At 47.4% G+C, this 131,668-nt stretch overlaps 1 protein-coding gene across 3 annotated transcripts; it reads left to right on the top strand.

The window, feature by feature from the left end:
• Positions 1-46,896: 46,896 nt before the first annotated feature.
• LOC146829422 (C1GALT1-specific chaperone 1-like) lies at positions 46,897-105,218 on the top strand. Of its 3 annotated transcripts, none has more exons than XM_085608112.1 (2): positions 46,897-47,598; positions 103,352-105,218. In XM_085608112.1, the coding sequence occupies exon 2, from the start codon at positions 103,358-103,360 to the stop codon at positions 104,306-104,308; it is 951 nt and encodes a 316-aa protein (XP_085464238.1). In that variant the 5' UTR covers positions 46,897-47,598; positions 103,352-103,357; the 3' UTR covers positions 104,309-105,218. The 3 variants fall into 3 exon arrangements, with proteins under 3 accessions (XP_085464238.1, XP_085464236.1, XP_085464237.1); XM_085608110.1 differs by lacking the exon at positions 46,897-47,598 and adding an exon at positions 59,683-59,807; XM_085608111.1 differs by lacking the exon at positions 46,897-47,598 and adding an exon at positions 66,083-66,206.
• Positions 105,219-131,668: the final 26,450 nt, after the last annotated feature.

The following is a 131,668-nucleotide window of genomic DNA, read 5'->3' as shown; positions in this document are numbered from 1 at the left end:
AGCGTGTGCTTGTATATACGTGTGTATGTGCTTGCCATTTATTTCAAATCCCTATTGAGTGACACATTTCCTGCATAAACCACTGGATTGTCAGCATTCCGTCCATCATTTGTTTGCTGTAACACTTTTTGCCCTAAGTGGGATGGGTATGCCCAGACGTGGGTCCCTTGCTCACTGTGCCACTGGATTCAAGCTAGCCTGGCTGAAGAAAGGTGACATACCCTGAAACCGGTCCCAGGATGCGTATTTCCGGTCCAGGGAGGACCTGGCCTGGCAGTTCGGTCTGGACTGTTCCCATGGGGAACAGGGTCAAGACTGATTTGCATATGGCTGGGTCCAAACTGGGGTGGCGTAGTGGGCAAAAGAACGATGGATTTAACCCAGATCTTTTGACTGGGGGAGAATGTTTGCATTGTCAGCATTCCGTCCATCATTTGTTTGCTGTAACAGAAATGTTTCCTTTCAGCAGCCGAAATTTTATTTGACAACTACACTAATAAAGCCAGCATTTTAAAGGAAATCGGTGCATTGCAGCTATCAGATTCCACTTGTGCACGCAGAATAAAGGCAATGGGACAAAACGTCTAGGAGCAGGTGGTCAAAGCAGTCAGAGAGTCACCGTTCTTCAGCATTGCCATGGATGAGTCCACAGACATAGGCGATGTGGCCCAGTTATTAGTTTGGGTGAGGTATCTGGACCAATCGCTTCAACCTAAAGAAGAGCTCCTGTGCCTTCTACCACTACAAGGGCACACAAGAGGAGAAGATATACTGGACAGCATGTGCAACTACTTTAAAACAAATGACATATCACTGAACACACTTGTCAGAATAACAACAGATGGGGCTCCTGCCATGGTAGGCCACGACAGAGGCTTTGTATCTATGCTTAAAAAGAATCTCATAGGACAGACTGTGATAGACTACCACTGCATTGTGTTTGCTAGTAGCCCGGTGGCAGGGGGCTGGCTGGTAAAACGCTTGGAAAACTTGTCACTATTTCCCTGCACTCCGCCCCCGCTGATTACTAGCGCAGGCGATGTTTGCTAGCATTGTATTTTTACTGTCACTAACTTGTTTTTAAAGTTTGTGCAGGTTCTCACCTTATTGGGGTTTCAGAGTTGGGTTGCCAGGGCGGGTTGGCGTGTCTGCGGGCTCCCAGTGGCAGCGTGCGCCATCTTTGATCGGGCTGCCTTCCTTCCCAGCCCTGCCCCTCCTCCACCGCTCCGCCCCTACTTAAGAGCTAAGATCTGTTCTCCTTCTGTGTTTGCTAGTAGCCCGGTGGCAGTGGGCTGGCTGGTAAAACGCTTGGAAAACTTGTCACTATTTCCCTGCACTCCGCCCCCGCTGATTACTAGCGCAGGCGATGTTTGTTAGCATTGTATTTTTACTGTCACTAACTTGTTTTTAAAGTTTGTGCAGGTTCTCACCTTATTGGGGTTTCAGAGTTGGGTTGCCAGGGCGGGTTGGCGTGTCTGCGGGCTCCCAGTGGCAGCGTGCGCCATCTTTGATCGGGCTGCCTTCCATCCCAGCCCTGCCCCTCCTCCACCACTCCGCCCCTACTTAAGAGCTAAGATCTGTTCTCCTTCTGTGTTTGCTAGTAGCCCGGTGGCAGGGGGCTGGCTGGTAAAACGCTTGGAAAACTTGTCACTATTTCCCTGCACTCCGCCCCCGCTGATTACTAGCGCAGGCGATGTTTGCTAGCATTGTATTTTTACTGTCACTAACTTGTTTTTAAAGTTTGTGCAGGTTCTCACCTTATTGGGGTTTCAGAGTTGGGTTGCCAGGGCGGGTTGGCGTGTCTGCGGGCTCCCAGTGGCAGCGTGCGCCATCTTTGATCGGGCTGCCTTCCTTCCCAGCCCTGCCCCTCCTCCACCGCTCCGCCCCTACTTAAGAGCTAAGATCTGTTCTCCTTCTGTGTTTGCTAGTAGCCCGGTGGCAGTGGGCTGGCTGGTAAAACGCTTGGAAAACTTGTCACTATTTCCCTGCACTCCGCCCCCTCTGATTACTAGCGCAGGCGATGTTTGTTAGCATTGTATTTTTACTGTCACTAACTTGTTTTTAAAGTTTGTGCAGGTTCTCACCTTATTGGGGTTTCAGAGTTGGGTTGCCAGGGCGGGTTGGCGTGTCTGCGGGCTCCCAGTGGCAGCGTGCGCCATCTTTGATCGGGCTGCCTTCCATCCCAGCCCTGCCCCTCCTCCACCGCTCCGCCCCTACTTAATCGTGCAGTATGTGTCAGCGCAGCGGACGAGCGCAGCGGGCGCGACGAAGGCGCGCCAGAGTTGCGCCTGAGTTAAGCCCATCTGCGCCCGTCCGCGGCCGATCGGGGCTAGGGACACGAGATGCTGCCCGTCCAATTACGTATCCGCCTGCACTATTACTCTCTTATTGGGTCCCTGGAGCTGTTGACCCTTTGGTCAGTATCTATCTGAGACAGCTTGGTCTATACTCCTCCCCTTCTCACTGTCCTCCCACTATCGTTTCACACCTAGTCCCTTCACCCAAAACACCATCCATTATTTCCTTGCTCCCATCAGCTTCCTCCGCTCCATCATGCAACACCTCAGCTATGCTCCTAAACACTAGGTCTGCGGTTAGTCATCAGTACGAGCTATTTGATTACATCGATACTCATAACCCAGACCTCCTATTTTTAACTGAGACCTGGTTCAAGGCTGACTCCCTACCCAACGTGTTAGCTGCGTTGCCCCCATCATACTCTGCCATTCGAGCAGACCGGCCCGAGGGCAAACGGACCGATTTCAGTTTCCAGACTCTCCCTTCCCCACCCATTCCTGATGTAGACTACCTTGTAGCTCGTTCGACCTTCCATCAGGTACCACTCACTTTTGTTTTAATTTACCGTCCTCCCCAGCCTATCCCTTTTTTTCTCCCAAGCATTCAGGCTCTCTTAGCCACCCTGGTGGTTAATAATTCATCGGTACTAGTTCTAGGGGACCTACATTTTTGGCCCAACGAACCTGCTGAGACTCCCCAATCCAAAGAATTCACGGACTTTATGACTTCTTTAAATTTTCTATTGCTTACTCATGGCTCTACGCATATACATGGTCACATGCTGGATCAAATCTGGGCATTAAACATTCCATCTACATCTCCCATAATCTCTCCGTGTTCTTGGTCCGACCATTCTATTATTTCCTTCTCCCTTGCACTGACCGCGTTGGTCAAACCTCCACTTCCCAAAAACACCTGGGTCAGGAAATGGGGAAAAACGGATATGTCCTCTCTCTGCTCAACCCTGGCCAAAACTTCTCCCGATCTTGCAGACCTCGCTGCTTCCTCCCAACTGGTCGCCATTGACAACTGGCTGACCCTGGCGGGTGACGAATTCGCCCCTTTGAGGCGACTCACTGTTAAGCGGGCCCATGCAGCCAATCGATGGTTTACCTCAGACCTAAAAGAACAGAAATTAGCAGCAAGGAGAGCCGAGCGAGCCTAGAGGAAAACCTACAGTCCAGAGCTAAAGACAATTTATCTGTCTGTTTTAAAAACTTATAAAAAGGGCATTCTTGCGGCTAAAACTGAATTCTATACCAGCAGGATCATGGCAGCTGAGTCTCGCTCAAAGGAAATTTTCACCACGGTCCATGAACTAGCACTATCCAGTAGAACCACGGCTACCATTCCCCCCTCTCAGTCCCTCTGTAACTCGCTCAACGAGTTTTTTATTGACAAAGTAGCCAAAATTAAACTTAACATTCCCCCACCCTCCCTCACATTTGTCAATCCTTCCCCCCCGCCCACTGCCCCCTAACTCAATTTTATTCCACTACTAACCGAGGATACATTTTTCCCACTACTTCACCGAGTCAAATCTGGTTCTCCCCTAGATTTTGCCCCAGCCCATATTCTTAGGGAAATTTACTTAACCTCCCCCACTCCTCCCCTGACCCTCCTTAATGATTCGATAAGGAAAGGAAATGTTCCTAGCCTACACAAATCAGCGGTCGTAATACCTATCATTAAAAAACCTGACGCTGATCCTTCCTCCCCCTCCAATTATCGTCCCATATCCCTTCTGCCTTATTTAGCAAAAATCCTGGAAACTCACGTCACAACCACCTTAAGCACCCATGTAGAAATCAATCATTGTCTTTCCTCTCGTCAAGCTGGCTTTCGCCCCTTGCACTCCACCGAGAAAGTGGTGATTTCGGTAATGGATGTGCTACGCGAAGGCATTGACACCAACCTCCCGCAAGCCTTGATCTTATTAGACCTGTCCGCCGCCTTTGATACGGTGGATCACTCCATCCTCCTTAATCGTGTCAGGGCGGCGGGCATAGAAGGCCTAGCCTTCTCGTGGATTGAGTCCTTCCTTACAGGGAGGGCCCAAGCAGTCCATCTGGCCAACTTTACCGCTGTCTCCCGTAAGGTGGAGTGCGGGGTTCCTCAGGGCTCATCACTTTCCCCCCTCTTATTTAATCTATACATTTACCCCCTCATTTTTTCATTACAACAGATGGAGGTCACGGTGTTTAATTACGCCGATGACCTCCAGCTAATCTTTAATCTTTCTAATTCCTCTTCATCCGCTTCTAATGTTCGGACAGTAATGACATTTATCCAGGACTGGATGAACTGCAACCACCTCAAACTCAATCCGGACAAGACGGAGTTAGTCCTGACCGGAGGTGGTTGCAGTCCATGGGCCCCTTCTCACTGGCCCCTGTCACTTGGTGTTCCCCCTCTTCCTGTCCCTAAGGTCAAAACTCTTGGGATTTTTCTAAACTCACAACTTTCTATCCACTCACAAGTTGGTTCAGTGGTCTCTGCTTGTTTCTTTTCATTAAGACTAATTAGGAAAGTATCTCGGTTTTTTTCCCTTTCTGCGTTAAAAATCATTGTGTTGGCCATGGTACTATCACGAATTGATTATGGCAATATCATCTACAATGGAGCCCCTGCCTATGCGATCCAGCGCTTGCAGTTGATACAGAACCAAGCGGCTCGTCTGATTCATGGCTTACCCAAATACCACCGAGCCACTCCCCTGCTTAAAGCTTTGCATTGGCTCCCGGTGAGAGAGCGTGCCCTTTTTAAACTCGGCTGCCTCACCTTCCAGGCTAGATCGGGAACAGCCCCCGAGTTTATACGCTCTGCCATAAAATCGTATCTTCCAGGCCGCGAACTCCGCTCTGCCCACATGGCTCTCCTGACCATTCCTCGTTACAAGAAACAGAAATCTGGCGGAGCGAAGTTCGCTGTTCTCGCCCCGCTCTTTTGGAATTCTCTTCCTGCCGCTCTCCGTACCTCTCCTTCCTACATACTATTTCGGAAGGATCTTAAAACCTTGTTATTCGAGCAAGCCTACAATGTCTAGCCTTCTACCACCGACTGCTACTGCATCACTTAAAGCGCCATGAAACCGCATGGTATAAGTGCGCTTAATAAATGCTTTTAAATTCAAATTCAAATTATTCACCAAGAAGTATTGTGTACAAAATTAAAGCATGGAGGACTGAATAATGTCCTAAAGGTTGCAGTGAAAATTGTTAATTTTAACCGTGCCAAAGCTCTGAACCATAGACTTTTTAAAGCAATGCTGCAGGAATCTGCAGCGGAATATACAGACCTCATGATGCACACTAACGTGCGTTGGCTAAGCAAAGGGAAGGTTCTGGAGCGGTTCATCGCATTGCTTCCTGAAATTGAACTCTTTGTGAACAGTAGAGGTCAATCATTCCCAGAACTAACGGATGTGAAATGGCTTAATATGCTCCATTTTCTTTCAGATCTTTACGCATTTTATTGCTCTCAATTTGACCCTGCAAGGTAAACAACAGCTTGTGTGCTCCTTGATGAATGGTATTTATGCTTTTGAAAGTAAGCTTGTGCTATTCAAAGAACAACTGGATGATAGTGACTTCACCCACTTCCCAAAACTGTTGGTTGTAATGCAGAGGTTTCCAGATGCACAAGAAATTCAGACAAAGCTAGGCCTTGGTGAATGTCTTGAAGAAGTTTTTGGGGAGATCGAACGCCAATTTTCTCAATTCAGAGCCCTCACCCCTCTGTTCAGGCTGGTTGAAAACCCGTGGATGGTGAGTGCACGAAATCTTGACGTTGTTACCCTTATTGGCATGGAAAGGGCTCAAGCTGGAGCGGTTCATCGCATTGCTTCCTGAAATTGAACTCTTTGTGAACAGTAGAGGTCAATCATTCCCAGAACTAACGGATGTGAAATGGCTTAATATGCTCCATTTTCTTTCAGATCTTTACGCATTTTATTGCTCTCAATTTGACCCTGCAAGGTAAACAACAGCTTGTGTGCTCCTTGATGAATGGTATTTATGCTTTTGAAAGTAAGCTTGTGCTATTCAAAGAACAACTGGATGATAGTGACTTCACCCACTTCCCAAAACTGTTGGTTGTAATGCAGAGGTTTCCAGATGCACAAGAAATTCAGACAAAGCTAGGCCTTGGTGAATGTCTTGAAGAAGTTTTTGGGGAGATCGAACGCCAATTTTCTCAATTCAGAGCCCTCACCCCTCTGTTCAGGCTGGTTGAAAACCCGTGGATGGTGAGTGCACGAAATCTTGACGTTGTTACCCTTATTGGCATGGAAAGGGCTCAAGCAGAAATAGAGCTGATTGACATGCAGCACAATTCAGCCTTCAAAGCATCTTTTTTGGGGGCAAGCACCAGATGAGTTCTAGAAAATTGTGGCTTTTGACAAGTTTCATCTTCTTTTTACAGTGGCCCAAAAGGTAATTTGTATGTTTGGGTCAACATATGCTTGCGAATGTTAATTTTCCACAATGGGACTGTTAAAGAGCAAACTCAGAAATAAGCTTACAGACATACAGCTGGATCAGCTCTTAAGGCTTGCCGGTTCAGACTTGGTACCAGATTACAGAAAACTAATTGGTGACATGAAATGTAAAATAAGTTCATAGTGTTTGTCTTTAACGTACCTATTTTTTGGACTCTGAAGCCTGTGCTGCAATGGCAATGTGCTGAATGTCTGGTAACTGCAAATTGCCATGCAATCCCACTTAAGATTGCTATTGTCTGATAATAAAAAAATATTATAAAAATGTGCTCCTTGTAGTTACATCTGCTTTGGAAATACAGCATTGTCTAGTAATGTTTTGAAACGGTAGTGATTTTTTTCCCCCCTCTAGCCCCGCCCCCACTACCTCCGCCCCCCACTGGTGCAGCCCTCGGCCACAAACCACACTGTAAATTCGGCCCCGAGAGAAAGTTTGTGAGTATCCATGCTCTACACCATCCCTAGTCGGTGATGGGTGGTAAAAAGGTGGTACCAATTACAGCCCTCCAGTCATTTAATAATCATGGTGCGTGTTCTGTGAAATATGAAAAAGACATTATGGCTTAGATGCTCTATTCACTCCTACTTGAAAAAATATCAAGACACTCATAAGTGAGATGTAATACGCATTTACAAACACTATACAAGTGTCATCGTGATGTCCTCTATTATGTAGCAGGCCGAGCCCATTCTGTTGTACCCCTCATAACGACCCTCCTGTAGTATGTGAAGTCCAAGGATGGAGACCGGGACTGTGGTCTAAGCAGAACAAAACAAAAGTCCCCCATATCCCGCAGTGAAGACCAAAACACAAGGCTCAGTGTCCAGAATAAAAAAACTCAAATGTGAGTGATTTTCGGGGGCTCATAAATCTGGAGGCAGTTACCAAAATCAGAAGGTACAGGGAGTCAAACAACTCCGGAGTCACGAGTCGCGCAGTGGCGTTGCGACCAAATCCTAGAAAAAACAGCAAAGGGAGAGCGTGCTGGATTACGGTCGCGTAGCTACAAGCAAGTAAAGTATTGAGCCAAGAAGAGAAAGGCACACGCTGATTAAACAAAGTGACACAGAGGCTCGTAAAGAAGCGTAGACTTACTGTCTGTTTGTGCGTGGAGTGCGACCGACCTGCCCTCCGTGAGTCCGGAGCGGTGATGGAGACAGCATGTGTGCTGCAGTAAAGAAGGATCCAGCTGTGGTGTCGGAGGTAGCACTTCTGGTGCACGTCTGGAGCATGTCATCCTGGATGTGCCAGCTCGGAATGGCATGGCTCGGGCTCCATGATGGGGGGACTGAAACAAAAAGGTTTCACAACTAAGGCGGTGAAGAAACTCATGGGAATAGCGGGCCAACTGGACTGCGGTAGTCGGTATCAGATGGCAATAGGGGTGGTTACAGAGGTGGGTCTGGGACCCCGAGGGGGTTGAAATAAAAATACATAATGAGAGCCCCTCAATGGAATGGTGTTGTCCGAGAGGATCAACGCAAGAGGAGGGAACCCAGGGGCACCAGCATGACCAAACATACTACAGGCGCCATGGGTACATTCTGAGATGTGGGGGACGGTTCCACATTCTCTAATGCTGTTTAGGCCATATAACAGCCAGGACAGGCTCTCCACTTGAAAATTTTAATGCTTGCAATATTACTTTGTGCGACGTTCTTCATCAAATGAAAAATTAACTGACAAACTTTGTTCCCAACTGGATTGGTTTACATTAAGGACTTCTCCTAAAATATACAGTGAGATGTACATTTTTGCTCCTGTAACTGTTATGAAAATAGGACCCAATCGTCCATAGGAGTAATTCCCCCTTTTTTGGATGCCCTGAAGAAGCCCGCAACAGGTGAAACGCGTTGGCTGTACTCATTTGGCATTACTTGTTTTGCATCTTAACGTCTGAAATAAAGGATCAGAAAATCAAAGACCTCCTCTTGCTCCAAATTGCTTGTGCTTGGCATCTGTGCTGTGTACTCTTATGCATGTTTATGTTGCCTCTTAGAGCCTTTTCTGTGACCTTTAATTCTTGGGGCATCCTGCATAAGGGTCATTTAAAATGGATGTAAATTATTATTATACAAAATGAGAAGTAGTGGAGCTAAAACACACCCTTGTATTACCCTCCTAAAACACCAATGTCGTTAGAGACAGAGACCCCCCCCCCTCTTCCATGTCTGTAGCGATGTGTGGTTGCAATAGGGCCAAATACAGAGTGCAACCTTAAACAACAGAACTTATCAATATAAAGAAAAACCTTGAATACCAGAAGAGCATAGCACCAACCGAGTGTCTGCCCAAACCAGGACCTAAAATTCATGTGTCCACTAACAAGTGTGGTTATACAGGAGGGGGGGAAGAAGAGTTGAGTGTGTGTTGTGTAAACCCCTCAGATACACAATCTGTATCAGTTAACAGCGTATCAATTTTACCACTTGGTAGCGTAGTCTGCCGAGACGGTGTAGGCCTGCATTCTTAATATTGGAGAGCATATCGATCATGAAGTGAGCAAACTTATCATTGCCCACAAAGATTTGATGGGATTACATCAGGTATTATAAGTGTCAGTAGACAGCAAAGGTGAGTAAAGGCTAAGTATAATGATAGCGTCAAATGATGTCATCTGATGTTTGCAGCGTCACATCTGGAGGAGGAACCAAGTCTAGCTTTGAGGGCCTGGTGGTGGTAGAATTATTGTCACTGGAAGAGTGTAGCGATTCCGTGTCAGGTTTTGAGTGCTGCGATAACTCAACAACTGCAGCCACATGCTCTAGTGCTTGGTAGTACTCTGTAATCCTCTGTTCTAAGTCTGGTACAGCCTTAAAGGCCGAAGTTTGCCACGTCTTTGTGTGCTGCCTGCGATGGCGGTCCAGCTCGCGTGAGTGCCAGGTTGTGACAGGCCAGTAGTGTGAGGACCATAGGACTCCAGCCAGCACCAGGTTTTCTCTAAAGAGTCAAAGAAAAGTGTGAAACTATCTGCAACCACACAAAGCCTTGCCAGAAAGAGAACGCATATTTCAGGGTAATTCACAGAGTCCTCATTTTACAGCGGTGAATGTACTCGGGTGGACTGCAACTGTGTAATTGTGAACAAACAACATGCGAGCTTCCTATTGATATCTCGGTGAGCTTCCTGGCTTCTCGTAAAATAGAGTCTCTGTCGTGGAAAATGGAGCACCCTAAATACCATAAGTCTCAGATAGGCACCAGGTTGGGGTTGCGTGCCGGAATCAGATTTGCATGTTCAATGTTGAAATATTGGGACAGAGCATGTGGAGGCAGTAGGTCACACTGCCAGCCCTCTATATATATGTAACTGCACCTCGGCCCTCTATTTCCTCCAGCATTCCTACCCCTCCATTTCCTTCGGCATTCCTACTATGCGGATATTGATCCTCCCCTCAGCATCTTCAGCTTTCTGCTCCAGTGTACACATGCCTTCAAGAAGGATTCCATTCTTTTGGTTGTGGGTTGCAGTTCTTTTATAATCCGTTCCGCCGAGTTGACATCCGCAAGTTTGTGATGGTTTGCATATAGCAACGTCAGGTCTGTGACAACACTATCTATCCTGGACTCCAGGGAGGTCCTGGAGTTTTCTATGGCCACAAAGAGAGTGCCAAATTTGCTTTCAATTGCCTCTGAAAGACCTAGGGTAGCAGGTCGCGAGAGATGTCCATCCAATGCGCTAGGAGCTATTGTGTAGTGTGCAGGTGTGTTCTGATTGGCCAAGTGTATTCGCCCCATGGTGTGTCTGAAAGATTTGTGGGCCCATAGGTATGCTGCAGTATTCACCGCAGCAATGGTGCGGTATTGTAGGACACAGCACTGTGCCCCCGTCTGCTCCATATCAGTAGCTCCCTTCCACACACTTCACTTGGCCCAGGGTGCAAAATTCAACACTCGGCGGATTTACCACTTCCGCACCCTGCCCCTGCTCAATCAGCATACATTAATGGGCTGGCCCGGTGAGAGAAAGGGACTGATACCTCCTCACATCTGCCTCTACAAATGCCACTCAGGCACCCACTGGGTCGCTGACTGCATTCTAACAGCACAGACAGCCCCAGGCTGCCCAAAAAAGCATCCCGCAGCTAGAACTCGGCTACCGGCCCTTCAGCCATTTCCAGCATGCCCGCGATACCAATCCGACCCTGGCTAACGGGATTTAGCAGCAATCGGGCAGCACCCAGCGGGGTCCCACAAAGTAGCAGCATGCTGCGCTGACAGCAGGGCTCACCGTCGCACCACGCCATCAGGACACCACGCGGGTATAGGCCACAGGCAGGCCTTCTGCGCCGCACCTAGTCCCGATGAAACAGATAAGAATTAGGGATAAACCATCTGCTCCCTGGTACGATGAAAACCTGAGAGCGCAAAGACAGCTCTGCAGACGGGCTGAAAGGAAATGGAGGAAGGGATACTTGGACACGGACAAGTTGACGCTAAAATCAGCACAGAGCAGATATAAGCAGCTCATTATGGAGCGGAAAGCTAACTTTTATGCTGACTCTATAGTGCAAGCCTCAAATGGGGCTAAGGAACTGTTCAAAATTGTAAGGTCCATTTCGGCCCCGCACTGCCTCGAGAACAAGGCAGTAGCATCACAAAAGTTGTGTGATGAGATTGTTAACCACTTCAAAGATAAAGTGGCTAAGATAATTGATCCTTTTAAGGACAATGTCGTAACCGACCAGGAGTCTGATAAGGGGTTGGCCAATGAGAGACTGAGCCGCCACTGCTCCTTGGCCACCTTCCCCTCTTTTACGGACGTGTCGTTTGCCACAACAGCTCACAGTATCTCTTCTGGCTCACCTCTTGACCCCCTGCCCCATAGGGCATGGAAGCACTATGGTCACCTGACCCTCCCATGGCTGCGCCAGATCTGCAACCAGTCTCTGGAAGTGGGTCTGGTTCCAGAGAGCTGGAAACAGGCAGTGGTCTCCCCCCTTATCAAAAAACCAACTCTGGATCCAACTATTCCAGCTAACTTCCGGCCTATCTCCCTCCTCCCTTTTCCTATTAAAATCTTAGAAAAGGTTGTAAGTAGATCCCTCTCGGACTACCTAGCGGAAAACCATCTGCTGGACAAGGACCAGTTTGGCTTCCGTTCCGGTCACGGAACGGAGTCAGCCCTGGTCACTATGCTGGATAACATGCGAATGCGGGCTGACAACGGGAGCACCGCAGTCTTGGTGCTCCTGGATTTGTCAGCCGCATTCGACACAGTGAGTCATACAATCTTGCTGGAGCGTCTGGAGGAGTTTGGGGTGAAGGGCCGGGCACTACAGTGGCTCCGCTCTTATTTGGCGGAAAGACACCAAATGGTGACTCTGGGACCTTTCTCCTCAGAAAAAACTCCAGTGGCCTTTGGAGTACCGCAGGGCTCTAGCATCAGCCCCATCTTATTCATCATATATCTACAGCCACTCCTTCCAATCATCAAGGCGTTCGGGGTGGAGCTAATTAACTATACCGACAATACACAATTGGTCTTCTCACTGGAAGGAAAACAGGCAGTTCCCCTTGAGCAATTTCATAGTTGCATGAGGCTGACCATCGACTGGTTACAGAGAAATAGCCTGCAGTTCAATGGAGATAAAACCGAGCTGGTGTACTATGCGCCGACAAGGCAGATCCAACATCTACCAGTGGACCTCAGGCTCGTTCCGGATGAGGCTCCACTGGTCCCAGTTAGCAGGGTACGGAATCTCGGTTTTCTATTTGACAGCAATCTCCAGTTGGATTCGCAGGCTAATAAGACAGCCAGCATATGCTTTGGACTACTACGGCTCTTGCGCCGAATTCTTCCACTGTTGCCCGAAGACTCTCGAAGTACGGTGGTGAGGAGCACGGTGCTAAGCAGATTAGACTACTGTAACTCCTTGTATCTTGGAGCCCCCCAATACATTCTGCAGGGGCTACAGCGGGTTCAGTCAGCTGCGGCGAAGCTGGCGTTAAATCGCAAGTACGACTCTTCCTCCACTCAGGCGCTGCGTGACCTCCACTGGCTGCCAGTCAGAGAGAGGGTTTTCTTTAAGTCCCTTTGCTTAATCCATAAAGCAACCTATGGGAAGGGCCCGGTCCCACTCCAAGAAAGATTCACACGCTATTCCCCCACAAGGCAGCTACGATCTTCTACTGCTAGCCTGCTGATGCAACCTAGGTTTACACGCTCAAGGTTGGGCGGGAGGGCTTTTAGTGTGGCTGGAGCCCGAATGTGGAATGAGCTCCCACAGGGGCTTAGACAGATAGATTCGCTGATGGCATTCAGAAAGAGCCTTAAGACCTGGCTCTTTCCAGCAGCCTGATGATCCCTGACCTCTCCCCTTCTCGGCATAAGTGACCCCGTTTTGTCAGAGCGCCTGGATACCCGTAGGGTCGCAGTATTTGCGCTTTATAAATGTTAATACAATACAATACAATACCCGCCCCAGTCTGCCTGTTTGCTCGAGGAGAGGCGTTATTTGCTCCAAGCGATCTGGTGAAGCAGATGGCACAGGGAGGGGCACACAATGGCTGTTAGTAACCAGGATTGGCGCTGGATAATGGGATTGACGTGCGGAGCCTCGCTAGAAAGTGTCCGCCATCTTGGCCCTGCCAGCCACGCCCCTAGTTCCATTTAATGACTTACCATAATGTGCTGCTAGATGTTTAACAGCTCAGCTGACAACATTCAACCCCCCTAACAAAGTACCCAGCTGCCAAAAGAACAGATAGACCTGAACTGGTGAGCTACTGCCATCGTGAGTAGGGAGAAAACAGAAAGTAGTGGGCAAGTCATGTCTGAACCCTCAATGTTGCACCAGGCCTCCACTTCAACATGCTCCTGATGTCAACCCCAGGACCCTTCTGGGCCAAAAGAAACTTGGTGTGAATCAACCCCTGCTTTAAAGGACAAGTGAAAATAATGATTGACAAGCATTGGCAAAGCCAATAGCCATGCCTTTAAAATGTGAAGGCAGTTATTGGCTTTGCCAATGCGTGTTTGAAAAACGTAATGAAGATATAACATTAAATAATGTTCAAAATGGCTGCCATATCTTAAGCTGTCGCACCAAAGGCCAGCTTGGAATGTTTTGTCCTCTAAAAAATAAAAAATTCCAAGATGGATTAAGGGCAGTAGGACACTGAAAGAAACAACATTCCAAGATGGCTTTTTTTTAAGTTTAACATACCGTCCCACGATGACTGACGCCATTTTCAAAGATTAAATTGATTTTTTTTTTAAATGGATATGCTGATGTGTAAGAATAAAGGCTCGAGCGGCCCATAAGCAGTACATAGCTGCCTGAGCCATATAAAATAATAAGAAAATCAAAAAAAAGTGGGAAGAGGAGGGGTGGGATGGCAAGGAGGTCGGGAATTAAAGGCGACGGGTCAGGAGTGGGGCAGAACAATGGAGGATCCTGGTGGGGGGGGGGGGGTGAAAGGCAACAGAAGAGTGGTTTGGGCTGGGAGGCCAACAGAGGAAGTGGTGGTTAAGCAATGCACACGGGAACCAATCATGAGGACCCGAGAGGGCAAAAAAGAATGGAGCAGCAGAGAGGGGGTGGCAGAGCAACAGAAGAGCAGGGCAGGGTGGCAGAGCAACAGAGGAACTGATAAGGATGAAGAAAATCAAGGGAAGATTCAGGAGGGTGCAGAGCACCACACATTAGACAGGGGCGCAAAAATGTAAAACAAAAAAAGCACGCACGGAGGAGAGAAGAAAAAACAAATGGCCTCTCCTTGATGCAATAAGAAAATAAAAAAATATGTTGGTAAGCAGCGGAACAGTGTTTCAATCAGAAACGGTGTAAAATATCTATGCTACAAGGGAGCGACAAATAGAAGACGAGAAGAAAATGCCATTGAATAAGATACAAAGAAATGAGATTAAAAAGGAAACCAACCAATGTCAAAGCCCACTATAGAGAGCTAAACAAGATCTAAAGAGGACGTAAGGGCCCGACCCTGGCTGCTCACCTGCTCGCCTGCCAGCACACACCGCGCCCAGCCTCGTTATCGGCGCCTCTCCCCACTGCCCAGGCCGCCGCCACCTCAAGGCCCAGCAGAAGCCAGACAGACTGACACGCGCCAGACGATTCACTGAAGGCGCAATACTGAAGTGAATATAAAGAAAAAGGAACTAAAATATAAAGACTAAAGCCCTCGAAGCAACAACGGTCATGAAAACGGCCCGTGCCAGCTCCAATTGGAGAAAGCAGTTCATCAGTGGGCCTCACAATGGCGCTGGCACTTGGAGTAAGGTTGACCAGGGTCAGGTTGCCCTGTTCCTCCAAGTTCTTTCAGCTGCGTGTGACGCCGTGGACCACGTGATCCTATGACCCGACCTGCGGAGTTAGGATCTGTGGACAGGTGTGTGTCTTTTTAGGGAGCCCAGTCAGCCTGGTGCCTTGCCACGTCACCTACCATCTCGCGCGGAGCGCAACGTGGAACCGCCCTTTCTGCTGTTTAACACCTGCCTGTGCCTTCTGATGCAGCTGCTTAGATCTTATTCTGTCTGGCTGCCACCCATGCTGATGACGCAGGACTAAGTGTACACTTCTATCCAGTGCTTTAAATGGGAAAAAATAAGTGCAGGTACTCATTAAAATGAGCTAGAGGTGTAGTGAGTGTAAGGGAAAGACATGATGATACTTAACGACTTCTAAAATAGTTGCAGCACACACCAAAACACATGATAAATGTGTTTATATAAACAAAGCAGGTTAACTCATTACACAAAATGAAAGAGAAATGCGATAATATGTTAACATTTCATTTTTTTTGCAATAGTTGCACCTTCTTAATGCCATACTGTTAATTGCTGTTGTTTGGCACAATACTATATATTTTTTGAGCATGTGAGTAGGAAGAAACTGAAAATACCCCCACTTCGACACAAAGCTCTTATGGCACCAAGCAAATGAAGCAAATCATCATGACCCTCCCAAGAAGATATCTATGGTCTCTTCCATCATCTATCCATTCATCCTTTCATCCTACCATTTACCTGCTGATGTCCACCATTTACCATTTATATTCTGTTGTCTATTCAGTTTTTCATCCATTATTCAGTTTTTCACCATTCCGTCTGTCCACCCTTCATATTCAAACATATCCATCCATCCGTCCCTCTTTAAACATATCCATTCATCCTTTCACTTATCCATCTCTTTATCCTCCCTTTCATTCATCCATCAATCCTTTTGCCCATCTATCCTTCAACCCTTTCACTCCTTTATACCATCCACCCTTTCATTCCATTCACCCTTTCACTCAATCCCTCCTTTCACTCATCCATTATCCACCCTTTAATCCATCCTCCCTCCCTTTCATTCATCCATCCAATCTTTCACATATCCACCCATCATCCACCCTTTTATCCAATCATCCACCCTCTTCACCCATCCATCCATTCACTCATCCATCCATACATGCATCCATCTATACATCCACCCTTGCTCACTCATCCATCCACTCACTCACTCACCCACCAACCCTCCCTACTACGTTATTTATGAACCTTTGTCACTGAGCAGACATGTACACAACAAGTGCCACCCATTTTCTTTAAAATACCTCCTGAGAGTGTCTTGATTCTCTCTCTCCCCTTTTTCTTGCAAAAAACAGGCATACAAATGCAAGCAAACACACAAACATAAGCAGACACAAAAAATCCTCCAGTATGTTAAAAGCCATGTTATATTCTTTTTTTAATTGCCACTGCCAGGGGACTGCCATGATTCATGTGTTTTCGCAAATGCAGAGGATAGTGTGAATGTGGTTGACAGCACAGGGCCTGAATGGACCCTGCTCTGTCAAGCACCGCGTGATGGTGAGCACCAGGACAAAATTCAAATGAGCCCTGCTGAATAGCTCAGCTGGGGCTCAGATCGGGGATACAGAAGCGGCGCCTTGGCTACAAGACACGTTCCACTCCTGCTCATTAGCAGTCTCAGCCATTGAGCCTTACTTTTCATGAGTCCCGGAACTCTCCTGGGCAGTGGAGAAGTGCCGGTACTCAGAGTGATACATTTAAGAAGTGCTGGTACACAGTATCGGTGAGTACCGGCCCATTTAAAGCACTGCTTATATCCTCAGGCTCCAAAATCCTCATCTGATCAGAAGTGTAAGGTCTGGTGGTTTGCGGACCTTGCGCGCGCTGCAAATGAAAACAGACTCGCGGCAACAAAAGGGACACCACTCCTTGTGAAGGCTGGGTGCCAACTGACCACGTGCGGTCACGCCACCTTTTATTAGCCGTGCTCCGCACGCTGGCGTGAGAGCGTGGGTGCAACATATCCAGCATCAGCCGGGACCATCAGCTGGACCACTGACTCATTCCATCCCATCCCAACTTAGTCCTTTTCTCTTTTGCTGGAGCCCCCCAGCCCCTTACTTGGCATGCAAAGTCCTTCAGGCGGGAGCTCGGCCTTTGGTTTCTTTCTCAGTTCATACCATAGGTGACAACCTCCGGCAGTGGATGGGGACTCAAGTGCTCTGGATGTTGACGATGCTTCCGGGGTTCTTCCCGTCATCACTTCACTAGGTGTTGCAGGCGGTAGTTGTGCCGGCGGGCTCCCGTGGGATTCCACATGCTCTGCTCCGCTGTTCTCCCACACCTCCGGGATACTGTCTGCTTCTTTACCGGATAAAGAGTGCCGACACCTTCTTGAACCATGAGATGTTCCGTGTCACTTCTTCCCCTCCTTTCTTGGCAGTTATCATGGTTCCCTTGACACCGACTACTGACCAGTGACCTGGTTCGTACTGGGTAAAAAAAATTCCTCCGGGTTTCCTGTCTTTCATCGTGATGGTGTCCCCTCTTTGCACCTTCCGGAGTGTCGCTCTTCTTGTCCGGCTGGCGGCAAGGTTCTGTTTTTCTCTTCGCCTGAGGGCGTCTTCCTTACTGTAGGGTGGTGGGGCCCACCCAGGGCAGGTAGGGAGAGTGTTGTGGTGGATTCCATTGAACATAAGTGCCCGTGGTGTTTGGCGCATGGTGCGGTAGGGGGGTGCTTCTGTACTCTCGGAGGATCTGCTGCAGGTGCCGCTCAGGGTCTGTGTTCTCGGCCATGGCAATTCGGAGGGCTGTGTTGAGAGTCCTCATAAACCTTTCAATTTCCCCGTTGGCCTGTGGGTGATGCGGGGATGTCGTATTCCATGATGCTGCATGAACTCCCGGAACTCATTGCCCTGGAATAGGGGTCCATTGTCACTTTTGATTTCCTCCGGATATCCGAACATTGCAAAGATCTTTTCAAGCACTGTGGCAACCCCGGAGAAAGCGGTGGACCTGACAACCTCTACGAGGGGATATTTGGAGTAGCTGTCGATCATGGCTATGGTCGTCCGGCCATCGGGAAAGCTCCAAAAGTCGAGGCTCACCTTCTCCCACGGGCCTTCCCATGTTCTTCCATCTGGATGGGTGCTGGTCTCTCTAAGGCGCTCGTCAGCTGGCAGGTTGGGCACTTTTTCACAGCTTCTTTCACTCCGGCCTCCAGACCTGGGAACCAGACCTTTTCCCGCATCCGGGCTTTCATTGTTTCGATCCCCTGATGTCCTCCGTGGGCCAACTATGTTGCCTGGTGTTGTAGGGCTGCCAGGATGATGACTCGGGACCCTCTTAGTAGAATTCCCCCTTGGATCACACTTAACTCGTTCCGTATCCTCCACATCTTCATTAGGCACTCCTTCTCGGGACCTGCCCAGCTGTTGGCAGACTGCAAGAAGTGGTGCCAGTGTTCACCTTGGACAGCGGTGCAGACTTTGGTGATCACGGGGTCTCCCTCCGCTGCAGCAGCAATGTCTTCTTGCGTTAGTGCTTTTGGGCATGTGATGGTGGAGATCATGTTTAGGTGTGCTTCCAGTGCCTCCACGTCTGACTCTTCTCCTTGTTCGTCTTGTGGGGCTGGGTGTCTCAAGAGGAAAACGGCGGGATTCTTGGCATATTGTTGGAGTCCTATGGCCCATCGCTCAATCCTCGGGGGTGGATGTGGTGCCGTCCCCTTGAACAATGGCACTAGAGGCTGGTGGTCCGTGATGACCTTAAATGGTTGGCCGCAGACATATAAGTGAAAATGGCGGCACACCCACCGGATGGCTAGGGCCTCTCTCTCAATCTGCGCATTGCGCCTCTCAGTGCGTGGCGTAGGCTAGGGCCGCCCATCTTCCTGGCTCCTGTTCCTGAGTGAGGACTGCCCCGAGGCCTACGGGGCTGGCGTCGACCAGTATCTCCGTCTGTTTGGCAGGGTCAAAGTACACCAACGTGGTGTGGTCGAGGAGGGTGTTCTTGATCATTTAGAACGCCGCTTCTTTCAAGGTCCCCCACTTCCACATGGCATCTGCTTGAGTGAGGTTCCGGAATGGCTCAGCGATGGTGGCCGGATCGGGGATGAACCGGTCACAGTACGTGGCCATCCCAATGAAGCTTCATACCTCCGACATGGTCGGGGGCTGGTGCGTCTCTAATTGCTTGGGATTTCAGCTGGTCCACTTGGATTCCCTCTTGGTTGAACATGTATCCAAAAAACTCGATCTGCTTTTGGAAAAACAGGCATTTTTCTCTATGTAGGGTGACACCATGTTCTTGGAGCCGCTTCAGCGTAGCTCTCAGGTGTTTTTAATGCTCGTCCACGGTTCCTGAGTGGATGAGGATATCATCACTCACGTTCAGTACTCCTGGCAGACCTGTTAAGATCTCCCTCACAGCGTCTTGGAACACCTCGCTTGCTGATGATATTCCGAAGTATAGGCGTTTGTATCTTCTCAGCTCTAGGTGGGTAATGAACGTGGTGATGTAACGACTTTCCTTCACCTGGACCAGCTGATGATAGCCTGCATTTAGGTCCAATTTGGAAAACCAGCGGGACCAGTAGAGGTCAGCCAGGATGTCGTCCATCGTTGGCGTGATGTGGCATTCGCGCCGGATGGCCTTGTTAGGGAGGCACATATCAATACACAGCCTGATTTTCCCTGGCTGTCGGGTTTTTCGGCAATCACCATGGGGCACACCCATGGTGTGGGTCCGGAAACTTTCTCAATGACCCCTTAGTCTTCCAGCTTTTGTAGTTCTTGTTCCACATGTAGTCTGAGGTGGAAAGGGATCCGTCTGTGGCGTAGTGCTGTTTGGGCGACAGACGGGTCAATGTGCAGCTTGATTGGGGCCTTCTTGATCCATCCTAGAACTTTGAACAAGCCCGCGAATTGACTTAACATTTCCTTGGTCTGGTTCACCTGCACGCTTCTTGCGAATGTCACTAACCCTTAGATCTTCTGCATCGTGGCTGCTTAGTAGGGTGTCGGCCTCTTGGTTGATGACATGGATGTCGGTGGTGATTTAGTTGTCTTCTGACCGTAATGGCATGGTCATCTTGCCTCGGAGTTGCATGGATGAATCACTGCCGTATGCAAACATCTTTGTTTTAGAAGGTTTGAGCTCCGGTTTGGGCCTTAATCAATTATACTGCTGAATCCCCATGATGTTGACTGATGCGCCAGTGTCAATCACTGCGCTTACTTCGAACCCAGCGATTCTCACTGTGCACGTAGGCTGTGGCCTTCTTCGTTTCTTGAGCGCCTGTGAAGGAGACTAAGTATGTGTACCCTTCCTTGTCCTCCTTGGATGAGTCTTCTGCTTGGTAGGCAGCCCGCTCATTCTTTCTTCCCCCTTGGGAGGATACGAGGGAAACGCTTGACAGTTGTCGCACAAGTTTCCGAATTGGCTTTGCTACTCTGCCGTCCTTATGCGGGGGTCTTGCTTCTGAATACGGGTGCGAAGTGATTTGGGATACCACAATTGGTGCATATCTTTTCATGGGCAGGGCATGCCTGGGGGGGGGTTGTTCCTCATGCCCGCAGTATCCGCACTGGCCTCTGGGCAGGCGGTGCCTTGGCCTGCTTCCCCTGTCTCGTGTCTTGATGGCATCGGCTCGCTCCGTTTTGGTGGTTGCACTCTGTTCGGTTGTGCGCATCAGTGCCAAGTCCATCTCGTCTGCTCGGGCCGCTGACAGGTCGTGTGTCCTAGCCATGACTAGTATGTCATTTAGGGGTAAGTTTGGCTTTCGTAGTATAAGTCTGCGTAGCACCTTACTGCGTATTCCTTGGATGAGCTGAGCTCTGATTTCTTCCACCACACTGTCATCAACCAGGTGTGTGCTTGCTACTTCCCTCAATCTCGCGTGAAAGGCATCAATGGATTTGCCTTCTCTTTGCCTGGCTTGTCGCAATTGGAGCCGCTCGCAATCGGGGTTCAGTTGGGGGTCAAAATGCGCGTTGAGTGCTGCCACTGCCGGGTCGTAGTCAGTTGGGGCACCTGTGTTCGGGAGATGTTTAAAAAGCAAGTAGACTTCTTCCCCTGCATAGTGGAGCAGGAGTGACCACTTTACTGCCCCATCGGTTTCCCTGATGGCTATGAAGTAATTCTCAAGACGTCTGAGCCACGTCTTCCACCTTGGGGACCCCTTGGTGAGGTCAGCCGCATCGCTGAACGGAGGTAACACACTTGTGGGAGCATGCTGTGTGGCGATCCGGACTGGGACCAGGTTCTCTTCGGGGTTGTACCCCATTGTGTCTTGGGGCCGTGTCCTGGCACTGTATGGTGTGGGGTCTGCAGGGTCTGAGCCGTGCCCCCTGTGTGCTTGTTCTGCGGGGTTGACGGCTGCTGCTTTGCTGGGCTATGCAGGCACACCCCCTTTGTGAATGCTTCACCTGCCACGTGCCTGTGGCCTTTTGCCCGCAAACATCCTAGCACGCCACGTGTCTGTGGGCTTTCTTCACCCGCGTGGGCGTAGCATTATGTAGCAGCATGGGCGGTCAAGCGCGTGCCTCGCGCTGCGGGTCAACCACGAGTGATTTCGCCTTACTGGTAGTTGCTGGGTTCACTCCGGTGGTGACGCAGCACCGGCATCTGACGCTGCCCCTACTGGGTTGTGGAGGCGTGGGTGGCGCTTTAACTCCCTTGTGGAGCGTGTCGGGCTGACAGGGCCGTGCGTTGTACTGCAGGCACGGTGGGGCACAGGAGCGTGGTTCCGGCTCTGTCCTCTTCGCCAGTGTAAGGTCCTGTGCTTTGCAGACCTTACGCGCGCTGCAAATGAAAACCGGCTTGTGGCAAGAAAAAGGGACACCACTCCGCGTGAAGGCTGTGTGCCGATCTATTACAGAGATTTTGCAGAAACATGTGTTTATGTTTCATGCAACATACATAGAAAATGCTTTTTTTTAAAATCAAAACAGTATCTTACATATGAGAGATTATCTGCAGCAATATCAGTGAGCTGCTGCTGTGTTACAATATTCACTCTGTTCCTGAATGTTAGATGTAAACACATTAGGAATTTGGAAAAATGTGACTGCCAGTGACCTGGTCAAAAAACTGAAACTAGATCATAAATTTAAAGCTGTTCCGAACAGGGGCCCCGTAAATATGTTTGACCCAGGGCCCCCAGAATCCTTAAGATATCCTTAAGAGCAGCAAGAGGGGGCGAGGTGATACATCAGCACCTGGACCGCACACACAGCCTCACAAGGCAAGCTAAAGGTAAATTAACTTCAGGAGCCAAGTGCACTGTCATGTAGTTCCTAGGAATCCCCAGGACCTGCGTGTTTTGGATTACCTAAAATGAGGGCTTGGTGTTCAAATCGCTTCTGGACACCCCCACAGGATATGTCAGCCATTAGACCAGCTAGCTAGTTCTACAGTGCCACTACCACCCCCTCCCCTGTATCTTAAAGTGGTGTAGGTAGTTTCTGGCAACCACTAAACATGACAACCCTGATTCCTCAGGGATCGTGGAAAATAGTACAGTACATTTCGCTCAGTCATTCATGCTTGTTTATTCTCAGAAAATACACAGGATGGTAATTAGAACGTTTCAATAAGTATTTATTGGTCCAGTGTCAGTCTTGTGTAAAACTTATTTGCTGCGACCTTTAGGAGACCAAAGCAGACAAACAAAATCGCAATTACCATTATAGTAAACAGTAGATACATTTCTACCATAGTGCTAGGAAGATGAACATATACAGTTCAGATAAAACAGTAGCACTTGCATATTCCTAAAATTGCGCGCCCTAAGTAATTTGCCTAAATGTACCTAGCCTAGATCTGTATGTGTAGCATGTATATGAGTATAGATATGTATATGTATATACGTAGCCAAGAATCCCTTAGGGAAGAAACATCCCCCTCACCTGATGGTAGATAATGAAGGACCCTGTCTCTGCTTCTGCTTTGAGGATGACACCCTGCAGGGATGTTAAACCGCTGCGTGTCGAAGATTCAGCATGCAAGACCCCGTGTCAGCGTGGAAGGAATTCTCCTCTAATTTGCAGGGGATAATCAGGGTCTTGTATACTAGAGTAGTCACTCCAGGGTTTCTTCTAGAATCAATATGTTTTGAAAACAATCATAAATATTTTGAAAACAATCACAAATGTTTTTCCAAACAATGTGATCATGCACAGCGGGCTGTTGGCCAAGGATGAAAAAGTGGTGACATTTATACAGAATAATTATGTAGTGCCTGAGGACATGTTTATGTGCGTCTGTTACAGGGATTATGATAGAATACTAAGAGCCTGGTGTCGAAGAGACAGGAGCAAGCTACTAAGTAAAAGGTCACCTGTTCAGAACCGTTATTGTCGTGTGGATGGGACGATGTATGTAAAAAGGGGGCATACATGCCAGGGCTATCCTAAAAGACATGACAGCACTTGAGTTAAGATCTTACAAAATATCCAAGTTGTCTAAGCCAAAATAAAAGGAAAAAGAAATTCCTGAGGATACTAGCCCTATTTGCATCTGTGCATTAGAAGAGCACTCTATGAAGATGCACACAAAACTGGACGATGAATACATCACATACATGATGGATTCCTATAGCGAAGAGTAATAAGAACACTATCCAGTCAAGACATCTTTTACTGACACTATCACTACATACCACTTTGCCATACAAGGGGTGGGATCTAATAAAGAGTACAAGTGGGTATAGAAGGGGAAGATGTCCCGATAGTACACCACCTACCCATGCTAAAAACGGTTCTTAAAGGTACAGCTGAAAAGGTAAAAAAAGAACCGTGGAGACGCCCTCAGTAACAGCAAGGGTTGAGAGTAAACACAAACCACAAGAACTTCGCCTACATCAAGGACCATTGCTGCCAGAATCCAGGGAAGGGCACACTCCAAGCAAATGAATGGCTACTCAGTGGGCCCTCATATAGTAAAAGAGTGATGCAGGAGGCAAGTGAGTAGTTATGGGCACAGATTTGAATAGAAGGATTTCTTATTTCCAAAACACCTCAGTAGATATGACAGGCAGCCCGGAAACAAGCATCCTAGGACCGGTTTCGGGGTTTCACCCCTCATCAACCACTTGAGTCAAGCTATCCTGGCTGATGAGGGCTGAAAGTTCGAAACTGGTCCTAGGAAGCTTGTTTCCAGTCCAGGGAAGACCTGGCCTGGCAGTTCGGGCTGAACTGTTCCCATTGGGCGCAGAGTCAAGACTGATTTGCATATGGCTGGGTCCAAACTGGAATGGCATAGTGACAAAAAAACAATGGATTTAGGCCCAGATCTCTGTACTGGGGTGAATGTGTGACATTGTTCTGCATTCTGTCCATCAATTGTTCTTTTTGTTTTTAAAACACTGGCACAGTCCCACGGATCCCGGGTGTTTTGTGAGTGCGGTCAGACACATACATGCAGCGACCCAAGAAGTAGATTTTAAAACTGAAATCGTGACAGCAGCAATCTGCCTGGGTGGGGTCCTGCTGCCTGCCCTGGTGCCGGCTATCCTCAGAGTCCTTGCTGGTTGCTGCAGTTAACCGCACTCACTTGACTGATGACCCTACTACACTCACTCTCTCCCTTGAGCTAGTTTTCTAACTAGCAGGCCTCAGAAATTAATGAATATTTGCCGGCGGCCAACATTTACATCATAGCCCCCACAGCGTGGGCGGCCCGGCCGCCAGTGGGAGCAGCACTATAGCGCTGCTGTGAACCGAGCGCCATGAAACAAGTGATGGTAACCAGGGCTGATGGTTGTTGTTGTTGTGAAGCAGCCAGCGGTGGGAGGTGGGGCGTTGGCTGACGCCTCATTCCAAGAAGGGGCCATCTGGCGCTGGGCCAGTAGGAACAGTGAACTTTGGATGGCCAAACAAAACAAACAATAAGCAGCAGCGGTCCGTGGAGGGAGTTTGGTGGGGCAGAGAGGCGGGCGGGGGAGGGGCAGGGTGGGGAAATGTAAAAAATGCGATGCAGCGCACGCAACGAAATTGGTTTTATTTATTTAAATGTGTACTTACCTCCGTTCATCCATATTCCGGTGTTTACATTTCCCCACCCTGCCCCTCCCCCGCCCCGCCTCTCTGCCCCACCAAACTCCCTCCACGGACCGCTGCTGACAATAAATGAAATTGCCCAGGCCTCAACCAAGCACTCAAAGGCAGGACAATGGAAACCAATGGACTAACAGAAAGCCAGCATTTCAGAATGGACACAACAAAGAACCAATAGCAAGCGATGGGCTTGCTTAAAGCCCTAATGTAGATACATCAGATATCGCAGAGCAGCGATTGCGCACTGACTCCAGGCTCCACCTAAAAATAGACTGTATTTTTCTGTATTTTTAGACACCACAATGAAAAAGATCCACTGGAGAGTTCCGAAGATATAGAATTCACAAGGTATAGCAAATCAAAGTATTTTACTCAACCATGAACAAGCACTGGCAAATTCAACAAAGGTTGAACTAGTTGTAATGGAGTCACTTGGAGTCACTTTAGGTGACCAACTGCAGAAGGGAGCCAGTCATGGGGACCAGCAAGGTCCTCAGAAACAGTTACCTCAGCAGGTGTAGCAGTCTTCAGTCAGTTACAGGTACCTTTATCTGTTGTATTGGTTTTATTTGGAAGTGGCCCTGTGTAACAAATGAAGGATACTGAAGATACTCAAGGATGCTGTGGATGCAATGCGGTCAGTGGGGGGCGGGGGTCTTCCTGCGGCTACTCCTCTGTCCACAAACTGGGTAAGGCAGTCCTGGTCACAGGGTTGAGGTCCATCAAAGTCCTCTCGGTACTGGTAGAAGTCCAGTCGCCCAGTAGCGCAGTGACAGCCAAATGTTTCCCTGGGCGATAACTCGGCTTCTGGGTGATCAAGCTGCACTACAACGACTTTCTCTCGCTCAGCGACCTCTGGTGCAACTTTGAGCATCGGGCCCTGGTCTCTGGTGCTGCACGGTGATAGAGCGTGGATCACCAGCTTGGGTTAATCACACTCATACCTAAATACTCACCTGGGCCCAAACCATTCACACAAATGAGCTAGCAAACCCCACTGATATCAATTTTTTTAGTTTTACCTGAAATTCTAATTTCACCTTTACCAAGTCTTACCAATTTTATTTCTTTAATGTTTCCTTACTTGATGAATCAGGTTTCTGAGATAGTTTAAGGTAGAAAATGACATTTATCTTATACTTGAAATAACCACAACCTCAGAAAGTTTGGAAAACCTTTATCTTAATTAATAATTTTGTGAGTCAAATCAATCACAGCTTAAACACATCATTTCAAAAGGCAAAATGTAGTCAACAAAACATAGTCTAAATAATGATCAATGAAGACGGTACCTGAAAAGGAAAAAGAGAGAGCAGGTACAATGACAGTTTTCGCAGAAATATTTTTACCTAGTAGTGATAGAGGAAACCAACTCTTTAAAGATAGGCTAGATAGGATCTGCCAGGACAGGATGCGGACAGAGGATTGGACAGATTCAGACCTGGGAAGGAGACCTCTTCTAAGCGCAACGCCAGCGCCGCACCCCTCTCTGATACTACTCTCCCTGCGTGTCTCTCTTCCGAAATCCCCTTCTAGATGATTGGATTAGCGATCAGTATCACAGTTTCTCGAGCAAAGTTTCTGGCAGCAGCAGGGTCTGAGACAGCGTCTCGGACAGAGTCTGTAGTAGCATACGCGTTGGGTCGGTGACGAGTCGGAATGAATGGATCTGACAAGTCTGACAAAGTCTCTAGCTAACTTACATCAATTATACTATTCTATATTCATGTACCTCCCCCCAATATTGCAATTTCTGTGTTTTCCCTTATTCTGATTGGTCAGGGCGAAGAGGTGAGTTCATCACACCATATTAAAAGTAATAATTTACTGTGGACTATTGTTCTATGTATCCGCCCCTTAATTTACTTTCCCATAGCTTTATTCCCACCCACATTTCTCATTATGATCAATTCGAGTTTATACAATTTATTCAAAATTGTTGCTTTCGTCCGGTTCAGGGGTTTATGTTCCCAGGCGTCTTCGGCCAATGTGGCCTTCGCTGGGTTTCAAGTGGTCTTGTCACAGGGTTTTCAGCAGGTTCTTGTGCGCCTGCGTGAACATCAAGTGGGTAGGGGTTTTCAGTTACCCTCCGAGGCCCAAACGTGAACTAATAATAAAGTCAGAAAAAGACATGTTAGAACGTGACAATAAATGATTTCACTGTATACCACTTATCTCTATTCTATCCCCATTTACTTATTTAAATCTTTTGCATTAGTGTTTAGTAGAACTTACGAGTTTTTTTTCAAGCAGTAGCATATGCGTTAATGTGTGAGTTTCAAGCGGCCATATTTAAAGCTATTGCGCAGCTGCAAAGTTTTCCCACCAAGCGATAGAATACATCATACTACGTAGATGCAGTAGACGCATGCGCAATGAAGTTCCCGCGTTTTTAGGCGGCCATATAAAGACACTCGGGTTACTTGTTAGTAATACACATAGAAAAGCTTCCCCTAGATACAATATAAGGTGTGTAATGCAATATTAATATTCACAAAAAAGGTTGATTATAGTGTTACACGTTATTTGAGAGGATTGCGTCCGAGCAAGTCCCTTTTATTACGAAACCTTGCTCCATCAACAGCAGTGGTTGACAGTGGTTTGAAGATTCTGGGCTACCAACTTGCCCCAGCAGGCTTCTCAGCTGTTGTGGCCCTGTGTTGTGAACAGGTCAGCCAACTGACCCGTGAGCCCCTTGGCTTTGGTTTGCTATGGAAACAACCTCTTTATGAGCAGGGCACAGCTAGTCTGCCTAAACAATGGGGGTGCCCCTCTCCCAAGTGTTCCCCATTTGCTCTTCAAAGGTAGCTTCAAGTTTGAAGCTTGCCTTTTATGGCCAAAACCCTTGTGGGTTCCTGTTGGAGGGAGGTAACACCTCTCTCTAGTGCAGGCTCCTATTGGCTCCTTTCCTAGAAGGCCAGAAAGCTGTCTCCGGCTCAAGCTCTTTGTGTAGCCGATAAGGGCACACAAGACTGAAGCCAACAAAGTGGCAACTTTGTAAAAGTTGCACATTGTTACTTGTTACATTAATTTCGACCTGAAAATCAAGGTAGGCTTAATGTAACGAGTCATTTGATGCCTTGGAGTATCTACTTTGGTCACACAGTTCAGGAGTTAGCAGAGCTGAGGGGTCAGCTTGTAACCCTGTACTCGCCAATAGGGCAACCAAGTCTTTCCACAGTAAGTACGGCAATTTCGCGTTTTGACTGCCAGAACATGTAAAAGACATCTTCTGCCCATGAAATATGTAGCACCCTTCTGTAGGGCTCGGTAGGCCTGTCATAGGGGCTGTTAACACAAATTGCAGGGGGAGATTTGTGTCTGACATTGGTTTGAATAGCAAAATCGGGCTAGCAGTTTAAAACTGCACTTCTGGTCGCCCATGGTGGACTGGGAGACTCGTTTTACCTGGGTCACACCCAGGGCGGCACAACCAGTGCTGCAATCCCTGGGATGACTCTCTAACTTTACATGCCCTGGGTACTCTTTGCACCATGTACTAGGGCAGTGGTTCCCAATCTGTGCGCCGAGGCCCCCCAGTGCGCCGTCAAAACTAGTCAGGGGCGCCGGGAACAGATGTGCACCAATCACACAGTTTGGGAACCACTGGTAGGTGAACACTCCTGTGATGTCGGATATCTCGAGCACAGAAAAAGTTACAACAGTTGCTGTCAGTGGACACACACATGAACATTTCAGCAGCCTCGAATCCTAGCCCCAGAAAATGCAGCTACTTTGCATCTATCAAACGTGGAGCTTTTTCTGCCTGGGTCCGGAAATTACTCCTGCGCAGTCTCGTCTGTTTTATAGAGACAGATGCAAGGGACACGAGGAATGTCAAGGTTGCAAATGCCTTTTTTAACTATTTTCTCACAAGCGGTGATCTCCACCTTCACTTCGATATCTTTATTTGTAGCAGTGCGCAGTGAAAGAGGATAACTTCAGTAAAATATGAGGATTGTGTGAGCAGACTGGTAGAACTTAAAACAGAGTAATGTCTTCTAGCATTTCCAATTTCAGGTTTGCAGCAGAAAGCAGCTAGTTTTTATTAATATAGTCTTATAGCCCGCTGCAGCGGGCTAGATCAGCTATTAAAGGCCCGCTGCAGCGTTAAAGGCCCGAGCCGAAGGCGAGGGACTTTAAAAAAGCAGCGGGACTTTAATAGCCGGTTTAGCCCTGCCACGAAGGGCTATAAGGCTATTAGAACATTCTGCCACTAGAGGGCAGAATGTTCTAACAAATAAAACAAAGCCTTCCGGGAGCGCGAGGGGATTCAAGTCCCCTCATGTTCCCTGAAGCCTTTGTTCACAGCCAGAGATGTGAACAAAGAAACATTGGAATGTTGGAGCTCCGGGCTTATACCAGCCATTATAAGCCCGGAGCACTCCATTGTTTTCAATGGAGCTCCCAACATTCCAATGTTCTAATATAGCCCTATAACCCGCCGTAGCGGGCTATACCGGCTACTAAAGGCCCGCTGCAGCGTTAAAGGCCCGAGCCGAAGGCGAGGGACTTTAACAAAGCAGCGGGACTTTAATTGCGGTATAGCCCTGCTACGAAGGGCTATAAGGCTATTAGAACATTCTGCCACTAGAGGGCAGAATGTTCTAACAAATAAAACAAAGCCTTCAGGGAGCGCGAGAGGATTGAAATCCCCTCATGTTCCCTGAAGCCTTTGTTCACAGCCAGAGCTGTGAATAAAGAAACATTGGACTGTTGGAGCTCCGGGCTTATACCAGCCATTATAAGCCCGGAGCACTCCATTGTTTTCAATGGAGCTACCAACATTCTAATGTTCTAATATGTCTTATTTACGAGGCATGTTCTACTGAGGGTGTGTACTTGTTAAAGAGACATGAAATACGGTCTTGTCATATTTTGTTAAATAGATGCGCTCTCTACAATTCCTTCTGCCCAAGATGTACCCCATAATTTGTACTTTTTGGACGCTCTAGAGTTTTTTTACCTCTTATCAGTGATTGGCACCTACTGGACAGGCCTTCGCCCCCTGTATGCTCATTTTAAAATAGCATTCACTTCTCAGACAGTGCAACACTGGTTAGCGTTGTCCTGCCCATCTTAATAAACAGGACACTATAAATTGGCTGCATGCGGACACTACTAGTGGCTTTTCATGGAGAGGGAGTGTATATTTTCTTCCTTGTATTGCCTAACAATGTTTAAAACATTATTTTTGTCAACCGTGACTTATTAACATGTGGCTTGGTGCTAACAAAGCAACTGGGTCGATATAAAGTCCCAAATATACTATTTCTGTTCTATATATTATATTTTGATTAGCAGCAGCATATGCACACCCATTTATATTCAATCCTTGTCTAAATGCCAGAGGTAAGTCTAGGATCTTCAGATTTTTCCTTCCGTGCATTATGGAGCGGTGTTCCTCTGCTCATGCCATTGACGGAGTACAAATATTAGTTGTGTGCCCAAGTTAGGTCCCTGTGATAATTTTGGGCAATTTCTTGTGGTAAATAAAGTTGGAGGTACCACTCTACTATGGCTGCTGCTATCTGCCATATATGCAGATCGGACAAACGCTTTATCTACATGATGCTGCCGCTGATTCTGCCGCTGTGGGTTTGGACTCTGGGTGTATCGAACATACTGATTCACTAAGTGTTCACACACAGTTGAACCCCGCAGCCACTGGGACAGGGCTCACTGGCTTGGAAGCTCAGGATGGGGTTCGATGAGTGGATCAAGACCCCGATGGTGGATAATGTGCAGTTGCACCAGCCCTTCCACCCACCTGCAGAGGAAACCCTGCGCTTGTCTGACCACCACCTCATCCTATCCTCGGCCAAGACCGAGGAGCTGTGGCTGCTACATGCTAACATCAACTCCACAGAGAAGAAGTGAGGGGTCACCGTACCTCATAAACATTGTATCTGTTACTGACCTGCATCATAGAAATACGTTAATGTTCACCACTGTATCCTGGAAGATACATAAAGTTACCATATTTAGGAGCAAAGAAGAGCACACTAACTAAGCACTTGTGACCAAGAATACAAGCACTATGTTCACTTTCAAAGGAAAGATGCCTTACTATCTTATCTACTAGTGTGCCTACTACAGGACTTGGTTTGCCACAAGCATGCTTTAACTCCTGATGGATAGCTTGAATGTCACAGTGCTTGCAGCAGATATGTACTCTGCTAGTAACATATTCTCAGAAAAGTATACAAGTGAAGTAGCTAAGAGGCTTAGATTTGTGTAGAGATCTTAGAATAATTTGCAGATTATACGTCTGAATCCTCAGAAGGTGACTCTCCATTCTGCTGTTATAAGAGTGGCAAAATCAATAAATTTACACATAGTAATGCCAATAGGACTGGGCACCTCTGGAAAATGTAGCACGCCCTCTATCCTCACTCTAATTACAAACAAGAGAAAAAAAGTGTCTTTTCCTCCAACATGCTAGAAGCAATTTAAAAAAAAAAAAAATTTAAAAGAAATACATATGGATGCTCCGGAGCTAAATAGTACTGTTTCTGACTTAACCAATTAAAGTTTTTTTTATTAAACAACTGTTATATTTTTATTTTGTTACATCTATGATTATAATACCATCATCGGCCTGAAGCAGCACTTGCATCCCTCTAGCTGCCCAAAAAAGGCAACATAATGTGGAGCCGCGGCCAGTGGCCAACAGGTCAAGGTAGCCATGGGTTGTGAAAGTTTGGGAACCCTCTTACAGGTTAGCTAGCCTATGGCAATTGGGTATAGCCAATGTAACATACACGTTTTGCGGTCAGGGCACTGGCAATGAGGTCTGGTTAGCAGGCCTAAATGCACATTTTTGGAGTCAAACAATAACAGCAGCATCACTCAGAAAGCTTGGGGGTGACCATACAAAAATAGGTATTTCCTTACAACTAAGTATATTACTCGTATGTGTTTTTATTAAAACCAGCTAGCCTCTTTGGAGACCAGTCAAATTCTACATATATGCATCTAAATCAGGCTGGGTTTGTTCCAGGCATATGAGCCTCAAGTAAGCAGAGACACTGGTTTACTATAATCTTGGCTTTGAGACAGATTCTCCTACAGAGGTTGCGAACCTTGATGCTGAGAGATTTTTGTATTCAATTGTGAGGTTTTACCTGCTACGATATTTGAGATATCTTGAGTTTGGTCACTATTTTTTGTCATTAGTTACACTAATTTATATGTATCCGGTGGCTAAGTTTGTGTGGTTAATGGTGTAGTCTTGTCCGACTTTGTACTGCAGAAGGAGACTTGTCATGCATGCCCTCTATTGCTGATTCTTTGTACCCTGGCACTGGAGACACTTGTACGGACCACAAAGACCAAGATGACTGGATGTAGGGTAATGGTGAATAGGGTACAGTCATTTATTTCACTCTCTCCTGGTATTGCACTCTCATTTGCACGGGAAGCAGGCAGAACTCGATAAAGGGGGTGTAGGAAAGTGCCCTTTGTTTGCATAGTTACCCCCCATTTCTGCCTGACATCTGATGCAACCCTGCTTGATGTGCCATGGGTCCCTGCCAATCAGATTCCCAGGGCCTGTGTTCTTTCCCAAAATTGTACCCTTGTATCCACAATTGGCACATCCTTGGCCACAGGCAAACCCCTTGTAAAAGGTACCAAGGGCACTGTGGCCAAGTAAGTCCTCTGAGGGCTGCAGCACCTATTGTGCCACCCTAAGAGGCCCTGCACAATAACCCGCAAGCTCGTCCACAAGCTGGCTGCGTGTTTTGGTGCAGAGAGAAGTGAAGAGTCAACATGGCAGACATCCCTGCGTTCCATACCTGCAATCCACTGCCTAAGGCATAGGTAAGTCGCCCCTTTAGCAGTGTGCACTAGTCCTAAGGTGAGGTGACAGAGGCATGAGCCCGTGTAAGGAAGTTGGTTTCTGTTGCAGTAACCCCCCACTTTTTGCCTGATAACTGATGCACTTTTCCTTGGTGTGCCCTGGGCTCCTGCCAATCAGGTGCCCAGGGCCTGTGTTCCTTCCCTAAAAACTGCCTAGCAGCCAAAACCCAATTGGCATCTCTGGTCACATGTCAGCCCCTGGTAAATGGTACCCTGAGTGTCTTGGTGCAGAACAAAACAAAGAGTCGACATGGCCCACATCCCTGTGTGCCATGCCCACAACACACACTGCCCTGGCATACCTCAGTCACCCCTCTAGCTGGGTGCCCTATGCCAGTGGTGAGGGCACAGGTGCATGAGCCCTGTGCCCCTACAGTACCCACATCCATTCCTGGGCACTGTAAGTGCAGTGCTGCCATTAAGAGTATATGGTGCTGGGAGGTCGTCAACACGAACTCCACAGCACCATGATGGCCACACTGAAGACTGAGAAGTTTGGTATCAAACTTCTCAGCACAGTAAACCCACACTGATGCCAGTGTGGGATTTACTGTAAGATGCACGACAGAGGGCAACTTAGAGTTGCCCCCTGAACCTAACCTACAATCCACGTCTTGTCTGAGGGGCTGCCTAGGCTGCCACACAGCAGACATGTTGCTGGACCCCTGGGTAGAGAGCCATCCGCTCTCCTGGGCCTGCAACAATGCATATCCTGGGCGAGGTGCTAGGTCTCCTCCCACAGGATGGGCAAGGGAAGCTTCAAAGGCATTCCGCCTTTGTGAGCTTCTCCAGGCCACTTGCTGTACTCAGCAACTGGCCCCCACCGGTTCTGACCCCCTCTCTGGCTGGAAGATATGCTTGAAAAGCTAAGTGAGGAAAGGGGGTGTGCCAGCCTCTGCCAAACCCACCCCTCAGGTGGGGGAGGCGAGGTGAAGCACATCCCTGGGCTCTCGCCATATGGAAGATGGGGAGCCCTGCCCAATCAGGATTAGTCTACTGCCCCCTCCCACAGGAGAGTGGCAGGATAAGGGGTGTACGCACCCCAGGGAAGGGACCCATTGGTCCCTGCCCCTTACCTACCTGTAACGCCCCTAAATTTAGTATTTAGGGGCACCCTGAACCTTCCTTCCTCAGATCCAGATTCCGAAACAAGAAAGAAGAACAAGGAACAAGAAGACCTGCCGTGCAGCTGCTAACAAGTGGAAGACACCAACTGATTTGGCCCCAGCCCTACCGGCCTGTCGACTCTCGAACCTGCTCCTGCTAAACCCCGGCATCTCCAGTGGTCAGCAACCTCAAAAACCCCGGAGGACCTGACTGCCTTGTGACTCTAACTACCTGGGACTCCCACGAGCAGTGGTACTGCTCAAAGCAAGTAACTGACCCCTGGCATCAGCCAGGAACCGCGAACCCTGCACACTCTGCACCCGCCAAGCCTGGCCTGTGCTGGAGTGAACAAAGACCACGAGGACGTCCCCCCGGCGACTGTGACCCTGAATCCAGCACCCAAGGACCCACCTCGACGCTCCTGATGACGCCTGCAGCCTCAGAACCAGGGACCCCTCCAACCGCGACCAGCAGAGGGTACGATTTCCTGACACCAAAAGGCACCCCTGCACCCGCCGCCCTGCTGCCCCCTGTGCCCAACTCCTGGGTGCCTACCAATCCTCCAACTACCTAACTTACCTCTTGAAGTGGTGGTCTCACCTGAAGAATCTTCGTCCCCGAGCTTGCAGCCTTTGTTCGTTCTTGAGCTTCTCCATTGAAATCTATTGAGCGCCCAATGGCTCAAAAGCACCCTGCACCCAGCCGCCCGAGTGCCCCTGGCAGTGCAACCTCTACTCTAATCTACTTCCCCATTTGCCCTGAGCAAGTGACCAGGAGCCCAGCTCCCACAGCCGCGTGGCCTGCTATCCAGCAGCCACCAACCAAATGCCCCCTGCTTCCCATAGGATAACATTGGGCCTAACTCACTCTGCACCCGGCTGCCCCTGTGCCGCTGAGGGTGTAACAACTGTACTTACCTGACCCTGGGAGACACCTGAGTCTATACCCTAAACCTTAACTCTGCCAGTCGAGTGACAACCCAAAAGCCGATAACTCACTTTTCTTCCATAGGGTAACATTGGCTGGTTTCACTTGGAAATTCTTCTGTGTCGAGTTTTGAAAGGAGAGATCCCAGTGCTGGATCTTGGTGCCCAGCATTGACCCTGAAAAGTAATTACAACCGTACTTACCTATAACTTGATTTTCCTTCCATAGGTTTTCACCAGAAATTCTTCTAAGTGTCGATTTTGCAAACTTACAAATATTAGTTAAAAATCGCCTGTATAACAAAAAACACATTCCTTAAACTGTTTACAGGAGATGCCCCAGTGCTGGATCCAGGATCCAACACTGTGTTAGTAAAAGTAACAATAACCCTACTTACCTGCTAAGTGAATTTCCTCCCATAGGATAACATTGGGGATTCTATGTGAAAAAGTTTCTAAGTGTCAACTTTTAAAATACAATAATATTCCTTAGAAATCACAACTGTACCAAAACGTTTTTACTCAGCTGTTTACAGGAGATGTCCCAGGACTGAATCTAGGATCCAGTCCTGTGGTAAGAAAAGTAATCCAAAAAGTAACCAATTGCATTTAACTAGAAATTCCCAATGAGCTCAATGTTATATTGTGTTTGAAATTGTGTTGCCTATTGCAACAACTATGTCTATTGCATTCAAAAGTCTATTGCATATTGAAAGCATTTATCTAAAGCATCTCATTCTGAGAAAGTATATTTTGATACCTATTGTTGGTTCTAAAATAAAACAACTATATATTTATATACAAAACTATTGGCCTAGAGTTCAGTTTGTGAGTGTGTGAGACAGTTTGCTGACTGAGTGTGTACAACAAATGCTTAACACTGTCCTCTGATACTGCCTTACTGCTCGACCAAGCTACCACTTTAGAGAGTAAGGTTATATCTAACTTTAGCCTCTACCAAACCTCTGGGGACTGTGGACTCTGTGCACACTGTACCTATTTGGGAACAGTATATACAGAGCCACTTTCTTACAGCCCTGTATCCCTACAGTGTTTAAGTTCATTCACAGACATTGTAAGTGTAGTAAAGCCATAAAGAATATATGGTCTGGGAGTTGGTCACTCCGAACTCCACAGCTTCATAATGGCTTCACTAAAAACTGTGAAGTTTGATAGTAAACTTCTCAGCACATTAAACCCACACTGATGCCAGTGTGGGATTTAATGTAAAATGCACTCAGAGGGCATCTTAAAGTAGGTTTCTGTACCCCGGGTAGAGGGTCCAGAAAAAAACCCATCCTTTTCAGAGGTGTCATGCCTCCTCCCCCAGGATGGACTGCGCCCACAAAAGGGGAAGCTTCAAAGCCCTGCTGCCTTTGGACGCTGACCCTGCCTATTGCTACCCCCAACAACTGGCACTTCAGCACTGGTTCTGACCCCCACTTGGGCGGGAAAATTAGCTGTAAATCCAACTTAGGAAGAGAGGTGTGCCCACCATTGCCAACTCTCCCCCCCCCCCCCCTCAGGTGAGGGAAGCGAGGTGAAGCACACATCTCAGTCCCCTCCATCTTGAAGATGAAGGGACTTAGCCAATTAGGAAGAGGCTAATACCCCTCCCTTGGGAGGGTAGCATAATAGAGGGTGTACCCACCCCAAGGAAAAGACCCATTGTTCCCAACCTACACACCCCTCTAACAACCCTACATTTAGTGGCGACCCTGAAGCTTGCCTCCTCAGATTTGAGGAAGGAAGAAGGACTGAAGAATCATGCTGACCCAGAAAGAAACCGAGGACACCAACTGACTTGGCCCAGTCCTATCCACCTGTCCCAACCACAACCTGCCTACAGCAAAGAAACTGGTGTGTCCCTCAGCAGCAGACCCCCAGAGCCCGGAGGACCTGCCCTGCACTCAACTAACAGTCTCTGTCTTCCGAGAGCACCAGATTTGCTCAAACCAAAGACTAACCGTCAGAGTACTGACTCCGCTATTGTGCACCACTCTGCACCCGCCCGCCATGGCCCGAGGTCGAGTGGCCCCATACTCCAAAGAGGTCTCCCCAGCGATCCTAAGTTGGGATCCAAAGACCCCTGACCTCCCACAAGCTTCAAAACTAAACCTGCAGCCTTTACTTGAAGGGAGATCCCGACTACGGGTGAAGGTGGTAGGACAACTGCTCCCATGACCGAAGCGGTCCAGGAAGTCCGACAGTGTCTGTCCAACTGACGCGACAGTCAGCAGCCTAAGGAAACTGATGCCTAAGACACCTCAGCCCTTGAAGCCTTCCCGGCCTTGGGTGGCCCAACCGAATGTGTCCAAGCATCCTCCCAGATCCCCAGTCGCCTTTCCAGTTATTGGTTGCCTTCAAGAAGTACTCCCAACTGAGCGTGCAACTTTCCGAAATCAACAGTCTCCACTGAGAAGCCCAGGGACCGCGACGTCTGCTTTACCTCCTGCACCCTGCCGCCTCAGTGCCACTGGCGGTGAAGTTCTTGTGTCGGTTGTTGGCCCCTGCAGTGCTGACCGCAACCTCAGGAGCTTTGCTCCCACACTCAAGTAGCCTGCTTGCCAGCTGACTCAAAAGCCAACCAAAAGCCACCCTTAGCCCGTTGGCTAATGTTGGGCCCCTGCACTGTGCACCGGGCCGCCCCAGTGTTGCTGGTGATGCAGCTAGAGTGTCCTCTTGGACCTTGGGGAACCTTGATCCTAACCCCGAAACCTCAACCTCTAAAGTCCAATACTTACCTACTAGTTCGATGACCATTTTTCTTCCCACAGGGACTCAAAGTATGAGAATTTGGGTCTAGAAAGTGTTCTATGTATAACTGCTGATGCATGGGAAAAAGTGAGCACTAATGTAACATAATCCAAAAGTAACCAAAGAGTATTTTCTGTGTAATGCCAAGTATTCTGAAAAGTGATATCAACCTGTAACTGTTTCAATTACAAGCATTTCCTTGAACAGTCGTACATTTGAAAATACTTATTACCAACCTGTACCAAGCACTGCTTGGTTCTAGAAATAAACTATAAGTATATCTTTTTTATACTTACCTAATTGGTCTGGATTCTGTCTCCGAGCGTGTGACATCAGCCTTGTTTGAGTGAATACAATAAATGCTTAACACACCCTCCTGATACGCCGAACTGCTCGACCACACTACCAGAAATAGAGCTGTTAGTGAATATCTAATTTAGCCTCTGCTATACCTCTGGGGATCCCCTGAACTCTGTGCACATTATACCTTACTTTGGAATAGTATTTACAGAGCCAGTTTCGTACAGGGGGTTAGGTTGGGGATAAATGTGCCAGTGATCAGGATTGTGGGTGTTCTTATCAGCTACTTATCATATTAGCTGCTAAGAAGAACCACAAAGTATAAATGAGCGTACTTTATCGATTAATACATCTCAGATTCATATTTAGGAGCTATGTTAGGCTCAGGCTAATACTTAAAATAATTCCCGAGATGGAGCTGAGGTGCCCCAGTTGCAGTAGTCCTAGGGCGATATTATGTCATTTAGTAAGGGTTTGTGGCATTATGTATGATTTTATTGGCTGGGGGTTTATAGAAAAGGTTACTAACGTAGTACAAAGCAGAACTGCCCCTGTTGTCACGGTAGTTTTATTGATCAAGCTCCAGATACTCTTTCTGCTTTAGACCAATTCTGCCAATCTAAGTCAAGACATACATCGTGTAGCACATAAATGAGAAGATCAACTCCAGACTTCTGTGTATAGCAAGAGATCTTTTTTACGGTAATGATAGGTTTAATAAAGACAGATGTTTGTCAATCCAAACTAATGAACTAATGATGTCTGTGAATTCTTGCTCTTTCTGGAAGCCAAACAATGGTGAACTTGGATCCCAGGGCTGGAGAGTACCAGCGGTGAAGAATATGTAAGTGTTAGACCTGACAGCCTTAGGGTGACCTTCCTCCCAACTTTTTCCCTACCTCCTCCTCCATTTTTCTGACCTCTTTTATGCTGGCTTTAGGACGCTGTGCACCTTACCACTGCTAACCAGTGCTGAAGTGCTTGTGCTGTTTCTCCACTAAACATGATAATACTGGCTCACCCCCAATTGACATATTTAATTTACCTATAAGTCCCTAGTACAGTGTACTACATGTGCCCAGGGCCAGTAAATTAAATGCGAACAGTGGGCCTGCAGCACTCATTGTGCCACCCACTTAAGTAAACCTCTAACCATGGCTCAGTCCTGCCATTGCAGAGCCTGTATGTACAGTTTACACTGCCATTTCGATCTGGAAAGATAAACCTATTGCCAGACCTAAACCTTCATTTTATATAGATATATGTCACCCCAAATTCAATTCAAAGGCTTTTTTAACCCCTTCAGTGCCCATGACGAGCTGGACTCGTCATGGGCTGCGGTGGCGCTGTGCCCATGACGAGTCCAGCTCGTCATGAACTCCGCCCGCTAATGAAAGGCGCGGCACTGGGCGGGGAAAGGGGCGGGCATGCAAGGGGTTAAAGTACATGTCTACCTGACAGGCATCCCAGCGCTAAAATGTCTGCCAGACTTCTTGGAAATCATGATTACACAAACAAGTATGTTTAAAGCCGTTTCCTGAAACTGAGTAAATTGTCATGCTGCCTGAGCACTAAAGGAAGAAAATTCCATAATTTGGGAACCAAGTGTGCTAACAAGCACCCCACACACACACACTCCTGGTCTTATTCACCCGTGGAATGACCAGCAAATTTAGGTTCCTGGATCTTAAATCTCTTGTGGGACACTAGGGGTGAATCAAATGATATAGAATATGCAGTCCCTTCCTATGCATAGCATGGAGCCAGGCACAAAGCTTTCAACTGAATCATGTTTTGTATCGGCAGCCAATGTAGCAAGGCTAATGCAGGCAAAGCTGTCTGATGCTTTGGTATTCCCAACAGAATACGGGTAGCAGCATTTTGGATCACTTGGAGTTTCTTAATCACAGTCTTTGGACAAGCTAAATATAATAATAATAATAATAATAATAGTAATAATAATAATAAAAGGCATTTGTTGAGCGCGCAGCTACCCCAAATGAGGTGTCCCTGGGCTATAGTAGACAGGGAGTTTCCATAGTCCAACAGTGATAGTATCAAGCCCTGAACAACTACTCTCCGTACGGGGCTTAGCGACCACCTCAGCAGCCTCCTGAGGGTTCTCAAAAGACCTAGGCAGGTTGATGACAGCCTTTTAGCCTGGGCTTCCATGGTAAGTTTGCTGTCAATGATGATGCCCAGACCTTTTACTTGGAAGATGGGAGATCTGCTAGGGACTTGGGCAAGCTGAGATAACCCCATAAGGATAGATTATTTGCAACTATTAGTACCTCTGTCTTATCACTATTAGACTTTAAGCAACTGGCCTCCATCCAATCTGCAACTTCTGCTAGACAGGAAGTGAGTTGGTGTGATACTGCCTCGGAATTGGAAGGGAGGGAAATAATGATCTGTGTTCCATTTGCATAGGACACCATTGAGAAACCTTGGGACCATATTGTGTCTGCAAGTGGGAAGACATAAGTTTAAAAATGTGTGGGGCTAAGTAAATATCCCTATGGAACCCCACATTTTAGGTGATGGGAGACTGAATGAAAAAGTGCTTAACTGGCTTGTAAACTTCTGTCGCTAAGGAAGGAGGTGAGCCATTTTTCTTTTTTTTATATATTTTTATTATGTCCAAACATAACAATTTAATCATCACCAAAATATATATGCAAGCAGGCACTGATGCAAAGAAAATACAACCCGATCTTGCCCAAAGAGCAGGCGACACCACCATGAGCGATTTACATTGTGTTTTCGTCCCCAATACAATAGTGCAAAATGAGAGCTAGACTCTTGATAATCAATTGTATGGGCAGCAACCAATTATCAGTGGTGATAATGTAACCTGTACCCCTTCCGCTCATTGAGTACCCCTAAACAAACTGTCCCTCACCCTCTTATCCCTCCCCCCACCCTGGCGTGTCACTCATAGGAAAGATTACATCACCAAAGTGCAACTCAAAGGAGTACAATAAAGATGCACAGCAGAAAACATCATGAAGTCCAGCAGTGCCAGAGGCAGAAGTAGTCAGGGTCACAGTGAACATACACCACAAATCATTGAATAGCATTAAATATATAGTAATCAGGACAGGCCAGCCGGGACATCAGCCACAGGATCTTCGTCTAAATCAGTGTCTGGGATTTTCAGCAGAACCACTAATGTGTCCCATGCCCTTGCTGCCTCTAGAGCTTTCTCACTATTTGCCCGTTTAGCAAGCTGCAGTCGAACGGTACCCTCACATTTCACCCATTTAAGGAGTTTAGCCTTCCATTTCTGTACACTGGGGCCCTTCTTAGATTTCCAATGTGTTGTAATGTCCTGTTTAGCCAAAAGAAGGCCTAGGTCCAAAAACTTACTAGTAATCTTATTCTTGGAGGTATGGGGAAACCAGTGGAGTAAACACAGGTCGATAGAAGGCTCTACTTCTCTCTCAGTGATTTCACGCAGAAGTGTAATAACCTCTTCCCAATAAGACCCAAGCTGGGGGCAGTCCCACATCATGTGACGAATGTCAAGGAAGGAGGTGAGCCATTCGTGTGCTAGACCAACAATCCCCACTAGTACAAATCTTTTAAGCAAAATTAAATGGGAGACTGTTTCAAATGCTGCACTCGAGACCAGCAAGAAGATCCCAGATGAGCCCCCTTGGTTGAGGACCCCTTTTAGCTCTTCTGTGATCATTAGGATACTGTTTCTGTATTGCATCAAGGCCGAACGCCTGTTTGAGTAGGGAGCAGTAGGTTGTGGGCTTCCAAGAAGCTGGATTGTTGTTAATTAATACATTTCTCCAAAATTGGACTAATGTCAGGAAGTAGTGATATTGGCCAGTAGCTCTCTGCAAGCCTCAGGTCCATGGAGGTTTTCTTTAGCAGAAGTCTATAAATGGCATGTTTCCTGGCCTCCGGAACCGTTCCACTCTCCAGTGAACGGTTGTAAATATCAGTCAGCACTGTAAAGATTATGTCTGCTCCTTTCGAAGGACTTCAGAAGGTGCTGGGTCAAGCAGGGAGCCTGATTTCACAGATTTAGCAAGGACAATTATGTCTTCTTCCTATTGGAGGGAACGGTGCTAATTACTCTTTTGTCAGGGCCGCCTGTTGGGAATCGCTGAGTGTGCCCCTGCGGTCTAGCTCCCCCGCCAAGGAATCTTAGATGCTTTTAACCTTACCCATAAAGTAGTCAGCAAGTATAATGCAGCAGGACTCAGATGGAGGAGGGCCAGAGCCCATGTTGGCTGGTTTCATGAAAGAGTTCACTATATTGTAAACTTCTTAGATGAATTGGAGGAATTAATCCTCAAACAGAATTAGTTTATCCAAACTTTTCTTATCCTAAGTAAGGCCCTGGTAACCCAGAGGGTAGGGTGCAATGATTTTAACAGGCTGGACATGTACTTTTAAGTTTTACATGCCCTGGTAGGGAGAAACTCCCAAATTCATTTTTTACTACTGCAAGGCCTATCTCTCCCATAGGATAAAATTGGATTCTCTTATCACATCTTTTAAGTGTAACTTCCAATTGTGAAAAGATAGATTTTTCAAGTTTGGTGTAGCTAGACAATTTTAAATTTCAACTTATGGTGAAGTCGGATTTTAAGTTGCAAGTCTGAAAATGCCACTTTAAGAAGATTACATTTTCTTACTTTAGCCATTCTGTGCCTGCTAGTTGTCTCTGAATTCATGTCTGTGGCGGCTGACAGCTGAGCATTGTGCATTCCCTCTAAACAACCACACACAAAGGGAGCTTAGGTGTGCCTGATGGGCCATCTACATCCTGATGGGCCATCCTGGGCAGGATGGGAGGGAGGGGCCGTACACAGCCTCACACTTACACCTCAAAAGGCTGTGTCTGGCCCCACACAGAGGTCTGCATACCCCCTGTAATGAGTCTTGAGCCAGAGCAAGAAGGGACAACCTCTGTGCACTTTAAAGAAATTTCTTTGAAGTCTCCCCCACTTCAAATGCACCACTAGTATAAGTACTGGACCTCTGACACCACCACTTCAGTACACTTCTGGGCCTGTGAAGATTCTGCCAGGAAGAAGAACTGTGTTGGGCTTGCTAGCTTGCTTCCTTATTGAAGTCTAAGGGACATAAATGACTTCCTACTTACCTGCATCTGCACCTGGACTCTGCCATCTTTGAGCCTTTCCTGCCAAGTGATGCCAACCCCGTCCTGCGTCCTGAACAGATGCATCTTCGCTGTTGCGGGGATCAAAACTGGCATATCTTCGCCTTGGCTTGGATCGGAACCAGCGCATCCTTGTCGTTGTGTGGAGCAGACCCAATGCATCATCTTCGAAACCAGTGCATCACCCTTGAGTTGATGCATCCTCTGCTACAAGAGCAGAACCAACGCCTCGCATAAAGGACCAGTCCATCGCCCTCAGAACCGCTGCATTGACGCCTTTGCATGGGGAAAACCTACGCATCGCCTCGGCTGCACCTCGCATCTTCCTCAACGAAAACCAGGATCAAGGTACTTTTGTTCAGCGTGCACAAGTAGGTCCCTGTATCCAGCCCTCGCTCCATTGTGGTTGGCCTGAATTTTTTCCTTGCCCCAGTCCAACGCGACAAGATATCCCAAATAGGCACTTATTGCTTCTAAGCGCTATTTTACAGTTCATTCGTTAAAAATTAATATCTCAAGTTCTACTTATTGGATTTTTGTCGTTTTGGTCTTGTTTTATTTAATAAATTAACCTGGTGTGGATTTATTTTCACAGTTTTACTGTTTGAAGTGTTGCACAAATACTTTACATATTGCCTCTTAAGTTAAGCCTGACTGCTCTGTGCCAGGCTACCAGAGGGTAAGCACAGGTTAATTTAGGACATGTCTGTGACTTACCCAGAATAGGATTGTGCTTCCTGCTTGGACAGGGTGAATACCTCTGCTAACCAGAAACCCAATTTCTAACAGTAAGTATCTTAATCTTTTGGTCTCAAAAATGTACAACATGTAGTTATTGAGATGTTCACGGATATCTCAATGCATTGTGATCCTAATCATCGGTGGAAAATGAAACAAACCTACTTTCACCCCCAGATGATGTCAATTTTATATCGATTCGATGAATTTGCTTATCGAATTTTATGATGTGCAATGTGAAACTCTTTCCTAATTGGTGTTTTGTCTTTGGCATCAATGTTGTAAAAACATCAAAGGCGTTTCAAGATTTAAAGGACAGCTCTGCTACTCCAGGCCAGACACTATAAATCTCTCAGGTGTGAGAACAGATTGTATCCTCAAACAGTCATTTGACTAGGTGAACTGGGAAAATGTAAAATGGTAAGATATTTATTGAAAGTAAGTGATTTGCTAGAAGTCGATGATTCTAGCAGTAGTGAAAATTAAAAACTGTTTCAATATGGACCAAGAAATACTCAGCATTCTTATTTCGGAAAAGTTTAGGAGGTAAGTGATAAGCGTGTGAAAACTTTGCACAACTGCTTTGGCATAATTAGGCTACATTTCAAAAAGAGTACTTGAAATTACACCAAATAATGCAAAATACAAAACCTGCATTAAGCACTATATTTTAGCACAAATGCATCCGCTTCTCCATTTTGGACTGGAGGACTAATTTTGTGTTAAAATAGTGCAAAAAACACAATCGCCACCAGAAGCAGCCACACCCGTTCTGATCATTTGTGTTGTTCCTGTGCACTTGGCCTTAATTTTCATTGCCAGAGGGCAGAACTTTGATGGTTAAGGTAGTTTGCCACTGGTGTCCTGAGTTGCATCCTTGGATGGTGCTGCATCCGTGCCCAAGTACAATCCTTTACACACTTGTCTCTTAGGGTAGCAAAGGCAATCAGCCCCAGGCTTCTCAGGGAGGTAGTGTGAGGGGCACAAGTTCAGAACTCAACAATCAACAAACAGACACAATAGCTTCAATGTGCAGACCAGCCCTTGTCTTTTTAGAAAAGAAACTACTTATTAATCTCACTGCAGTCCTAATTACAACACAATTAAATAATTTACACAAAGTTGAGATCCTGGTCATGATTTCCTCTTCTGGTGCTGCATCTGCTGCTATCTGCCACCCAAGGAACCCCTGATAAGCTTTTCCCCCCAGCAATTATGAAAAAGCATGAACCAACCTCATGTGCAGATTGTGGTGCAGCATAAGTCAAATGCGCAACCAGTTCATGCATATCGCATGTTCCTACTGCTATTGGTGTAGTGGATAGAAAATTAGTCTCTGGGAGAGGCAGAGCTTGCTCGCGACCAAGATGGCCGCTTGAGCCCTTAGCTCCGTCACATCGTTGCACCATTCACCAGTTATCCGGCAGTCTCTCAGTGCCCCACATTGTGTAGACCGAGAACTGAACGTCGGAGCGGGCCTGGAACCCAAAGATCTTACTCCGGTCAAAAACTGACTGGGAAAAGCGGAGCTAAGTGGCTCGGACTTTACCCGCCTCGCTATGCCAGGATCCCCGAGCTGTGGTGTGACGCAGCGGCGGGGTCGGGTTAGTGACGAGACGCTGTGGGATCCCGTGCTGGTCGACACCTATTGCCTGCGTGGAGTCAGCTCTGCTTTGCCCCCCCCCCCCCCACAGAGCCCGGAGTCGGCACAGGACCCCCGAGAGACACACTGCACCCTCGGAGTGAGTAAGGAGTGAGGTTTGGGGGAGGAGCGGAACACCGGGATCGGCTGACTGATCTCTAGTGGGAAATCACAGGCGCCGCATACCGCCGAGTTACCACTTCTCTGACCCCAGTGCCTGGTTTAACAAGCGGAACCAACGGGGTGTCAGGCCTGCGGTGGGAACCCGGAGCGGATCTCGGGAACGGGCTCGAGCAGATAGGAGACTCGGTCCCCCCCTCCCTCCACTGGAACCACCATCTTGCTCTGCGAGTGTGGCTCGCATGCAAAGTTGCAGAGAAGTATTGCACCATATGAGCCTTGCAAGTACTGGCTCAGGGGGTGAGTGACTGAGGGGACCGCTAACAAGGAGAGCCTTGCAGTGTTAGGTTGAAGGGGATTGCCACAAGAAGCACTGAGATGGTCTGCCCGCCCGGGGGTGGCTACGCCGGTGTACGAGTCCTGTTCCGGGGTGCCTGGACTGAGGGGGAGAAGAGTACCTCAGGGAGGACAGAAGTGGTTGCCATTTATCGCTCCAGCCCCTAGGAGTGGGGTATTGAAGTCAGGATCAGCCTTATGAAGTCCGGAGACTGGAGGCGCTGAGAAAATTGCTGGGCAGTCTGAATCTAAAGCAGTACTGACCTGGATAGCTGTGGCAGTGTCGGTGTCTGGAAGTTGGGACGCTACCCGTTTGTAAGCCCATAGCTGTACTGTAACTAGGAGCTGCCTTGTGCCCTGAAACAAAGTCCCACAAGCTGATGCGCGAAGAGGGAAGCTAGCTGCTAGTATCACTCGGCAGAGGACACCGCTTTGACGTAGGGTTGTCAGCAGCAGGGTTTGGATAACTTGGAGGCGCCCTCGAGCCGCAACCTGACATCTGGAGTGGGAGATCTTGGGTCTGGTGTGCTGGGGAGCCCTGCTTGGTAAGTCCCGCTGAGTGCCAACATGGGCAAAGTAGATAGAGCTCAGCCCAAGCTCCCATTCAAGTAGAAGCGATCGAAATCGCATGACGCTTCTACAGATGGAGCCGAAAGGAGGCAGACCAGCCCTACGCTGGAAGTCCCAAGCCCAGATATACGGGAGATGCTGGTGGCTCTGGAAAAAAGCCTGCAAAACGGAATCACCTCTTTGGGCACGAAGATGGATGCCCTATCCTACCGTATGGATAGAATGGTTGAGCACTTGGACAAACATGCTGAACGCTTGGACATGTCCGAGCGGAGACTTACGGAGGTGGAGGAAGCGCATACAACATTGGACACAGAGCATAAACAACTGGGAAAAGACCTACGTATCCTTCAAGACAAAACAGAGGACTTGGAAGCTCGTTCCCGTCAATGCAACCTCAGAATCACTGGCCTACTGGAGTCTACACCGACTGGTAACATGGAACACTTTATTGAGAAGCTGTTGGTCAAGCTGCTGGGTGAAGGGTTTTTTTCCGCCATGTTTGTGGTGGAGAGAGCGCACCGCTCCCTTGGGTCACGCCCACCCCCGGGTGTGCCACCTCACCCGATCATCGCAAAATTACTCAACTATAGAGACAGGGCTGTGCCTCTGAGACTGGCGAGGGAAAAGCAAACATTGAACTATGAGGGCTCTGAGATATCATTGTTCCCAGATTTTACTATCCGAGTGCAGGAGGCCCGCCGCCAGTTTGTCCCCATGAAAAAACAACTACACGACATGGGCGTAGACTACGCTATGCTGTAGCCTGCGAAGCTCCGGGTCAACAGGCAGGGACGATCCCACATCTTCACGGACCCAAAAGCCTTACAAAAGGCCCTAAAAGACTGAACTAAGGAGCGACGTCACAGCCCAGAGCGACACCTGCAGGCCGAGGCGACTGGGGGATCTCTTGAGGACCAGGACTAACAGAGTCGAACACACCTGGACGATAAGTATGGTTTTTCGGCGAGAAAGGAAAAGAGGGTAGGGCGGCTATGTGTTTGATCTTGAAGATACAGTTTGGAGGGAGTAGCTCCTGACCTTACTTGGCGGGGGAGGGGGGCCGGATACACTGGTGCAATTAAAACCGCCTCGTGGGGCTTGTGGTGGGATCATTGGACAGGATGTAGGTGAGTTTCGGGGGCGGACGGCGGGTGGGACGGGTGGTGCGGGTCTGGTAATGAGCCTGTTGGAATCTCTACAAGTTGTTAACATAACACCACGAACTTCTGAGGACTGGGCAGGGAGGAACTTTCACCTGGCACGCGCTGTTTGTCAGTTATGGCCTACATATAATTGGTCTGAGAGGCTGCACATCTTTGAACTGTCGATGCACGGGGGTGAACTGTTTAATGTTTACACGGTTATTCGTAGTAGAAAGAGCAACATCTGCCCACGAGTGTATTACACAAGGGAGTGGACATTTGGTTTTTGGGTGGGTGAGAGGAGATGGGTGAGAGTTCAAGGGGGATGAATCACAACCGAAATGGGGAGGTCTGTTGTGGGTGGGGGGAGGACTGCAGATGGGGAAGCGGTTGATGTTTAAGTTGTACGAAGCTTGGCGTCTATATGTACAAGATGAGTGTTTCATATACCTGTTGTATAGGTCGGGATACAAAGAGTGCTCCATTATACATGACGGCGAGATACGGTGATGCCCACACGTTAGAGACTTTAGGCTCTCTGCGCGCACTTACGTGGAATGTACGAGGGCTCAACGACCACCGGAAGCTACGTAAAGTGTTGAATTATCTTAACAAGCATAATATTGATATAGCCCTGATACAGGAAACACATCTGCCACTGACCAGCGCGTTGCTGCGAAGTAGAGGACTGTTAGGCAACATTAACATATCAGGGTTCACTACGCATGCAAGAGGGGTGCTAACATGGGTGAACCCCAGGTCGGCTTTTTCAATGGTAAAATTAAACTCAGATAGCAATGGCCGTTTTGTGATTTCCAGCTGTAAAGGGAAAGGAGTTGATCTCATTGTAGTAAATGTTTATGGCCCAAATTACTACTGCCTTGAGTTTTATAATTTCCTTGCTAGTATCGTATATAGGTATCCGGATTCATGCTATCTTGGGGGGGGGGGGGATTTTAATCTAGTTAGGAATCCAAATCTAGACAGATCGGGGGCCGGCGAGGCGACCATCTGTGGCAGCCAGGGCACTGGAGAGTGCGATGTTAGGCATGGATCTGTGCGATGTCTGGAGAACAAGATGCCCGGATAGAGGTGGCTTCACGCATTTTTCAGCTCACCATAATTTGCACACTCGTATAGATTATTGGTTGATATCTTCCCCTCTTATGGGTCATATCCGTGAATGCTTGATACTCCCTCGTACACTATTGGATCATTCTCCACTGTTGCTGGTACTTAATGTGCCTAAGAAGACGGTTCCACCATTCACTTGGCAGTTTCCACCTTATTCATTGCTGGACCCTGTCTTTAAAGAAGACATGGCTGAAGCTATTGAAACCTTTTTCATTACAAATGTGGGATCCGTGGATAGTTTTTAGGTTGTCTGGGAAACCTTTAAGGTCTACATCCGGGGAGTGGCCATGGCAAAACACTCTGGTGTACTGTGATCTATCCGACAGAGGCTGGCTGACCTCGAGCGAAAACTGGTCGCCTTGGAACAGCGCCAACAGGTGTGTAATGATGAGGCAATAACACGGGAAATCAAAGACCTATTGGGCGAACATCAAGATGCCGCTGACAGTGAAATTAAGCATTTGGGCAAATATGCCACGGCCCGAGTATATGGTAAGGGGACGGGCCGGGTTCTGTATTAGCACAAATATTGAAAGCCAAGCAAGGTAGAATGCAGATCACTGAACTTAAGTCGGAGGAGGGTGAGACTTTGACAGAGGAGCTGGCGATAGCAGACAGGTTTAGACAATTTTACGCAGAATTGTACTCGTCTTGGTCGTCTGGTTCGGAGGATGAAATTCTTTCCTATCTCGAGCATATTCAATTACCGTTTCTCACTAACACTCACCGGGAGTTTCTCGTGCGACCTATAGAAAAGGATGAGATTGTATTAGCCCTGGCTGGTATGAAAGCCACGAGCGCCCCGGGAGCGGACGGCCTCACTGTTGACTTTTATAGAAGCTTTCTTGATTTATTACTTCCACACATCTCAATGCTTTTTGACATGTGTGTGTCGGGCACAATGCCGCCGTCAATGAGGGAAGCGTTAATCGTTACTATCCCCAAACCAGGTAAACCCTTGGATGAGTGTGGATCATATCGCCAACTCTCCCTGTTTAATGTGCATACCAAGCTATTTGCGAAGATTCTCGCTAATCGGCTCGTGACTCTGGCGCCAGTATTAGTAGCCCCGGAACAGGCGGGGTTTATTCCGGACAGGAACCTTACATACAATCTCCCCACGGTGTTTGGTGCCATTCAATATACCAACCCAGACAATACAGCGGTTGTGGTTTTCCTCGACATGGAGAAGGCCTTCGATTCTGTTGAATGTCCGTTCATGCGGCAAGTTCTAACTAGGATGGGACTGGGCCCAGTCTTCCTCCAACTGATTGGAGTGCTTTATAATTCCCCCACAGCTCGTATCAAAATAGGAGACCTAGTAACCGATACTATCACAATAACCAGAGGAACGAGGCAAGGCTGTCCGTTGTCCCCAATCTTCTACGCATTGGTAGCTGAACCTCTTGCGTGCTCATTAAGGGAGTACCATAGCCATCGAGGCATTGGCTTCCCAAACTATAAGATCATTGTGTCTACCTACGCGGATGACACATTATTATATGTCCGTGAGCCGGAAAACAATCTTTCTTCGGTCCTCAGGGAGGTGGTGCACTTCGGGGCGCTATCGGCCCTACGTGTTAATTGGTCTAAATCCATAATTTTCCCGCTTACTCCGGCCACGATACCCTTTGAGCCGGACTATCCACTGCAATGGTCCACTGAAGCGATACGATATCTTGGTGTCCGCCTTCATACGGACTCGGAGATCGTGTTTAGAGAAAATTACGGCACCGCAGTCAGCAGACTGGAGGATGACGTTGACACTTGGATTAGGTTACCGCTGTCTTTACTGGGTAGAATCTCAATCATGAAGATGGTGGTTCTGCCTCGATTTTTGTTCCTCTTCACAAACATACCTATTGTGCTACCCTGTTCTTTCTTTCAGAGAGTCAACACATTATTGATAAAATTGGCCTGGGCCGGCAAGCAGGTGAAGGTGAAGGTGAAGGTGAACTGGCGGATACTTACACTACCGTATCATTTGGGGGGGTTAGGCGCGCCAGATTTAAATTTGTATTATGGAGCGGCACAAAGAGCTCTAGCTTACTACTGGATGCACGGCTCTCCTGATATACCGTTTCTCCGCATGGAAAAACTTTTCGCAGACCCCCTCCCTCTTCCGGCCACGATTTGTGGTCCCCCGGATCGAAGGACGGGGATATTGGACTCTGTCAACTCGACTCGACATGCATGGTATAGCATGTTGCAATTGCAGGCGGGCGCGCTGCTATATTCCCCGGACATGCGCATTGAATGGACTCTCTGGTTGGCCCCGTGTAGGGATAAAGGGGTTGTACGTGCATTACAATCATTGAATATATGGACGGCTGGAGACTTATTCCAAGACATTGCAGTTAAGTTTTGGGAAGAGGTAAGGGATCCGGTTGTACCTAGCAATATGTTGCAACGGTTCCAGTTTCATAGAGTGAGGAGTGCATTGTGTGATATTTTAGAAGACGAACTTCAGGAACCACCTATAGTGCTGGAACTGTCCTACATAATCAGAGCAAAATCGCCCCGCAAAATGGTTACTGACATATATATATAAATTAGCAATGTCCCATAGAGCACACCACTACACTAAAGCCAGGCTGGCCTGGCAACGAGATTTACAGCAAAACATAGATGACGACACGTGGACTTACTGCTGCAACAGTACACGACGCATTTCCCTGCACGGCAGAAACAGATAGATGCACTTCAAGTATGTGAATAGAGTGTACTACATCCCAGAGAGATTACATAGATATGGATTAAGGGATACCTCGGCTTGTGAGAGATGTAGATCGCAATCGGCGGATTTCTTCCACCTAGCATGGCAGTGCCCGGGGTTGTATAAATTCTGGGAGTCTATTTTTCGGGAATTGGGGGAAATAGTAGATACAGAGCTAACTCCAGACCCGATTCTGGCTCTTTTAGGTTACTCTAAGCCACTGCCTGAGTCAGTACATGGATTAGTGGATATGGGACTTTTCATAGCTAAGCAGCGAATTGCAATGTGCCGGTCTAGGTGTCCCTTGCCCACGATGACACAATGGTCACACAACATGCTTTACTGTTGCACACAGACTGAGAATTTAAGCAAATTACTTCCTCCCAGGAGTAGACCTAAGAATTTCTGGGGACTTTACACGTCATATTTTCTTGCTTGAGAAGCGGACGCCAATATTGAGTTCCCTTGGACATAGATGGCAATGCACACACCGCACCTGTCTAAAAAGTAGTGTTTGTTTGCAGGCAGCGCAGGCCTAGGCGCTACACGCTGGATAGATTATTCATCCCACCGTACATGGATGTCCAAAATACCTTTCATAACTTCGGGTATAACTGTCAGCATTTCAGTGGCGCATGCGGAGTATGTTTGGTTTGTTATTGCGGGTTGCATTATCAGTTTTCTTTATGCATAATGTATCTTTTAATTATCGGTACACTATTGCTGCCTGCCCTAGGGGTTGTTGGCCTAATAGCTGTGTATAATTGATCATAACGACATGCTGCCGGCACCTGGGTTGTAGGCAGATGGCTGTGTCTAATTGAGTAATGTGCAATAAATATTTAAAAATAAAAAATAAAAAAATTAAAACAATTAGTCTCTGATACTCAACAAGTGTGGATCCAGCAACTTAGCCTCCCCTCCCCCCTAAAAGTAGAGTCCCAGTGTAGCTGGGGGCAGGCCTCTGAAGCCACTGCAGAGGGTATGCATAGCCTGCCTCTCCTCACATGACTGGCTGGGTTCAATCTAGTGTCGACCAGTGGCCCTAATGCATTTGCACAGGCATGGGCCCAGCTGCTGTAGTCCTGGCAATCCAGTGAGATGGCTACAGCCTCACTTTGGCTGTTGGCAAACACAGGAAGAAGCTCTGATTAGTCCAATACAAACAGCAGGGTAGTTCCAGCCCCGACTGGGTTGATACAATCAACACAGCAGTTGCAGCCCCAACTGGCCGAGACATTCATTAGGACAGTCGCAACACTGACCAGGCCGTCACAATCACTAAAGCAGTTGCATACCCAACAGGGTCATTGCATAAACAGAAGCTTTTCATGGTTTCTACCAAGAACCTTCTGAGATACCAGGAGAAACCCCTATGCAGAGATTTCTCTTGGCTTTGCTCTCAGGTAGTCAGCTTTCTCTGGGTGTCCCTGCATTCAGGGACATGCTCGGCTTCTTCTTGGACAAGATCTCCTCCAGCAAGATGAGGTAGACTTGTTCCCTCTCTCAGCAGACAAGCTAGTAGGCAGACCGTCATCTACTCCAGCAGAAAGTGCAGGATTCAAGTGATGTTCCCCCACCTCTGGGAGACTGACTGTCAAACAGGCACCAGAGCCCAGCTCACACAATAGTCCTTCAGGTTTTGTGCAGAGTAGTCCCTAGACTTGGGACTTGAACAAAGTGGGGTGGTTTGGGGTCCCACTTTTATACACACTTTCTAGACAGGGGTTGTGGATCCACAGTGTCCCACTAGTGTACATGTACTAAACACAATACAGAATGTCAGCGTCCATCATGAAATTGGTGTTGTGATTTTAACAGTGATCTATGGAGTGTAGATCAATTTCTTTGTTTTAGCATTGCAATTCTTGCAGTCATACAATTTGTTGTACTTCTAGGTGGACTTGCAGTTTTGAAAACAAAGTTTTTTATCTTTGGATGTCAAACTCTAGGGTTGGTGGCATACCTAGGCCTGGTGCTGCCCGTGGCGGTCCCTTTGTTTGCAGCCTGCAGTGCCCGAATGTAAGAGCGGGGGGTGTTAGAAATTGGATTTTTGGTAGGCTAGGGCTTGCGCCAAAGCCAGGCAGAAACCACCACTCTAGTCAGGATAAGGGAGCTACCCTCCTAAAATAACCCCTGCTCACCCCTTGGTAGCTTGGCACGAGCAGTCAGGCTTAACTTAGAGGCAGTGAGTAAAGCATTTGCACATAACCAACAGTAATACAGTGTAAGCACTACAAAAGGACACCACACCAGTTTAGAAAAATATCCAATATTTTTATATACATAAGACAAGACCAAAAACGATAAAAATCCACAATACCGTACTTAAAAATCTTCAGTTATCAAAATATGCTTGAAAAATAGTTCCTTGATGTCGATAGCTCCGTCCAGGGCTATCACGGTGTCGTGAGCAAACAAATCCAAATAGTTCTGGCTGACCGCAGAGTCGTGGGCCAGGTACAGTGTCGGGAAGACCCGCAAACAGTACCTTTTAGAAATGCAGGGCAGCGGCGACCTCTCGTTGAGCTTCAGAAAGCACGGCGTCCTCAGGCATAGGTTCCAGAGGTCGATGCTGGAGTCGTTGTCCACAGGTCTCTGTACGAGCAGCAGCTCGGTGGCGGCATCAGCAAGCATCATCGGTGAGACCAGGGTGCGGCATTGCGGCGGTGCTCTCTGCGGTGCCTTCAGGACACGGAGTCGGCAGTGACATCATAAACGCCGTTGGTTTGCTTTTTCTTCTGTTGCAAAACAAAACACACAGTTCCCAGTGCTGGGACAGAGGAGCTTGAAGTCTGCTATTCCTGAGACTTCTTGACCAGGGGGCAAGCTCTACCTCAAGCCCTTGGAGAAACTCACAAAAATAGATTGCAGAAAGTTCAGTCCAGTCCTTTCACTGCCCAAGACAGAAGCAGCCATTGCAAGCCAACACAGCAAAGCACACAGCAATGTGGTAGTTCCTCCTCACAGCTTCTCCAGCTCTTCTTCTTAGCAGTCTTCTTGGTCCAAAAGAGTTCTAAAGTTCAGGGGTCTGGGCCCCAATATTTATATCCCCAAATCCTTTGATCTCTTAGGCAGAGAGTGTCTGTGCCCAGCCAGAACCAGTTCTGCCTTCTCTGGTGTGACTTCCTGGCAGGAGGTGGAGACAGCATGGTCAGAGGCAGACCAGGCCCTTTGAGATGCAAGGAAATCTCCTTCCCCTTTCCCCAATTGCAGCCCAGGTCTATTCAACCCTTTCCTGACCCACCTAGACTATCTGGAGCCACTCCTGCTCCCCAGCCTTCTGTCATACAAACCCCAGACAGGCAATCCACATTCCAGCAGAGGCATACGGGATGACTGAGCAAGAAAAGACCTACTTTCTAAAAGTGATATTTTCAAACACAGAATGTAAAAATCACTTTCACTAAAAGATGCATCTTTAGATTCTGAGTTCAGGTATACTAAACCTTATTTTCCTACCTAATTCCCTGGGCAAGTTATGTTTATAGGATGTTATAAACAAACTACCCATTCTGTCCTATGGGGAACAGGTAGCCTTGCAATAGCGAAAAACGAAATTGGCTGTAATTCGCTATCAGGACATGCCACACACACCAGGGCATGTCTTACCTTTCACATACACTGCACCCGGCCCACAGGGGTACATTGGTCCTACCTTAGGGGTGGCTGACATGTAAGAAAAGGGAAGGTGAGAGACTGGCAAGTGTGCGCACTGGCCAAGTCAACATAGCAGTTACAAACTGCATGCAGACACGTGGGTGGCACAATCAGTGCTGTAGGCCCACTAGTAGCATTTGATTCACAGGCCCTGGCACACTCAGTGCACTTTACTAGGGACTAACAAGTAAATCAAATATCCAATCCTGGAAACACCAATCCATAACATAATTTACCACAGGAGCACTTGCACTTTAACACTGATCAGCAGAGAGAAAAGTGTGCAGGAGCACTACACCAGCAAAAGCAGAGTCAAAACCGGGAGGTCAGAAAGCAAAAACTCAGGGGAAACACGGCAAGAGATGCCAAGTCTAACACATGTCCCCTCCAGCTGAAAGTAGGGAGAACAACCCACCCTCCTGGGAGTTCTCTTCACTAAGGCGGAAGAACCTGGACAGACCATCTGCATTGGCGTGTTCTGTGCCAGGACGGTGTTCCACCGTAAAGTCCATTCCCTGTAGGGAGATGGACCACCTCAGCAGTTTTGGATTCTCACCTCTCATTTGCATCAACCATCTGAGGGGCATGTGGTCTGTCGGAACCTGGAAGTGTGTCCCAAACAGGTATGTTGTCAGCTTCTTTAGTGCCCAGACCACAGCGAAAGCTTCACTTTCTATGGCACTAAACCTTTGTTCCCTGGAGAGTAGTCTCCGGCTAAGGAAGACTACAGGCTTGTCTAGGCCTTCTTCGTTCAGTTGTGAGAGCACTGATCCCACTCCATGCTCTGAAGCGCCAGTCTGCACGACAAATTCCTTGGAGAAGTCGGGTGCCTTGAGCATGGGTGCCGTGCACATGGCGGCCTTCAGGGCATCAAAAGCCTTCTGGCATGACTCAGTCCAGATCACCTTCTTGGGCTGCTTCCTGGAAGTCAGCTCTGTTAAGTGGGCAACAATGGTGGCATACCCCTTAACAAACCTCCTGTAGTACCCTTTGAGTCCAAAGAAGACCCTCACCTCTGTCTGGGTCTTGTGGGGCTCCCAAGCCAGAATGGTGTCTATCTTGGGTTGTAGGGGAGCCACGTGGCCACTTCCTACCTGGTGTCGCAGGTACCACCGAACCCTGCCCGATCTGGCACTTACTGGCCTTGATCGTGAGGCTTGCCCTCTGCAGCGCCTTCAACACTTCACCAAGGTGCTACAAGTGTACTTCCCAGGTAGGCGGCACTAAAATCCTCCATCCCTGCCAACACCTGGTTGACCAACCTCTGAAAGGTGGCAGGGGCATTCTTCAACCCAAAGGGCATCAACCGGAACAGGCAATTTCCTTCTGGGGTTGAAAATGCTGACCCCTCCTTGGCCCCATTTGTTAAGGCAATCTGCCAGTACCCAGACGTTAAATCAAACGTGCTGAGGAACTTGGCAGCTCCCAACTGATCAATGAGCTCATCAGCTCTGGGGATGGGGTGTGCGTCAGTCCTGGTGATGGCATTGAGCTCACGGTAGTCCACGCAAAACCGCAGTTCTGGAGTTGCACCGGGTGCAGCAGCCTTTGGGACCAAGACCACTGGGCTGGCCCAAGAACTGTTGGAAGGCTCGATCACCAATAACGCCAACATCTTAGAGACTTCCTCTTTAATGCTGGCCTTGACCTAGTCAGTCTACCTGTAAATGTTGTGCTTCACAGGAGGGCTGTCACCGGTGTCCACATCATGGGTACACCAGTGAGTAACACCTGGGGTCAGGGAGAACAGTGGGGCAAACTGTCCCAACAACTGGTGACAGTCGCTCTGCTGCTCTGGAGTCAGTGTAGGGGAGAGGATCACACCTTCCACTGACCCGTCACGCTCCTTGTTAGACAAGAGGTCAGGGAGAGGTTCACTCTCCTCTTCCACCCCATCATCTGTTGCCAAGAGCATACTCACTTCGGACCTCTCGAAGTGGGGCTTGAGGCGGTTCATGTGGAGGACCCTCAAAGGGTTCCTTGGAGCCCGCAAATCCACCAGGTAGGTGACATCACTTTTGCGCTCCACCACCTCAAATTGCCCAGTCCACTTGTCCTGCAAGGCACAAGGTTCCACTAGGGCCATGACCCACACTTTTTGCCCAGGTTGAAATTCGACCAAAGTGGCATTCTGGTCATACCACTTCCTCATTTCTTCCAGGCTTGCCTGAGTGAGTTTCTTGAAGCGGGCAGTTTGGTTTCTGAAGGCCAGCATGTAACTAAACACATCCTGGGGAGTTTCCCAAACTTCCTTCGCCAAACTCAGAGGTCCTCTCACAGGGTGACCATACAGAAGCTCAAAGGGACTGAACCCCAGAGACTTCTGTGGTACCTCCTTGTATGCAAAGAGAAGGCACCGCAAGAGGACATCCCACTTATGCCTCATGGGTTCTGTTAGACCCTTAATCCTGCCCTTCAAGGTCTGATTACCTTGTGGGTGGTTGTCAGGTTCCCCCGTTCTGAATCCTCGGGATGGTGCTGATGCTCAAATGGGTCCACCTCTCAACTGACCCAAGTCCGGAATGTAAAATATATGCGGACTAGTGAGCTAGTTAAGTGAGGGAAGGAAAGGGAAGGAACAGGAGGGAAACCTAAAGAAGACACATAAAATAATGTAAGTGAACAGTAGTGAACCAGCAGTACAACAACTACAACAGTGATTCCTAGGAGGATTGCGCTAGAGCACACTACCTGTAAAGGAAACAAAGGAGATGTCCACCAGAAGAGAGGAGAGGGCGATAGCGGTCTTCTGCATAGGCCACTGAGCTAGAGAAAGAACAGCTGTTACTAAAGCAACATTCCCCCTTTGCCCTCCACTCTAATATTGCGGCATCGCTCTGTGATTCACATACCCTGGTTATGCAAAAGTGAGGTCAATCACAATCTAGGGAGTTCATAACACTCTAGATACTCTCTCCCTCCCCTAGGAAACGGTAGAGAAGAACAAACAAAAATGATCAAAACAAAACGTGGCATGGGGTGTCTTTTATACAGACTGCAATAATGTCTTCAATATACCCCATGTATAGGAACTGGAGTTTTCCAGCCACCTTTCAGTACTCTGTGGAAACACTGTTTATCAAACCATGAGTAGGGTTTCAAGGATGTTTGTTTGCCATGGATCCCTCTGTAATACAAAGCCTATGAAATGCAACAAAGAATAGTTCACCTCGTACATGAGCACCCAGGAGCGCCAGGTCTCGCCAACAGGGATAAGAAATGAAAATAGAGAGCGAGGCGAAGATAGGTTCTCTCCCGCCTCGTGTAAGTCACGGTTTACAGTGGAGCGTGTTACGCACTCTCCCCAGGGAAACAAGCATACAAAGTTCCGCTGTAACACCAACTTTTCTCTCCCCAGGAAACTAACACTTAGCAGTGCCCGCTATGCTCCTCCGCACGTAAGCAGCAGAAAGTGCGGTTACAGCCAACGGAGAAGCACGGGCCAGGAACGCCTGAGAAGGCGTGTCATCATGCACATAAAGGGGCTCCTAATGGGCATGCGCAAGTCCATGAAAACACAAGTGCGCATGACTGGGCACGGGCTAAAAATTAGCTCACCATGCCCACTCATGCGCACTTGTGCTGGAGTGCTGCCTGGTCTGACAGTGCATTTCAGTCAACTTGACGCCGGACCGCCCACGGTCCGACGTCATGCTGACCGACATGCATGGTCAGTTCTCCCCACCCTCGGCGTCTCTGAACTTAAGTAAACTAAGTTCAGAGACACCAAGGGAGCTGCGGGCGGGTGCGGGGGGGGCAATGCCCCAACGCCCGAATGGACGCACCGCGCCAATCTCAAACTCGAGGATTGAATGACCATATTCTGAACTCCTCTCTGACCCACTGACAGGCACTGATAGAAACTCGCCTTATGTTCATCCTCAGCTCCAGAGCTTTTAATCCTGGCCACGAAAAAAATACAAAAACACATCATCCTCGGACTAGATAACACTCTAAGGCAGTAAACGTGAACTATAGATGGGATCTAAATCACGGACATAAAGTGTACTTCCAAAGCGAACGTTCACCCAAGGGTTGACGCTTAATAACATACGTTTACTGTTTCTCAAGGGTACTCATGTTATCCACCTCAGAAGGATGAATGGATAAGTGGACCCACCGCGATTTGAACCTGTGGTCATGAACTCGAACACAGGCTCCTACAGTGATTCGACCACTAAGCCACCGGACATGGATTACCTGTATTTTTCTTACAATAAAGCTATGGACATGAATATAGGGACCCGTCTCAATGCCCGTTCAAAAATGCGACTGGGTGTGAGGAGGCCCGGCGCACTCACAGCTCTGCTCTGCCCTACTTCTCAGCGGTGTCCATGTTCCCAACAGCAGAGGTGTGGCTTTGTTCAGACGCGCTCCCGTCCGAATAGGGCGGGGGTGCGAAGTGTTAAGGAACATCACACTCGATTCCGGGAGCTGGAGTTGGGCGGGGTCAGGATCCGGATCCAGGTGCACTGACTGAAAGCAAACAACGAACTACCTACGGACGAGCATACATCGCGTGTCTGTCGCAGCGCTAGGTAAGTGGCCGATGTTTGTGGATTGATAAATCCCCTAGATAACGTTCATTCAAAAGAGCAAAGCAAAGGCGCGCGTGATTGCGTCACTCAGTCCACCCTGACAGCAGCGTAGGGGAAGCGGGTGCACGACAAAGAACTATTGCGGGCCATAGTAAGGAAAGCAATGCTATTAAAATGTACTTTTATAGAACGTAAATCATTAATTAGTCAGCGGATGCAGAATACTGATGCACTGATTGTTAGATAGTTTTAATTTGTAATAAACGCATACATTGTTTTGATTCCAAGGGTTGCCGGCAGAATGTCTGTGCACTACTGTGGCGGGTTCACAGCCATACACTACTCCGCTGACCTCTGTGGAACCCTGGAATTTAAGTGCCCGTCTGTGGCACTGAACAAACACTCTGGTGGTGAAAACTCTGCCTGGCCTGCCGACAATTCCAGAGAAAGGCGGTGGAAGTGTCGCCAGGTGCCTGCAAAGGCGAGTTTAACTGGCATTCATAAGAGCGGCTTCATGCGCGGGGGCTGCAGGTCCAATGCCAGGGCTGTGCTAAGAGGGGCTGCAAAGTGATAAGGGACAGCAGTGGTGTGATAAGTTGTCATATCGAGGAACTTAAAGTGGTGAGGGCACCCCCACCATCATAGTTGAAAACATTTACCAGCACGCTGCACAGGAGCTCCACCGATGAGGCGGTCCGCATGCAGCGTTGCTATTTAAATGAAAGCGTTCCCTGTCGCGTTTGACCAACCACATTTTATTACACTCTTTGAATTTTTATGTAATCAAGGTACAGGATGACAAATTAATTACCTTTTTAAAATACATTTAGAAGTGGACATTCACAGAGATGGCAGCTTAGAATAGTTTGGTTAAAATTATAAATGTTTATGTCAAGGTTCCAAAACAAACCTTGTTAAAAACCAATCTCCAACAGAATACAATAGTGAAACCCGTGCTGCGATTTAAAAACGTATTCGAAAGCCAATTTACCAGCCTTGTACAGCGGCGCGCTAGGGATTACAGGCCATCCAGCGCTGTGTGAACGCAGGCTCACGGGGTTGGGAATACACACGGCGCAACTCCAGGCACAATGTGGGCATGTGACTGATGTCCCTGCTTATTTAAACAAGGGGTGAGAAATCAATCTGGTGTGTGACAACTCACGCATCAGTAAGGACTCAAAATGACGCTGTGACATAGCTAATGAAACACACGTACACGCTATGCCTTGCTTCATGCTAGGCAGCAGGAGTGTAAAATGCACCTTGTCCATGGGTCACATGCCCACCTAGGTACTCTCAAGGTGCAGTAATTTAATACGAGTGCCTGGCAGTCTGTCAGCTCTCCATCAGGAGAGTCACGCGCAGTCTTTATAACATGCCAACTCATCTGGAAATAAAAGCATGCTGCTGCACAAAACATGGACTTGTAGACCAACTTTCACATAGCGCAATAACAGCCCTAAATGCAATTGTGACTGAGTAGCGCCAAGAAGGCATCTCTTAAAACATTCCCATGGCTTCACTGCCAATGTGTGGGTAGTCTTTAGGCAGAATGAGTGCAGTGTATGAGGTCAGCCTCGCAGTAGTGGATTCGCACCGGGGTAACCCTTTCTCAGGAAGCTTCCCAGAGTATATTAAAATGGCCGCAGCTGTAAATATTGCTGGTGCCCTGAGAAACTAAGTGATGAAGAATGCTTCTTTAGGAGTATTAAAGGGGAAGCCCGTTACCACAGCTCAGTTGGTTAATGCGCCAGAATACAAGCCAACATTTGGCAGAAGGAAAGAGGGAGAGTTCTAAAATATGTCAGGTGAATGCTTTTTCTCCAATTACTTGCATTGAAGTGGGAGCGATTTGGGGTGAGAGAAAGCTAAAATAATTGTTTTTTATAATCGTGAGTCTCCCTTCCTTCTGAATTGGGTGTCTGGTCATGTAAGCGCCTGCAGTACAACAAGACATGCATGCGTGTGTCGTGACGCGTCCCAAATGGACTCACTCAGCCTTTCAACCTTGCAAAGTTGATATATGCAGTATATGTCGAGTACCCTCAATCCTTTCATTTAGGTATTCCGTTTTTGCGGTATGCGCTCTACAAATGGTCATTTTAAATTAAATGTAAGTACATTTTTCACCTTTATAACGTTATTTATCAATTATTTGTGAACATAACCCTATGGCTGTGCTAGGACTCCTACAGTGACCCAACTCTACCTCAGCAACATGACCGCCCTGTCCACGTAAAGACGGATAGTTTCATAAATACCTCATTATACCCGAGGATAAGCTGTATACAAATTCAGAGCTGTAGAAAACTACACAGCACCACCATTTGAGGGAGCTGTGTGGTTATATTCGTCATAAAGTACCTGGCACAGGGCTAGGTCTGTCTTGACTGGTGGACATACTTTGGGCAGGTGAGAGCCCACCGCACTACTCCCAAAAGGACATCCCCGGGAGGAGCCTCATCCCGCTGGGAACAGGGCCCCTGCCTAGCCACGGCCTTACCTCCAGCGCTCTTCTCCTGATGATACTGCACCAGTGCTTAAATTGTAAAATATTAAGTGCCGGGGCTCTGACCTGGAGGCCACTGCAGCTTGCACCATCCATCGCCCTTGTCATTGCTGCCAAAACCACTACTAACCATCTCTCTCGCATGTAAATGCGACAGTTCAGATTATTCCAGGTCCCCAAAGCTAAATGAATGACTGGGCAGGCAGATATAAGCAATTTTAATGTATTTGGTATTCCTAAACAACTGTTATTCTGCTCATCTCTAAATTAGATGAGCAGCGCCACCATGTGGCAGACTGTTCCAAGAATGGTGTTGACAATTAGGTGCCAGTGCCGTGCACTGGAAACCATATAAGTGCTGGTGGAAAGCACCGGCTCAAATTAAGCACTGTACTGTACTGCACCGCCTCAAAGAACAGGTCCATTGCAACACGGAGGCCGACCAGTTCAAAAAGACCCCAGCCTGCCCTCCACCACTGGACTTCACTGTTCCCCAGTGTAAGAGGAGGCAGTGAGAGGACTGGTTCAGCTCCTTGATCTCCCACGAGGTGCTAGACGGTGGGTCATGGGGGGTCTCAAGCGGTGTGGCACAGGGTACCCCAGGCCAAGGTCCCTGCAGTGAAGCTCAGGGTGCACCAGTCCCTGTTGCGTCAGTTGTAATGCAAGTCAACGGATGAGTCAAGCCGGTTTCCCATCTCTACCCGCCAGTGCACCACAGGCACCACAAAAGTTCCTTCCTCTCGTGATATCTGTCTATCACCCATGTGAAAGAACTAAATCGAAACACAGCCTTGCACCAAGACTGCACAGGCGAGGAATGACCAGCACCCCCTCTCCCCAGCCCCCTACTCATTCACTGCCTAGCTGCCTGCCCGTGGGCGTTCTCCAAAAGACCAATGCAAAAAGAGCAATTGATGGACAGAATGCAGAACAATGTCATACATTCACCTCAGTACAGAGATCTGGGCCTAAATCCATCGTTTTTTTCTCTCCATGCTATTCCAGTTTGAACCCAGCCATATGCAAATCAGTCTTGACCCTGTGCCCAATGGGAACAGTCCAGCCCGAACTGCCAGGTCCTCCCTGAACTGGAAACAAGCATCCTAGGACCGGTTTCGGGGTTTCACCCCTCTTCAGCCTGGATAGCTTGACTCCAGTGTCATGAAGAGTACGGGACCCACGTCTGGCTATACCCATCCCACGCGGGGTGACAAATGCAAAAAGAACTGGATTCAAGCAATCCTGGCTGATGAGGGGTGAAAACTACTTTGCATATGGCTGGGTTCAAACTAGAATGGCATGGTGAGCAAAAAAATGATGGATTTAGGCCCAGATCTCTGTACTGGGGTGAATGCCTGACATTGTTCTGCATTCTGTCCATCAACTGTTTTTGCATGTTTCTGGTTCAGGCCGGACTTGGCTTGGCAGTTAGGGTTGGACTGTTCCCATGAGGCACAGGGTCAAGACTGATTTGCAAATGGCCAGGTCTAAACTGGGATGACATGGTGAGCAAAAGAATGATGGATTTAACCCAGATCTCTTGGCTGGGGTGAATGTTTTGCTTTGTTCTGAATTCCGTCCATCAACTGTGTGTCTTTTGCTTTCTCGCCCTAAGTGCACCGGGTATGCCCACACATGGGTCCCTGGTTCACTGTGCCACAGGATTCAAGCTATCCTGGTTGATGAGGGGTGAAACCCCGAAACCGGTCCTAGGATGCTTGTTTCCGGACCAGGCAGGACTTGGCTTGGTAGTTCAGGCTGGACTGTTCCCATGAGGCACAGGGTCAAGACTGATTTGCATATGGCCAGGTCTAAACTGGGGTGGCATGGTGAGCCAAAGAATGATGGGTTTAACACAGATCTCTTGACTGGTGATGAATGTGTTGATTTGTTCTGCATTCTGTCCATCAGCTGTGTGTCTTTACCGTTCTACAAAAGACCATCATAGTTGAAAACATTTACCAACACACTGTATCAATGCTAGGCATGAACCGGGCTCCAAGGTAAACAGCAAGGCTGTTGCTGATCTGAATTCGCGGACAGCCCCTGCACTGTCCTAGCTGCTGTGCCCCCTGTCACCTCTTTTACAGAATTTTATCCCCACAATGCTTCCGGGGTAACCTTATCCGACAGCCGGCCGCGATAGCATCTCCAGGTCGCCGTGTTAGGCAGGAACTCGCGAGGATGGCGTTAATAAGGCGAACTTTCAAGAAAAGAGAGCTTTCAGCGAGAGCCAAATACAAGGGCCCAGTGTGGCCGTAATTGAGAGCAAGTGAGCTTCCTCAGAGAAGGATTAGGGAAAAAAAGACAGACCTCGCCGCAAAGATTAGTTTCAATTAAATGGGCTGGAGGCGAAAGTCGTCGTGCCTGAAGTAGGAGAAACTCAATAAAGTAAATGGTGCTTACAGACTAAATAACAGGTCCAGTGTAAAAACCGAAGTAAAGGGGCCAGTAGCCTGGGGGGGTGTGATAAAACGAAGACATGGCCCTACTATGGAGGAACTAACAAGCCTATTAAGGAATCAGAAGCCAGCATTTACGAAGAACAAAGATACAAGGCAATGGGAGATATAGGCGGAGAGTGGGTGGGCCTTCTCTTCCATACTCCACTACAGCAGATCGCCAGATCAGTGCCTGCATGCTGGCTCAGGCTCGACCTAAAAAGCTTGAGGGGGCAAGCCATAAAACGGAGGTGCAGGGGACAAGGTAAGGAGCAACAGCCGACAGTGATAGGGGGCAAGCAACATGAGGGATGCGCGGGGAGGAGGATGCAAGCAACAACAACAGGAGGTGAGAAAAAAGCAACACAAAGGAGGTGAGGGGAAAGAAGCAGCAATAAGCGCTAGCAGAAGGTAGAGGATATTGGTAAAGCAGCATGAAGGAGATGCGTGCAAGGAGGAAGCGAGCACCAACAACGGACAGCGGGAGCACAGCAGGCAAGACACAAGCAAACACAAAGGAGGTGCGGTGGAGGAGAGAGGGCTCAGCAACACAATGGAGGCAGCGAGAGGTGTGGAGGGCAAGAACTCGGAAGGTGGGAGGAGGGAAGGTCAGAAGACACATGCACGTAAAAAAGTAAAATAAAAAGTATCTCCAGGAACCTGCGGCCAGTGGAAGGGCACTGGCCGCAGACAGGAAGCTGTACTAGGTCCATGCTCTATGGCAGGGACACATAATGGAAGCTCCTGGAGGAAACAGGATGGAGCAGGAGGCTCAGATCCTTTAGAAGTAAAATAACAAGAGAGACATGGAAGCCAACCAATGGTAAGTAATGGACGGGCTCCAAGCCTGTTTTAAGCTTTTTTTGTTAACAACAGATTTTACCGACAGTGCATGCACACTGTTGAGGTGAAACATAACAAAGAGAAAACCAAAGCGCGCAGTCATTTTATAGGCACGCCATGAGTGATAACATGCCATCACACAAACATGCTTACAAGATGATGCAGGAGGCACTTTTTTTTTTTGACCGATCCAAAGCGGATCGGGAAATAAACAAGCATTATCAAAGCCAATAGGTTGCTGAGCTGTTGACTTTGTCTGTAAAGTATTATTTAAAAAAAGCAAACACATATCTAATGGTATCTCAAAACAGTACATTGAATTCAATGCTTCAATCTTTATAAATGGAATAATGTATTTTTCAAATACTTTTCACTCAGGAAACTTTGAACAGAACTTAAAAAGAATAAGGAAGTGTCAGAATGTAAAGTTGAAACACTTGCCAAAGCCCAATTTACTTTCCACAGGACTCCGCAATTTGGTTGTCTGCAGTAGGTAAGGGAGCAGATTTATGGGCCTCGCAGAGACTATTCATGCTAAGTACACCTGCCTTAGATGCCAACTGAGTGAGTGCTGCAGATGGCCCTTCCTTCACCACCATAAAGGTATTTGTGTCAACGCTTATACTTTTATGCAATATGTGGAATGCAGTAGATAAAACAAAAACAACTCTTAAAGTCTGCATTTCCGCCATATCTAAGCATAAATATTCCTGTTGCTGTGCTTTTATAGACAAACAGAGGGGGGTTTAGGAGTAACACACCGCAAGGGACTAGGAATTAGGTGGGGGAAGCAGCACATGAGGGAGGGAGCTAGAAAACCCATGCACTCAAATGGAATGCCGAATGAAAAAGAAATAAGTAGTTCCCAAAATGAGACCAGTGGAAGGATACAAGTCAGCCAATCAAAAGGATTGAAAACTGTCTATGCTCCAGGGAGGGACAAAAAGAAAAAGAGGACAGCAAGTGATTGAATAAGAAGCAAGTAAATGAGTGACAATAAAGATAACCAATGGTAATCAATGGCTGGGCATAAGCCCACTGTAGGTTCACAATACGTCTTTCACAACTAGACAGCTTGCACTGATATACGAGTCGAAAATGTAGCGGGAAAGTGCTTATTCTTTGTTTTTTAGGGCAGAAGGGTCATCAACAATTTCCAGCCTGGTTCTCTCTAAATAAACAAATATATTAAATAAAATATTTTTTCTGGAAAAGGCAGTGGGTGTGGAAGCAACGGAGAACTAAGTAACGGAGAAACAATAGGTAGTGGACCGGGCAAGAGAAAGGCAGCTCATGAGGAGGGAGAACAACAAGGAAGTAGAAGAGATGCACACAAGCAAGAACGCAACAAGAACACGGGAAAGAGCTGAAAAACGCATGCAGTGGGTGCAGCAGTGACTTCTCCATTTGGGCGGAGGAGCGTCGCGCCTCCTGCTATGGCACAGCAAAAGTGAAAAATAAAATGGTAATAAGGCGATTTTATTACCATTTTATTTTTTGCTCTGCCAGCCGGAGCGGAGGTTGAGGGCATTGCGGGGTCATTGTTGCAGACTAGGAGCAGGGAGGAGTGGTGGCTGGCTACACCAGTTTAAAGTGCACTTGCCGCTTTGGCCAGTTGTCTTGCGGTGGCCAGCCTGACATACACATTTTAAACTTCTCCAGCCCAAGCTGTGTTAGACAGCCAGGTGGATAGATGACACAGGCCCCTAGTGCCTGTATGAATGCTGAGCCAGCCCACCCCAACCAATCCTGGCGCTTCTCTCGTGCTGGTTAACAGCATGAATAAATGAAAAGTTGTGTAATGCGGGAACTAATTCTTATGTCGTTCGTTATCCAATGCTTACACAAATTAATCAGCGGTGCTATCTGCACAATTTCTGCGAATTTATCATAACATATTTGATAAGCTTATAATTGTTCACTCCTGGAGTGGGTACCTGGGTTCTATAATGTAGCAAAGCACATTAAACATACACAAATAAACAAAATGAGCGAAACATGTATAATGGACAATCATCGCACAAAGTTACACATACATAAAACATACGTCAAAAGCTCAACACCAAATGTACCAACTAGGAAGTTATTTTCTTTGCTCTTCCAGTTGTTTTTATCAAATATGGCTGTGTTCTTTGGTTTTTACACAGTCCATGGTGGAGATAGTCTTTGGTTTGTACACACATTAGGAGCAATTTTGCCCTCTATATTCTCTGATGTGTATCAAAATGTCTTTGAAATTGAATGAAAATTATAGAGACGTCTCCATTAGAAGTGCGGACGCGTTTCAGCCTAGAAACTGCAGGCCACTTCAGGATGGAAGAAAGACGAAGTACCTATAAGAGGGATATGAATACATATACACATTCAGACAGGTGCAACACAACATTACGATTGGTGCACCGGCAGATGACGCTCAGGTGAGCATAGTCAACAAAACTTGACCACTAGAGCCAGATATTGTGAAACAAGGAAAAAGTTAGTATTATTCTCCATTAGTCGTCTGCAACGACAGGGCTACCCAAAACGCGTCGGCACTTCTAATGGAGGAGTCTCTATAATTTTCTTTCATTTTCAAAGACATTTTGATATACATCAAAGAATATAGAGGGCAAAATTGCTCCTCGCGTGTGTACAAATCACAGACTATCTCCACCATGGACTGTGTAAAAACCAAGAACACAGCCATATTTGATAAAAACAACTGGAAGAGCGAAAAAAATAACTTCCTAGTTGGTACATTTGGTGTTGAGCTTTTGATATGTTTTATGTATGTGAAACTTTGTGTTTTGATTGTCCCTTATACATGTTTTGCTCATTTGGTTTCTTTGTGTATGTTTAATGGGCTTTGCTACACGGTAGAACCCAGGTACCCTCTCCAAGAGTGAACGATTATAAGCTTATCAAAAATGTTAAAATGAATTCGCAGAAATTATGCAGATAGCGCTGGTGATCAATTTGTGTAATCATTGGATAACGAACAACATAAGAATTCGTACCCGCATTTCACCACTTTTCATTTATATATGTTTTAGTTCAGGTTATTCAGGGTGATTAGGGCTAACCCCTATAATTTGCAACGGTTAAAAGCATGAGAGCAGCATCTGAATTGGTTAGTGGGGTTTTTATTTATTTTTTTAAATTTATTTTTGGTGTTTTATATAGCGCAAACTTGACCCTAATAGGGTATCAGAGCGCTTTACATTCACATAATGTTATCCACTTATCATAACACAAACACCTTGCAGTTTCAAAACCTAATCATTATACAGTAAGTTACTAGCAACAGTTATGTTACGAGGTCATAAATTATTTGTACATTGAATTCTTATAGAGACATTTGTGCATGACATACAAATTTACAAAATCGAGATCGAAATGATGGATGTTATTGGTCGATGTGTGGTAGTGTCTGTATTAAACGAGAGGGTCCTCTGATAATGACCGGCCCGCTGGAGTTATGGCAGAAATTTGCTCAGTTTTGGCTGAGCTTTTAAAAGCCGCGACGGACGAAATTTTTCCATTGTTATGGGGGAGAGCAATCCAAATTCTTGGTGCTGCGCCAGAGAAAGCTCGATAATAATTTTTTTTTTTTTCTTTCGGAAAATGGCCAGTTTTAGCAATAGATCTCCATGACTCCGGGAAACCCGACAACCTCCTGATACAGTGATTTTCTGTGGGAGGTACCTGGGTGTATTGTGATGTATCACTTTGTGAGTGATACATGCCATTTTTAGCTGTATTCTTGCTTTGTAGGGCAGCCAGTGGAGCGCTTTCAGACGAGGGGTGATGGTCGAATTTTATGGATCCAGTTATAAGTCTTGTAGCCGCATTGAGACAAGCTTTTAGTGGGGCTGTTGAGATCTTAGGAAGACCGGCTAGTGTTGTGCAACCCTATTCAATCCTTGATAGGACTAGTGCCTGGACTGCAGTTTTAAGGTCTGCGTTGTTTATGAAAGGTTTCAGTTTTTGGAGGTAGCTTAGATGGAAGCAGGCGTTTTTTGCCATCGTGTTGATATGTGCAAGCATGTTCAGGTTTTTGTCTAGCATAATGCCCAAGGATTTGGTTGAGTCTACAATCTCTGGGATACAGTTTAGCGCCGTGATTAGTTTGGTCCACTCCATGAAATTCGTGGTGCTTTCCTGGGGGGAAATAAATATGAATTCAGTTTTCTGTGGGTTAAGCTTGAGGTGAGTACTGGTTAGCCAATGGAGAGTTTTCTTTAATGCTTGGTTCATGATACCGATCTCTTCTGTCGATGTGATCTTTATGTATAGCTGTGTATCGTCAGCTTACATGTGGAAGGAGATGTTTGCTTGCTGTAAGATATCAGTGAGTGGCTCTACGTACAAGTTGAATAGAGCAGGGTATACACTGTTGAGCTCTGTGGTACCCTGATAAAATTTCTGGATGAAGCAGATAAAGTTTGGTTTACTATGAATTTTTGCGATCTGTTTTCTAGGAACGAGCCGAACCACTTTAGGACTGTACCCTCTAAGCCCATCCTATTTTTCAGGCGAGCTAGCATTTTAATATAGTTTACAGTGTCAAATGCTGCTGAAAGGTCAAGTAGGATTAGGAGACAGGTTTCGTTGCGGCCGAGGACAAGTATAGCATCGTCCACTATGTGCAGAATTGCTGTTTAAGTGCTTTGTTTCGGTCTAAAACCTGATTGGAAGTCATTCAGCAGTTTGAAGTCTGCGGTGTGTTGGCTCAGTTGTTGTTGTGCACCTTTTTCCAGGACTTAAGCTAGCATGGGCATGTTTGTTACTGGGCTAAAGTTGTTCAAGTCTGCGGGGTTCTCGGTTGTTTTTTTTCTAAAATTTGAGTGACTTGTCCTATTTTTAAGCAGTCCAGTAGTGAGCCTTGCGATAGTGAAGCGTTAATAATCTTTGTCCATGAGGGGATGAGCAGATGGTTGATTGTAGACAAGCACAGGTAGAGGATCGTTGAAGTGATTGATTGGTTTTATGGTCGCGATAATCAGAGACAGGCTTGAATTCTGACCATAACGCATTATTTTTAGGTCTTTTCAGCACTGGTTGAGAATGAGGCTTGGCTGGGGTGTTCGTCTTGATTAAAGGGCAATCCGCTGCCTTTTTGAGCTCCCTCTCCATCGATATGGCTTTGGCTGTAAAGAAGGAGGAGAATTCTTCGCTGCTTATGTTTGATATTGTAGCTGTTGGTGCAGATTTGGCCGTTTTATTGGACTGATCATTTAGTATTTGGAAGAGTTTCCTCGGTCTGTTTTTTGCATTATTCTGTTCTTCCCTAATAAAGTCTTTTTTTGAATTTAGGATGCTTTTATAGTAGACCTTTCAAGCCTGTCTTAGTAGTGTTAAGTGTGGTGAGGAAGGGTGTTGTCGCCATTTCCGCTCTGTGAGTCTGAGTGATCGTCTTTCTCCGTTGAGGGATCCATTAAACCAGGGGTTTTTGTCTTTGTCAGGGATCCTTTTGAGTTTTAAAGGGGTTATGTCCTCTATTATGCTCGTCATCGTATTGTTGTAGTATTCCGTGAGGTCACTGACGTTTACTAGGTTATTTGGAGGTTGGAGGTTGCAATTCTTCCTCACAGCGTGCTGCGAGACTTTCCATTTTGAGCCCTCTGGTGTCGCGAATCCATTTTCTGGGTTTCATCGGTTGTGATGAGGTATTCTTTTTTTATGTGGGGTATTTGGAAGGTAATGATGTGTTGATCAGACCAGTCGCAGGGGGTGATCGCTATTTTGTCGACAGCTTTTTCTTTCGAGATAATCCAGTCTAGGGTGGAGCCTTTCGAATGGGTTGGTAGGTGGCATTCTTGAACCAGCGATTGTTCTCCAAGGAAGGTTTTGAGTAGCTTGATCTGATTGTCGGTATGATCCTCCCAGTGAAGATTGAAGTCTCCTAGAAAAATATGATTAGAACGGGGAGTAGAGTTTGCTGTGACAATTTCCATCAGCTGGTCTATGAACAAGGTGTTTTTACCGGGAGGTTGGTAAAATGCGTGAAGTATGCAAGTTTGATTATCTGATGATCTTAATGACAGACCGAGATATTCACAAGACTCTAAGGGGTCAGATTGCACTTTTGTAATGGCTATATCGGATCTATGTATACAGGCTATGCCTCCGCCCTTTTTGTTAGGTTTGTCTAGTCTCACGATACATCAGTTTGGGGGGACTAATAGATCTAGGCATGGGGAGGATGAGTCAGAGAGCCACGATTCTGTTAGAATAGTTATGTCTATTTCATGGTTTAAGATGAGGTCAGCTATGTCCACGGCATGTTTCTTTGCTGATCAATAGTTGAGCAGTAGACACGAAATAGGTTTTTGTGGTTTGATGAGTGGCGATTCTTGCTTTTCAGGGATTAGTATCACATTCCTCAGGTTATTGAAGTTTGGCCTTCTAAGGCTAGTCTTTGCCGTTCTGCTTGCGTCAATTAGGACTGACTGAATGAGATGTTTGTTTGAGTTGAGTTTGAGTTGGCTCTGGGGACCCGTGCTCAGAGGACTGGAGTGCAGCCAAAGGGTAAGTTAAATTAATATTTTATTTTTTATTTATATATTCAAGCAATATTCCAGAAATAGAGTTATGAAAGTCCATGGAGTGCTAAATATGTTGGATGCTGGTGGCATTCTTCCGTACGCACTGCCAATAGTACTGAATGTTCAGGGTTATCAGGGAGCGTCTTGTGCTTTTTTTGTTTTTTTACTCTTTCCCAGGGCTGGACTGGGAACCCAAAGCAGCCCTGGCAATTTTGTAGGACCAGCCCACAAGGTTTGGTGGGGGGTTGGTGAAGCTGCAAGTGTGAAGCACTGTAGCCTTTGTTTTTCAGGCCTGATATTTCAGCACTGCTGCAAAACTTTACCCCAGCAACAAACAAGCATTGGCATAGCCAATAGGTCTCGCCTTTGGGACCTTATTAGTGTTTGGCCATGCAACAGTTGATGTGGTTGCACCAAGGATATTGTGCTGGATAACTAAACACTTGTAAGGTCCCAAAGGCGAGACCTTTTGGCTATGCCAATGCTGGTTTCTTTTACAGTGTAGTGCTGTCACACAATTTGAGATCACTAGATTAACATGTGTTAATAGAAACCTGTTTTATGTTGCTGCAAAAACTGAAGTTTCTTGATCAAAACTTAACATAGGCGGTAGGTGTTCATTATATTCACTATGAAAATGGAGAGTTATAGCAGATCTGCACCAACTTTGTTGGCAAAGTCCAATACCAAGACATGGATCAAGGCAGATCAAACATACCAGGTTCTCCTATGAGAGTATTGTTTGATCATTTTAGGATGTAGCCAGATGACATTATAATTATATGCTTTATGCTGCAGCTTTGTCAATTATGGTTACCCACTCTTTCAGTTAATTTTTCACATTATGTCTCCATCGTCAGTTATTCCCTTAAAAAGTGTAAGCAAAAGCAGCGTTTCCTACAAATCACAGGTGCCGTTTAAGTGACATAGTATGCTGTTTGGGCAACACAGCCTCTGATAGGAAACTGTAACTTAACAAATCAATGCTTGTTGAAATAAAAGTCAAAAGTGTTTCATAACAGGCACAACGAACCAACTACTAACACTGTTAAAATATACATGTTTTCTTTAAACAAATTGGGTCTTAATCATAAAGGTATTTTAGAGTACGGAAAGCAGTATGCATGGAGTACTCTAAACTACACTTGAATATAATTGTGAATTGCCCCAAAATATCTAAAATGGGACTATTCATAGACTGTTCACATAGTTAGTACAATTAGAAAGGACAGAGCCCTATTTGAAATGTTACTAATAGAGAGTTGGACATTTTGGGGCTGATTCAGAAAGATAGCTACGGGTAAGTAAAGGAGTACGTCTATAATCCTACCTCCTGTAATCCTAATGTTTTTGTGAATTGCCAGGTTATTAAGTTTGTAGATTTATATAGAGTGGCTTATCACCCGTGAGGGTATCCAGGTGCTTTCCTTGGGCACGGGCAGATTAAGTGAATTACCCAGAATGATTGGATGTTGGGCAGATGCAGAGACTTGAACGCAGGTCTCCAGCTCCCGAGTTGGCAGCTCTGGCAGCTGTGCTACATCCTCCTCCAGTACAATGTGGCGTTCAAAGCAAATATGCATTGTGCAAAAGTAGTCCTTTCTCCATGTCATCCATCACTCCAAAATCTAAGCAAAATATTGAATTTCTGCGATCTTCCTTCTCTACTTTCTCTGTCTGGCACATACTTGGTATCAATGCACGTGTAGCCTCCAGAACGGGACAACTGCAGGTCATATGGCCACAAACTGAATGACCCCCTTTAATTTTTAGAAAAACACTTTGGACGAGTAACCCAGAACATGAACACTAAGATGAGGTTGAAGAAAAATGAGGGGGGGAAAAAACGTTTTTATCCAAACTATTATTGAAATGAAATGTCCCTTATAGTGTCTGAAAATGCATGTAATACCTTCCGAAAGTCTCAGTGCCACAAAAATGTAACTTTGATGGTCTCATTATCTCGTCAATTCTAAACGTTGCACGTGGGGAAAAAAATGATTCTGCAGTTAATTAATGAGCTTTCTTGATTATTTACACATGTCTAAGGTTAAACAAAAGTGACTTAATATCATATTGATGTAGCCAATGGTAAATCTATCAGGCAACAACCTTATCGACAGCTACTGTCTCTGAATTCTAATAACGACAACAACAGTTAATATGAGCACTGCAGAATAAACAGACGCAGGCTTGCAGAAAACGGTAGACCCGATGAAATTAATCGATTCACGAAAATTAAAGGATATCCACGCAATAAACAGCACTCGGCTGCCAGATGAAGGGCCATACATCAAAACATCTTCAACCACGACAGCAAGTGCGCAGCTGACCGGATAATTAAAACAGTAGGTGGGGGTGTCTAAGCTGCGGTCCGATTACAAAATACAGCGAAGAGTCAGGGCGCTGGTTGAGCACAGAAGGATCTTATCACGGACTAGTGGCGGGGTGCCGCTCGCGCCAGGGATAACAGGAGGAGAGGCACAGATAACACGAGGAGAAGGCGCACAGAATTTTCAAAGAGATTCCAAGAGAGAGGCACGCAAGGCTTAATGAGCCTTGACAGAAACCCACATAGCGGCTGCGCGCGTGAACGCAAGCTTGAGGCCAGCAAAAGACTCTGGTAGCACTTTCAAAAAGCCACTCACTAAATTTCTCGCAGAGCAGCTCATGCGCTGGCTCCGCGAGGCCTAAAAAACGGCCCCACTGATGCCAAACCACTCCCCTCTCTCCCCACCCCCGCCCTTCCAACCTCCCGGGAAAATGCCCGATGACCGCCCCGGCCAGTCCGGCCCTGCTCTTTCCAGCCTTTTTCAAAGACAGAAAAAGAATAGTTGAGGCTTCTGGGACCCAATACATTATAAGAAAATAGAAACAGATAAAACTGCACATCTTTTGTTGTTTCTTTATCATAGTAAATGTAAATAAATGCTCGAGCAGGTTCCTTTTACTGACTGATGTAAAAATGCAGCTCCTTAACGCGGGGTGAAAGCCGGTAACCGATGTAGCTCCATTCAGTTTATCACAAGGCGGTTGGGGTCTCAGGACGCCTTGTGTCCGGGTGAGTAGATCTCCCAGTGCATGCCGGCTTTTGTAGTTATGCATTTGTGTAGAACTGCAAGTCCCACAATGCAGGAGGAGACAAGACCGAGGAATGAACTGTCCTTATGGGCTTTTGTGGTAACGCTTCGTGTTAACTTGTAGACAGCACAGTGAGATAATGCACCCGTTATAAAGATCTGAAAGCAATCGGTTCAGATTTCACTTAGACTTTTTGTCACAAAGAGAGAACCATGAAGGATAATCTGGCAGCAAAGCACAGCATAGCTCCTTCCAAACGCTGCTGATGCATCACAGCACTTCAATCTGCATCACAAGTGATCCCGCTGGTTAGTAGTGGTGGCACAGTTGCCGTTGGTGCAGCATGCGTAGTTGGCACCGTGTTAGAGGAGCCCACTGAACCAGATTACCTCTGTGTTTAATAATTCAGCCAGCAGCCGGGGGTATTTTCTGCCTTGCTCTAGGGCTCGTGACACGGGCAACGCTACTGAGTTGTGGGGTAGTTTACCTATTGGAGGCCTTACTTGGGTAAACCCACAATCCCTACTGTTCGTTTCTACTAGAGTAAAAGAAGCTGCCCCTGCACCCAGACTCTCAGGGCACTCTGTAATCCAGGTCCAAGCTGAAGTCCCCCGGGCATCTCCCAGTACCTCCGGCATGCCCCAGGCACCTTTCGCATCCCTCGTCTCCTGGCAACGGCTCCCGAGCCGCCACGGCGTTCCCAGAAGAGGTCCCACTGAAAGAGAGCTAAACCAGGCAGCCAGGAGTATCGGAGTCTCCGGAGCTGGGAAGGACGCCCAAGGAGAAGAGGAGGGCAGTCGGCATTAAAAACCATCACCAGCAAGCAAGAAAGTACCAACTGCATGAAACATATGCAGCCAGGCAACGGTGTGGCACCCCCAGACATCCAGGAACAGTGCACGCTGCGCAGTGACAGAATCCAGTCAGCCTCCTTGCACGGAACCAAAAAACAACAAAGCACCGTGTGGATCTAAAACAAGAAGCCGAGATCTGTAAGCAGCCGCCAACAAGAAACCAGGCCCCCTGTGCAGCGCCAACAAGAAACCAGGCACCGAGTGCAGCGCCAACAAGAAACCAGGCACCGAGTGCAGCGCCAACAAGAAACCAGGCACCGAGTGCAGCGCCAACAAGAAACCAGGCCCCGTGTGCAGCGCCAACAAGAAACCAGGCCCCGTGTGCAGCGCCAACAAGAAACCAGGCACCGTGTGCAGCGCCAACAAGAAACCAGGCACCGTGTGCAGCGCCAACAAGAAACCAGGCACCGTGTGCAGCGCCAACAAGAAACCAGGCACCGTGTGCAGCGCCAACAAGCATATAGGCTCTGTGAAATGCATACCGAAGAGCGAGCAAGTAACTAACTACCCACACAGCCTACCGGGCATCAACAGATCAAGCAGCTTGTCCCGAAACAGACTGTGCGGCTCACCAGTCGCTGCCCACAGTAGCAACAGGAAGAGAGGACTGTGCACAGAGCCATCAGACAGCTAAGCACTGTACTCCCCGCCTTCTTCAGGAACACATTTAGTGGAGAGCCCAACAGGAATCAGAAATGTAAACAGTTACTAAATCGCTGACATGCATTACATTGACATTTTAACTTCAAAAACCTTAATGCAATGCACGTCAGCGATTTGATTACTGTTTATTGCTTGCAAGCTTTTTATTTTATTTTGCTGGGGTCTGCAGTCGCACCTTTCTGACCCGCTGATAGGCGAAACATGCACTGCATTCAGCCTCAACTCCAGGGCTTTACGTCATGGCTTGTTTTAAAACCTGGGAGATATTTACAAGAAAATGCCGGAGCGTGGTGTTACGCTACATTTGGCAATGCCACGCTACGACATTTTCAAAGATGCACCGCATTTACAAAAATACGGCGCACCACTGCATTACCCCTATCGCTAAAAAAGCTGCCTAGGGGCAGCGCAGGCCCCCTGCCGTCATGTTGCAAGCAGTGGCATAACGAAAGTTTAAGGGGCCCCCCTGCAATGTACACGGAGGGGCCCCACTCCGGAACACTCAGGCCTGTGCATTCTGCTGAGGGGCCCCCTGCAGCTCGGGGGGCCCCTGCACCACAGGGAATGCGGGGGACTGTGTTACGCCCCTGGTTGCAAGGGTGCCTGCGCTGCAGAGGCGATTGTTTATGTACATGAAGGGACACTTTCTTGTCCATAAACAATCTTTAATGGAAATTTGTTCTTTCTATGTGTGCACACAGAGCAAAAAACAAGGATAAATAAATAATTTCTCCTTGTATCGCCATCCTGAGACCAGGCATTACATGGCCTTAGTTTTTGGTGCTGCCCCAGCAGCATCAAAAACCAATGGGTGTTGAGGTGGAACGCCCACTGCAACACCCATTGCCTTGCCCTTTGTCGCTGCGGAAAGGGGCACATTTACAAGGTGGCGTTAAGTGGATTAGTGTCACCTGGTGAATATGTTGAATGACCCAATGCCACCGGAGCGTCAGAAAAGGTGACGCAGCAATGGCATTAGGGGCTTGTAAATATGCCCCCCTGCTGACACCAAGCCTAAAGGCACTGCTGGCGTCTCTCAGTAGGAGTTTGCTCGCTCACCACTATGAATTGTTGTAACCTCCACTGAGTGGGTGGGCTCTAAGCCCACAGTTTGTTCCTGATATAGCCACAAAAGGTGATTCACAACCATGCACCTAAAATTCGTCCTGTAGCCGAGACCTAAAAAGTGTTAAAAGTTAAATGCATCAATTAAGCTTTTACGAATGTTGGCCCTTAAAGTGCATCTTAACTGTTTCCGAGTCATATATAAAGTTGTGTTGTGGGTTATGGACTAATGGTGGTCGCTCTCACTTTCCTGATGTGGCACAGATGTAATTGTGCCCCAGCATGGGCTGTAGCAAGTATGAGTGACCTAAATGCTCACTTATACATACCACTGTGCTTGGTTGAGAAGGTGGGTTTAGTTTGTAGCCTAGTTTTGGTATGGGTGGTGACACCATAGGAATGAAGGCTCTTATGTTGGGGGGGGGTGTTGGAGATGCGCTTTAAGTGGAGGCAAAAAGAGCGACTGCGAGATATTCATTCTCACACGCTGCTGCCTATCATCTGTATGGGGTGGAGGGGTGTAATCTGTGCTTTAAAGTAAAGAAAATGTTGACTGAAGTTAATTGCAATGTTGCTCATCTAGATCACTCTTTGTATACCTAATGCTGCCTCAGTGGGAGGGGGCATATATCAAGAGAGCAAAGCAGAGAGTAAGGGAAGGCACAATTAAAGAAGGAATGACGAAGATGATGTGTATATGTAGCAGCTCTTCTGAAAGAGTTGGTATGCCGCATAGCAACCAGTGCTTTACATGTAGTTGCCACAGGCATTGGGCCCAAAGGAGCAAAAGAAACACAAAAATAAAGAAGGTCCGAAGGGAAACATCCTTTACAACGACGGCCGAACCCCGCATGCCTTTACAACGCATTCGCCTTTACCACGCAGGCTTTTAGGACTATGCCTTTACAACTAAAATTTAAGTGTTTTGCAGGTAAGTGTATTTATATATATATATATATATATATTGGGGTTTAGAATGGGTGTGGGTTTTTGGGTAGCAAGGGTATTTTTATGGTGGGTATGGGTTTTTGGCTAAAAGGGGTAATTTTAGGGTTTGGTGTGGGTTTTAGAGTGGCAAGGGTATTTTTAGAGTTTTGGTAGGGTATGGGATTTTGGATGGCAAGGGTATTTTTTGGGTGGGTATGGGCTTGTTGGTAGCAAGGTTAATTTTAGCGTGGGTGTAGGTTTTTTGGTTTTAAGGGTGATTTTTAGAATGGGTGTGGGTTTTGGGGTGGCAATGGAAATTTTAGGGTTTAGGGTGGGTATTTGGGTGGTAAGGGTGTATGCATGTGTGCATATATATTATATTTAATAAATTAGATGGCTCAGCAACACAGTTTTTTTTATAGTTATGACAATCTAAAAATCAGCTCAGTACAAACTAACCGAATTATTCAACATAACACACAGATTTCATTGTGTTTGTTCAAAAGAATTCATATGTAGCCACTGCTTTTCGTCCCAAAGGTCTTCTTCAAAGCTACAAAACACAATTTTAAAAACAATTCAAAGGAATTTTATCTTCAAAAATAGAAAAAATTTTGAAGAAAAGGGACTGAAGATCAACATTTCACAAATTGCACATTGTTAATCGACATTTCGTGTTCTGCACCTGTAATACGAACATCTTAAGCAGTGCCATATAATTAAGTAGTCACTAGGCCAGTATCCCCTTGTTCCAAATTTATCACTGTGCAGTACAAAATTTACTTCCATCTCTCTGTAGAGGCTATACTTGCCTGTTATTTTTTTATCACACATATGCCTTTACAAATAAAATGTTCGTGGTAAAGGTATGTGTGGTAAAGGCACATTCGTGAAAAATATGCATGTGTAGTAAAGACGGCATGGTAAAGGCATGCATGTTTCGTCATACAACTGGGCCCGAGGGATCAAGGGAGAGAAAAAGGCGCATTTCAGGATGATGGATGGCAGTGGGAGGAATGGGGATAGCAGAAAGCTTGAAATAAGGGTGCCCTGTTCAAGATACTAGGGAAGCCAAAGAAAGTCCTTGAAAGGCGGCCCACCTGCTTCCGTGTTCAAAGGCAGACCTCTCGTCAGGGCCCTCAGATAGTTAGCTAAAGAGGGAGGAAGAGGAGAGAGGGGCTTCTGAGAGGCCATCACGGTTAGATATGGCATGTCTTTAACAATAATTCAAGTGGGTGGGAGCGAGAAGGCAAGATTAGCAGACGGAGCAGAGCTTTAAGTTGAGAATAGTAAGAGCGGGTCTTTTCTGTCTGGGAGTTATGGTTTCCTGTTCAAAAGAGTCATAACTCAAACTCTGAAAATCAAATGAGGATGGGGTTAGTTTTGCATGGTCTCTCTGCTATACTCAGTTTCCTGCCTGCCACTGTGTACGACACACAGCCTTTTCCCCATACTATGACAGCTCCGGTTTTTCCAAAATCATCTTCAATTGTTTTGATCAAGCCCCATCCCTTTGGTTAGAAGCCAGCCTCATGTATTCAAAAGTGTTCAAAATACAAAAGTGTCATGTCATTCTATTACTTCATATTACCCCAAGTTCTATTCCATGCCTCACCCACGAACTTGATGGCAAAATACTCTCCATTCTATCTGTTAAACCATTTCACAGGCTTAAGTCAGTCTTCATGTGCTGTGGGCAAATATTTCCCAGAAGGGCATTCCTATGTATGAATCTGCAGCTAGTAGTGTTCATGGGTATGCTACAAGTTGGGGTACAGGTTCTGTGCTGCTATGGCTATTCCCTTCCTAGAAAAGCAAGAAACAGCTGAAAGGACATCACACCTCTGACTGCCAGTGGCATTTTAAGTTCACCCTCTGTCCCACGCGAAGCTCTTCAACAACCGGTTATTTGCTGTCCACTGGCCAGATGAAAGGAAAGAGTATTAATTTACGATCCTGACACTTTTTCTTCAAGACCCACGAGAAAACTAGGTGTAAATGCAGTATCGGGGTTACTAAATGCAAGCCAGAGCTAAAACCTTCCACGCCCTGGAAATCCCAAGTGTGATGTAGGGTTACTATGGATGAGAACAGGTGCACACACTGCAAATCTAACCAAACGTGACTTACATCCGGTCTTGCTGAGAACTACTTTACTGGCCCGCTGTGCTTTAAAAACCCTCTATTCACCACAGATGGTGTAGTCGAGGAGAATGGACCCCCCCCCGTGTTGTGTTACAGTTAGCGCTCTGGCCTTCGGCTAGAGCACGAAGAGTAATTGCGTGAGTTGCGCTCACATCGGCTGACGTGAGCGCACGAGTATAAAAAATAAATGGGCGGGCGAACTCGGCAGTTCGCGCCCGACTGAGATACCGCGTATGTGTGGATATTGCGCGCTGCGCGCACGGGGCCCCGATCGAGTGGCTCGCTTCCCCACCCCACACCTCACGCTGCAGAGCAGGGCCTTGCAGCACAACACTGGCGACAAGGGTGGGCCCCTGCACCAATTTTCGTGGAACTAAACAGATAATTGACACGTCCACCGGCTGCAGTGTCCAGGAGGCCCACACAACCTTCCTGGAGACCACAAGACCACACCACCAGCCACGGTGCAGCAAGCACACCCTGAAGGCCTGAAGGGTGCATCACCCGGTGGTGAGACACGGCATAGCTGCCTGGAAGGGGACACTACAGGCAAGTGAGTCACAGACCATTTGGCAAGCGCAGCTGGCACGTGGTTCCCGCGCCACGATGAGTGACACTGACCAGCCCGGCCAAGCAAGGGCGCTGCCCCATCACCCCCCGTCAGGGGTCCTACCCCCATTCAGCAAAGCCGCTGACCCCACGACAGCCGCACCGCGATGGTAGACCTGGCTAGGCAGACTGGAAAACTATTTCATCCGATTCAGGGAGACGGACGGTGCGGTTAAAAGGTCCCTCCTCCTACATTACGCAGGGGAAGAAGTGTACCTCCTATTCAAACACCTGCCGAACACGGGGAACCCAGATGACTACATGGCAGCGGTTGCGGCTCTGACCGCGCATTTCGACCCCCAGGTCAATCCAGATTATGAACACTTTAAACTCTGCCAAGCGAAACAGCGCGAAGGTGAATCCGTGGATGCTTTCCACATGCGGCTAAGAGCCCTTGCTGACACGCACTGTAGGAGAGTGTCATCGACTGCATAGTTGCCCCCAACTTTTTGCTGATGTTTTTGCTGTTTTATGACTCTAGCCAGGCTGTGGCCCTGCTATCCAGGACCCCAGCCTATCTGCTCCCTCTGTTAAACGATGTGAGTACCCTAGGTACAACCCAATTGTATGCTGAGGATGCCCTGACAGTCCCTTGTAGATGGTACCCAGGGCATGGGTCCCTCAGTAGGCCTACCAGGGCTGCAGCACTTATTGTGCCACCCTGGGACAGCCATACAAACCGACACCACCAGACCACTACTGTAGTCTGGGTAAGGTGGTGCTAGCACCCCTTACAGGGATTTAGGTACCCTCTATCCCACCCCATTACAACACATATACTCTCATAGGTACCCCTATAGCAGGCCTTGGTAATCCTACAAGACAGGGTGCTGAGGTATGTGTGATGGGGGACCCATACGTGAGTAGGGCCTCCCTGCAACCTTCGTAAAATCATTGCTGGGTTGTTTGTAGTGTAGCCATACCATATACTCTTAACCGCATTATAAGTCTATCGCGATAACGCGATTACTTGAGTATGGCTACACAGAACCATATCGTGTTTGCTTGTCAAACATGTAGGAATCATACCCCCAGTACAGCCATGGGCATGAGGGTACGATTCCCCCCTGCTAGAGGGGAGATATGGGAAAAGCGGTAGAATTTGGACACCAATTTAAAAGTGCACAAGTAACACAAAATGGCTACTGCTCGCCACCTACACGACCCTGGCTGGCTGTTGCCGGGGAAAACCCCAGCTTCGCCAGCTGGACAATAGGGCTCCTGTGGCAGGGAGGTGCTAGCATCTCCCCAGACAGGATAATGTGGATTGGAACAGGGTGGGTGCACCAAATGTCCTTTCAGAGTTGCACGTAGGCAGCTGCAGAGACCTCATTCTGCATACACCGCTTGGAACCGGTTCAGGGGCATCCTGCCCCTCGCCCAGGTGGGAAACACACAAAGGGGAGAGGGTTTAGCCACCCTTTCCCGCCTCACCTCTCATTGGTGGACACTACTCTGGACACTCCCCTAATCTTGGGGATAAAGGTGAATAACGTGGCACCAGAGCATCAGATTAATCTTGAACTTTACAGTCTTGACCTTCGACTTGCTGCTGCCCAGCTGACGGAAGAAATCTCCCTTGGGATAAAGGAGTTATTCCCCTGCTTGGCAGGCACCTGAAACACTGCAAGTGACCCGGTTGGAACTTCGCTGCTCCTACGGACTTCGACGACTTCCAGCACCCTTGAGGTGGGTTTCCAGCGCATCCCAGAGGCCAGTGAGTGTGCTCATCGAGCTTGGGCACCGTGGACCGTGTGGGTGCCGAGATCCCCAATACCCCAGGACACCGGCCACCTCTTGCGGAGCACACGACCCTGACCAGTGGGGAAGTTGTGCTTTGGCCCGTTTACGAGCCAACCACTCTACAGCAATTGTGCCAAAGACCAGCGCCCTAGCCCCCTCCGGTGGCCGGTGGGTGCCCTTTTAAGCACTCCAAATTGCCGCCTCCCGCGGTCCCTTGTCTCTCGACTTGTGGGCCCTAGCGGAGGTCTATTTCTACTATCAAGAGTTCCCCTGGTTGCTCCAGGCCTGCTCTACAGTCTCCTTGAAGGAGACCTCTCCCAGACCTCGTGGGTCTGCACTGTAGCAGATTTGTTTATCTTGCGTGGGTTGCGGTTGCCAAGGCTTAGTGGATCCAATCCGGACACTAACACCGCAGCAAACCTCATCCGACGTGGGACAGTCGCCCCCCCGAAGCTGGCCTTCCTTGAAACCTCCCGGAGCCCGTGGCTGCAGATCCAAGCTACACCACTTTCCACCTGAAGCACCTGACATCGAAGGGCTCTTTGCTTTGAGCCTCCTGGTCACTTTGCCGTGACCCAGACTCTGTTCCCTCTGCTTTCAGGTTCTTCTCTACAATCTTCACATCTTTGATCTTCACGGCATCATCGACGCTTTTGGCTAGCAGCTCTTTTGAACATTTTCCTATAGAAAATCAGCCCGCGACCCGACATCGAGAACGACCTATGCACCCGGCTTCCCTGGGGCAGGCAACAGTGGTACCTCGGTACTCTCGTGGTAGTGGGCTCCTCAAAAGCTTAAGTCTAAAGTTTTAACTTTGTACTCCTGCTAGAAGTGACTTTAATCTGTGTAATTGCAACCGCGACATTCTCCATAGGCTATAATAAAGATCCCGATAGCAGCTACTTCCACTGCACGCGCCTCCCGTGGGTCCCCCTTCCTCATAACCTGGGGTGGATTCTTCAGGGGCCAGCGATCCTAAATGCCCTAGCCATTGTCTGTACAATTGTCGTGGTTCTTATACCACTTTTTTGATATATGGTTTGGTCCCCCCCTGGGGCCCTGTGATTCCTGTGCTATTTATTGTGTTTATAAATGCTTGTTTGAATTGTAACTTTGCCACAGCTTCATAAAGAGACTGTGGGATTCTGTCTAGAATAAACACATATTTTATATATATATATATATATATATATATATATACACCTGTGTGGGCTACTCTTTCATTTGGTTATTCAAGAGGTTATCTATGGTAAAACAATAAGCTTAACACTCCTTCAAGACTTAGCCTGAAGGCTGCTCTCCACAGCTACCACTAGGATAGCTTTCTTTAAAGGTTGTCTTAAACTTATCATCAATAAGAGTCGAATTGGACTGGTGCAAGGTGTCCCTATAACTAGGAGACAGCATATGCCAGGCCAACTTCTCACACGCACCTCATAGGGGACAGGGCCAAAGAAGAAATTAGGGCGCAACTGATACTAGGGATCCGGAGCAAGACGCTGCGAGGGTTGATACTTCGTCAACCCAACATCCTGATGAATGACATCCTCGTCCTAGCCAGGACGCATGACCTATCAGCGGCATGCGCGGAGATGGACCAGGCCCTGGTAAAGGGGACGGACAAGGGTGTGGAGGTGAAAATAGAAAAGACGGATGCAGTGCAGGCGAAGGAAAGACCACAGAGGCCCCGTGATCGGCGACCCCCAGCCCAAGCCCGGCAGTGTGGATACTGCGGATATGAAGACCACCCACTCAAAACATGCCCACCGAAAGGAAAGACATGCACCAACTGCGGCATTGGAAATCATTTCGCGTCGGTCTGCCGAAGGAAGACGCAGAAAAGCGGTAACAGGCGGGACAGGCCGCTGCGGAAGTTGGTGAGGCAGCTATCGCACACGTCGCTGTCATCACAGTCGAAGTGGAGGAATGAGAAGACCAGGGACTACCAGGACTCGAGCACAGAGTCCGAGGACGAGGGGGAAACATACTTGGTTTCGTTCACCAAAGCCCTAAAAAGTATCAGACGACCGCAGCCACGATGTGACATACTCATAGCTGGGTCAGAAGTGAACGCCGTGATCGACACGGGCGCGTCCGTGACAGTGATGGGCATACAGCAATACCACCGTCTCAGACCAAGACCCGAACTCCGACAATCCAAGGCCAAAATCTACGCCTACGGGAGTGACACGCCGCTACCACTGAAAGGCAAGATGACGGTAGCCGTGCACTCAGAAAAGTCGGAAATCGTCATGGACATCCATGTAATCGACCAAGAAGTGGACACACTACTCAGCGGACACGCAGCAGAGGATCTAGGGCTGATCGCGTTCCGCCGGAAGGTCCAGGACAAACAAGTCGAAGACCTGGTGGAAACATTCAAGAGCCTATTCTCCGGGCTGGGGAAGATAAACAGGCCACCGGTACGCCTCCACATCGACCCCGCAGTAACACCAACGGCCCTCAGACACAGGCGGATACCGTTCCACCTACGTCCGCTGGTAGAGGAAGAACTCCAGAGACTGGAGGAACAAGGGGTAATCGAGAAGGTTACGGGACCCACACCGTGGGTATTGCCAATGGTGATCGCCGAGAAACCACGCCAGCCTGGGAAGATCTGGCTGTGCATCGACATGCGCCTCCCAAACAAAGCCATCAAGCGAGAGAGGCACATCACACCGACCATGGATGATATAGTGTCTGATTTAAATGGCGCCCGATGGTTCTCCAAATTAGACTTGAACGCAGGATACCACCAGCTCACCTTAGCGAAGGAGAGTCGATACATTACCACATTTAGTACGTATTCGGGACTGAGACGATACAAACGCTTAAATTTGGGGATTTCATCGGCAGCAGAAATCTTCCAAAACACCATTAAAGATCTTCTGCTCGGCCTGCCTGGTGTCTTAAACGTGAGCGAAGATATCCTCATATATTCCAAGATGGTGGAAGAACATTACAGACACGTCAGAGCCACACTAGCACGTTTGCAGGAACATGGTGTCACTCTACACCGAGAGAAGTGCCAGCTATTTCAACAGACAATCAAATTATTCGGCTACGTCTTCACCAAAGAAGGCATCCAAGTGGACCCCCGGAAGTCACACGCTATCAAAGCGGCCGCAGCTCCAGCGTCAGAGGTCCGTAGTTTCCTGGGGAAGGCCACTTACTGTGGACGTTTCATCCCGAATTTAGCCACCCTGGCCGAACCTCTCTGGCACCTCACCAAAACCAACGTGATGTGGCAGTGGACAGGCACAGAAGAGACAGCATTCGAGGCGATCAAGGAATCCCTACTAGACCAGACCACCCTGGTCTACTTTGACCCGAGCAAGAAGACCGAGATCCTAGTGGATGCTAGTCCTGTAGGACTGGGGGCGGTCCTGACGCAAGAGCAAGGACCAGGACAGTGGGCAGCTCTAGCATATGCCAGCAAGGCCCTCACAGACACGAAGAAGCGCTACTCCCAAATTGAGCGCGAAGCCCTGGCGATCCGATGGAGCTGCCGTCATTTCCACCTGTATGTGTGTGGGCACCCGTTCACAGTGGTGACAGACCATCAGCCCTTAGTGCCACTATTCCGAGGAACAGCGCCACACCCGCCTCCACGAATAGAGCGATGGGCCATCAACCTTCAACAGTATCACCTAAGCGTGGTATACCGGCCAGGATCCAAAAACCCGGCAGACTTCCTATCTCGACACCCGGAAACCAGTAGTAAGCCCACGCCAATGGACGAGGAGGAAGAGGCCGAAAGTCATCTAGACATGGTGGCTGCTCTGGCGTGTCCCCGCGCATTGACGCTAGAGGAGATTCTGGAGACGGCCGAACGAGACCCAGTAATGGTCAAAGTCAAGAACACCATCCTCGAAGGAACCTGGCAGCACTTGCTACAAACGGCGAACTCATGGACTAACGAAGAGAGAGATGACCTCCAACATATGTGGAGAGTACATCACGAACTAAGTGTGACCAGAGGGGGACTCGTCATACGAGGTTCCAGAATTGTTGTCCCAGCCGCCCTCAGGACAAGAGCCACGCAGCTTGCGCACAAAGGGCACCAAGGGACACAGAGAGAATGAAAGCTCGAATGAGGGAGAAAGTCTGGTTTCGAGCATGGACGAATACGTAGACGACGCAGTCCGCAGCTGCCACTCATGCCAGATAACCAGTGGAGCCCAACCACCGGCTCCCATCATAACCGAGGAGCACGGGCAATGCCCGTGGGAGAAAATCAGTGTGGATTTCGGAAGCCTGCCCGATAGGCGAGTCACGTTAGTGATCATCGACAGCTACTCGAAGTACCTGATAGCTGAGGCGTTGCCATCCACCGCTTTCACGCACGTGGGCCCAGCTCTGGAAAAGGTGTTTGGGATGTTCGGATGCCCCCAGGAGCTGCGAAGTAACAACGGGCCACCGTTCCAAGGACACGAGTTCGAAGAGTTCTTAAAATCACATGGAATCCGCCATCGGCGCATCACCCCGCAGTGGCCCCAGGCCAACGGAGAGGTAGAGCGGCTCATGCGTACCATCAATAAAATACTGCGCATCGCCGTGTCCGAACAATCAGACCCTGAGCGAGAATTGCAGCGGTTTCTGGGAGAATATCACAGCACCCCTCACTGTTCCACCCGTCAAGCACCATGGGCCCTGATGTTTCATGGATCTCGCAGATGTGGGCTACCAGTCGCCCCAGGCTGGACAGCCCCGCCATTCAAAGAGGAAAGGGCGTTCCGGAGGCGCCAGGAGCGCAACGACAAAGTCAGCAAGGCGCAAAGAGCGGCGCCCCGAGCGATCCATTCAGGGGACATAGTAGTTCTAAGAGAGCGACGGCCCGGGGGAAAGTTCAAGACAAGGTACGAGAAGGGCCACTGGAAAGTGGTCGACCGGCGGGGGACCATGGTGACAGCACGCCGGGGAGGAGAGCTGGTCACCCAGAACATATCATGGTTCAAAGTGGTGAAGAGCCCCGCTGACGACCGTGAAGCTACGGAGGTCAACGAAGAGCATGACCCCGGGGCCCTCCCAGCCCCGTCCCCCAGGGTGGCCCAGGGGCGGACCCGGACGATACCGAGCACCCGGTCAGCGAACCAGAGCAAAGGGCCGCGCCACCAACCCAGACCCCGGCCCCTCGGGGGACCTCGAGGTATGTGCTGAGAGAAAGCCCCAGACCCAGCTGCCGGTTGAGCGACTTTGCGTGCCAAGTAAGTGACGCCGATAAGTGAGGTTTGAACTGTTGTCAAGGACTAAGTTGGAGAGGGATGTTACAGTTAGCGCTCTAGCCTCCGGCTAGAGCGCGAAGGGTAATTGCGTGAGTTGCGCTCACGTCGGCTGACGTGAGCGCGCGAGTATAAAAAATAAAGGGGCGGGCGAACTTGGCAGTTCGCGCCCGACTGAGATACCGCGTATGTGTGGTTATTGCGCGCTGCGCGCGCGGGGCCCCATTAGAGTGGCTCGCTTCCCCTCCCCACACCTCACGCTGCAGAGCAGGGCCTTGCAGCACAACATTATGCATGTCACATGAACAGCAAAGAGATTCTCCCACACTACAATCTTGACTCTGCTCGGATGCATCCTTCGCCCCTGCTTGCCGTGTTAGCCCCCCTCCACTTCTCTCAAAGTTTGGGTCAAGCTGCGCCTCTGTGGGTGGGACACATTCAGCTAGTTATAGCTGTGGCAGCTGCTATCATTGCATAGTGGTGAGTCGGAGGGGAGGAAAACAATCAAAACTGAACACATCATTAAAATCACACTTACCTGCTGCTTTCTCCTCTCGTGCGTTCCTCTACTCTGGCGGCACACAGCACAGGCACTCAGATGCCAATTCCAGTGCTTCTCTCATGCTGGTAATACTATTCCCAGCATGAGAGAAGTGCTGGGATTGGTTTAAGCGGCTTCGTTTGCTGCTCAGGCAGTGCCTGGGAGCCTTTGGTGTTTCTCTAACTTGGCTGTACAGCACAGCTGGGTTGGAGAAACCCAAGTGCGCGTGTCTGTTCGGCCAGCCTAAAACGGCCGGTCAAACAGACACGCATTTAAAAGTGCCCACCACTCCTCCCCCTGCCATGCCTGTCACACAGGATTACCTGGCACCGCCCTACTGAAGACTCGCATCATCAACTGTCAGAAGGCAAAAATAAAATGGTAATAAAATACTTTCATTATCATTTTTCCCCTTTTTGCAGGGGGGGGGGGGCAGCGCACCTCCGCCATTATGGAGGAGCCGCCCCAGAGTCAGACTAAAGCACAGAGGTCCTAGCACTTTACTAGCCCAGATTGAGGCCATATATACAAGGTGATAAATGACAATCTCCTGGCGGCGGACTATAAAGCCAGGACTGGCTGATGTGGTCACACAAGATGTAGGGCCACTTTGCAGGTACTCAAAATGTTAAGTGTTTGTATGGTGCTTCATAAATTGTTCCTCGTTTTTCTGTATAACTTGTACAGGTTTAGAATAAACATCAAGATTAAAATCTGAACCTTTCATTCACAACCATATACATGCAGGAAAAAAAGACAATTTATACCAGCAAGAAAGTGCAGGCTCAAAGACAGAAATCTAGGGAAATACAAACAAAAAACCATACCAATAGGCTATAATTACTGCATGCTAATTCTGAGACAGCCAGTAAAAGGAGCTACTGGGTCTATCGGGATAATAATTTGTGGGGTTTCACACACAGATTTCAGATGCTGGAATTAGCTGAAATCTCCATGTGAAACAGTGGGGAAAGCCAGTGGCCGAACTGCATTAGAACAAGCATTGGCAAAGCCAATAGGTCTCAGTAATGCCCTAGTTATTGGTGTTGCCAATGTGTTTTAGCCATGTTGTATAGCAGCATGAGTGCAAGTCTTTGAAAAGAGTGCTGCGACATGGCCAGTGGTGGCTGTGTCCTAGTGCATGTGTGTATGGCAGCACGGGTGGGACAAGCAAGACAGCACTGGGGAGGTTCAAGCAACACAACTCGAGCCGACATCAGTCAGTCCGTGAATATATTTCCGAAACACAGAGAACTTTAGCATGTGAAGCTAAAGCACAACTAAGTGCGGGTGCCCACATTTGGTTAAGGGAAACTGAAAGGTAGGTAGTCTCTAATAACTATATACTGTGTCCCACTGGCTACAATGAGCTGCGGTGGAGCACCAGGGCAAGATGGACTTACGGTGGGGTTCTACAAAGAATTTAAGGAACTCCTTACCCCTCACTTACTAACACTCTTTGAGGAGATGGCGGAGGGAGGCTCCATGCCTCCTACGATGTGAGAGGCTCTCCTGGTTGTCATTTTGAAGCTCGGGAAACCCCCGCAGCATTGCTCCTCCTACCGACCACTTTCGTTATTGAACGTAGACACTAACATTTTTGCAAAAGTATTGACAAATCGGCTGGCCCCCTTGATGCAAACACTTGTGGGACTGAACAGGCTGGCTTTATACCAGCCATTATAAACAATGGGGTATTCTCAAATGGTCCCTGGACTCGGGTATTGGTTATTATAAAGAAACAATGGTCCTGGACCAGTTATTCAAGGAAGATTTCATTTAGCAGAATTATCAACTTATTTGAGCTGCAACCGCGATGAAGTAAGGACGTTGATCAGATCGTCTCCAGTCGTATACATTACGCTGTGCCCTGGATTGCTAGATTCATTCAGCCAACTCTTACCATGCATACGGGCCTGAATATTACTTTCCATGGATGGTCTGGGCACCACCGTCATGGTTTATATCTACTGAATAACAGGATTTGTCCTTAGTTGGCCCTTGCCACTTTACGGGCATTGGTGTAACCAGGTTTTGGACTCCAATATAGCATTGCAAGATTGATGAGGGTCACTTCACCTATCCCCTTGTCCTGAGGAAGATCCGCATGGCTGAGGTTCTAAAGTCCCTCGGTTGCCGATAAGCCGGATCGAAACGTCGAGGCTATCCCCCACCACACCTGGACCAATTTCCCCTTCCCCATTACACCTGTTTACAGTCTTAAGGAAACTCTCCTTACAAATTTAGAAAATATAATTCAAATGAATAATTTGCATGTGGCCAGGTTGCATCTAACTGTTTATTGGATATCAGTTCTATATAGTCTTGTAAATATATGCCCTTTACTTTTCTACACACTTTGAGCTCTATTGACTCCTTTATATACACTTGAGCACTCTTTCTTATACGTTCCCTAGAACATTCTCCTACCTTCTTGACCCTCTAGTGATTGTTCCTTTAAATGACTAAATAAATATATTGTAAAAATACCTAGTGGTGTTTTTGCACATTTGTTTGTTTTAATTATTTTCATGATTTACAGACGTTTGTGAGCTGATTAATGTAAGCTCAAATAAGTTGAGAATTCTGCTTAACTAACTCTTCCTTGAATAAGTGGTCCAGGGCTTTATACCAGGACTCACGCTCACGCATAATTTGCATACAGTGTTTGGCGCAATCCAACACACTAAACCAGACACCAAGGCTGCCGCAATTTTTCTGGATGCTGAAAAAGCATTTGACTCAGTGGAGTGGAACTTCATGCTGTTAACCCTGGAACGAATGGGGCTGGGAAGCGTTTTCCTACGCCTAGTCAACACTTTATACATGCGGCCCATAGCCCGAGTGCGGGTGGGTAACGTCGTCACAGCTCCCCAGGCGATATCCAAAAGGTACCCGACAGGGCTGCCCGCTCTCCCCGCTCCTCTACGCCCTGGTGGCGGAGCCACTGGCCTGCGCGTTGCGAGAATACCACAGCCATAAGGGAATCCGATTTCCTGGGTACAACCTCATAATTTCATCTTATGCGGACGATACCCTCCTATACGTTCTTGACCCAACCCAAAATGTGTCCGCAGTCCTCGGCAAAAGAGTGCGATTTGGAGAGTTTTCAGGTTTGAAAATTAACTGGGCAACATCTGTTATATTTCCTCTCACCCCAGCAACTATTCCTGAAGATTTAGACTTTCCCTTAAGATGGTCTACTGACCCTGTTGGGGGGAGGATTTATTACAGGACAAGGAAGCTAGGGGCGGTACTCAGAGCCCCGGGAGCCACCACAGAACTGAGCAGGAGAGTTAGTCAGGGACAAAAGGGGCACCTTAATTTGAACCGGGGTGCCTAGGAATGCTTGCTCTAAAATCGAAGAAAATAGACATGTGAGACATGGAATTGGAGGCAGAATACAATGGCAGTTTAATGAGAAGATGCAACTTCAAAGAAACTGCAAGACAAAGGCATAAAATACAGAATTCAGATAATCACATGGAGCTCATCATGATACCCTCCGTATCTGCACTATTGTACTGTCAGAGAAAGAGAACGCATCTATAAGTGCAATTGAAGAAATAGGTTACACCAAGGAGAAATGTTTCAGAGTATAAGAACTCTGTCACCTAGGAACTCTCACGTTTACACGTTTACTCTAGAGCAAGCATTCCTGCAATTACAATGAATACATTATGTGAATACAAAAAAGGAAAAACAAATAAAGAGAACAATGATTAAACATGACAAGACATTTCATATGGGTAAAATACAACATAATGCTAAGCAGACGCAAGAGCTTCTTTTGCTCTTGGGGAAAACTCTACGCAGTCCGTAACCCACAGACAGACAGCGAGATAGTCCGCTTGATGTTTGTGAGTGCTCCCTATTTATACTGTTTTTGGGGTTCTTTGCACGCAACTTCTACCTACGTAAGTTACCCAAAAAAGCTATGTCTGCAATAGTTACCAGACATCTGCGGTGGCCACTTCCTTAAAACTGCAATAGTTTCCAGACATCTGCGGTGGCCACTTCCTTAAAAGCATGTACCAGTCCAGGAAGCCGCCTACTGTATGTCGAAAGAATAGGGGGATGTTGAACTCATACAGTGAACTGAGCACTCGGGTAGGGTGGGGGCTACTGGTTTGGAGCAGAGTGCCTTGCAGAAAGAGAAGCTGAATATAATTTGGGTCAGACCTGCCATCAGCCTGCTATACAGCAAAATGGCAGACCTATGGTCAATTTAACAAAGAAGGGCCTACACAGGGGTTTTATGCTGGCTGAGTGGTAATTGTCATATAGTAACACAGGACCCGCTGGTCAATTTAATATGGCCTACAAATTAGGCTGGAAGGGCAAGGACAAGGGTCTCATAATTCAGGTGTGGCCAGAACGGGCCAGGGGCCCCCTATGATACAAAACCTACCCTCTCTCATTCCCCCCTCTTGTTCATAATATGAACAAACTCCTGACAGCATACCTATCAGGTCTTTGAGGTATTTGGTAATGGTAGACGCATTTAGGGTTGTCCCATTGTTACTTCTACAACTTCTATAAGTGCCAAGATATTCATATTCCCTGTTCTATGCTTGTTCTCCCTTTGCTAATTATGCAGTTCTCAGGAGGTGCAACTGCTACGTACTCGGTATGTCTACAGAAGAGGATATTGCACATTAGGACAAACAGGTATGACATTGTAACACATGCTCTGCCAACCGTCCCCTTGTCCCGTCTTCATCAATGGTAACTCATTCAATGTGGTACAAAAGTCATTATAATAGCAGAAAAGTGGGATCAATGCTGCTAGTGGCACCCATGATCATTTTCTCTAATTGTTCTGAAAGTCTTGAGCAAGTCTTGAGGCATTGTTCCAATCGTTGGTACGTGTGGCTAGTGTGACTAGTTGGAAGAATGTCTTATCTTCTGCTGCGTCTGTACTACGTTCCAAAAAGGTCTGCTGCATAATGATGTAGTGCCTCAGAGATGATACCTTTAAACAGAAAAAGTAACCGTTGGTGCCCGTCTTCAAGTAATTTGAGAGGTTTGCAAGCACTTCTTATTACTTGGGCACATTCGAAATGAAGAAACAAAGTGAAGAAAAGGTAAAGATGTCACATCTTGTAGACTGAGGGGTTGGGGCGTCGATGTTTCCAGACGTTCTTTAGGTGACGTATCCTAGGGGCCCGCTTACACACTCGTCCTTTCTCCTCTGTGCAGCACGTGCAGCCCTTCAGGATGAACTTGGGATATCATTCCCACTCGGTAGTTTCTGTGGAACACATGTAGCTTCTGTATGGCTCCTTGCCCCTTTCACAACCCCTCAATCACATGTGAGATGAACGCCGGTCCATTTTCAGAACCCAAAAGCATAGGTTCTCGAAAGCGCGGTATGAACTCTTTCAGAAGGCATTTGGCAATAGTTTGTGGATTGCTGTTCTCGAATTGGCATGCCTTAGTCCATTTGCTGATCATGCACACAATAACCAACACGTACTTGTAGTTTTAGTAGGGGATATGTTGATGAAGTCCATTTCATGTGGGGAAATGAAGTGTCCTGAGGCAGTGGAAATACAGCTTTAGGAAAACAGTCTGGTCCTCCTATCACATCGTACAAGTATTGAACCATGAAAAAAGACAGGCCATGGGGGCAAGCATTATGGTTGGTAAACATCCCTTTCCATTTGGGCCATATTCATATTTAAACATTGTACTACAGCTTGACCCAACAGAAAACCCAGATGAAAACCTCTGTCACAGTAACACCTTTAGTAATCAAAACACTCATAGTTGTCAAATTGTGCCCAGGGATGTGTAATTCCTATAGCCCACGCCCAGGACACATCCGTTTGAGGTCCTTTGGCTGTCAGTTTACAGTACCAAACTAAGGATCTGTGAAAGGCACAGTTTGCAAAAAGGACAATATCTGTGTCCATGTGCTAATGCTGAATGTTCATTGATGCAAAGGATTCATTATCAGGGTGAGCGCTCCTAGTAACTGTTGTAAGCTCAGACTGCACTACTGACAGTCGTTAGAGTATGAAAATGTGTACACACTTCTTAGGAATGTGAGACTATGTATACTCCTCTCTGAATGCTTGAAAGCAAACCGATAATTCTTTGCTTTTAAAATAAAAAGTTCACAAAATGAATGCAAAACATTTAGCTAAATTACTGGAATAAGGTAGGTACCATTTCTTTGCAACATAAAAATAAACAAGCATTGGTAAAGTCAATGAAATTGTTGTTCAGCCTTTTGGCTTTGTCAATGCACAACTTGTCTTGCCAATATTTTCATGAACCCTCATTGGTGTGGGTGTTGCTGGGCCCTCATCTTTATAACAAACATTGGCAAAAGCAGAAACTGTTTTGGCCTCAAAAATCACACATTGCACAGTAGTTCCTGGCACTGGATAAAACAACTGTGTGTGAATGTGCTCCTTGTGAAAGAACAGAATGAAGTCACTCACAGTGAAGCTAGCCAAGAGAGGGAGGGAGAGACAACATTTTACTAAACATGAAAGGTCATTGTTAACGCCAGACCTACTTAGGGGCAAAATCATGAAATAAAGTGCACCCATGTCCTTGAATTAATTGCAGATATACACCTGTTGTAAATTCATAAGACTACAGAAACCTATTGTCAAACACCCCGAAACATCGCACCTATATATTAAAACACACATCAAATCTGCACACATTGTTTCCTTGAAACATTATAATACGAAGCACATAATTACAAATGATCAATACCTAAACACAATATAAACACAACATTACTACTTTTCTTTACTCCTATCCTCTGTGTCCCTGGCAAATGTACTGCATCTGAGAATGCATTATAGCACATTCACCTTACACGGTAATCTATTCTTCCCATATTCTTGTGAAGATGGCGATGTTCCTGTTGTGGCTGATCACCTGTCCTCTTCTTCTTTGGACTCAGGGATGATGGGGCGGACCCTTCTCCTTCTGCCTGAATACCTGAGTAGAAAGAAACTTCGCAGCGGGTGTTAATTTATACAAAAACATGCTTCTTATATAATTTCAATGCCACTTTGATGCTCAGTTGATGTGACCTATACATATATTAATTGATCAGGGAGAAGTATATGGGGCGTTAAGTTGTTGTCAGAACGTTGTAATATTTGTGAGTGAAAACAGAGTGATCCATGGGCAATAAACCACTTTTGCTTTCTCTCAATTTATTCCCTTTAAACAGTCCATTCAGGCATTGCTGAAAGCTGTTGCTGCTTTTATATCAAAATGGTCACATGGTCTAGCTGTCAGCCAAACGTATAGGAAAAAGTGGTAGGCTTGAGCCTGTGGTAAATTTCCCTATTTGTATTCTATTTCTAACCAGACACGAGGTGATGAAAACAAAAACATTGAGCCCATGTAAGCAAACATCCCAAAGACAGAAAATGCAATACACTTCTTGGAGACACAGAGAAAAATCTAATAATAATAACCTCTAATCATTCATTAACCAAGAAAGAAGAACCCAAACAGAAGATAGAAACTTTTAAGGGAGATAAAAACTTGTGGTGGTCGAACTGCAAAATATATGCAACCACCTCTAAAATCTGCAACTTTAATTTAAGAAAGCCTCTCTAAACTCACACCTTTTATTCTGACAATATTGCAATACTGAGCATTGCTTACTCTATGCATCTACTTTACATCTGCACGTATTATTTATTCTTTTGTATTTTCCTAGTACTGGAGCATCCTACGAATCTCTGGTTGTCTCATATCTTGAAGGCTGCACACAGCTGTGCATATCCGCAAACTTATTCCTCACTTCCTCTCACCCATCTGTATATAGACACATACATATTCCTTCACTGAACTTCTCCACGTGAAACCAGAAAACACTGTATTCAATCTCGGCTTCACCCGTTACCAAATTGTGTCATTCTAGGCAACTAGTCCTTCTTCACTTCCACAAACACAAATACACATACATTTTTCTTTCTACAAAATCCTATGTTCACTACCAAACACAGGAAGCACCTTTCCTGCCTGGCTCAACGCCCAGAATCTGTGGTCGGCCAGGACTGCTACTTCTGAAGGCAGCCTCAAAAATCCGTTAACCCTTCAACACCATGTGACATCCAGACACATGTTGTATTTAATTGTATTTAAAATATAGCTTATTTTAAAATAATATGGCTTTTTTTGTAAGGCGCACGTTTACTCAGAATGGTATTGTGGCGCAAAATAGCAAATCTTTACTGTTCCCCTAACTCAATGGTACTAATTTTATCCAACTTGGAAAGATGAAAGGCTGAGGAGATCTGGCAGCACTTGATGTGTGCCCATGAAGTCAAACCATGGGTATATCTAGCATGCATTCCACTCCATCATTTTATCTCTAAAGTGTCACTAACTTTCTTGGCCATGAGACACAATTTCAGGATTCTTCCCTATTAACTAATCCCAACTGTGTGCTCTTTGTGGCAGCACTTACTGGATCTGCCCTAGCATGATGGGCTACTGCTTGTGCCTGCTTCACTTGCTGCTGAATTTGGAACGCAGGTAGGAGTAAATTATTCTGTACTTGGTTGCTCAGTACTACAACACTCAGTGCAACCTTCAGTGTGAATTATAACTGGCCATCCAAATAGAGAGATATTAATATGCATTTGAAGCTGAAAGTATCTCCTTTTCTGCCAGGAGACTATATTACTTATATTGATGGCTTTTTGTTAGTCTTTTAATATTTCAGTCCATGACCCATAAATATCATAAGTAACAGCTCCATTTTACCTGGTATCACAACTTCTATCATTGGGCTCTGGGTGGTAAGGGACGGCAGTCCTTAACCTCATCTTATTATGTCATTCTTCCTTTTGTGTGACTGTTCTATCATTTGATGCTGGGCCTAGTCTAGGGTGTAACAGTAACCAGAAAACGCAAAAAGGTGCTGTGTGTTGTGGCGAAAAGTGCATGCAAAAAGCCTTCCTCCCCTTCTTACTACCACTTTACTGAATATTCAAGTGGGAGGATCCTGTACTATGGGTGCAAGCACGCCAGAAAGGTGAAATGAGAAGCGTGAGTGTGTAATGAGTCAAAATAGGGGAGTCTTTTCAAAACTGTGCACAAAAAGACGTAAGTAAGAATCGTGAAGGCAGCTACTTGGAAGCTAGACACAGTATTCACTGGATGCACCGCGCACCAGTTGCGTGGTCTCTAGTTGAACCTGTCTCAGTTAAAGTGGGTGTGCTTGGCACGAACCCAGATGTTCCTGCTTATCACTTCTTACTGTAGCACACAAAAGACGTACACCCACATATAACATCTGTGGTACCACTGTGAGAGAAAGAGATGAGGAGGACCCATAAGCAAAACAAGAAATGAATGATAAGTATTTCCCTTCTAAACAACAAAGGACTTACGTTGAAGAGCCACTTTTATTCATCAAATCATTAACACAGCAGAGAATATATTCATCAGTTTGTTAGCTCCAGAAAGACTATTCAAAACTACAATTGTAATCTGCCAAAAATAGTAACACAAGAATAGATGTTTATGACGCTCAATTATCCAGAAGACAAACCCTTAAATGAGAAAAGTAATCGTGCAAGGATTTAAAATTTCAAAATACATTTAAATGCAATGAAAGGGTGAAATTTCATGGTCCTGGGGCACTGCACCAAGGGAGCTTAATTTGTGGGGGGTGCTTCTGCAAAAATATGACAAAATAAACAAGTTAACGATAGGGAAAAGCAGCTGTCTGATTTATATGAAAGAAGAACCCCTTTTGTTAAAAGAAAATTCAATATATAGAGCCTGGAAGTCTTAGTAAAGTCTTGACATTTAAAGACACATTTCTGGAGTGAAGAACAAACTCATGTAATGCAAATATATTTTAAATCAATGAAAATACTTTCAAAATGCAACATACACTTTACTTCAATGCTAGGAATGCACATGTTAAGTTAGGAGGGACAACCACTAGTGCTTTGCAATAATTATTTAGAATAATGACAATGCAGAGGAGAGAGAAAGAAACCATTTCAAAGCACAATAAGAAATTAGAATTTCAGCCAAAGATGCTCAGATAGAGGGCTGAAGGAGACCACACAGGCGTCAGTGACCCAAGAGGTCACTGCAGCAGGGTAGTCCGTTGAATGCATTAAGGAGCAGATCTTTATACTCTTTTAATGATGAACTATTGACCACAAAAGGACAACATTATCAGGTGCCTCTGACCTACAGGACATGGCGCATTTGTAGTCACTTCTGGGAAAAAGGCTTATAAGCCAGGTACGAAAGTGAGAGACGCTAAATTGCAAATCGAGAGAAGATGACAGACTTTATATCTATTAAAGTACACCGCACGTAGCTGAAAAAGGAGAAGAACAGAGGACACCCATTACAATATGGAGAGAGAAGTCGAAAGGCGTTGGCTAGTGCCAGGCCTAAGATAAGAAACCACAATGCAACGTGATGATGACAGTAGCTCCCTTTTTGGAAGCACGCAGTTGCAAAAAGAAGACACTGTTAAACGTTCAAACAATACAATTTACTCCAAATAAGTAATCAAAATTCAAAACGAATGTGAGCTGCCAGATGCAGTCCCATAAACATGTATCTGTGGCTCACAGTGAGACGCCAGACACAACCTCCTGTCACCACGTACATCCCTCAAAGTATAAATGTGAGGAAATAGTCAAACAATTTGAGATATGTTGTTGTGCACTACGTGGTCAGTTATCTGAAAATGATTTGTGCTAATTAAATGTGGTGCTGAGCCACATGGGTCAGACAAGGGGCTAGGGGGTGGCAAGGGGTAACTACATAATACTATTTATTCATAATACTATTTATTCAAAAAAGGCAACAGCTCTAATATATAAAAACAGTTACAGTCCTAGTTATTATTGGTCCTAATTAATGTGAATAGCACTGGAAATGGGTGCTGGCTTTTCTTTTTCTTTTATTTATTTATTTTCATTCTTAGCAAGATCTGCTGTGCTGATGGGGGTGGGGGGTATTCCTGTATGTCGAATATGCACACAGGAAAGAAGGCAGCACTAAACAATATACCTGTAACAATTGTGGCGCTCAAAACTTTAAATCACAGAATCTCTGGAGTTATCAGTGGCAGATCAATACATGTGGAAGTGCAAAAAGCACATCTAAAACCCTCCCTAGTTATTGAATCTCACTAACAAACCAATCTACAATGGTGCACACACAAAAGGGAAACTGACACACAAATACCCAAAAACACTTAAACATAATATCCAAAAAAAAACCATCCCGGGGAACCTCTTAAAATCCTCATAAATCAGGCGATATCCGTTATCCAGTAGCTAAGTGGACCGACAATATCCAACCTCTTTCCTACCTTGTATTGATGTAGGAGAGCCTCCACTGTATCCACTCAGTGGAGCACTTTTCTATTGCTGAAAGAATACGATAGTAAATCGAATCTCTCCTTCTCTTCTACCAGGCCGACCCGTAGCCCCCTGATAAAGAGGCGCTCTCTGTTTCACTATATACAGAGAGACCCAACAGCAAGCTACACCAAAAAGAATAGCATTGAAAAGACTGCAGACATAAACAGCCTCTCCTTATCCCTTATTCTTTTTACTTTTTTATTGTCTTTCTTCTATGCCTGTTTTCCTACAAAAACAATGTAAAAATGTAAAATGTAAAAATGTAATAATAAAAAAGGAGCTAAATAAGCCCGTGAAAGGCGCAAGACGCAGCCTTCTCCTCCGGGCACCCCCAGGCAAAAACAATAGCACACACATCTATATATAACAGAAGGAAACAATAAACCAACAATTTCCTGACCGTACTGTCCAGCTCAGAATTCCATGCTGCACACACAAGCCTCCCCAGTTAAAGAATGTCCATAGCGAGACCAACCAGACAGGAGACAGGAAAGAACTGAGAGCCGAGAAAAACACAGAAGCCTCACAAGCGCTCCTTTCATAAACCGTTACCAAAGCGTCACCTCACGTCAGGTAGTTATAATACTCACCCGAGTGCTTGTACTCAAAGGCTTCGGCCAGAAAGGAGTCACGAGTGCTCAGTCTGCGTCCCCTCGAACCCAGCCGTTACTGCCCCCGTCTGCAGGCACTGCTACTCCGAGTCACTCGGCACCAAAAATGTTGGGGGGAGGATTTATTACAGGACAAGGAAGCTAGGGGCGGTACTCAGAGCCCCGGGAGCCACCACAGAACTGAGCAGGAGAGTTAGTCAGGGACAAAAGGGGCACCTTAATTTGAACCGGGGTGCCTAGGAATGCTTGCTCTAAAATCGAAGAAAATAGACATGTGAGACATGGAATTGGAGGCAGAATACAATGGCAGTTTAATGAGAAGATGCAACTTCAAAGAAACTGCAAGACAAAGGCATAAAATACAGAATTCAGATAATCACATGGAGCTCATCATGATACCCTCCGTATCTGCACTATTGTACTGTCAGAGAAAGAGAATGCATCTATAAGTGCAATTGAAGAAATAGGTTACACCAAGGAGAAATGTTTCAGAGTATAAGAACTCTGTCACCTAGGAACTCTCACGTTTACACGTTTACTCTAGAGCAAGCATTCCTGCAATTACAATGAATACATTATGTGAATACAAAAAAGGAAAAACAAATAAAGAGAACAATGATTAAACATGACAAGACATTTCATATGGGTAAAATACAACATAATGCTAAGCAGACGCAAGAGCTTCTTTTGCTCTTGGGGAAAACTCTACGCAGTCCGTAACCCACAGACAGACAGCGAGATAGTCCGCTTGATGTTTGTGAGTGCTCCCTATTTATACTGTTTTTGGGGTTCTTTGCACGCAACTTCTACCTACGTAAGTTACCCAAAAAAGCTATGTCTGCAATAGTTACCAGACATCTGCGGTGGCCACTTCCTTAAAACTGCAATAGTTTCCAGACATCTGCGGTGGCCACTTCCTTAAAAGCATGTACCAGTCCAGGAAGCCGCCTACTGTATGTCGAAAGAATAGGGGGATGTTGAACTCATACAGTGAACTGAGCACTCGGGTAGGGTGGGGGCTACTGGTTTGGAGCAGAGTGCCTTGCAGAAAGAGAAGCTGAATATAATTTGGGTCAGACCTGCCATCAGCCTGCTATACAGCAAAATGGCAGACCTATGGTCAATTTAACAAAGAAGGGCCTACACAGGGGTTTTATGCTGGCTGAGTGGTAATTGTCATATAGTAACACAGGACCCGCTGGTCAATTTAATATGGCCTACAAATTAGGCTGGAAGGGCAAGGACAAGGGTCTCATAATTCAGGTGTGGCCAGAACGGGCCAGGGGCCCCCTAGGATACAAAACCTACCCTCTCTCAACCCAATACGCTATCTGGGAATTCAAATACACACAGACTCTGACCTAGCATTCAGGGAAAATAATGGCGGTGTCATTACTAAATTAGAAGAAGATATTGCGAGATGGATTACTTTTCCCCCTCTCCCTCTTAGGCAGAATTTCCGCCTTACAAATGATGAATAAGCAAGACAAAGAATACAAAACAATGTTCGTGGGCCGCAAATCCTCTCACTTTGAAGTCACAGAAAGAAAAGTAAACAGGCACCCTGAGAAAAGAGCGCCTGACATTTGACCTCTGTATTTGAATGCACAGCAAATGTGTCGAGATAAGAAGATTTACAGGCCTGTTTACAGAAAGTAAGCTCGGAGCGAGTGAAAACACAAGTGCTCATGTTAACTTCTCTTTATCAAAGAAAAAAGTAGTCTGTAAAACAGATGCTGAAATAAGAGCTGTGGATTGATAGTAGTAATTGGTCCATGCTCTCAGAGAGGGCTAAACACAGAAAGAGGTATGACTCATGCATGCTATAGACAAAATCGATAGAAAGAATAGGAGAGTGACTAAGGAGTCCACAAATGGGAAGCCTATGGGCGAGCTGAGGCTTACAAAGTATATCTTTTACATAAACAACAGGGTGTCCCTCTGCCTAAAACAGTTGAAGTACGCTTTTCGAATAAACACCACCTCTGCACGAGATGGGAAAAGGAAAATGAATCAGTTTTTATAGCCAATCTATACCCACTGTAGTAGTGGCATGCTTCATCATTGGGTTCACCCTGATCCCTAAAAGTCAGGTGGGTTCAACCGTATCCCAGGGAGCGCTTTGTATATTATAGAGTCTGGGGGAAGCAATATGTAACTAAAAATCTCATCCATTCCCAAGGTATCCCTTTATTAATGGAGTGGACAGGAAATTATTAAAAGTAATTAATATACAAGAGGCATGCAAGATGTAATGGTCCTATATCCCTCGTAGCGATTTGTGCTTTACACAGGCTTGTGTTTACAGAGAAACTGGTGTAGTTCATTGATCTATGTGCTAAAATATATCCCTACCCTTTATTTCAGACAAAGATGAATCCAGAAAGTAAATCTTTTGTGAATGGCCTCCTGTTTGGGAGTATCTTCTGCATAGTGGTGACGATGCTTGAGCAGATGAATACAAGTCATGACACCAAAAAGCACCATGAACACCGTCACATCAAAGCACCACAAGCGGAAGAAGTGTCAAAGCTGTTGCTACCTGAACGCCTTGAACTGAGCCGCAGCATTCGCGTGTACTGCCTTATCATGGTCAAGCCAAGAGATATCACTTATTGGGCAGCGGTGAGGGAAACCTGGAGCAAACACTGCGACAAGGCAGACTTCTTTAGTTCTGAAAATGCAAAGGTGTTCAAATCTATCTCCCTGGAGACCGACGACATGTGGAAAATGATGAGGAAAGCCTATCAATATGCGTATGAAAATTACAAAGATACCTACAACTGGTTTTTTATGGTGCTCCCCACAACTTTTGCTGTTGTCGAAAATTTGAAGTATTTTTTGGCAACAAAAGATCCGGCACAAACTTTCTATGTAGGCCATACTATCAAATCTGGAGAACTTGAGTACGTGGATATGAATGGAGGAATTGTCTTGAGTGTAGAGTCGTTAAGACGCCTTTACCTGGTTCTCAACGACTCGAAGTGCCCTGAAGAGGCAGGAATGATATGGACTCTGTCTGCAAGTGAACAGCTGGCAATTTGTCTAAAGTATGGTGGAATACATGCAGAGAATGGAGAAGACTCAGAAAATCAAGAGGTCTTCAACACAAAATCTATTGATGCTCTTATCAACGAGGCAATGAAGAGTCACCCGCAGCAGGTATGTGACGAATGCTGCTCTGATACAGCAGTCTCTTTTACAGGAATGTCACCCGAACACATGCATGTCATGATGTATGGGGTTTACCGGCTCCGAGCTTATGGACACACATTCAAAGATGCTTTGGTTTTCTTGCCACCCAATGGTACAGACAATGATTGAAAGTATGTGGACTGGCCTACGGGTGGAATTGTTTACCTCTCATCAACGGACTAACAATTAGGTGGTGATTTTATGTTTTATTTTTTTAAAATGTTTTTCTGAATATTATGTCTTTTCTATTCTGGGTTTTTCACTCCTTGTGTTACATGTGACAGCCAATCAATGAAAAAGTGTATACTTATGATGATGCTGAATGCGTGTGATTAATATCACAGACATTTAGTTTTTATTATTGTATTCTGCAATCGGAAATCAAGCTTGTGTAATTATATTTGCAGTATATATTTCAAATGCAGACTGCTTCATTTTACATTAGCCTGTTATTGATTTCCAAAATTTCTAGATGGTTGACAACTCCACGTCCCTTTCATTATTTTAAAAAGAACACAATCTAGTAGTAGGAAAATAATTGAAAGGGCATCAGGCCACTTTCTATTGTTTTTGCTTAGACTTTCTAACGACAATGAGATCAAGTTATAAAGGTTGAGAACTGAGGGAAGGGTATCGAGGAATCTTCCTGCCAGGTGACTTTGGAACAGGCCATGCAGAATCATATCTCAGGTCCCAATTGAAGGCTATTGGGATGGGATGCATTTAGCCTTTGTTCGCTGATTTATCAGTGTAGTTGTCATCGTGAGAAGAGAATGGCAGACCTTGTGACTTCCTTGAATATAAGATATTTTTTTAAGCAGGTGTGTAGAGTCTCAAACTCAAAATAGGTTATATTTTTTTGCTGTGCGGTTAGAAATAGCAGAATGACAGTAGGATTGCTATAGATTTACCATCTTAATTACGCCTTTGGTGAATGTTGCTGCTGCCATTTTATTTGTCTTTATTGTGGTTGTATGTGGTTACTCATATCATGTGCACTAGACTAGTATTATGACTTTAAATAAAAATTGTACATTTATCCTTTGTGATCTAGTTTTTTTTCCAGTGTGTAGTTCTTTAATAAGAGTGTTTGGGGTTCTACTGACTAACCCTGTAATGTCTTGGGGGACTGATCATGATCTGAAAGACATCTTGCTCAAATATTGCACTGTGGGTTGTGGAACGGTTGCAGTGCAACTGGTTTTCTGATTTAGCTTGCCACATTGACTAAGTCCTTGGTGCTGTGTGGGGGGGGGGGGGGGGGGGTCAGGGCGTGGGGAGGATCTAGAAATGCAACCACTATGTTTCTAGAAAAATCTCATAAAATATTCTTTCACATTGTAGTTCTTTTTCAGAATTGAAAATGATCTTTGGAAGAAGTGAAAGTAAATGCGAATTGCAGATTGGAAGTGAGATACAAGGAATTGTAAAGTCAAATTAGTGTGTATTATTCTAGTACAGCTGGCAGATATACATTTGCAGACTAGTGTGCAGATACCTTGCCTAAAAACATGCCTGCCAGCACACCAATTTAACATGCACTCGCAAAGCCAATAGATCAGGAATTACTGTTACGGGGAATTGGCTGTTTCCTCAGCCATCTAAATAGAGGGGGGGAAAAACTGGTTCAAACCAAAAATATTTTTTGCCTCAAAAGCACACATTATCATTGTAGTCACTGGCTTTTAAGGGAACTACTTTGTGGGTGGATGTGCTCCTAGTGAAAAGGAAGAATGCAGTCACTCACTGTAAAAGTAGACTGGCTGAAGTGGGCAGTAACCCAGGCTCTACGCTGTATTGGGTGTGAGACAAATGTGAATGACACAATAACAGACCAAATGATGAACACGCTGGCTGAAAACCTCTGTAATTAGGTATAATATACACATAATTGTAGCTGTTTGTATGCATGTAACATAGCTGTTCAGGTAACAAAACAGCAGAAAGAAATTATTCCCAATCTTTAACACAAAAAAAATAAGCTTGATTGGGATAAACAGCCACTGATGGGGTAAATATCCACCCCTCTAGCTTCAGCAAAGACAATATTGTAGCAAAGATACCCATCAAGTCTTAGCGGGGCACGAGTCTGTCCATCCAGAGCAAGCAATTCCCTAGTATCTGTACAGCTGCAGCCACCCTCACCAGAAAAGAGAGACCAGAGCCCAACGCAGCATTAAGCCCTGGAAGTAAAGGTGGTATAGATTGACCCCAGCCAAGGATCCAAAAAATGGTTGTCATCACTGATGGGGCTCAGCCCGATCAAACAGGCAACAAAGTTCTGCTGGTGCCCCAATATGCCTTTTGACATATGAAGGGGTGTCAATTTGATGACACTTTAAGAATAATAAACCCCTTGAAAACATCAACTCATCAGATAACTTTCCGATAGCCTTCACAAAACCCTAAGGTATCCAAGTGACGGAACCTACTCTGATTACCATGGCATCACCTGACCTAGCCCTAAAAGTGCTTGGAGAAAAAAACCTTTTGGGAACGGGGCATCAAGATCTCACCCTTACAGGACAATAGTTACCCATCTCCTTTAGCAATTCTGCAGGAGACTTTGGAAGAAATGCATTCAGATAAAATGCCATACAGGACTGTAGTAATCACCTAAAAATCCTCCCTGTGCAATTCATTACAACAGAGAAGAATTGAGCACGACACGCAGACCGGAAAGGAGCAATTTCCACACACTACCTTCTCCATCCTTAGAAATTCCATTGGCTCTGCAATCTCAACTCTACGGGCTCAAACCCGTCCAGTCTGAAGACGGCTCATTCGATCCCAGAAGTATCCCTGGGCACTAGAGCCCCAGCAAAATCGGATTGGTCCGGGCTTTCCTCGGTATTGGCAGTAAAGTGTGAATTATAATTGGGGAAGGTACCCAATTACATGTCATCAGAAAGCAGGCACCAGGCAAAAATGCTCAACTGCTAATGGAAAATATCCAGTATTCGCAACAGGGTCACCAACCCGGAAATGGTCGATTTCCTTCAGCAATTTCAAATCGCACTGCTACAATAGACATTAGGTTAAATATACAGTTCCATTGCCTGGTACATGGGTTTTCTGAAGACTGCATCCAGGTCAAACTGTAAATGACGCCAAAAAGGGCATCTAACAATACTGAACCTCCAGGTTAACCTAATACCCGGTCCAGAGAATGGACTTAAGATAATCAAAACGTAGGGCTGGGCTCAGGGGGCAAAATAGCTATTCATAGTACTGAAAATTTCTCTTAACCCAGAATATAAATCAAAGTTGGCAGCGATAACGATTCTCGAACAGACCCTCGACAATCTGAAATCAGCCCATGATACACTATTTATAATAATCTCTGGGGATTTTGATTTTAACCTTTTCAAACTGCAAGATGAAATGATCATCATTTATCAGCTCAAGATGCAGTATGGAATGTCCCGGAACAAGCAGTTATTTTTTCGTGGCAATGCGACCACCTTAGCTCGCGGCTCGCTTCATAGTGAACAGCTCTGAATGGGAGATTCATAAGGAATAAGCCACCGGCGTGGAAACATGTCGAAAAGATACACTACTATGATAGAGGACAGAGCTGCTTCACTGGCCCTTTTTAAATAGATAACCGATTTTAAAATTGAAGGGCAGCCGGCTAGGTGAAGCTGTTCTCACAAGTGTTTGTGGGTTCCCAATCTCTGGCAAGGATGAGAATCTTAGTACTGTTCTGCCCACCCTGGGAGACCTTTATCCAGTGGCACTGCAAATGTGCCAAGGGCCTTAATACAAGCAGGGAAATAGGACCCAGTAACCAAATCTGGTACTAAAGAAAAAAAACTTTAAATGGGGTGCAGTGGGGCCCACAAGCCCCTGGACCTTTGCACCTGCTGCACTATTGCTAGCTAAGCCACTACCTCCATTTTCTAAATAAGGACCAGTTATATACCTTTGGTTACTCTCCCTCTCGAACTGCAGATTCTGCACCTAGTGAATACCCCAGGTTTAAGACTGGATCTGGAGATTTTTCTCAGCAATTCCCTCATGTGCTGGTAGGTGAGGCTCTGTCGGGCCCTTTCCATCCTGGAAGTGACATCTCGCCACATATAAACAGCCACACTTGCATGTCGACGGTTTCTTTCTAATATATGTACACACTGTCGGTTGCAGAGCCTTTTATGAATCAGATTTGATAGTGTGCAGAACTCTAAATGAAACTATTTTAGATGCAGAAAGGAGTCCATTCCACAGGACAGGTGGTAGTAGGATCGATGATGAATCTGCCATTAGACAGAGTGCATCCTCCCGAAAGAGTATCCGAAGGTAGGTAACTTGTTCTTTTTTTTTTTTGAAAACTTTCTTTATTGGCATTTATAGATAGTATAACACACGGGCACAGGCGATATCGCCATTATCACATAGGTTTACATTTCAAGTGAACCCGTGCACAGTCCATACAATCGTGCAGCCTTCTGGCCCCTCAAGCCGTTCGTCGCTGTCCTGAGTGGGGCTGCAGATGTGTGCCCGGGTCCAGCCTCTGTGTGCACCCTACTGGAGCGCGCCATAATCGCCTCGCCGCAGGGGTGCCATGCAGTAGGACTACACCCCCTGTGAGGGGCGTCGCAGGGGCTATAGAAGTGCAGCCATTAAGTAACCATGAACTAACTGGGGGCGGAGAAACCGGGGAAAGGGAGGGTGCACTGTGTCGCCTTTCGGGAGTACTGGGAGCTGCGCGCTCATATGCTGGACCATCGTGTGGGAAAGGACCGGGTAATCGCGCACGCGGAGGTGAGGAGGGGGCAGGGGGGGCGGGAGCATCCAAAATGGCCTATGAGGTCGTGGGGCCTGGGGGGACAACCTCTGCGAGACCCCAGGAGCTTGGCCTGCCTGTGCACTACCCGGGGTGGACTCCGGTGTTGCGGGCGCCCCCAGGGGGTCTATCAGTCTCGGGTGCGCCGCAGCCTCTGTTTCCTGCGTGAATGTGTGCATTAACATGGCCCAGGGCATTGAGATCGGGTGTTTGCGCATCCCACGGGCTTCCTCCGTTCTGAGTGTGGTTTCCTCCGCTCTACCCCACTTCCTGACAGCCCCCACCCATGCCGCTAGAGGGGGCCCTCCCGGCGCCTTCCAATGCATGGCAATGCATCGTTTAGCGAGGATCAAGATGAGGAAGGCAAACCTCCTCTCCACTTTCTGCTGCTTATGCCGGTCATGAATTCCCAGCGCGCACGCCTCCCATGTGTCCATGTCCCGGAATCCTGTGACCGTTTTTAGGGTAGCGTGAATCGTGTGCCAGTAACTGTAGAGTGTCGGACAGTCCCAAAACATGTGCCTGAACGAAGCAGCAGGCTCCAGGCATCTAGGACATCCAAATACCCCGTCGGGGAAATATTTCTGCAACTTTTCTGGGGTTAGATACGCCCTATGCAGGATATGTAACTGAATGTTCTTAAACCGGTAGTTACGGGACACTTTCTTGGTATATTCCAAAGCCCTTGTCCACTCCCTATCGTGCAGAGGCCTTTGAAAGTCATCTTCCCAGTGTTCTCTAAGGGTCGCCAACGTAGGGCTCCGCAGGGCCCTCACCGCTTTATATATCCACGTGACTAGATGGCGGCCGGGCCCCATCTGCAGCATCGCATGGATGACCGGGTGTGTAGGGGGCTCCGCTTCAATCCCTCCCCATTGCCTCCGGCAATCCAATAGAAGCTGCCTATGCCGCAGGAATTGGCCCCCAGGGAGTTCGAAGTCCCCGACCAGTGCCTCGAAGGGCTGCAGGCTCTCCCCAGAGAACAACATCCCCACCTCTGTGATCGCGTAATCCGTCCACACTCGCATCATTTGCTCCGTGTAGTACGCCCGACCCCTAGGTAGCCCCACCAACGGCAACAGCGGGGAGTACAGGGGAATACCCCGGCTGAGTCGATGAACACGCGCCAAGCAGGCACGCGCCGTCATGACTTGGAGGGGCCGGGATGCCGGCGGTGCTGCGCCCGGCAGCAACATACGGTGGACCGCGGGGGTCGGAATCCGCCCCGTCTCCGTGCACAACTCCTCTTGCGCCCTGCCTGCCGTCCAACGCGACACCCATTGTAGTTGGGCAGCGAGGAAATACGCCTCGAATGAGGGAGCCGCCAACCCGCCCTGATCAAGGGGCAGCTGCAGTTTTGCCAGGGCTATCCGCCGCCGGCCGTTGCCCCAGATAAGGGTCCCGAGCAGGGTATCCAATTCCCGGAACAGGGATCTCGGGGGTACCACCGGGAGATTGGAGAAGAGATAGAGCAGGCGCGGCACCAGGATCATCTTCGCAACGGCTATCTTTCCCGGAACAGCCAAGTGGAGATCCTTCCAGAAATGGACTAAGGATCGAATACTACCCATCAGCGTGCGGTAATTCCCCTCATAGATATCTTGCAGCGTATGATATAGTTTAACGCCGAGATATCGAACCGCCTGGGGACTCCACGAGACTGCTATGCCTCTGATTCGTATCGGACCCTGGGGCACGATAGGTGTCAAGGGATAAACAGTGGACTTGGCCCAATTCACCCTAATGCCCGTCACCTCTGCGAAATCATGCAGGATGCTTGATATTGGGGTCAGGTCGGTCGTAATGTCCCGGACATATATGAGTACGTCGTCGGCATACAGTGATACTGCATGGGTATAATTGCCGATCGGGATGCCCCACTCCTCGCTCGCCCCTCGCAGCATGGCCGCCAGCGGCCCCATCGCTAACGCGAATAGGAGGGGGGAGAGGGGGCACCCCTGCCGAGTACCGCGCCGGATCGGGAAGGAGTCCGAGATGAGAGGGCCTATACGCACTCTGGAACTGGGCGAGGTGTAGCTGAGCCGAGTGTAGGCCAGCAGTTGGGGTCCGGCGCCCACGCGGAGCAAGACCTGAAACAGGTAAGCCCAAGAGAGCGTGTCGAACGCCTTTTCGAGGTCCAGCACCAGACACGCTGCCCGAGGGAACCGCTCCTGCACCTGGTCCTGCACGTGAAACAGCCGTCGGATGTTCGAAGATGTGTGCCTGCCGGGCACAAATCCATTCTGATCGGGGTGGACAAGCCGCGGGAGGATCGTGGCATACCTGTCCGCCAGGGCCTTCCCGTAGATTTTATAATCCGCCGACAATAGGGTTATGGGTCGGTAAGAGCCTAGCTGATGCGGGTCTCTATCTGGTTTGAGGAGGGATACTATGACGGACTCGCGCATGGAGTGTGGCAGGACTCCCACATCCAGAGCCGCTTGGAACTGCAATTCCAGCTGGGGGACCAGCTGGGACGCAAATGTCTGATAAAATTCCAGAGGGAAGCCATCCAGACCCGGGGCCTTGTGGGTGGCTAGCGACTTCAAGGCGCTCCGAATCTCTGCCGCTTTGAGAGGGCGGTCGAGGTCCAGCCGCGTATCCCTGTCTATGCGGGGAAGCTGAATACGATCCAGGAAGGCCGCCAGGGCGGCATCCGACCCAGAGGGGCGGGGGCTAGTGTACAGGCGCATGTAATGCTCCTGGAAGGCCTTGAGTATCTGCCCCTGCGAATACACCAGGGTGCCCTGGACGTCCCGTATGGCCGTGATGGTCGGGAGGCATGAATCCCGCTTTATGAGCCACGCCAGCAGAGCGCCCGCCCGATCGCCCTCCGTATGGGCCCTAGCTGCGTACGCCGCAAAGTTAAACCGACGCATGCTTGCCAGCGCTGTGGCGTACGCGGTCTCAGCATTAGCTAACGCAGCCGGCGCGGCCCTCGCAAGGTCCGTCTCCTTGGTGAGTGCAGCCAGCGCCCCTTCCGTCCGCTGAATGTCCCCCTCCAGAGCCCGCCGGACCCCTGCAATATGACGAATACAATTGCCACGCATTACCACCTTAAAAGCATCCCAATCTGAAGCTCGGGTGTTGGCGGTGCCAGTATTTTCCCTAAAATAGTGACTGATGTGGTCCGCTAAGGTTTGCCGGAAGACCGGGTCCTTGAGACTGTCCCTGGGAAGGCGCCAGGCGGGGACGGGGGGGTGCGGCGGGCGCCATTGCAGTGTGATCGTGTGGGCGTCATGGTCGGAGATAGTTCTGCCCAGGTAATCAGCGTCCAGAACAGTAGGGAGGATGGTGGGAGAACCAAGGAAACAATCCAGGCGCACTCTAAGGTCATGCGGCCTGGAGTGGAACGAGTAAAGTTTAGCGGTGGGGTTCCGAAGCCGCCAAGCATCCGCCAGGGACCAATGACGCATCCATGTGGTAAACCGTTTCGCCTGCGTTACAATGGGGGAAGAGGGGAGGGGCGGATGAGATCTGTCCAGGTTCACGTCTTGTACGCAATTATAAATCGCCCCCCAGGAGCCATGGTGCCTGCGTGTATGCGCTTAAGGGATAGGAGAGCGCGTCCCAGAATTTGGATTGGTCTACATTTGGCCCATAGATACTGCCCAGCAAGATCGTCTGGCCGTCTAACCGGCCAAGTAACAATACATAGCGACCCTCCGGATCTATTACGTGTGACAATTCCTGAAAGGGGACTCCCGGGCGCACCCATATGAGGGCACCGCGCGCGAATGCAGAGTAAGTCGTGGCATAAAGGGTCCCCCGCCAACGCCTGCGCAGCTTTGTCACCTCCCCCGCCGCTAGGTGTGTCTCTTGCAGGAGTGCAATCTGTGCCTGGTGGCACTTGAGGTATGCGTAGACGGAGTACCGCTTGCGCGCTGTGTGCATGCCGCGCACGTTTAGTGTAAGGAATGTAATTCTACCAGCCTGCGCCATCAGGACATGTGCCTAGCGTGCGTCTCAGGACTGGTCCCCCGGGACCCCCAAGGGCCCCCCCGGTGCCAATCCCTCCATCCCACCCCCACGGATCCAGCGCAGCGGCATGACCTCATCGGCGCGGGCAGGGACACAGTGCAGAAGGGGTAGGGGAAAGGGAAACAAGGGTGAGGCGAACATAACGTGCCCCAACACACGGGACCTATCGTCAAGCGCGACACGTCCAAACTTACTCCCATGTTGCAGGGGAGCATGAACCTATTAGGAAAGGGGGGGGGGGGGGGGGGGGGTCGGCTAGCGTCCGTCCTGAGCTCTACAAGCGGGCTATGCGCAGGATCTATGGCTAGCCACTGGGGGAAAAAGTGGGCACTTCAGGGGGGGAGAGAGTGCCCCGGGCAGCAGGGATAACGCCAGAAGCGCCGGGCTTGCAATTGCATGGGGCGGGGAGCATCACCTCGGGCCGCGGACGTGCGGCCCTCCGCACAGAGCCAGTCATATCAGATCGTCCGCCGTCCGCGGGGTGACTGAGGGCAGGGCTCCCGAGTCCACCCCGGACTGTGTCGCCTCACTGTCCTCCTCTTCTTCTGACGTGAAAACATGAGGAGCCCGCTCCAAGTCCGTTGCCGGGGAGGCCGGGCAGAGGCCTGCCGCCGCTTTGAGGGCCTGGCGCCGTTCCTGGACGATCTGCTCCAAGTCCGGTGACCCCAGAGTGCGTGCCGGCCCCCCGGGGGTACCAGGGCGGTGTCTCTTCCGCGAGCGCTGCCTCCTGCGTCCTCCCGCAGCTGCTCGTTGTTCGACAGGGCGCCCAGCCCTCTGGGCCCCGGCACAGTTCTGGTCTGCCCAGTCGTGCGCCTCCTCCGGCGCCGTGAAGAAGTGTGTAACGCCGCCGTGGATAATCTTCAGACGGGCCGGGAAGAGGAGAGAGTACTGTACGTTTTGAGCTCGAAGGCGCCGTTTCACCTCCAGAAAGGACGCGCGTTGGCGTTGGACCGCCCGGGAGTAGTCGGGAAAGATCATGACGGTTTTATTCTCGATGCGTAGTGGGCCCGCCTGCCTGGCCGCTCGTAGTACCGCATCTCGGTCCCTGAAATGGAGGAACTTGGCCAGCATCGGGCGAGGTGGGGCCCCCGGCCGCGGCCGACGAGCTGGCACGCGGTGCGCCCGCTCAACCGAGAAGTAGGCTGTGCGGTCTTCATCAGGGGTGAACGATTTCGTCCAGGTTTCGATGTACTCCACCGCATCGGCCCGTTCGATTCCTTCCGGCAGCCCAAGGACTCGGATGTTGCAGCGCCGAGACCGCCCCTCCAAGTCATCAACGCGTTCTTCCATGGTGGACATGCGACTCATCAAAGCTTGCATCGAGTCCCGGTGTGTGTCCACCATAGGTTGGATGTCAGCGACTTCTTTGGCGTTGTCTGCAACCCTATCGGCTAGCTTCCGGTGGTCATCCCGGAGGAGACTGACGTCCGTGGTTAGGGTGCCCAATTGTTGCTCCAATGAGAGTCGTGACTGTTCAATCGCCACCAGGACCTGATCCAGCTTGGTCGACAAAGAGGGCTCTCCGCTTGATCCAGCCGCTGCCGGGGCCCCTCCACGTGCGCCAGCCTGGACCCCCGACGCCGTCCCCGGGGCCGACTGCCCTGTCCTGGACTTGCCATGACGCCCACTCGGAGGGCCGCTGCAGGCGCAGACCGATTGCAGTGTCCGAGCGAGATGTGGCCGCGGCCGGTACCGGACCCCCTGGCACTCTGCCTCTGCCTACCTCCAACTGGCAGTACCTTCGGGCCGTGTCACTCGTGGGGCAGGCGGGGCCACGGAGGGCAGATCAATCGCCCGGGCGGTGGAGGCCCCCTCCCACGGCGTCGCAACCAGTCCCTTGTCTCCTGCGGCCAGTGCTCTGCGCCGCGTGTCCCCGGGCCAAATGCCGCCGCCGGGTCAGTGGGGCCCGGCAGTCCAAGGCAATCTCCGCACCTCTCGGTATCTCCGCCGCCGTCAGGGCGGGATCCGGGCAGCACCCTCGGGCCTCAGCAGCAGGCGCGCACCTCCCTCGCCGATCTGCCCTCCAAGTCAGTAGGCCGGGACGCCACTGGCCGCCATCTTAAGGCCAGGCAGGCACCATCGCAGTCAGCACCTGAGGCCTCCCCGCACAGGTATCACCCCCCCCAGGGGGGGGGGGGGGAGCGCCGCCGCCACACCGGACCGCCGCCGCGCGGGCCCACCTGCATCCCAGTCTCTGGGGCCCCACAGCACGGCCGTCGCCCGGTCCTTCTCGGGTCTCCACTCCGCCGCACTGGGTGACAGCGGAGGCAGTCCTCGCTGGTCGGCGTCCTTGATCTCCGCGCCCCTCGGGGATCACTCCTCTCAGCAGCGCCGTCCGCGCTCCGCGTCGCCAGCAATGTCTGCCACTCGGGGGGAGGGGGGACTCACGGGCAGCTCACCGGCACCTCCGCAGCTCCGGAGCCCGAAGTTCTCTGCAGCCCCGCTTCCGCTCCCGGCACTCTGCTCCCGTGATATGCAGCCGGGGAGCGGGATCGGTCAACGCCAATGCCCTGACCGCCGATCTTCAGCGACCGCGGCAGCACCAGGCGGGCGCCATTGTGTGGCCGGCGCCTCCGCACCCGAACAGCTCCCGCACCAAGGGTCCGGCGCCCGGGAGCCGCTCCGCTACCGGGTCTGCAGCGCTGGTTTCCCCGCTCCTCCGGACAGCCTCAGGAGGTCATGTGGCGCCCCCAGGCTTGCTGAGAACGGGCGAGGGTAAAGCCCGATCCCGGAGCCCTAGCAGGACGCGTCCGTCTTGGCGGCCATCTTGGCCACGCCCCCGGTAGGTAACTTGTTCTTATGGATACTTCTAACTGCTTGTTCCTTACCTTGTGAATAGATACCAAAGCAGTACCTCCCCAGGTAGTGGGTCTGTAAAATGGCTCCGATCAAAATGCCCTGTGGCACCGAATAGGAAAAGTGTCCCTCCTACCAGGCCTTGCTGTCCAGACAGTAGCATTTTGTGAATAAACACCCATGAACCAGCCTGGCAGATGTCCAAGACAGGCTCTCCATGTTCCAGCACAGTGCTAGCAGCCTTGGCTCTAGTGGAATGAGCCCATAGACTTCCCAGAGGCGTTATTCCAACCCATAGCAGATCTGGAAACAAAGCTCAGTCCATATAGAGAGGTTTGCACTGCTATGCCCTTCTGTGTCCCGGAGAACTCCACAAAGTGCCGATTGTCCACCCAATAGTCCTTGATGCAATAAATATAAAAGCTCAGGGATCTCGGAGTCCAAACAATGGAGTGTCTTCCTCCATGGGTAGATGAGGTGGCATAAAGAATGCAGGCAGTGTAACAGACTACCAGAGATGAAAAGTCAGTAACTTTTGAGAGAACTGCTGCCTTAATCCCAGCACTAATTTGTCCAGAAAAAAGGTGGTTTATGGTTGCAGGACAAACAATGTTTGCAGCTCAATCACAGGACACGCTGATGTGATCGCTATGAGGAAGCTGGTCTCCAGGGTAAGCAACCTTAGAGGGCACCTGTGAATTGGTTCAATTAGGGTATACATCAAGAATGTGAGTACCAAAGGCAGGTCCCATTGAAGCATCACAAAACCCTTTGCCAGAAACATATTGGCCAGCCCTTATAGAAATTGCATCACAATACGTGATTTAAACAGACATGGCTGATCAGGGAATTGTATAAAAAAAAAGGCAGAAAAGTAACCTTTAAAGTAGCCACAGCAAGGCCTTTCTAAAATTACATTCATTACCCCAAAAGAGGATCAAAGACAATTACTGGTTGCAGCTCTATCTCCAAGTATGGAGATGTAAGTTATGCAGACCTGGGTGTGGGGCGCTGCCCTGTTGCTGTGACTGAAAGTCCTCCTAGAGCAGTAGATGCCCATTGCCAGAAATTGAGGATACTACACTCTCCTGGCCCAATCTGGAACCATTAGGATGACTAGGGCCTGGTCATTCCTGATCTTCAGAACATTAAGCAGGTGAGGTAGAGATGGTAAGGTGTATTGGAGTCCCAAGCTCCACTGCAGCTGACAGCCATCTCCGAGGGACAACTGTCTTGAGAAAGCCAACATGCAAAAGTTAGTACGAAACACGTTCTCGGCGGTGACTAAAAAGATGTAGCCAAGGTTCTCCCCATTGCTGAAACACACCCTGTGCCACATCAGAGTATAGATGCCATTCGTGATCCTCTAGGTAACACTTACTTAGTTTGCCTTGGCGTTTAAAAATCCTGCCAGGTATAGTACAAACAGAGATGCTCTATGACTCAGCCTGTTTCAGAGACGTAGAGCCGCCTGGCAAAGGACCCACATCCCCATCTTACCTTGCTGGTTGCAGTGCCAGTGGTGTCATCTGAGAGCATCTGCACCCATTCACCCCGCTGGCCAGGAGGAAAGCATTTAATGGCAAACAAATTTCCTGCCTCTAACCCGAAAAGGTTACTTGATAGATAGGTATCTGCCAGAGACTAGAGACCTCTAATCTCCACCACTCCCACATGACTTCCCCCAACTCAACAACGATGCACCCGTTGTAGCCGTTAGTTCTGGGTGGAGTAAGGCAAATGGTCTGACAATTGTAGTGCAGCAGCCACAACTGCCAGTCTAATGCAGTCTCCTCCAACCCCTGGATTGAATCCAACAGGTTCCCCCGATGCAGAACCCACTGCGACTTCAGATGCCCCTGAAGAGCCCACATGTGCCACCTGATGTGGTCCACTAGCAGGATGCATGGGGCCAAGAAATCTCAGACCCAATCTCATTATGCCCCAGATCAAAGATTGAAACATCAGGATCCTGGACTCATGGGGGTGGAGAGAAGGCTCAGAATAGCACTTTATCCAGGATGGTACAGACGAAAGGGAGCCTATGCGAAGGAGTTCGGTGTGACTTTAGTACATTTATGGAAATCCTAAGGATGTTATCAGATTGGCCATCATATGGAGGTGGTCCACGCTCAATTGAGGCTAGCCCGCCTTCAGAAACCAGTCTTCAAGGCATGTGAATACTAGTATCCCCAACCTCCAAAGATGGGTAGGGACGACCACCGCAATTTGTGAACACCTGAGGGGCACTGGTGAGACCTACGGGGAACACTGAACTTAAAGTGCTTGTGGCCAACCTGAAACCACAGGTAATGCCTGTGGAACTTCAAGGCAGGAATGTGAACATAGGCATCCTGCAAGTGCAATGCCATAATCCAGTGACTGCTCTCTGAACTTCTTTCTCTGAAAGGATCCCAAAGTTCTCGGTCCTTTTCTGGCACCAGAAAGTAATGGGAGCAGCAACCAGTCCCCAATTCTAATGGGAGGACCCCTTTATAACTCCCTCGTCTAAGAAATCTGGAACTTACTTAAGATGGACAAGTGTTCCCCCGGAAATTGTTGTGTAGGTGGCCTGTGTGGAAAGGAAATGTAGGCTGTATTCATCATGGATGATTTGAAGCATCCATCTGTCAGACATGATACTTTGCCACCAGTGGAGGAAATAACTTATCCTGCCTCAACCAGGACACAATGAACCCCAGGGGGTTATCGAAAGGGATTTTGGAGCAGAGGCGACAATGGGCATCAAGGACTGGGAAGTGTGTTGCCTCCGAGGGCCCGGATGCTGTTGGCTGGATTCCCGACCTCTATCTCGAAAGGATTGGGAGGTCTGTTGTTACCAAGGCAGACTTTGTCTTTGGTGGATGCCTCTTCCAAAGCCTCAAAAAGGGCAAGATTGTTGGGTAAAGTTACGCACAGGCTCTGAAAGGCTAAAGGAGCGCACTGTAGCTTTGGGCCATTTAAATGGCTCCAGGGCAGAGTCTGCTCTGTCCCCAAAGAGATGGGTGCCATCAAATGTAAAGTCAATCAGTAATGCTTGGTCATAATTTGAGAAGCACAACATGTGCGATTAAAATCCCAGACGGCAACTCGAGTTAATGGATTGGAATGCGGGTTGGCAGACAATAATATCCTTTTACCAAAGGCCTTCAATTCTTTTACACTATCTCTCTGGACATGTGGTTTGGAGCGTTTGGGTTGTTTGCTTCTAGATGCTTGTACTTCAAGACTCTCTGGCGTGGGATGATGGAGGAGGAAAGATAGATCTCCAGAACCGGTATATATCACTGAGCAATTTGTCTGTTGACCGGCAGCAAGATGCTGGTGCTGGAGGAATGGCTCTAAAAAGCCTGTCTTGGCTGCAGTACTTCTGTAGGGACTTGACCTCCGAGGTCAGTTGGAGGTTGAGGATTTACGCAGCTCTCCTGACCATGAAAAAAGATAAGGATTCTTCTGTGGAGGGTCCAGGTAGGAAAATTGTCCAGTCTACTGCCATCTTGGAGAAAGAATTTATTTTTTGTTTCTCCTCGTCAAATAAGTGGGGCTCATCATCACCATCCGAGACTGAGAAGCGTTGTGGCAAAAGTGTATCTTCAGAGTCAGAATTAGTCTGGGTTTGAGGTTGAGGTGGTTGTGCCTTCAGCCGAGGTTGCGGTGGGTTCACTTCCAAGTCTAATCAGTAGTGTCAGGCCCAGGAAACAGTGAGGGTCTTAGTGCTTGGTGAGGAGTTGAACCAGGCATCAGCCCAAGAATCATCAGAAAGGACCACAGAAAGGGTAAGCGAAGCAGTCAGGAAGGAATCCACTGGCAGTAATCTGATTGGAGATCTCCTCAGTTCCTAGGGGCCCAGATACACGCCAGAGGGAGCCAGAAGGGTACCAAAGATAAACAACATGGTCTCTTTTAAGGCCTGGTTCTAATCCGAAATCACAGATGGCCCTGGAAATTCAGGCTGGATCATGAAAAGCTGTGGCTTCTGTTTCATGGCGGAAGATCAGGACCAAGATCATGAGGTACCCGGACATCTGTGCGATTTGTTTTGATGACAGTGGCAGGAAGAAGGGGAGTTGTACTTCGACTTCTTTTGCCACATTGGTTTCAACCTACCCGAGGACTTTGAGTGAGACATAGACCTTTCTCCAGGACAGCTTTGAAAGCGAGAACACATCCACATCATCAACCTAGACCAAGACTTGGCATTGATCGCTTTCCTGCAGTGCTTGGCAACAAAGTATGGCCGTGCAGATTAATCTGCGCACAGTTGTACCATCATTTCCTGTTATGCCAGAAGCCCAAACACCAGAGACAGCCGTTGTGAGGGTCTGTCACTTACATCTGTTTAAGGCAATCCTTGCAGGGTTTAAAACTTGTAGTTTTAGGGGATGACATGTCCTTTGCAAACAGTTAGAATTTATGGGGGGGGAAAAAGCTTCTGCCATGCAACAGGGTCGAAGAAACGACCTGTACATCCCTGTCGCAAGGTGTGGATAGAAAGAAACGGAAATTAATGCATAGGGCGCTGATGGTCCTTCTGGTGTTGGATAGACTGGATGCAGAGATGGATGACACCACCTACTGACAACGGAATTGCATAGAAAAATCTCTGTATCCAGTTTGGCACCTGGGGGTATTTACAAGGTGCGCAATCTGCAGTTAGAAGTATCTATCAGAACTGATACTTCAGTTTGTCTATCGAACATTTTGTTTATCTTATTACATGTGAGATGGTCACAGAAAATTAGTGTATATTTCAATTTTTTTGTGAGGTTTACAAAATGGGACAGTTCAAGATCCTCTCGTCATTTCTTACCCAGTTTTCGGAATGCCAACGTCCCATCGCATTGTCTAGCGTTCTAACAATGCCCCTCCCTTTACCATTATAGGAGTGGGAATGAAACTATCAAGTTCTCTTGTTCAATCAGATTGCACAGGTTTAAGAACCTCACAATGAGTAACGGGATTTATTTTCATGATTATCAGTTCAACCAAAATTTACAAGGTCTTAGCATGATTAAGCATAAGAAACCTCCACTAATCCACAAGGCAAGTCAAATTTGACAACAGATTAATGCGATGTATAAAAAAAGATAAAGGAATTCCTTATGAGGGAAGCTCTGACCCAAGTAATTATAGGACTAGTCATGTGCAGAGTTGACTACACTAATTCCTTTTACTTGGGTCTCCTCAAATTCTATTTGTACAGGCTGCAGCCAATTCAAAATCAGGCCGCCCGGCTGATATCCCACCTGCCCAGATATGGCCACATTTCTCGTGTGACCAAGGACCTCCACTGGTTGCCAGTGGCACAGAGAACTTGGTTCAAGGTGTGCTGTATGGTCTTTAAGGCCTCACATTGGAATTGTCCGGCCTTCATAAAGTCTTGGATCACCAAGTACTGCCGCACCAGAGAACTGAGATCCAATCACCTACACCACCTAGTCATCCCCACTCATAAAAAACAAAGGACTGGAGGGTGTAGGTTCTCCATCACTGCTCCTCGAGCATGGAATACATTACCCTTAGCACTTCTTCTGACTACACTAGATTCAGACAACTCCTGAAGACATGGCTCTTTAAACAGGCTTACCAGTAATTATGGATTAAGGCCGCAACAGCTACATAGCGCTAAGAGACCTTCCAGTGAACGTGCGCTTTAGAAATTTGACAAATACATAACATAACTAATCAGGAACTATTTGAAGACACAACCTTAGTCACTGCCACTAGCCCTCACAGTAAGTAAGACTTACTAGAAATGTAGAAGTTACTTGTGACAGAAACGTGCATATTCCAGATCTAGGTTAATCATCACCTGTGCCACTGGGTAGTGGCACTACCCAGTGATCAGTTACTTTTAGTTACACGCTTTACTCAGTAACCTTTAGTCACCTAAACAGCTATCAATATTAGGTACCCAAATGTTATTTTATCTTCTTGCCGTGAGCAGATGCTACCTGCTTCCACTTAAACATCAACAAAGCGTGGCTATTTCTGTTATACTCCCAAATATGAAAAACTGGTCACAGAAGTGTGAAGGACCACACTCCACACAACTTTAGTTGCACCTTCTTTACAAATCTGCACAAAAACAAATAAGAGGTGACTAAATACTTTCTTGGCTAATCTCATACATATTTAGTAAAGAGAACCAAATTTATTAGCATTAAAAATGATTTTCATATGGTCAGACCAACTCCTCAATAACTGGAAAGGTGCTTTGGCTTGCTCAGGACTATATAAATAGCACAGCTTTAACTTTCCCTCTGGATAACCATGAACAGTGGTAGACTGTCTCCCAATAGGCATCTCTGGCAACCATCCTGTCAAGAGAAGCATGTTACGGGCTCTACTGTCTTTGTCGACTATTGCACTTCTTGCCAAAATTACAGTGCAAGTTCTTACTTCTATTCAACACAAATCTCTAACATCTACAAACCGTCATGAACCTACCCATCTGCAACACTCACTCTTCTCTCAATAACCATCCCATTCTCATCATTCATTCAACAATGTGATGTACAACACCTACATAACTTGTGCTCTTCTGGGTGGTTGCTCTTTTTAGTATTTGGCAATAAAACATAGGAACACCCTTCTGAGGGAGAATATTCTTTTCACTAATCAACTTTCTTTCTGAAAATGTATCAAAACCTTGCTCTTCCCAGGTCAGTACTTTTCCTACCTTCCTCTTGCCTCCAAAATCCCATCAGCGGCACAAAACCCTCTTATTTAGGGTACTTGCGCAGAAAGCAGATATTTAAGGGAATACTCTTTAATGAAGCCCACATTAGTATGAAGTGCCTAAAGTCTCTGACCCATCCACTTCATAATCCTAGCATGCCACTTTCTTGTGCAGCACAGCAAGTGAAGCCCTTTGATCCCTAGTTGAATATGATAGGCACTAAAGATGATTTTCAGTTGTTGGTACTGATTATACAGTGACGGGCTAGATTGCTTGAGTTTCTAGCTATGGGCTGTGAAATGGTGTGGGGCAAATCAGTGGGACAAATTGCGAGTACACAAGTCCAGCATGGAACCTTGTGGGTATTGTAGATTCAGAAGCATCTTTAACAGAACACATTAAAAAGCTATGCCTATATTACCTAAAGACTTGATACGGAAGGTGCAATCCCTGTAAAATACAGCAGCCAGACTGATCCTGGGATTAAGGAAAACCACTCCAATAACCAATTAGTTCATGGAATTGCATGGGCTCTGATAAAAAAACAAAACGTTTGTTCAAGGCTCTTTGCCTAGGCCATAGAGCCATCTACAACAGGAAGCAAGATTAATGCATGGACTCCCTCTTTTCCTAGTACCGTCCCACCCGGTCTCTGAGATCGCAGTCTTGACTGTTCAGTGAAGCTTCCCACTTTCAATAAATCCAGAATGGGTGGTCGCTCTATGGCACTGGCTACAGCCAAGGCCTGGAATTTAGAACCACTCTTCAGACACATACAGGGAGACTTACTCCTTTAGAAGCCAACTAAAAACTTTTCTTTTCTCCAACGATTTATAGGTACCAGGCATTTGCTGCCTGCCTAAAAATGAAGTTCTTTCTCTCTCACTTAGCTTGATCAGCTTCCGTTAGTGCAAGGACACCCTTTCTTGAAGTAGCTATCTAGCGCTCTACAAATTCAGTAGTCAGTCAATCCTTTCCAATTTATGTACACATATGGATCCAACTGGCCCAGAGAACCAAAAAATTAAGGCTCATAATGTACAGGCCAAGTGCCACTTGCATATCTTAAATAAGATACATCCCTGGATACAGAAGGACTACACTTAATATCTCTTGCTACAGGGAGAAGAGATTTACAGTTCTAAGTAAAACGTTGATATCCTGAGCTGGGTCAGGTAACATACAGCTGAACTCAGATAGAGGAATAACACTCAACCTCACACTCAAACAGGCCCTCGTGGCCCTTCAATCTGTTGCAAAAAAAGTTTGCACAAAAATGGTTTCACGATTTACATTAGAGGGGGGGGGGGGGATGCCTCAAACTTCCCTGTGATTTCAAGTAGGTTCTTTCTTACTCTGCATTCGAAGAGCAATACATGAATGATGCAATTGCCTGTGCGAGCCGGCTTCTTCAAAATATCGTAGGTACAGCAAAATCCATGCAAGCCGCCAGCCCATATGTACCAGTCAATGATTGACCACAGCTGTATGCAAGATCCTAGGCAGACTCATCTCCATAACAAGTGAAGTTCAACCTAAACTGTTTTCACATGCCCAGGTTGGTAGCCCTTTGCTCATTTACAGTGTTTAAGTAGACCACAGATTGTTTTTTTCTAGTTCCACGCCATCTACAGCCATAACTAACAAACTGCAAAGATGGTCCAGAATGGCCTTGGGGAACAGCTGCTGTTGGCTCGAATAAAACTAGTGCAGACCCATCCAGTACTTGCAACCTTTTAAAGGGCAAGCATTCACTGCAGCCCCTCCCCCTCTGGCCTAGAGCTCCAAATTACAGGATGCACACACTGTTTCACCAGAACATCCTCATGTGAAAGACACACGGTTCTTCATTAGCCAGCGTTCATGCAACTGGACCACAGCCAGCACATTTACTGACCTACAGCTTAGATTGAACACTCTTAACACACACTCCTAGGTACACCAATCTGGAAAGTCTATCAATCACACAGTGCAAACGCTGTTCATACAATTGAAAATTTCAATCATTCATTAACCTTTGTAAACTTACCTGAGGGAAAAGGGCCACTAGACCAGCAGCAATACCATAAGTTACTAATGTTGCTCTGTAGGTATGGCGGTAATCATTCCTAATGGTCCACTACAGAAGGAATGCATTACTTACCTGTAACTGCAGTTATCCAGTATTGGTATCTTTCATAGATTCACATGACTGAATCATTCCCAGTCGTCGGGATGGGAGTTCCCGGTACATAAATAAAGTAATGACTCATTAGATTTTATATATATATATATATATATATTTATATATATTCACTGAAAAAACCATAGGTTTCAGGGGTGTTATAGTTAGCTGGACTTTTCACTTGTACAAAACCATTGAAATTCCCCCGTTATAGTTAGTTCAGCTAACTATAACTCGCGCGCCCGCAATGCACTGCTGATGACGTCACATATTACATCACTCATGACATGGTCAGTGACATCACTCATGACATCACTGATGACATCTCAAATGACATCACTGATGACATCACTGATGACATCATCCAGTGAATGTGTGTTTTTCTGAAAATTAAATATGTTTTATATATGTATATCTCAAGGTCGATGGAAGAATAAATGGGTATATAAGTGTCTAAATGGATGATTTGTTTTTGAAAAATTGATTGTGTAACTGACTGATTAAGTGTATCATAGTGAATACATGGCTTAGTGAGTAATGTTTAAATATGTAAATATCTGTATCAGTCTCTCACTTTGTGTATAAGTGGCTGCATGGGTTGGTGAGTAGCTACATGGGTGTCTATATAGGTTATTAGTTGGTTTTTTGAGTATCAGTATGAGTGTCTGCATGGTTCGGTGGGGGGTATTACGTAGTGCATAGGTGCATGAATGAGTGACTCACTGTTTGTATGTGTTGAACACAGCATGTGTGCAGGACTGTATGGGTGGATGAGTGTGTGTATGGGTGTGTTAGTGAGTGAATGACTGTCTCAATAGTGTCTTTATGAGTAATTACATATGTTTTAAACTAGTATATGTGACTATTGGTGTATATATGTGAGTATATGTGAGAGTGAGAGATTGAAAGAGTTCCTGTATGAATAAGTATGTGTTTCTATAAGTGATTGTTTAAAAGACTAAGGGCCTCATGTAGGTAGCCAAATACCGGTCGGTAACGGCCGATTTTCGGTAATTTTACCGTTACCGACCGGTATTTTGGCCATTGGTATGTAGGGGGACAAATTTTGCTTTCGGAATTTACCGAATCGGTAAAATTACCGATTCGGTAATAATACCGAATCGGTAATGTTACCGTATCGGTAACTTTTCCGATTCGGTAATTTTACCGATTCGGTAAATTCCGAAAGCAAAATCGAGATGTAGGGGGAGTGTGTGTGTGTGTTTTAGAGTCGGTATTTACCACCAACTTATAGTTGGTGGTAAATAATGAATGTATGTGTAAATGCATTTTTACGCGCGTAGCAGTGTGCAATGTGGCATACATACATGCCCTTAGGGCATGTATGTGTGCCACATGTGCACACATGGCCGAATCAGGGGTGCAACAGGGTGTCAATGTGACACCCTGCCACCCTTGTATGTGTTCCCCCCATTACCGAATCGGTATTTACCGATTCGGTAATGAGGCATACCTTCCCATCAATGGGAAGGTATGCCTCATTACCGAATCGGTAAATACCGATTCGGTAATTACCGACTAGTAACGATTCGGTAAAAAATACCGACTCATTACCTACATACCAGTTACCACTTCTAAAATACCGATTCGGTATCGTTCGGTATTTTAGAAGTGGTAACTGGTATGCTACCTACATGAGGCCCTAAGTATGTGTAAGTTTCCGTAGAAGTAAGTATGGTGGTGTGTGTATAACTGTATATGCAAGTAAATGTATGTTTGATTCTTTATTAGCATGAGTGACTATGTGTGTGAGTAACTCTATGGATGAGTGGCATTGTGTAACAGGATGTATAGGTGTATGAGTACATATGATGAGTGAGTACATGTATGAGTGACTGTATAGGACTGTTGGTGAATGAGTGGATGTGTATGTGGATCTTAGAATTACTGAAGAGGTTGTTGTAACTGGTATTGGTATGTCCATTGTTTTGAAAATTTTAGTCTCTATTTTTGAATGTGTGTATCAAAGGTTATATTAGGGTGAGAGGAGGTCTGCCACTCTATCACAAGGATGATGTAATCAGTGATGTCATCAGTGATGTCATCAGTGATGTCATTTGAGATGTCATCAGTGATGTCATGAGTGATGTCACTGACCATGTCATGAGTGATGTAATATGTGACGTCATCAGCAGTGCATTGCGGGCGCGCGAGTTATAGTTAGCTGAACTAACTATAACGGGGGAATTTCAATGGTTTTGTACAAGTGAAAAGTCCAGCTAACTATAACACCCCTGAAACCTATGGTTTTTTCAGTGAATTTCTGAGGTTTTTTAAATGCTAATTCCTAACTATAACGTGCCTGAAACCTATGTTTTTTTCTGTGAATTTCAAAGGTTTTTTAAATGCTAATTTCTAACTATGCCTACAGAGATAGGACATGTGAAGAAAGAAGAAAAAATACACAGAAAGAAACAAAAGAAGTGCAGAAAGAAGCAACAGAAGTCCTCAAATACGAAGATAAGTGCAGGAAGAAGGATAACGTGCAGAAAGAACAAAAAGAAGAGCAGAAAGAAGCCTTGTTGCAAAATCATCCTGTACCCTCAACTTTTTCAGACGGATACTGGTGGTAACTGAGTCTGACTAACCAGTCCTAGAGCCAGTGCTATGTTAAAAGACACTTAGAATACAGTGAAAACACCTACATACACTAGGGAACATTTTGCGTTGGGGTCCCCCTGTGATTAGCATGACCTCCTCTGTAAGCCCCTAGTGTATAATAGGGCATGGGGATTAAAACTACCTCTTAAAACAGGCCACAGGGCGTTTTTGCACACGTTAACTCAGGCCCCGTCCCCTCCCTTCACCACTGTGTAAACACGCCCTGTGTCCATTTTTAGTTGGGAGATTAAGTTCATTTGAATCCTGAGGGTCCCTAGGGTCCAACTAGCCCACTAGGTACCTCCAGTAAGTGCCACAGAGCTGCGTTGCAGAGAGGTGTAAAAAGTGGCACGGCCTGGACCACCTCTCTGCAATGCAGCTCAGTGGCGCTTACTGGAAGCACTTGGTGGGCTAGTTAGCCCCCAGGGGCCCTCAGTATTGAAGGGAAATTATATCCCCAATTTAAAACGTGCCATAGTGCGTGTTTGCACACGTCGCCTCAGGCCCCGTCCCCTCCCTTCACCACTGTGTAAACGTGCCCTGTGGCTGTTCTAAGTTGAGAGATTAAGTCCCCCTGAATCCTAAGGGTCCCTAGGGTCAAACTAGACCACTAGGTACCTCCAGTAAGCGCCACAGAGCTGCGTTGCAGAGAGGTGTAAAAAGGGGCTTGGCCTCAGAACACCTGGCTGCAGCGCAGCTCCCTGGCGCATACTGGAGATGCCTGTTGGGGGCGCGTTTGCAGAGTGCTGCACGGAGGGGGCATGGCCTCCGGCACGATGCCAGTCTTTTATTTATTTTAGTTTTTTAAGAAGGGGGGCTGTTTGGTTCCCCTTCTTATTCTAATTTATTGGCCCTGATGACCCCATCCCCCAGGGCCAGTCTCCTAATTATATTTTTTTGACCCCCAATCCCCAGGGCCGGCCACTGTTTTTTATTATTTTTAAAAAATATATATTTATAGACACACCTAGGACATGCTGGACAAACCGTACGTACCTATCACCATGACGATTTGCGTGATATTCATTAAAAGGCGACTATGCGTGCAATGAATCCACGTGGAATGTATTTACACCACTAGTGAAGCTCTGACAGGTCTGATGCCCTACCGTGCCTAATCCTGGTAGACACCCTTGTCGTTTATTTATACAAACATGGGTAGCTATTGACGGGCACATTTAATACACATGCACACCAAGCCATTCAAAGGGGATTCGACAAAAATTCGACAAAAACTATGCAAGAAACCCCCCTCACGGTTAATAAAACACACATCCACTGCCGGATGTGTAATACTTTTTATTTTACTCTCTGGAAAGGGGACTAACATCACTTGAGAGTCACAGCGTGCTCCTGACAGAGCCCAATGCTGTGTTACACCCACCATTGCCTGCCGAGTGCCACACACCTCTGTGTTGTATTCCACTAGCTAGTGCATATGCTATGACACTCTCTAGCCCATGTGCACTGTAACACCACCCCGTGAATATGTCATGCCACACTTGTCTTCGCACGGGTTATATTGCCCCATCTAACGTGCCTTTCTCGATGCCTATGTTATAACGCACAGTGCTATGCCATACATATTACAATCTGGGATCCATATCTTTGTCACAGTGCATATGCAACGTTACACTCCCCAGCACATATTTTATATTACAACTTTAGAGACTAGTTAGGTTACACAACACTGCCCTGTGCATATTACACTCCAAGGCGCATATCGCATAGCACGCGCTAGTGCCTGTGCTATCTCGCGCTCTCCAATGAATCTGTCATTGCGCACAATGTATTGCATATTATATTTCACGCCCGGTTCATCTTATATCACACTTTTTGGTGCATAGTTTATACCATACACTATATCTAGTTTTCATTTTCAATCGTGCTCTCAGGACTATGTTCTATATAACACTGTGTTCACCTACCCTTTTCACGGGCATTACATTTTGCGATAGGGGGTGGAGGGTCAGGGGGTGTTTCTGCCAAGTGAGCCCGGAGTCACAGTCACAAACGTCCTCTTCTTCCTGAATAAAAGTGAGATTATGCTGCATACTTGTTCATATTTTAAGTAGTTCGCACAGACACAATGTTTTAAAAACAATAAAGTTCCTAATACCCGCCTTCTCTGAACAGTTAGCTTGCTGCCCCATCCCCTTCCTCCCTATCCTCTGTTGTGTGAATCCATGGACTAGCCTCCTCCCTCCTGCCATGCATGGGCTGATGTGCTGCCACTGCCCTCAATTTAGTATGATGTACCAGTCCACTCCTCCTGCCCTCCATTGCCCAATTCTATGCCCCATCATTGACCTCCTGCTTAAACTCTGTGCTTAGCTTGCTGCCCCTATTCTCCTTCCCCCTGCCCTCCGATGTCTTTGTGCATGCCCCTGCTCCATCCTTTTTGCCCACCATGTCCCATTGACCTGCCACTCCTATCTACTCTGAGTGTTCTGTTGAGCTGCCACTCCCCTCCCACCTGCCTAGCATTGTCAGATGACTGTAACCTGTCCCTGCCACCTCCACCCTGCCTGTCCACATGCCATGCCCCTATCCTCTTCCTCCTGTCCTACATGGTCCATTGTACTGCCACACCCTTCTGCCCTCCCTGGTCTGTTGTGCTGCAACTGCTCCTCCTGCCTGCCCCGTGTGGTCTGTTGTGAGGTCCCTTCCCCTGAACTTTCTTGTCTGTGCACAGGTCCTGACCCTTCCTTCTATCCTCCATCGTCCTTTGTGCATGCCCCTCCACCCTCCTTCTTGCCCATCATAGCCATTGTGCTGCCACTAACCCTCCCACTTGCCATGCATGGTCTTCTGTGCTGCCATGGCCCCTCCCACCTTCCCTGTGTGGTCAGTTAGCTGCCCCTGACCCCCTCCCACCTTCCCTCCATGGTCTGTGTGTATGCCATCACAGTCTCACTGTTGCTCTTCATGGTGTGTCTTGCTTCTAGTGCCCATCCTGCCTGACCTCCATGGCTATCTTGCTGCTCCTGCCCTGCCCCCTTGCCCCCAGCCCTACTCCCTCCCTCCTGGCTTGTCTGTTCCATTGTAATGCCCCTGATCCGTCCCTCCTGCCCTTTATGGTCTGTTATACTGCAGCTTTCTCTCCTGTCTGTCCATTATGGTCAGCTAGCTACCATTGCCTCTTGCCCCTCTGTTCTCTGTTGTCCATGTTCATTGGTCCTGTCCCCTCCCTCTTGCTTTCTATGGATTGTTGTGCTGCACTCCCGTCCTGCATGCCCTGTGTGGTGTATTGTGCTGCGGCAAACCCTGATGCCTGCCCTGCAGGGTCAGTTTGGTGCACCTCTCCATGTCCCTCCTGTCCTCTGTTATCCAAGTCCATGTCCCTATCCCATTTCCTTCCATGATCCAATGTACCATACTTGCGAACATTTTGAACTTAGTAAGAGGGAGATTTTGAAAAAAAACTGGGGTATTGATTTTCCTCTTTGAGTTACATTGAAAAAGAGGATATTGTAGACAGGAGACAGATCAAATAAAGCCCATTTGAGCTTAAAAACATTGGACGTTTCCTGGCTGAATCGGGTCTGTTGGCATGTATGGTTGTACTACCATTGCCTCTTCCTTCTGCCCACAATGGTCTATTACATTGCCACAGCCTTGAAGGAGGGTAGATTTTGTATCACAGGGGGCCCCTGGCCCGTTCTGTCCACACCTGAAGTATGAGACCCTTGTCCTTGCCCTGCCAGCTGCATTTCTAGGCCGTATTAAATTGACCAGCGGGTCCTGTGTTGCTATATAATTATCCTGAGACATCCTTACCACTCAGCCAGCATAAAACCCCTGTGTAGGCCCTTCTGTTCAATATGTAGGCCTCTTTGTTAAATTGACCATAGCTCTGCAATTTTAGTGTATAGCAGTCTGAAGGCAGGTCTGCGAGGCCTTCTGATCCAAACTAGTAGCCCCCACCCTACCCGAGTGCTCCGTGCTTGGTATCAAAGTTCAACATCCCCCTGAAGCTGTCGACATACAGTAGGCTGCATCCTGGACTGGTACTTGCTTCCTGGGCAGGTTTCCCGCTTTTAAGGAAGTGGCAACCGCAGAGCGTCAAGTTAGGAGAACTGAGGAGATTTTATACATGAATATATTGAATTCCCGTACAATACCCATTATTTTCTGCTTGCTCTATGGAACTTACGATAAGCGATTGGCCTGAGAGACTGACCTTTTCACCCAGTCCATTGTCAGCATTAAGTGGGTAAATGACGAAATGTCTGGTAAAATCTGCAGACGAAGTTTTTGGGTAGCATACGTAGGTAGATGTAGCGTGCAAAGGAGCCCACAAAATGATATAAAAAGGGAGCACCCACAGATATCGACGGACTACCTCGCCGTCTGTATGTAGGTTAACAGGCAGTGCAGGTTTTCCCCAAGAGCTGGGAGCTCTTGTCTTCCTTTGCTTAAAATGTCTTGCTCTGCTTTGCTTGAAGTATCTTATTC

The sequence above is a fragment of the Triturus cristatus genome, chromosome 5_2 (assembly GCF_964204655.1).
Source record: "Triturus cristatus chromosome 5_2, aTriCri1.1, whole genome shotgun sequence".
Lineage (NCBI taxonomy): Eukaryota > Metazoa > Chordata > Amphibia > Caudata > Salamandridae > Triturus > Triturus cristatus.
This window is presented reverse-complemented; position numbering and strand designations above follow the sequence as displayed.

What these genes read in the sequence shown, in the direction of transcription:
- LOC146829422 (XM_085608112.1), top strand. Translation starts at nt 103,358, where the DNA reads ATGAATCCAGAAAGTAAATCTTTTGTGAATGGCCTCCTGTTTGGGAGT.